The 113,401-nt window shown below is 39.2% G+C and overlaps 1 protein-coding gene and 1 pseudogene across 2 annotated transcripts; one reads left to right on the top strand and one right to left on the bottom strand.

The window, feature by feature from the left end:
• Nucleotides 1-1,074: 1,074 nt before the first annotated feature.
• Nucleotides 1,075-112,763, bottom strand: plrdgb (PITP-less RdgB-like protein; the record flags this gene model as incomplete). Its single annotated transcript, XM_079406022.1, has 19 exons — nucleotides 1,075-1,425; nucleotides 2,435-2,563; nucleotides 2,797-2,980; nucleotides 3,470-3,619; nucleotides 3,755-3,903; nucleotides 4,072-4,188; nucleotides 7,112-7,228; nucleotides 15,503-15,651; nucleotides 15,824-16,009; nucleotides 40,844-41,014; nucleotides 41,172-41,314; nucleotides 52,237-52,424; nucleotides 53,818-53,940; nucleotides 65,487-65,676; nucleotides 69,101-69,321; nucleotides 69,405-69,475; nucleotides 84,808-84,912; nucleotides 107,079-107,174; nucleotides 112,691-112,763. The coding sequence occupies 19 exons, from the start codon at nucleotides 112,761-112,763 to the stop codon at nucleotides 1,075-1,077; spliced, it is 2,913 nt and encodes a 970-aa protein (XP_079262148.1).
• On the top strand, nucleotides 54,655-55,672 carry LOC306862233 (putative nuclease HARBI1; annotated as a pseudogene). The gene has a single exon. The product of its transcript is annotated as a putative nuclease HARBI1 (transcript).
• Nucleotides 112,764-113,401: the final 638 nt, after the last annotated feature.

Here is a 113,401-nt window from a genome sequence, read left to right as displayed (position 1 = left end):
CGGATGTTGTGCTAATTGTGTTTAGAGTTTTGAAAATGTGACAGATTGGGCAAAAGGAAATAAGCAATTGACAAAAACTGTAATAGTTAGTAAGGTAGTTGTTAAATTCAGATGGGGTAGGATTAAGGGATCTAAATTGTGGTCATGCAGAATAAAGCATTAATATGTGTTCTATAAGTACTTAAAAACAACCAATACACTAGTAATATGCATGCTAATAAGCAACTACTTAGTTACAATTGGTCCAAAGTGTTACTGTAGTTAACTATTAATTTTGTCACTAGTGTGTTTGCATTGTATGCCTTTAAATTGTCATTTAGTTTGATATTCCTAACTAGTAAACTAGCAACCAAGACATCTGTTAACTGGTAATAGTCAAAGTTAACTATAACTATTCACAATTTAATGAAAATGTGCTTAATAAGAGAACTTAACTATTATTATACTTAGTAAGTACATTAATATGATGTGTTGTTTCCTAAATGTTTATGTAAATGATATATAATTCATATCATCCAGATTTTCTGTCTAATGTAGCGAAAATCTAACTACTTAAATGTATTAAAGAGCAATTAATACATATTTCATTATACATGAGTAAACTAGTTAAGCGGGTAAAGTTTAACTAGTTAACTAGTTACTGTTATTAATTTGGTCACATGCAAGAATAACCCTGTGCTAATTGGACAAAAAGTAGTTAACTAGTAACTTAACTTAAACAACTAGTGTGCATTTGGCTCTATGTCTTTAAATTGTCAGTTTGCTGTTCCTACCTAGTTAACTAGCAAATTAGTCACTAGTCAACTAATAACTACTATTTAACAACTATGTTGAAAATTTACTTTGTTGGTAAGAGAAGGTAATTAGTAGTAGTAGTAGAAGTAGTTGCAGTAGTTAACTAGTATTTTACTTGATTAGAACATTAATATGACTTAACTAGTTATGTAATCCATTACTGATGGTATAGCCCATTCACTGTCGGTGATAAAATTGTGTGTTTAATGAGCAATTACTGTAATAAACAAAGGACGTTGTTCCTTAACATACCTTTTCCCCACAACTCATGGAGTTCCTTTACAGTACAACATCCTGTATTCTCCCCTCCTCTTCCTCCTCTTCATCTTGATCATCGGTCTGGATGCGAATCTCTGGTCCATCTTTATGAGATTCAGGCTGACTCTGAGCACGCTCAGGTTTGGGGGTGGAGACAGATGATGAAGGCGGTGATGGCTGCTGAACAGACATGGCTCGACGCAGCAGCGGAGTGCGCTTGCAGGATAGGAAGTCCGGGGATGGAGATAGGAAGTCTGTTTTGGAGGAAAGGCCAAAAGATCCCTGACGAAGCACCATTCGGGTTTTTTTGGAGCGTGAGCCATGCTCAAACTCAAGAATGGAGAGGTGAGCTGCATAGCCTTCACTCAGAAACTAAGTCAGATGAAATGGGAACAAAGGAGGGAAAATTGTGCATGAAAAGATAGAGTACTGTTAAAGTAATTGAGTAGACTAAGATGAAAACACCTTAAAGGGTGAGTTAACCCCAAAATTAAAATTCTGTCATTAATTACTGACCCTCATATTGTTCCGAACCCGTAAGACCTTTGTTCATCTTCGGAACACAAATTAAGATGTTTTTGATTAAATCTGAGAGCTTTTAGACCCTCCATAGACAGCAACGCAACTGAAATGTTTCCAGGTCCAGAAACGTAGTAAATACTTCAGTAAAACAGTCCATGTGACATCAGTGGCTCAACTTCAGTTTTGCGACGCTACGAGAATATTTTGTCTTTGCGCAAAGAAAACAAAAATAACAATTTACTCAACCATTCTTCTCCCTCAAGTTACGTCTTCCGCCATTTTAGAGAGTATCACAACGCATACGCACGCTTTCCACAAATTAATGAATGATCGAATTCATTAAGCAATTACTGAGAGAGTATCCGTTTGGCCATCAGTAAATCCTTTGTCTCACCACAGTCTAGTTTGGTTTAGGTGTTTTGTTTTCTGTGTTCTTGGCATTCTCCATAATGAAAATATTTTACTACAACTGTGGTTGTAGCAAAGGTTAAGTTTGTGGTTGGTTATGTTCTGTTTATTGTGAGATGTAGTAACTATAGCAACGGTAGCGCCCATTGCAATATGTTGCCAGAAATTACAGTGAAACGCTTAGTACAAACAATTAGGTAAGGGTTACAGTTAAGACTGGGGGCAGTCGTGGCCTAATGGATAGAGAGTTGGACTTAACCTAAAGGTCATGGGTTCGAGTCTCAGTACCTGCAGGGAATGGCTGCCCACTGCTCCAGGTGTGTGTTCACTACTCACTGCTGTGTGTGTGCACTTGGATGGGTAGAATTCAGCACAAATTCCGAGTATGGGACACTTCAGGGATACCCCTAAGTCAAATTACTCAAGAGCTTTCATGCAAACAGAGCTTTACCTGGCACTGATGCTGATGTTTCTTGGATGGCCTGCCCACAATGTATATCTGATTAGGTGCCAGTCCCAATGTGCTGTATACAGACATGTCCTTCATAGAGCCATACGCTGCACTGATCTTAATGTGACACTATGTGGAAAAACAAATTTATTCAGCATGTTTTTCCATCCCAATGGACAATTGAGGTATGCAAAAATAGCAATCTGTTTTAAAGAAAGATTAATTTATTTGTTTTTAAATAAATCTAAATAAAATATTGAAGCTAATCATTACTAAAAACCTACAAAATTATCTTGTAATGTAACATATTATAATGTATAATGTAAATGTCCTGCTGTGTTGTGTACACGCCATCGGCAGACCTCTTTTACTAGACTCTTCAGAAAAATGGTTTTCTGACGCAAGGGGTCATGAACGAGTCCTTCTGAGAAGAAGACCATGCCCTGAGGGAAGTTGTGCTGAGAGAGCCAAGACACCACCCTCTGCTTCTGCATGTCAGGACGGCCAGTAATGTAGATGATCAGATACCCAAGATCCTGCCAGTGCCTACAGAATAATCAAATCACAGTTATACAGGGGCTAACAACATCTATGAATTGTGTACAAAATAGGGCCTTAAACTTGATCTGTGAAAGGAGTCTTACCCTTCAGAAATTGTATCTTTCATCAAATAAAATATAGCCCTGCCCCCAAACTTAGCGAGTGTATCTAATACAGTACAGAGGTGCTATCACATTAGCAAAATTTTGTGTGAAGGAATTGTCAACAGTCAATTGGACTATTGTCACTAAAGATGTATGAAGCACAGCTCACAGTCACTTTCAAGCTAAACAGCTTTCTGTTTGTAAACTTGACATAACCAACTTGAACCCATTTTGAAATCTGTGGGGAAATGTTTTGCTCCTACACAAGAAATTTTCCATCACGTGGATTCCCATAGAAATGACGTTCTACATATGTTTTGCACATGAAAAACCATGTAAACCACACATTAAGACTAACTGTCTAACTGTTTATCATCAGTCACACATTTACCTGACCACATCCACAGCTCCAGGGCGGACTTTGGGATCACTGCCCATAAGGGAGACACTGGCAGCAAAGGAGCCATCAATACTAAACACCACACACTCCATTCCCCGTGGCAACACTGTGAGGAATGCCTCTGCACTTGTCTGATCACCTCTGTAAGGACAAATAAGGAAATGCAACAAACTCAGGTTAGAAATTCCTCCATTCTTTAAATCATTAAAAAAAAAAAAAAGAGTCTATAGTTAGATATTACAGTTAGTGTTTTGTGATGAGAATGTGAATACTTACTTGATCACCATTTTGATGGGGTAGACACCTACCCCGAGTCTTTTATTATCAGGGATGGTGTAGGACACCCGTCCGCTGCTGCTGGTCACCACAGTGTCGAACAGCACCCAACGACCAGAGGCAGGCTGTGTCTTTAAAAACACATCCACCTGACAGACAGGATATTTGAACTCATAAAAATATATACCAGATCATAATTTTAGTTTCAGTAAACTGTTTTGTGCTGTCTATCCATCAGAGTGGTAATGCAATCAGTCGTCTTTAATTTTGTAGCATTGGTCATGACAACAATACAGTTATGACAATGACCATCTTACCTTCTCTCCCGTTAGGGTCACCATGTCAAGAGGGCCATACATAAACCGCCCCACCAGTGTCTGCGGGCCATCTTCTGTCACGATGACATCATGAACTCTGTGATTGGCCGTTACATTCTGATAATGAATAATAATAATAAGACAGACCTCCAAAGGGATGCTAATAAAAACGATTAAAATCTATTTTAACAGGATTATTATGGTTAACTAAAACTAAATTAAAACTGAAATAAAAATTCATATAAATGATATAGACATATAAAAAAAATTATAACAAAAACAAAACAAGGAATTTCCCCTTAGGAAAATCTCTTCTCTAATTAATTCATAGAAAAACCTTTCTGTGAATGAACACACACATCCTTCAGGTCATTGTGTATATTATTACTGTTCTCGTATATGTTCTTGTGTTGAGAGTGTATATTATATGTTGATAACTATGCAACATGTAAGTGTTCTAAGAATCTTTAATAGTTTGTACATCAACTTCCAAACCAGCTCATATGCAAATTAGCATGCATGGAGATAAAGAGTCGTAAACTTTCCCTCCAAGTTATTCTTTAGACCTCTATAGCAGATAAAGCTCTCATATCAGTGATTCCCCGCTAGTCTGTGGTTCTGTTAGATCCTAAGAAGATGAGGAGGATGTGAGCTAGAACTCTTCTGGACCCTTAAGTTTTTCTGCCAGGCCTTGTGGCCTTGACTTTCCATTCAACCAAGGATCCTCAGATCTCAGCAGATCGCTTTTTTAGCTCTTTTTCCCTTTCTACCTGGGAAGAAACTCCCATTTAATACACAGAGCCGTAGTTCGCTGACAAGCCACGCAAAATCACGTTCATAATCGCTTATAGATCGCATTTGATTATGAACGCAATTTTGCGTGGCTTGTCAGCGAACTAAGGCTCCGTGTATTAAATGCCGCTCCATCTGAAAGCAGGTGATGGAGATTTACCGCTAATCAAAGAACCGGCTTTACTGACGAGATGCGCATGACAATCGCATGCGATTAATCGTGCAGCCCTACTTGTGACTGTCCCATTGACTGCCAAGTAACTCTCACTGTCAAGGCACAAAGTAGAATGAAAAGCATTATCAGTATAGTCCATCTGCCATCAGTAGTTCAATCTGAATTTTACGATGCGACGAGAATACTTTTTGTATGCAAAGAAAATAAAAATAACGACTTTTTTTCAACAATTCGTCTCCTCTCTGTCTGTCCGCGTCAGCGTGGCGCCATTTTAGAGATTATCCACTGGACGAAAACTGCGTACACTCTTCTGTATCAGGCGCAACACAAGGATGCGCTATTTTCGTTAAGTATAAATAATGTAGAATAGCGCCTCCTTGTGTTGCGGCTGATACAGAAGAGCGCACGCAGTTTGCGTTCAGTGGATAATCTCTAAAATGGCGCTACGCTGATTTTTATTTTCTTTGCGTACTAAAAGTATTCTCGTCGCATCATAAAATTCAGATTGAACCACTGATGGCAGATGGACTATGCTTTTCATACTTTTCCGTGCCTTGACAGTGAGAGTTACTTGGCAGTCAATGGGACAGTCGGCCTTCTGGTTTTCAACCAAAATATCTTAAATTGTGTTCCGAAGACGAACAAAGATTTTACGGGTTTGAAACGACATGGGGGTAAGTGATAATGGCAAAATTGCTTTATTTTTTTAAACATGCAGACGGGACATAAAATATTTATAATAATAATAATATATTATATTGTTATTATTATTATTATTATTATTATTATTAAAACCCTCAAAGACAGCCGCCCGTGGCTAAAAACAACTATTGTTCTTAAACGTTTCATAACTTTTGAACCGCTAATCTTGAATGCTTTAAAAAGTGCTTTTCGGAGATATCGCATTTTTCTCGTTTAGATATTCAGAGGCTCCGTAGCGTACGTGATTACGTCATCACATTTTGACACCACCATTTACGGTGTTTCAAATTTGAATAAACGCAAAGTGAAAGTAAAGTCTGTCGTGTGTGCATGAAAACAAACACAAAATAACACATTTGCATGAGAGAACTCTCTGAAAAAGCCCAGAAAAACACAACTGAGTACTTTGACATAAAACAAACCAAAAACAAGGATGAAACAGCGATACATATTGGATAAAGCACTGGAAGTCATGTTTTAGCATCGCTAGGCGATGTCCCGGTAAAATCTATTCCAAGGCAGAGTACAGCCAGTGGATCGATCCCTTTATATTATTTATATTATGTAAACAATAATTATATAGTTCATAAAGATCATTTTGATTATTTGTTCTGTTGCACACTCTGTATATTTCTCACTCATTTTGTGTGTAGTTTGTGAATCATTTGCACTGTTTGTATTTTTGTTGCAGAAGAATTTGTGTTTGTGTTGCACTATTAGCTTTGTGTTTGTTGTTGTTCATACTCAGATTGAAAATATATTTCTCTGAAAAAAAGTCACTTTTTTTTTTTACTGTGTTTTGTTATTATATAACACTGATTCCATTTTCTTTACTCCCTAAACATTTTTTATATAGATATTGTTAGTAAACTATATAGACCTGTTTTTCACTGAAACAGCTTATAACATTCCCCAAGCAATGTTATACTGTTATATGTAGACTAAATTTTATTTGGAAGTGTAAAACACCCAGATACAACTTTCTAAAGAAAAAAAAAATCCAAACTTCAGGATTTTCTGTTTGAGTACACAGTAAAAAAAACACAGAATTGTTGCTTACGTTTTTCTTAAAATTCTGGAAATTCATTCATTCTTAGAGAAAACAAAAGGACAAATGGGACTTTATAGCTAGACTGATTATAATGATATACAGCACTTGATGCTGACTGCTAGAATAGGTCTTAAAAAACAAAGAAAAGTGCAGGCGTGTCAAGTGCCCCCCACAAATGTTCTAGGTCTTTAATTACTTTTAAAAGTTTTTTTTTTTTTTTACATATATTTCCCAGTAAATGAGATGTGTTATAAAAATATTCACACTGTACAACATTGTTTTATCTTAACTAATTACAGGTAAGTTCTTGTGATACTCACCCGTAGTTTGACATGTGTCCGTCTGCGAAGCCACTTCTCACGGGGGCTGGATGGAGAGATGGGAATAGCATCTGAACAATCGCCTTGCCCAGCCTTCAGACAGTCGCATCGCATTACCTGACAAAGTGGAAGAAAAAATGATGCTGTAAATTTCCAGTCTTATAAACTGAAGGTTTAGTTTTTTTTGTCAAATTAAAATGTTTATTTTCAGATTTAAATGAATGCATGTCCACAGACACCACTGTAAATTTTATTATAAAATGCGTTTTATGTCGTATGCTTATGAGAACTTATTTTTATATTTAATGCTATTTATTTAGTCTGTATTTCTGCTCCTTTCTACTACATATTTCTCAATAATATGTTGTTAAATCTGCTCCCATGAGTCTGTGTCCTCTCTGGCATGACATTAGCCAACATTTGCTGAACACAGAAGTGATAAAGAGCCACAGTTGTTCTTATCTTTTGACCAGACCAATGCACTTCTACATGTTTCTAAATGTAGTCACTGGATGAAGCATTTCAGCATTATTACATAGCCTGCACTGTTTGGCCTTCTCTTGTTAAGAAGGCAGCTCTTTGTTTGACAGAATAACTGTAGAGTTCTCAAACAGATTGAGGTGTGAGTCTAAGTTCACGCAAGTCTTAACCAAGGATGTCTGTAATAGCCGCAGAAAGCTATTTGTTAGCATTCCCATTTATTTCAATGACAGTTGCTAAGCTGGTACAGCACTCCCTGAAAGTATAGCTGTGTCCTTAATGACGCTTTATACACTATGCACTTATTCATAAACTGGCTGAAAACTACGTATCCACTGTCTGTTTTCAGTTTGTTTTTGTTTTTAACATACGGGTGAAATGGTTCAAATTAGCAAAAATAATGTCTTTTGATCTAATCAGTCAAATTGGTTTGCAAAAAATGTCTAAAACGTGTGTTGGCACAGCTTCAAACTGGGCAATGCTAACCAAGCTAAACAGATTTGCTCTCAGCCTTTCAAAGTGACCTAGAGATTTGATCAACTGTGCATTGGGCACCATTGTGTTGGAAACATTCAGAAAGCTGGCCTTCATATTTCAAGATGTTAGCTATAAAAATCCCATACTGTGTATTGTTTGTTTTAATTTAATGTGAATAATTAATGTCATTAACATGTACAAGATCGCTGTCATCATCCAAATTATTTAATTTAGAACAGCGAGCTGCAAGAACAGCTTACATTTCCAAAAATCTGCAGTACTCTGACAAGAAAAAGTGCGTACGTCTGCTCAGACCCTGACGTAAGCACTTTTCCACGTCAAATACCGTTTTTACAAATATGAGCATTGACGCAGATTTATGCGTACGCACACTCTAAGATCAAATCTGAGCATACGCACGATTTATAAATGAGGCCCCAGGAATGACAGCCCTATTTCATTCAGTTCTGATTCCCATCTGTGTTATTGTCTGATCTGAAGCAATTTAAAGGGGTTATATGATGCAATTTCAAGTTTTTTAGCTTTCCTGTAGCTCAAATAGTAGAGCATGGTCATGGGTTCGATTACCAGGAAAAGCAAGAGCTGATAAAATGTAAAGACTGTAACTTGAATGCAATGTAAGTCGCTTTGGATAAAAGTGTCTGCTAAATGCATAAATGTAAATGTTTTCCTTTTTCTTTGGAGTGTTACAAGCATATACAAGATCCGTAAAGTTGCAAAGATTAAAGTCTCAAACCCAAAGAGATATTCTTTATAAAAGTTAAGACTCGTCTACGCCTTCCTAAAATGCTTCATTTAAACACACCTCCACACATCTCCATCGCTGTTTGGAAAATATGCATAACACCTCCCAAATGTTTACACAAAGAAAGGCGGCGTAACTTTTATTCTCGCTGTAGTATTGTTGATGCCGCCACCATGTCATGGAGACGCTGTGTTTCCACATATGGGGCGAATTCCAAACTGCTTTTTTGTGCCTTTCAAGGGCACTTCAGGAAGGGGACGCCATTTGTAGGGATGTTCCAAACGAAAGTGAGCAACTGAATCCCTTCACGAAGGGCCCTTCCAGAAGTCTATTAGCGAAGGGAACATGCAATGTAGGGGTGTGCTCAAAATATCGATTCTTAGATACATACCGATATAATAAAAAAAGATACAGTATCGATATTCTAGCCCTTAGTATCATACTCCGCCCAGCCATTAGGGGGCGCAGCGGCGCCCGCGAGTTTAAAAAAACTCATGGAAAATGTTAAAGCAAGATGTAGCATTTAAGTGATTTCATAGTGAAATATGTTATGGCAGTATATGGTGTCACAAAAAAGAATTATAAGAAGATTTAATAAGAAGTTAAGAATAATAAGAAGAAGATTTTGTGCTTGTGTGAGCTCAGACTGTACCCTTGGAAAGTTAAATGTTGACTTGTGGTAATTTCCAGATTAATACAATTTGTGTACAATTAATCAGAGCACTTAAAGTTGCAAATATTTAAGCAAAATGCACTTTGTTATAATGCACTTCAGGGCTCGACAGTGCGAGCATTTCACTCGCATTTGCGACTAAAAATAGATGTGTGCGAACTGGAAAATGTATTTAGGAGCACAAGTGCGAATACAAAACAAAATACAAAACAGCCTAACTTATACAGTAGCCTATAACAAACGTATTAATTTATTCTGTTTATTTATGGAAAAATTGCGATGCAGCCTCATATGATTACTTTAGAACTTTAAAAAGGCAACGGTTTAATTTAAATGAGCACAGATGAGAAGAAAAGCGGAGCGAGTTAAAGTGAAGACGCGCTGAATGGCGCACATTCGCCACTAGAGGGCGCTGCCGTTACCCCGGTAACCCAGTAAACAAATCAGCTGCGCTACTTTCCTAAAACTGTGTAAATAATGTTTCACACTCACAGTCATTTAGATATTTATATTCGCTTTAATCTTCACAATAGCCTCAAATAATTCTTACTTAAAGACTTAATGAGCTATTTATTTTCAAACATTGTTTCTAACCTAAACCATGGCCCATCCACTGATCTATAATAGAGAACAGGCGGCCTATCTATATATCAACGACTGATTCGTTATTATTGTTCAGTAACACAAGTTCCATTAGTTAACATGAAAAAAACAATGACTGCATTTATTAATAATGCTATCTTAATTTCAACTTTTAATAATACATTATAAAATCAAAAGTTGTCTTAATATAATTCAATGGAGCTAACATTAACTAACATAGTTGTATTTTTTATTAAATCAACATTAACAAAGAATATTAACTACTGCAACAATTAGCTATTGCACATTTTTAGTTAATGTTAACCTGCTTTAACTAATGTTAACAAATGGGACTTACTTACCTATTGTTCTTTCGTTCATTTGAACAATCTTTTGCACTCTAATCTTGAAACACCTGTTTACTTTATATTTTTATGTATTTTTTATAAAAGTCTTTTAGTAAATTATCTTTAATAAAGTTATTTAACCTGTTAGGACGACAACACTTTTTTCACTTAGAAATTATATATTGTGATTTAAAAACAAAAACATATACCGTGACAAAAGCTTCAATGATTATTGTGAAAATTTTATACCGACACAGTTTAATAGGATTATAACTAATTACATAATTAGCCTATTAAAGTGTCTGAAGTAAAATTATTTTAAAACCTTGTGTACTTTCTGTATTCTGATAAATTAAATAATGGTGCTTGTAAATGTCTCTTTGTATCCCCTTATTAAGCTAAAACACCTAATTAGAAAAATTTGCATTGCGCCCCTAAATGTTTTTAATGCGCTCATAAATTTTTTGACTTAGGAGCACATGTGCTCCTTGGGGAATAGGTAAGCGTCAAGCCCTGCACTTTTGTCTTCAATAAATTGAAGAAAAATGCAGAGTTCTGTTTGTTGAGTAAATGTGTTCAGCATTAACTAATTGGCTCTGGCCCATGTATTTTTATTGAATCGTATCGAATCGTGTCACATTGTATCAAATCGTATCGAGACAGCTCTGTATCGAGGTACGTATCGAATCGTGACCTGTGTATCGAGGTATGTATCGTATCGCCAGGTTCTCCAAGGTATACAGCCCTAATGCAATGGTCACGGTTTGTGATCATGTGATCTTCAGTTAGGAGCTCTTGCGATGCATTTTAAAGCAAAGTTGGGGTTGATTTTGACTTCACATCAAACGTAAGGCTGATTAAATTTGTCTTGATTTTAATGTGATTTTATTTTTGTCAGTGATAGAGAGTAGTGTAAGTTTAAGCACATTTAGTTTAAAAAAGTTTAATAGTAAATAAGACACAGTGAGACAATATTTAAATAAAATAATAATAATGAGAAGAAATATTTATTTGCAACAACTGAAGGAGTGCTGAATGTTGCACGCACAGCGTTGTCAAGGTAACACACCATGACAAAAGAACACACTTCAAAGCAAGTAGGGCATAGGAATGCTCACTTCCGTTTGGAATTCGCCCATGGTGTAACATTTCCGTCACACGCTTGAGGTATTCAGCCAATCACAATACACTGGATAGCTGGCCAATCAGAGCACACCACGCTTTTCAGAACGGTTTCTTGAACCTTAAACTGCGTAAACACATTGCATTACACCAAATACACAAAGTAATGTTATTTTTAGCATTGTCATATGACCCTTTTAAGGGAAGAAATGGCTGAACTTTAGACTTTTTAGTACTATTGTCATGCTAAAGGGAAAGGCAGCAAGCATGAGTGAATAAAAAAGCAAATCAACCACTTTTCCCGAAGTTATGCAAATATTTGGGGAAATCTGGAGACAAAACAACGTTTATCGTGATATTCATGAGAACTCCAGCTTGTAGGTTCTGGCAGTAAGACCTTGTCAGGTCTGAAATATAAATTTATATCAAAGTCTTTCTTAAAATGGACTGCAAGTTTTCATTCAGATCCATCCATCAACAACCGATGGATTCAACCAAGACCATGCCCTATAATCACTTGGGTCACAATATGGATGACAATATGTGACCCTGGACCACAAAACCAGTCATAAGGGTAAATTGTTTTCGAAATTAAGATTTATACATCATTTAAAAGTAAATAAGCTTTACATAGATGTATGGTTTGTTAGGATAGGACAATATTTGGCTGAGATACAACATTTGAAAATCTGGAATCTGAGGGTGCAAAAACATTGAAATATTGAGAAAATCGCCTTTAAAATTGTCCAACTGAAGCTCTTAGCAATGCATTTTACTAATCAAAAATTAACTTTGAATATATTTACAGTAGTAAATTTACAAAAATATCTTCATGGAACATGATCTTTACTTAATGTCCTAATGTTTTTTGTCATAATAGAAAAATCTATCATTTTGACCCATCCAATGTATTTTTGGCTATTGCTACAAATATATCCCAGCGACTTAAGGCTGGTTTTGTGGTCCAGGGTCACATATGCTACTTCTGTTAAATTGCAACTTTGAACTTTGATGTTAAAGGGATAATAATCTAAAATATGGAAATTCTGTCATCATTTACTTAACCTCATGTTATTCAAAGCCTGTATTTTTATTTTATTTTTATTTTTCCCTGTGGAACATAAAATATGGTATTCTGAAGTATAAGCAACACTAGAGTCCTTTTACTTCCATTGTTTGAAAACACTGAAACATTTCTTAAAATATTTTCTTTCATCTTCCAAAAAAGTCATTTTAATCATTTACCAAAACGTTTTTGTAAAACATGAGTAAAATTATGATAGAATTTTTTACTTTTAAAGTTGAATACATTTGATAATTGACAGGTGAGTGGGCATTCCTTTATCCCTGTCCCAGATACATGAGGATTAATTACTGTTTACACTACATATGCGTTGTGGTCTGAATGTGGTTTACATCTAGTGCCGCTCACTTCAGATCACTCGAGATGGATGTTAATATATGGTGTAAACTAGTGATGGGAAGTTCGGATCATTTTACCGACTCGGACCTTTGAGTCTCGTTCAGCAAAATGAACGAATCTTTTTTCGAGTCATTTCGTTCATTTCGTTCATTTTAGCAAAATATAATTCAAATGTTATGTGTTACTTTCCAAACACATCTACTACTTATGCAAACATTTATCACACTACAAACAATACAAAACTATGCTATAAGAAACAGAAAATATTACTTAATTGTTTACCTGGGTCTTTAGTCTATGATTAGCGCACCACCTCTTATCTGACAAGTGTTCGGGTTTGAGTCGTTCATTCATCACGTGACAGCCCCATACGCTTAAGCAATGCAGCCTGAGCCGGAAAGAGAATTGATTAGTTCGTCTATCGAGTCTCGGGTTTGAGTCGTTCGTTCATCACGTGACAGCCCCATACGCTTAACCAATGCATCCTGAGCCGGAAAGAGAATTGATTAGTTCTTCGATCGAGTCTCGGGTTTGAGTCGTTCGTTCTTTTGTCACGTGACCACTTGCCGGATCAGTACATATCAAATAGGCTACCATAAAGTAAAACTGTATTTTTTGTATGTTGGATCATATTTAAGAATTATCATAAAATTATCAAAATGTGTAATAAGCATTTTCCTAGAAATAAAAATGATCTGTTCATTTTTTTGAATGCAAACATGCCTTAAAGCATGTTCTAAAATATAGCCACAGTGTTATTTTAAAGCTTATTTATTTTTTATTTATTTAAAAAAGGCCTAGCTTGTTGTGCTAATATATATATATATATATATATATATATATATATATATATATATAATTTTTTTCAGTTTTTTTTTTTCATTGTTTAAATTCATTTGGGATTAGTTATTCTCTTAGCTAGAAAGCTTTTTTTTGGCACAAAAGTTTTATTTATTTTAAAGCTTATTTATTTTATTTATTATTAAAAAAAGCCTAGCTTGTTGTGCAGTATTTTGTTTTAGTTTTTTAAGGCTCTGTGGCTTTAGTATATTTTAATTTTCTTGTATTTTTTATTTAAATAGTTTTAATTCATTTTGGAATAGTTATCTTCTTTGCTATAGCTTTTTCTGGCACAAAAATAAACAATAAAAAACAATTCAGGAGTGTGTACAGAGTGTTAATGTCTAAAGTGTCATATGTTACAAAAGTATAGTAAGTAACACTATAGTCCAATCTAAAGGGTTAACTCAAAAGGCATAAATACAACAAGGTATTGTATTTTATGAAGATTAGACAAAAAAAACAAAAAAAAAAACAAAGCATAACAAGTCAAGTCTGCTTTATTGTCAATTCTTCCACATGTACAGTACATACATACAGAGAACTGAAATTGCGTTACTCTCAGACCCTTGGTGCATACAGTTAACATTAAACACTGACAGTAGACGTTCAAATACAGATAAATACAGTTTAAACATATGTACATACAACTATACAGATGAGGACGTTTGTAGAAAAATAAAAAAAGAGATAAAGTGGCATAAGGCACATGGCAGAATAGATAGAGTGCAAACCAGTTAAATAAAACAAAACTGTGCAGATATATGTGTAGTGCAAGAAGAGGTTAACCAACTCGTTATTATCTTTTTTTAACCACATGGTGTTATGGAAAAGAACCATGTGACAGAAATTAAAAGCAATAATTTGAGACCAGAAAAGCATCACATAACTGTAAGAGTAAATAATAATACTAATAATAATAATAATGACTATTCACCCGTTTGTAAGGAAGGTTGTAAATTAACTAATTTCTCTGTCCAAAACTGTCACGTCACGTGACAAAAGAACGAACGACTCAAACCCGAGACTCGATATAGACGAACTAATCAATTCTCTTTCCGGCTCAGGCTGCATTGGTTAAGCGTATGGGGCTGTCACGTGATGAACGAACGACTCAAACCCGAGAATGCTGTGCAATGCGCATGCGCGACTGAACGAATCACTCCCCGAGACGACTCGTTCTTCCCGAGTCACATTAAAGATTCGTTCAAAATGAACGAATCGTTCAAGAACGACCCATCACTAGTGTAAACAGGGCTTTTTTCCTCAAGTTGTGGTATTATATGTTATGCAAAAAAAGTCATTATTATTACAGAGGGAATGTTTTTGGATTATTACCTTAAAAACTTTATCGCCATCAGGGTTGAATGAGGATTTTGATATTAAGCCTTTTTTATAGTGGTTGTACTAATATTTCATAAGTGGTTGATTATTAGTTAGGCTGTTTTTTTTTGTTGTTTTTTTGTTTTTTGGGTGTGTGGACCCAATTAAGGTGATTACCTGTTGCTATTTAAAGCTGATTTTATTCCATGTGGGTATTGAGCCTGATGAAGACCTGAGGGTCGAAACGTTGCTGTTATTAAATTCATTTGGAGCAGCTATTTTCAGTGTGCGGACTCCTCTCTTTTTTCTTTATTATATGTTATGCAACCTTTGTAGTAGAGCAGAGAACTGTACTTACCTGTCTAAGAATAAAAGCCACAGCATCTGTGGACTCCCAGTATGATGCGTGGAAAAGGTGAGGCAGTGCTATAGTGGGAAAGGTGGTGAGCACATCTGGACAGAACAGCACATAATCTAACCGCTTCAACCCCCACCACCTGCTGCAAACTGAGTGAGAAAGAAAAGAGAGAATTTATGGTATACATGCCTGAACTACACTTATAGATAGCCTATTTTTCCATATCCATCAAAGCGTCTGACTTCCATGTGGAAATGAATAAAATATATGAACAGCCTGAAAGCACCTGATTCAAGGACATGTTGTGGTCTTGAGACTCACTGTGTGAGATGCTAACAGGCTCGCTAGGGGCAGTTTCAGACCCCCCGGCATCAGTGCCAGAGTGGGCGGGGCCAAGTGGAACAACTCGATCGCTGCCCCTGCGGGACACACTTCCTCCACAGCACTGCTCTGGGGGTCCATCTACAGAAACACGGCTGTCTGAGAAGTGTCTGAGCACAGTGTCCACTTTGAGGAAAAATAAATAAAACACAACAGTTCCAATTTATTGACTCTAAGAATGTCTTGTGATTTAACCATCAAGTGAAACGTAATAATAACATTTTCCACACACCTTGAATACATATATATATATATATATATATATATATATATATATATAGTGAGATATGGTTAAGTTTCAAACAGGTTTGGTGGTAGGGTTAGGTTTTGGTTAGGTTTAAAGGTGGGTTAAGGGGTAGAGATTGGGTCCACAGTGTGATTATAGATGTAACTACAGAAATTAATTACATAAGCAATTACAGGAAAGTATTTTCTAAATATAAGTTACAACGTTAAAACATGCATGTACACAATAATTGCACTGTAACAAATTATTAATTTAAATTGAAGTACAGAGTAGTTGAAGACACTTAATATAAAGACAAGCGGGTCCAAAATTTATAACCTGAACTAAGCTTTGTCATTAAAAAGGCCAATTATCAAATATTAAAGAAACTTATTAACCTTTAGACACAGTCATGAGGGTCTATAGAGTCCTTTCCAACCTAGGCTAATTTGAAATGGGCAGAGCTTGGCCCCCCCAATGATTGAAATATTTTACTAAATATTTGTTAATTAATAATGTTTTCAACTCAAATGTAAATATGCACATAATGTAGTTATTTTGAATATATTTTAAATTGTTTTTTGTAAATAAATTAATAAATAAAATCAAACTTACTAATGGCCTCCCCAATCTCATTTACGTAAGTAGTTTTTGTGTGATGAATCTGCATTTTGACGGATAACAGCCTATATTATATGCTTGCCTGTTGCATGGCATAAATGGATATTTAGCATTTTTTACAACACATAACAACTGCAGAGGAATCTGGAAATAACCAAAATAAAGTCAGATGAAGATGCTGATGCTTGATGACTCCAGACCTGGGGGCCTCATTTATAAAATGTTGCGCAGAAACCATCCTAAATTTGATCTTACGATCATTTCTCAGATATGCGTATACGTGCGATTCATAGAATGTTACTCCAACAATAAAAAGTGCGTACGTCTGCTCAGATCCTGACGTGACGCTAAGCACTTTTCCACGTCAAAGACAGTTTTTATAAATATGAGCACTGGCGTGGATTTAAGCATACTCACACTTTATAAATGAGGCCCCTGGACAATCTCAAAAAGGTGATCCGCAGGACACTCCGATGTAGCAGCTCAGTGTTTTACATTTATATCAGGAAAAGGACCATTTACATCCGAATGTAATTTAAAGCTGCAGTCCGTAACTTTTTTTGGTTAAAAATTATCCGAAATCAATATTTGAGCAAGTACATAACCAGCCAGTGTTCAAACCTATCTCCTTACTTTAGCCTGATTCACAATGGTTAGCATAAGCTAATATTGTTTTCTCATTTGAGTGGTATGGGTAGGTTTTCACAGGCATTTCGAGCATGGCACTGCGTCATTACATCACGTCTGTAAACATAAAGAAGTTGTCCCGGCTAGTAGGCTATCGCATGTGAGGATCCTGCAGGTGGCAGGATCTCACAGCAGCTAGAATAATTAAATGTATCGCATTTATTTGAAATAGAAGCGTTTGTAACATTCTAAATAACTTTACTGAGCAAGTGTCCTTGCTGTAAAAAAGTATTAAATATTTTCAAAAAAAATTTAATGACTGACCCCAAATTTTCAACAGTATAAAATGACCTACTTTTTTGTGTGGCGGATTGTGATACAGATGTGTTTATGAAACACATGTGAATTAAATTAAATTATATTCCAGTTTTAAATGTGCTTCTGATTACAGATAGCCTGGGATTACACAAGACTTGTATTTTAAAGAAAACAAGTTTGAAAGGAGCATAGTTTACTTTTTGGGTTAAAATAATTTCTTAATATGAAATTCAAATGGCATGGCAATTAGAATCAGAATCAGAATGAGCTTTATTGGCCAGGTATGTTTACACATACGAGGAATTTGTTATAGTGACAGAAGCTCCACAGTGCAACAGAAAGACAAATTGTTCTGTCACTATAACAAATTAGATTAGACTGTACAGAAATTGAAATCTACACTAATACACACTACTCAAAGTCATGCGATGCTGATGTTGTTAACATTAATAATTTGAGAATAAAGTATAACAATAATAATAATTTGCAGGGTTTAGTGTGATATGAGCTAACCGATCTTTAGATTAAATCACCATTGGTAGCGTGATTTATGGTAATGTTTTCTTTTCCTCAGTTGGTCAGAACAAACGTGGCAGACTTGTTACTTACTTGTTCAGATGGCAATATACGGTGAAAATTCTTCTCGCTAGCTATGAAGTTTGTTAGCTTGTTTGTTTTTGTTTAACAATGACTGGAGAAAATCTGATTTTGAATGAATGATGCATTTATATAGCGCTTTTATTGTGTATTGCCATACACCCAAAGCACTTTACAATCATGTGGGGGTCTCTCCCTCAACCACCACCAGTGTGCAGCATCCACTTGGATGATGCGACGGCAGCCACAGTACAACGGCGCCAGTGCGCTCACCACACACCAGTTACAGGTGGAGAGGAGAGAGTGATAGAGCCAATCAAGTGGATGGGGATTACTAGGAGGCCATGATTGATAAGGGCCAGTGGAGGGAATTTGGCCAGGACACCGGGGTTACACCCCTACTCTTTACGAGAAGTGCCATGGGATTTTTAGTGACCACAGAGAGTCAGGACCTCGGTTTAACGTCTCATCTGAAAGACGGTGCTTTTTACAGTATAGTGTCCCGTCACTATACTGGGGTGTTAGGACCCACACAGACCAAAGGGTGAGCACACCCTGCTGGCCTCACTAACACCTCTTCCAACAGCAACCTAGTTTTCCCAGGAGGTCTCCGATCCAGGTACTGACCAGGCTCAACCCTGCTTAGCTTCAGTGGGCAACCAGTCTTGGGCTGCAGGGTGATATGACTGTGGTACGAAACCAGATCGGCCGACCCGTAGACGCTCACTCAAAGCTTGGACGATCTGAATATCAAAATCAACTGCGGGCGGCAGATCCTTTCCCTATTTAGCACCCAAACTCTGGAACAATCTACCTAATGCTGTTCGGGAGGCAGACACACTCTGTCAGTTTAAATCTAGATTAAAGACACATATCTTTAACCTGGCTTACACATAACACACTAATACGCTTCTATTATTCAAATCCATTAAAGTGAAGTGACATTCAGCCAAGTATGGTGACCCATACTCGGAATTCGTGCTCTGCATTTAACCCATCCAACGTGCACACACACAGCAGTGAACACACACACACCGTGAACATACACCCGGAGCAGTGGGCAGCCATTTTATGCTGCAGCGCCCGGGGAGCAGTTGGGGGTTCAGTGCCTTGCTCAAGGGCACCTCAGTCGTGGTATTGAGGGTGGAGAAAGCGCTGTACATTCACTCCCCCCACCTACAATTCCTGCCTGCCCGAGACTCGAACCCGCAACCTTTGGATTACGAGTCCAACTCTCTGACCATTAGGCCACGACTTCCCGGACTGGACTGTTAGGCTGCATTAATTAGATCAACCGGAACCGGGAACACTCCCCATAACACACAATGTACTCTTTACATTGTAAGAAGAATGCCATCTACACTAATATTTGTCTGTTTCTTTCTTATTCTGTTTCTCAGTCCGTGTCCGGATCAGATGGTGGATCGGCGCCGGGAGATGATGTCTCCCTGATCGTCGGCAGAGGCCGGGACACCTGAATGAGCCCCAGGGACATATCCCTAGTGAAGACCTCGACTTAAATACAATAAAACAAAAAATAGAAGAAAATAACTAAAAAATATAATAAAATACCTAATTACATAATACTATTATTGTTAGAAATTGCAACAAAATAAAACAGAAATATAATACATTTATACATTTGAAATTTTAATTAAAACAATAAGTAAAACAATAAATAAACAATAATCTCCTGGCCAGTGGAGAACTGGCCCCCCAACTGAGCCTGATTTCTCCCAAGGTTTTTGTTTTTCTCCATTCTGTCTCAGAGGGAGTTTTGGTTCCTTGCCACTGTCGCCTCTGGCTTGCTCAGTTGGGGACACTTAATTTCTAGTGATTATCGTCAATTTTATTTCGCAGATACTATTTAAATTAAACTGAGCTAGACAATGACATCTCTGGATTCAATAATGAAATGCCTTTAACTGAAAATTGAGTGCTTAATCTTATCATTATACATTACTGACACACTATCCTCCAATTTGATACGGTTTGATTTGATAAAGTGCTTTGACAATCTGTATTGTTAAAAGCGCTATATAAATAAAGGTGACTTGATTCATAGAATGAACGTACTAACAGAAAATGCGCTTACGCGTCTCTTTCAGATGTGAAATCTATGAATTGCAAATTATCTTGAGCTTGCACGCAATTGAATGATTTCAGCTCTCTGCTTGTAATCACTCCTAATTAATGTCATTAACATATAAAATATCACCAATCATCATAATTTAGAACAGCCAGCTTCAAAAACACCTGCTCCAAGTTGTACAGGTTTGGCAACACCTAGTGGCAGTTCTACGCGAAGTGAAAGTGAGTTCAGAGTAAAGCACATTTCTCATGCAGACAGCTTCTCGTCGATCTTTGGATGCCATCATTTGTTTTGTGTTTGTGAAAGCATCATCTGTAAGTTAATTCTTTGTTACGTAATGATTGATTACATATTTATATATCTGTGCACATATTTGTAATAAGTTCATTTGAATCTTCGATTTGATGTAATTCTAGTAATAGCCTCTAGCTGTTAGCCTAGCCTTTATTTAATATGTTGATTTCATTCTACTTTGATATGACAACTTGTCTGTATAAGCCAATATCTGTATTTGGCGCTATTTTGGTTATTTAGTAATCTCATTTAAGTAAATTGATTACATCGATAACATTTGAGCCCTTATGGAGATATAAGTATCAGAGGTTCTTATATGCATATTTTTTTAGTTGTTGTATAATTATTTTGATTATTGTTTGTTTGCTGTTTTTTACAGTTTTACTCCTAATTCATTATGTACATCTCAATGGCATCTTATTAAAACGACAAAGACTAAGATGAATCCTGACTCATTTGTACGTTATGGATGGAGTTTGGCTGACTGTTAAATTGCATTTGCACATGCGAGGAGAACAGTACAGTAAAAAGATGATATAAAGATGCATTATGAAGCACGATGAGAAGCTTACAGCCTCTGCGTTGGAAAATGCAGAGGGGAAACCATGAGTATCATAGACAGAGCTTCTGAGGCAGGTTCAAAACACTCCTGTTCATCACGAACATCACAGTCCTCACGATCATCATGGTCGTCAAGGATTTCAGTTAGCATTGCAGCAACCACTGTACGGGCTCAAAAGCAGAAGCAGCACAAACTCGTGTAAAGCTTGTAAAGAAAGAGAACACAATCAAACTGGACAAAATTTAATTAGAAATGACCCATAAACTGAACAAGGCAAAAATGGAGGCAGATTTGGAAGTGCTCCATCACGAAAAGGAACAAGCTGCTGTGCTGTCCCTCGGACACTAACCGTACTGCTCAGTCTTTCTAAAATGAATTGTGTACAAGATGTGTTCACCGAACTGCCATCTCAGCCACTTGATCAGTTAGTCACACATGAGGTTAAACAGGAAATATATGACCCTCATACTTCATGTTCTCTCAGAGGGAAGCATGGCCACAATCAACACAGATTCGCCAGACTGAAGCCTCGATCAGGTATGTTGGATTTTGCTAAATATTTACCACGTTGTGAGCTTGTAAACTTGTTAAGTTTGATGACCGACCTGAGAGTTTTAGAGCATGGAAATCGGCCTTTGTTGGAGTCACAGAGGGCTTAGGCCTGACTGCTGGTGAAGAGTTGGACCTTCCTATTAGGTGGCTCGGTAAAGAGTCTACCATGGATAACGTTTTACCTGTGCTCATGAGCTTGATAACTAAAGTTAACTATTTGGTTTGTTTTATCGTTGGCCACGAATAAGATAAACAAAATTGTTAAGAGATAACGTGCTGATTTTAATGCTTGCTGGACAAGTCGTTAATAAGGTATCGTTAACAAGGTATAAGTTGGACATTCTGATTAATCTCAATTAATCATATAAATATGGAATCTTAAGAGTGATTCCCTAAAAGCTAAAGTTAGAACAATGATTCTAATAATTACTACACTCATAATGCTCCTTTTGCAATCAAAACAGATTTAGGCTGGCTGATAGTTGGAGATGTATGCTTGGGTAATTCTCACAAACCAACTGTGTTGAGTTACAAGACACATGTGCTGGACAATGGTAGAACGTCACACTTTTCCCCATGTCAAAGTCGCATCAATGTGAAGGATAGATTCAATCTCTCAGCTGAGGTACAAGGAATCCCTCATATCTACAAGCAAGGAAAATCACCTTGGCTGTTTGGTGCTCCAGCGCACAAGGGATGACAACAAGCCCGCTCTATCTGTTGAGGATCATCTCTTTATGGAGATCATGGATAACAAGTTTTTCAAAGATAGCGACAATAGCTGGGTGGGTCCTCTTCCTTTCAGATACCCAAGACCACCACTCCCCAATAACAGAGAGCATGCTGTCACTCAGCTTTACTCTCTCCATCGTACTTTGCTGAAGAGACCAGAGATGAAACCACAATTCACAGACTTCATGCAAAGGTTGTTTGAAAATGATCATGCCGAGTATGCCCCTCTCCTAAGTAGTGACCAGGAACGTTGGTATTTACCATTCTTTGGGGTTTTTAAAAAAAGCCAACAAAATTAGAGTGGTGTTTGACTCCAGCGCACAATTTCAGGGTCTCTCACTAAACAGCGTCCTTTTGACAGGACCAGATTTAAACAATAGCTTGACAGGTGTCCTGATTCGATTCAGAAAGGAGTCTGTTACTGTGACTGTTGATATACAGCAGATGTTCCACTGTTTCACAGTGAAGGAAGACCACAGAGATAATTTGAGGTTCCTATGGTTCCGTGAGAATGATCTCGACAAGGATGTAATGGAATGCAGGATGAAAGTCAATGTATTCGGAAATAGCCCCTCCCCAGCTGTGGCGATTTACAGACTTAGTCGGGCTGCCAAAGAAGGAGAGATTGTGAATGGAACTGACACTTACAACTCCGTGAGAAGAGATTTTTATGTGGACGAAGGTCTAAGATCTGTTCCAACTGCATTTGAAACTATTGATCTACTTCAGAGGACACAAGCATATCTGGCAGAATCGAATCTAAGGCTTCACAAAATAATGTCAAACAGCCCGGTGGTGTTAGCAGCCTGTCCATCTGAAGACTGTGCAGAAGGTGTCAAAGAGCTTGATTTTGAAGACGTAACCATCCCTGCTCACAGCAGTCTTGGCTTGAGCTGGAAAATATCGACAGACACCTTTGCATTCCACTCACCGGATAATACCAAACCTCTGACGCATCGTGGCATTCTCTCCACTGTTAAGAGCTTGTATGACCCTTTAGGCTTTGCAGCGCATGTCACAATCCATGGGAGATTCCTCCTGAGAGAGTTGTCAAAAGGAATAGATGATTGGGATGAACCCCTCGCTGAAGAGAAATGCAGAGAGTGGGAAATGTGGAGAAATTCACTGCAAGACCTGGAAATAATTAATGTTCAGAGGACATACAGCCTGAAGTCACTCTCAAAAGCAAAATCTACAGAGCTGTGCATATTTTCAGATGCCTCTTTCAAGGCTATTGGAGCAGTAGCATATCTCAAGACTACCCGTTGATTTCATTAGCGATTAGCGTTGATTTCATTCTGGGTAAAGCTAAACTGACACCTCCAGACGAACCTACTTTCCCTAGTTTAGAGCTTTGAGCAGCTGTGTTGGCTGTCGAGATCTCAGATTTAATCTTGGATGAGATCAATTTCAGATCAGACTCTGGAAAGTTTTTCTGTGACAGCAAGGTCGTATTGGGTTACATACACAATGAAAGTAGGAGGTTTTATGTGTACGCCCATAATCGTGTCCAAAGAATCAGGCAGTCATCAGGCTGAGCCAATGGCACTATGTGCCTACCGAGCACAATCCAGCTGACTGTGCCTCTAGGTCTGTTCCAACTTCTCTGCGAACACCATGTGGTTGACAGGAAAAGACTTTCTTCAGCAAGCAATTCAACCTTGCAAGAGACCTTTGAGCTGGTGGATCCAGAGACAGATTTTGAGGCTCGTCAAGGTCCTCAAGTGAGCACTGCTGCCACAAGTGTAACCCAGAATCCACTCAACCCAGAACGGTTTGAATGTTTTTCTACATGGAAATCTCTGTTGACAGCAGTGACGTGCTTGATACATATTGCACGTTCCTTTCATTCTGCGACTAAAGGGCAGACATGTAAACATATAGGCTGGCATAAATGTGATCAACCCGACCGCCTGAATGAGTTGGCCCAAGCCAAAAAGGTCATCCTTCTCTCAGTCCAGAAGTCTGTCTTTCCTGAAGAGTATAGTGCTCTCACGAGACATGTTGAAATCTCTCAGAGCAGTTCATTAATTAAGTTGAATCCTGTTCTGGGCGAAGATGGAATAATCAGAGTTGGTGATTGAGAGGAACTGATGAGAGGAATCCCATTGTTTTACCTGGATGACATCATATCTCCACCTTACTAATTCGTCACTTCCATGAACAAGTGAAGCATCAGGGCCGTCTTTTCTGCAGAATTCTGGCTGATCAATGGGAAAAGATCGATTACTAGTGTCATACATAAGTTTGTTGTATGTAGAAAGCTGCGTGGAAATACAGAAACTCAAAAAATGTCTGACCTTCCAGAGGAGCATCTCAGTGCATCCCCACCTTTCACTTATGTTGGTCTGGATGTGTTTGGTCCTTTCTCAGTCTCAGCTTGACGCACAAGAGGTCACGCACAGAGAAAACGCTGGGGAATTCTCTTCACTTGTATGTCCACGCGAGTGGTTCACATAGAGATAATTGAATCCGTTGACACTTCCAGCTGTATAAATGCAATTTGGAGATTCTTTGCTATTAGAGGGCCTGTGAAACAATTCCGATCAGACTGTGGAACTAACTTTGTTGCTGCAAGCAAAGAACTGGGGTTCTCCAAAGTGGCGAAGGACCCAGAAATGCAAAAATACCTCACCAGCTGCTCTTGCTCATGGGAATTCAATCCACCCCATGCCTCGCACGTGGGGGGAGCTTGGGAGCGTTTGATAGATGTAGTGAGGAGGATTTTGGATTCAATGTTGAAGCAGTATGGTTCTCATCCCCTCTCACACGAGGTCCTGTGCACATTCATGGCAGATATTTCTGCAGTAATTAATGCAAGGCCCTTAGTTCCAATCTCCTCAGACCCTGACTCACCACTTATACTGACCCCTGCCATGCTTCTGACCGAGAAGGTTGGTGTTCCTCCGTCTCCTGGAAACTTCTCAGGTGATGGCATGTTCAGACAACAGTGGAAGCAGGTGCAGAGTCTTGCTGACAATTTTTGGTACCGCTGGAGACAGGAATATCTCCCAACACTTCAAAATCGTGGAATGGTACTCAACCTGACATCTAAGAAGGAGATATCGTACTTCTAAAGGACAATCAGAGCCCTCATAACAAGTGGCCTATGGCTCTTGTGTCCAAAGTCTTTCCGAGCGCTGATGGGAGAGTGTGCAAATTTCAGTTGAAAGTTTCTAAAAGTGGATCTGGAAAAGATGTAACGTACCTCAGACCAATTATAGAGGTCATTCTTCTATTGTCAAAAGCCCTATTCGCACGGGATTAGTATTACCTGGTGACCTCCAGTCATTTGTAATAATTGCGGAGGTTGTCTGTGATCTTAATCCCGTGCAAATCGGCCATGTCTGTAATTTGTAAAGTAAAAATTCCCCCGCAAATGACCTACCATATTTTGCCGAACACAGAGGTCCTGTGATAATTTTAGTCCCGTGCGAATCAGCATCTCTGTGATTTGGCCAGCATTTGGCGGGTCACATATTATTTTTCAAGGTTTTTGTTTCCTGTGCACCTTTTTATCCATCTTTCGCAAAGAATGGAGCTGCGATGGAGTGTTTGATAGTATTTTGGGTGCTGTCATATCGCTACACCATACAATTTGCAGAAAGAGAAAACTGAAAAGGTTTCATGTATTACAAATAAATCAAGCATAAAGCTTGAGATATTATTTTAACCTGGAGAAAGGTAAATGACACGGGGCACAAAACTATATTAGTTTCTTTTTTTTTTTTTAAATCCATCTAATTGGAACATGGACTCTCAAAGCCTTCACATCCAGGTATCCAGGAGATAAGTCAGTAATTTTGAGTAAAATCACAGGCTTTCGCTTATCCCATGCAAATGCACCACACAGATGTGGGGGGGTAATTTCAAAATCACACATGGTGCCCAGATAATACTAATCGCGTGCGAATAGATCTTAAGGAGAGTTAAATGAGACATCCTTAGGATGTCTGGCAGGGAGTGTTCTGCTCCTAGTGGCAGTTCTACGCGAAGTGAAAGTGAGTTCAGAGTAAAGCACATTTCTCGTGCAGACAGCTTCTCGTCGATCTTTAGATGCCATCCTTTGTTTTGCATTTGTGAGAGCATCATCTGTAAGTTAATTCTTTGATACGCAATGATTGATTACATATATATCTGTGCACATATTTGTAATAAGTTCATTTGAATCTTCGATTTGATGTAATTCTAGTAATAGCCTCTAGCTGTTAGCCTAGCCTTTATTTAATATGTTGATTTTATTCTACTTTGATATGACAACTTGTCTATATGAGCCAATATCTGTATTTGGCACTATTTTGGTTATTTAGTAATCTCATTTAAGTAAATTGATTACATCGATAACATTTGAGCCCTTATGGAGATATAAGTATCAGAGCTACTTATATGCATATTTTTTTAGTTGTTGTATAATTATTTTGATTATTGTTTGTTTGCTGTTTTTTACAGTTTTATTCTTAATTCATAATGTACATCTCAATGGCATCTTATTAAAACGACAAAGACTAAGATGAATCCTGACTCATCTGTACTTTATGGACGTATTTATGTATGTATTCGTTTTTCCTTTTTTATTTAATATATTCACAAACTTGCTTACCATGTCATGAACAATCTGATATTCTGATTCACAAGAGCAGTGCACGTCTCTCTCTGGCTCAGTGCCAGCCAACGCGCAAAACCACAGTTTGAATTTGGCAGTTATGTGACTTCACTTAACGTTCTAAATCCCATATGTGGGACCGTACTTCCAGGGACACAGAAATAAAAATCCCTTATGTGGCACCGTACTGCTTAAAAGGTTAAATGATTTAGCTGTTTACAATGAAAAATTATGTCATCTAGATGTTCCAGGAGAAACGTCTCTAGGTTACGTATGTAACCATGGTTCCTCAAGGGGAACAAGATACTGCGTCGAAACTCTTTGGGAACGCCCATGTGAGACCACGTTCTGAAGCATGTGTGGAATCAGTCCAATAGAGAAGCAAGACATATCGAGCGGGGTGACCTGAGCAACCAGGAACTCCGGCAGCTCATAGTCTGTGTAGTCGCCGGAATCCTTCTTAGGCGGACCGAAACAAAGAGACAGCTGATCTGCCTTGCGCTACGGGCAGCTCTGTGACACAAGCGTCCAGTGCTCGCACTGGAGAGAGAAGATTGCACTTTTGGCCTGCTTTCTGGAAGGGAGGAGGACAGAAGGCCTTAAGTACTATGGGGCACCTTGGTGCACTGTACTGACCTCAGTCTCTAGGTTCCACGTAGGAAACGAGTAATGGATGGGTGTCTCCCCAATGACTGACCAACCTGAAGGGCATGGTAAGCAGCTAAGTCCGCCACATATACTTTCAGAGTGAAGAAAAGCCCTTCGGAGAAACACTCCTGCGAGACTCCAGAACTGTACCTGCTGGGTAGTTGACTGGGTCTTGCAGTCGAATCCGCACCAAGAAGTGGAGCGGAGCTGGATGCGTGAGGGAGAGCCAGAGTGGACAGTGTGCGATGTGTTTCCTGCGATGTGAATAGATCCACTTCACCCTCCAAAGTAACACCCTCCAAAGTAGCTCCATCACCTCGGGGTGGTGTCTCCACTCCCCGGGCCTCAGCCCGTCTCGACAGGATGCTCCCTGATTCAGGTGCTCAGGCAAGTAATTGCTCTGAGTGAAAGGAGTTTTCCCTTGAGCCCGCATCAGGTCTGGAAGGGAGTGTTCCAGTCCTTGAAACACGGTCAGCATCTCCAGGCAGTTCCTGAGCCACGTGAGATGGTGGCCTTCCTGCAGACCCTGGGCAGAGTAGTCACTCATGACTGCTCCCAAGCCCGCAAGGGAAGCGTCCATCGTTAGCATTACACGATGACAAAGATCCCCCCACGTCAGGCCTTGAGAGAGGAACCAAGGTTTCCTCCACATGTCTAAGGCACAAAAGCATCACCGCATGACCCTGATCATGCAAAGCGGGTTTCCCCTTGGGGAAGACCCCTTGGTCCTGAACCACCACTGCAAAGGTCTCATGTACAGCGGGCCAAATGGTATCACGTTGGATGCAGCTGCTGTCAAACCTAACAGTCTCTGAAACTGTTTGACAGTGAGTGACTGGTCTTCTCTCACTCTCTTCACGGCTGTGAGATCGATACGATATGAGCAGAAGACAGATGTGCCTGCCTTGTTGTTGAATTCCATACCACGCCCAGATAAGTGGTTCTCTGTGGTGGAGAAAGCACACTTTTCCTGGCGTGTAGCCTTAACCTCAGCTCCAAGGAGCCAGAGCAGCATCCATACACTTGGTGAAAGGGAAGGAAGAGTGTGACAGACCGAAGGGAGAACTCGATACTTGTATGCTTCACCCCCAAAAGCAAGCCTAGGAACTCCCTGTGTTGCTTCAGAACGATGAAACTATGGTCTCTCTTTTTTCTAGCAGTTTAGATATGTTTACTCCTTTACGCTTAAGGAAATTAAGGAAGATTAAGGAAAAGAGTCCAACACCATGGCATAATGATCCAAGATGGCGCCGAGCATGGCAGCCGTGTTGCGAGCTCCAAGAAAACTCTGCAGTTTTTCTTATGTTTCTTATGTTTTATTTGTTATTTTGTTGTTTCACGTGTTAGATGTTGTCAGTATAACTGTCTACGATAGACACACGCTTTTAAACATTGGTTCCTTCGTCGCGCAACGCAAACCGGACTTTGAGTTCCTGAACGCCGGCGCCTTGTTTACAGACACCGCATCAGAGCCCTTTGTCTGGGCTGCACGATCGCGACCGAGGAAACGCCGCCGGAAAAGGGGGAAGAGAGCCGGCGTCCTTGTCAGACTCAGACGCCGTCCCCTCCGACCTCCTCTCCCAACTATTTTGCTGGCTAACGTTCAGTCACTGGACAACAAACTCTGTGAACTGCGGGCACGCATCTCATACCAACGGGAAACAAGGGACTGCTGCATTATTTGCCTCACAGAAACCTGGATGTCTGCAGTGGTTCCAGACTCAGCCATCGAGCTTACAGGGTTCTCCGTGCACAGCTCGGACAGAACGAAAGCGCTCACAGGGAAAAGCAGAGGTTTACAGCGATCATAATCACAGCTGTTTACATTCCCCCTCAAGCCAACACAGACCAGGCACTCAAGGAACTGCATGGGAATATAAGCGAGTAGGAAACCGCGTACCCAGACGCGGCGTTTATTGTTACGGGGGACTTCAACAAAGCCAACTTCAGAACAATAGCCCCAAAATACTTCCAACACATCACCATCAAAACGCGTGGTGATCGTGTACTTGACCACTGATACTCTCCATTCCGGGATGCCTACAAATCGCTCCCCCGCCCACCTTTCGGCAAATCGGATCACACTTCCGTTCTGCTCCTGCCTGCTTATAGTCAGAAACTGAAACGAGAAGCACCTGCCCTCAGGACAATTCAATGCTGGTCGGACCAATCAGATGCTATACTACAGGACTGTTTTGATCACGTGGACTGGGACATGTTCCGGGCAGCGTCTGATGACGACCACGTGTTTCATCAGGAAGTGTGTAGAGGATGTAGTACCGACAAAAACAATCCGCATCTACCCCAACCAAAAACCGTGGATTAACAGCGATGTTCGAGCAGCCTTGTCAGCGCGGACATCTGCCTTTAAATCCGGAAACTCTGACGATCGCAAACAAGCCAGTTACGATCTCAGGAAATCAATCAAAGCTGCCAAACGACAATATAAAAACAAAGTTGAAGAACAATTCAAAACCAACAACGCAAGAAGCATGTGGCAGGGTATCAATAACATCACAGATTTCAGAGGGAATAAACCAGCTTCTGTGAACATTGCCGCCTCTGTACCGGACGAACTTAATCACTTTTATGCTCGTTTCGAGGCTCACAACACCGCCCACACAGAGCGCGCTCCCGCGGCTGTAGCAGAAGAGGCGAGCGCACTTTCCTTTTCCGTCGCAGATGTAACCCGATCCTTCCGACGGGTGAACATCCGCAAGGCTGTGGGTCCCGATGGCATCCCAGGCCGTGTGCTCCGAGCATGCGCATTCCAACTAGCCGGGGTTTTCACAGACATTTTCAACCTTTCCCTCTCTCTGTCTGTGGTTCCCTCATGCTTCAAAAAATCCACCATTGTGCCCATACCAAAGAAAAATAAAATCACATGCTTGAATGACTGGACGCCCATTGCTCTGACACCCATCTTCAGCAAGTGCTTTGAGAAACTCATCAGAGACTACATCTGCTCTGTGCTGCCTGACTCACTGGATCCCCTACAATTTGCATATCGCAGAAACCGTTCCACAGACGATGCTATTGCCTTCACCCTGCACACTGCTCTCTCCCACCTGGAAAATAAGAACACCTATGTGAGAATGCTGTTTGTGGACTACAGCTCAGCATTTAACCTGTTAACCTTCAACCCCATTTGTGGCCTCGCAGGTGAAAATAACCTACCTGAATTAAAATGGTAACAGTTTGTGACAAAGTGTGCTTACACAAACAAATTAGGTATCTTTTGAAAGAAGAGACTCTGGGCTTTACTATCTATCATCCAGAGTTGATAATGCTCAAAAAGATAAAAAGTTATAGGCACTGACGTGCCTTGAAAAATATTTTTCCACACTGAATGTTTTTTTATTTCATGTACAAATACATGAAATAAGTCCTGGAGCAATCCAGAAAAGTAATGGATCGAAAGCCATGTGTCTCATGTGTTCATATTTCAAATTTGAAGAAGATACCATGAAAAATGAGATTCCTGCAATATTTTTTCTGAAACTATTTATGGTCCCCCCACCCCCCTGTTTGAGGAAAAATAACCACCAAATGGATTACAGAATTATACAAGCTATTTTAGTCATTGTACATGTTCCTGCATAGTTTTTCAATTATAAAATAATAGATTTATTTGAGCACTAAAAAATACAAAAATAATTATTTGAGTAATAAAAAAGGAAAAAAAATAGAAAAAAATGCTTTGTATATAGTATGTATACTGAAGTATTCTTCGTTATTCGTTATTACAATGATAAATATCACTGCCAGACGTGAAGTGATATTGCCAGACATGGTCATAGAGTCAGTAAACACACGCTGATGTGCTTCCATTCAGATTATAATCAAACAGATGGGCCATATAATCAATAATAGCTGATCAATGAATCACAATGATAGCCGTCATAGAGTCGCTAATAAACACGCTGATGTGCGTCCATACAGATTATAATCATGCAGACACGGCCACATTCCCCACACAATACACACACACACATATATAAAAAATGTAGAAGAAAAAAAAAACAGTTTTTTATGGATAAAGCAGATCGCTAAGTTATGCATCGCTCAGATGACAGCGTGCGTCACAGAAGCGTCACTGCCGGCAGGAGGGAGCGCCAAATTCAAATAATCTATATTCCGCTTTTCTGAGACTTTTTTTTCCGTAGACGGTCTCATTATATTTGTAAGACCGTATTCTACAACATCGTTTTGTTTTTTTACCACCAAGACGCTGTTTTTGAGCGTAATTTATTCCATAACGGACGCGAACAATAACTCTCTGAAGAAATGAAATGTAAACAAAGGAATATTCATCCTTATTACAACGTTATTGTTTCGCTGGACTAAAAGTGCTCGCTGGGATGTTTTTCTGTGGACCCTTACCTCTCTAACTAAACTGGGATTTCAGCAGTGGACGCGTTTGTGGCTCGTTATTACAATGATAAAGGTACGTACGGCTTTTTTACTCTGCGTGTTTGGATGTGTACTGCTTACACAAATTTAGCAAATTTGTGCCACTCATTCCTTATAAGCTTTCCATCGAAAAACAGCGATCTGTCGTCGATGCTTGAGGCTTAGACCCTCAGAATGATATAAAGTTTGTCAAGATTAACTTTGTCCCGTTTCATTTATTCTATTAGAAAACAATGACACATGCAAACAAAGATCGTTCAGTGCGAGGTCGCTCTGGTGCAGGCTAACAGGTTAATACCATAGTGCCTGCCACACTGGTTGAGAAGCTTCAGACTCTGGGACTAAACGGATCTCTGTGCAGCTGGATCCTGGACTTCCTGACAGGCAGATGTCAGGTGGTCAGAATGGGCAACAACACTTCATCCCCGCTGACCCTCAACACTGGTGCTCCTCAGGGCTGCGTCCTCAGCCCACTCCTGTACTCCCTGTACACACATGACTGTACAGCAACACACAGCTCCAACGTCATCGTCAAATTTGCTGACGACACAACGGTGATAGGCCTGATCACTGACAACGATGAGACGGCCTACAGAGAGGAGGTGAGAACCCTGACTAAATGGTGTCAAGAGAACCACCTCTCACTCAACATCGATAAGACCAAGGAGCTGGTGGTGGATTTCAGGAGACAGAGCAGAGAACACACACCCATCACCATCGACATGACACCTGTGGAGCGAGTAAACAGTTTCAAATTCCTCGGTGTTCACATCACTGAGGATCTCACATGGTCCGCTCACACAGATGCAGTGCTGAAGAAGACACACCAACGCCTCTTCTTCCTGAGACGGCTGAGGAAGTTTGGAATGAGCCCCAGCATCCTCAGAACATTCTACACCTGCACTGTGGAGAGCATCCTGACAGGCTGCATCACCGCCTGGTTTGGAAACAGCACTGCTGGCAACCGCAAAGCTCTGCAAAGGGTTGTGCGAACTGCCCGTCACATTGTTGGAGGTGAGCTTCCCTCCCTCCAGGACATCTACACCAGGCGGCATATAAAGAAAGCCCGGAGGATCATCAGTGACTCCAGCCACCCGTCCCACAGACTGCTCTCTCTGCTGCCCTCAGGAAGACGTCTCCGCAGCATCCGATCCCGCACTAGCCGACTGAGGGATAGCTTTTTTCCTCAGGCTATCAGGCTAATGAACAGTCAAAACTAATACACCCTACAGCATACTCCCACTTTACAGTATACCACGCACTGCACTTTAATTCCATACAGTTCAAACTGGACTACCAGTACACTACTGCACAAATACAACAATCTTTTTGCCAGCACTGGATACCATCCAATGCACATCCATGACACTTGCACATCCGGTTTATATATAATCTGCTGCATCTTCGCATATTACTGTGTGTATATAACGTAGAATGTGTACTACATACTGTGTATAATGTGTATCGTAACTGTATGTCTGTCTAATAGTACACTGTGTGTACTGAGTATACATATGTGTATATTACACATTGTCATCTGTATAAGTCTGTACGTATGTATGGTAATGTCTATATGTAAATTGTTTCTGCACTGTCTGGAGCACGCTCTCAAGAATTTCACTCACGAAGGCACATGTGCTGTGGTGATGTGACAATAAAAGTGATTTGATTTGATTTGATTTGATTAATGAGCACACTCGCGCCCTAAAGGGAGCAGCCCAGAAAATGGAGCGCAGCTGGAGGAAAACAAAACTAGAGGTATTTTGTATTGCTTGGCAGGAAAGTACCATATCCTACAGAAAAGCATTAAAAACTGCTAGATCTGATTACTTTCTGTCTCTTTTATAAGAAAACAAACATAACCCGAGGTATTTATTCAATACAGAGGCTAAATTACCAAAAAAAGCATCAGCAGGTGTTGACATTTCCCAACAGCACAGCAGTAATGACTTTATGAACTATTTTACTTCAAAGATCGATACTATTAGAGATAAAATTGTAACCATGCAGACGTCAGCTACAGTATTGCATCAAATAGTGCACTATAGATCCCCTGAGGAACAATTCCACTCATTCTCTACTACAGGAGAGAATTGTTTAAACGTGTTAAATCATCTAAACCAACATGTATGTTAGACCCTATTCCATCTAAACTACTAAAATAGGTGCTTCCAGATGTCATAGATCCTCTTTTGTCTATTAATAATTTGTCATTGTCATTAGGATATATCCCCAAAACCTTCAAATTGGCTGTTATTAAGTATCTCTCTATAAAAACCACAACTTGACCCAAAGATCTAGTTACTTACAGACCGATCTCGAATCTCCCTTTTCTGTCAAAGATACTAGAAAAGGTAGTATCCTCACAATTATGTTCCTTCTTAGAGAAAAATGGTATCTGTGAGGATTTCCAGTCAGGATTTAGACCATTTCATAGTACTGAGACTGCTCTCATTAGAGTTACAAATGACTTGCTCTTATAATCTGATCGTGGTTGTATCTCTCTATTAGTGCTACTGGATCTTAGCGCTGCATTCGACACTATCGACCACAACATTCTTTTGAATAGACTAGACAACTTTGTTGGCATTAGTGGAAGTGCATTAGCATGGTTCAAATCGTAATTATCTGACCACCGTCAGTTCATAGCAGTGAATGAAGAGGTATCATATCGATCACAAGTGCAGTATGGAGTACCTCAAGGCTCAGTACTAAGGCCATTACTTTTCAAGCTTTACATGTTACCCTTGGGAAATATCATCAGGAAACATGGTGTCAGCGTTCACTGTTATGCTGATGATACTCAGCTCTATATTTCTTTGCAGCCCGGTGAAACACACCAAATTGAGAAACTAACGGAATGCATAGTCGATATAAAAAACTGGATGACAAGTAATTTCTTACTGCTAAATTATGAAAAAAACAGAGGTGTTAATTATCGGACCTAAAACCCCCACATGTAATAACTTAGAACACTGTCTAACACTTGATGGCTGATCTGTAAATTCTTTGTCATCAGTTAGGAACCTAGGTGTGCTATTTGATAGCAATCTTTCCTTTGACAGCCACGTTTCTAGCATTTGTAAAACTGCATATTTTTCATCTTAAAAATATATATAAATTGAGACCTATGCTCTCAAAGTCAAATGCAGAAATGTTAATTCATGCGTTTATGACCTCAAGGTTGGATTATTGTAATGCTTTATTTGGTGGTTGTTCTGCACGATTAATAAACAAACTCCAGATGGTCCAAAATGCAGCAGCTAGAGTCCCCACTAGAACCAGGAAGTATGACCACATTAGCCCAGTTCTGTCAACACTGCACTGGCTCCCTATTAAACATCGTATAGATTTTAAAATCTTGTTAATTACTTATAAAGCCCTGAATGGTTTAGCTCCTCAGTACTTGAGCGAGCTCTTATCGCATTATAGTCCTCCACGTCCACTGCGTTCTCAAAAATCTGGACATTTGATAATTGAGGCAGCAGATCCTTTTCCTATTTAGCGTCCAAACTCTGGAACCATCTACCTAACACTGTTTGGGAGGCAGACACACTCTGTCAGTTTAAATCTAGATTAAAGACCCCTCTCTTTATCCTGGCGTACACATAACACACTAATATGCTTCTAATATTCAAATCCGTTAAAGGATTGATAGGCTGCATTAATTAGGTCAACCAGAACCGGGAACACTTCCCATAACACCCGAAGTACTTGTTACATTTTTACATGAATTGCTGTTTCATCTGGCCAGAGGAGAACTGCCCCCCGACTGAGCCTGGTTTCTCCCAAGGTTTTTTTCTCCATTCTGTCACTGATGGCTTGCTTAGTTGGTGACACTTAATTTCCAGCGATATAGTTGACATGATTGCACAGATACTATTTAAACTGAACTGAGCTGTATGATGACATCACTGAATTCAATAATGAAATGCCTTTAACTGAAAATTGAGTGTTTAATCTTGTCATTTTACACTATTGACACACTATTTTCCTATTTTGATATTGGAAAGGTGCTTTGAAACAATCTGTATTGTTAAAAGCGCTATATAAATAAAGGTGACTTGACTTGAAGTAATGACTGTAGAACCCGGACTCTCTGTCGAGAGGAGGAACACATTATATGGCCTGTTTCCTCAAGAGAGTGTCTACTTCTTGTTCCATTACCAGAGCCTGCTCGGGGCCCACTAGTTTGGGAATGACCCCGTTGAACGAGGCGGTCGAGAACCAAGCCAAATACTGTAGCCTCTTCTACAGTCTGCAGGACCCATTGTGCAACATTTGGCAGAAGTTCCTACACTGCCAGAAGTCTACTAAGCAAACCAACCTCTCAAGGCTGGCTTCTGGTGTGGCTAGAGGAGTCACTTCAGTGCCCTGAAGGGGATGACCGGTAGGGAACGACCAGTCTGACTGCTCTAGCGCCCTCATTTGAGGGGACGAGCATTCCCGTGTCCTACCGTTGCCAGACAGCAGCTGGGAATTTTGTTCATTGGAGTCCACTGAGCCCTGAAGCACCGGGGGTGGCAGGCAGGGGTATCAGAGTGGCTCCCTGAGGGCACTGAGGATGGTCGAGCACCGTATACTGAGATGTGTAACTCTCTTCCCCAGAGGGGGCTGCCCTCAGGGTCCTGATGATGGTAATGTCTGGACCGCATGGCCGAGACCTTCCTCAACAAGGTCCTGGTCCTGGGAACGGCGAGAGCGGAAGCCCTGGAATGCCGCCGCCCTGGTACGCCTGTAACACCAACATAGTGTGCAGACACGCACCGGCCTGACCTGCTGTTGTATAAGCTTTTCCCCACCAGTCTGGGGCTAGTAGCATAAACTGTTTAGACTAGTCTTAAAAAGTTAGTTATCTAATTTTTTTTCTTCAAGACTGGTCGTAACTTTTTTAATTCAGTATGAAAAGGTAGATTGGTCTTATTTGTATTGGAAAAGTAAGACTGATTTCTGCTTGGCAGCTGCTAGTTGGTCAAACTAGTTCTTAAGACACTGTCTTAACATGGTGGCTAAGTTTATGCAACTGACCCCTCGATGTCAGTCTAACTGGCATGGTGGAAAGCCTCGGGGCCTTCAGGGAGGATGCTGACAATAGGGAGAGATAGCTCGCAAGTGTCTGCTCCACCGCTGGCATCGCCCCATATAAATAAATTGAGTGAGAAGGGTTCTCACTCAACCCCACAATGTTTTTTATTTCTTTATCTATTTTTAGACAACAGGGCTGAAGAGTCAACATGATTGTAGTTTATCCCACAATCTCGACACCTCAGTGTGGAAATCAGGAAAAAATGGAAGGCCCCGGCGTGAAGGCTGTGATCTCATGCACAGGAAGCACTCATCTAATTTACTCTTGGGATGACCATCCTGCTTCTCGGCTGGCCAGTCGATGTTTAACTTGGCTACAGCACAAGTTACAACCTCCACTAACTTTTCATATGCAAGGGACTGTGGTGGTGAGTCCACAGTCTCCTTAATATTGGCACTCATCACATCAACCTCCTCAGAGGAAGATAGATGAAGTGCCTAGCTCTCTGTGGGGGAAAGAAACCACAGCATGTGCTTCCGAGCCCTGAGAGGGAGCTGCAGATCTCGCGGGTGAGGACCGAGATAAGGACAAGCCTGTCTCAGATCCCTCCGCTAAATCCACTTGCGATCCCCATGACAACAGTCCGCGCTGTGCCTTGGAAACATACGCAGGATCGCGAGCCTGACCACTGTCATCAAAACGGCCAGGCAGGAGTGGAGCACACGAAGCGAGAGCAGCTCACAGCTATGACAATCAGCTCCCTCGAGAGCTGATCGTGCATGCACCGCTCCCAAACAAACAACACACAGATCGTACGCATCCCCACCCACAAGATAACGTGGGCAGGGAGGAACACAACGTCTGAAATGTTGTTTGCTCATCACAGATTTGATTTAGATGTGCTCATTGTTTCTCGCTTTCTATACAAAGTGTAACTGACTGACTGAGTGCTTTTGCAAGAGACACACATACACACACCACAGAGCAGAAGCTAACATGTGCATTTGCCGGTTGCACCTTTATGTTTCATGCTTGCTCAGAACTATTGGACTGATTCTACACGTGCTTCAGAACGTGGTCTTGCAAGGGCATTTCAAAAGCGTTTTTTGATGCAGCTCGAGTTGCTGAAGGGGAACCCAGTGACATTACTTTTTTGGGTGAAAAAAAATAACTGGTTTAGTGTATAGTGTGCAATATTGTATAACATATATATTCATAATGCAGAAGTCATCAATTTCAAGATTTTTTAGTCTATTAGAATATACATGCTTAATTCACCAAGTCAAAATACACACACACAAATCTTAGCCATGATCTGATGCTATACTATAAAACAATATTCCTGTACTGTAAAAAACAGTTCATATGGTGTTCATAGTGTTCAACGTAGTGTTCAAAATGAATTATTTAACTAATTCAACCCCACAAAAATAATGTAAAATTTTGCCTTCATTTTGTAAGTAAAAGTAGGATTGCAGAGGTTGCTTTGTTTCTTCTCGATAGGAGAGTAACATTTGGTTTTGCTATGTTACACAGAACTATTCGTTGCCGTACATATGTGTGGGGTGGAGCTATCAAAATAAGGGCGAGTACAGACTTAACTGTACAGACTGGTGCACTGGTACTGAATGGGTGCTGTCAAAATTAAAGCTGATGAAAAAAATTACAATAATCCACAAATAATTTACTTGACTCCAGTTCATCAATTAATGTCTTGTGAAAACGTTCTGTGTTTGTCAGAAACAATTTATCATCAAGGCGTTTTAACTTTAAACACTTCTGGCTAAAATATGAGTCCATAATAACGCTTCTTCCAGTGAAACGTTCATCCCCTGTCGTCCGACATATTTGTTTAAAATGGTTTTGGTACTGTTTTCACTATTAAAGGATTCATGATTGTGCATATTTCTCTCCTGATAAGATGAGACAACTTTTTCACTGGATGAAGCAATATTATGGAGGAATGACAAGTTTTGTCATGAAACTCTAGATGGTGCAGGTTGATGGTTTGTTAATGCAAACTGATGATATTCATGATGTTAAACTAGTAGGCTCAAGTTGATCTGCCAAAACGACAGGTTGTGGCCAAACCCCACCAGCGATTTGCACATGTTGTGTAAATAACGAGAGAAGAAAACACAGGTCTATGCAGAAATCAAACAATAAATATGGGTCTGAAGATAAAGAAGATACGGTATAGTGTCTATACACATTTATACATTTAAAGTTTTAATTAAAACAATAAGTAAACAATAAATAAACAATAATATCCTGGCCAGAGGAGAACTGGCCCCCCGACTGAGCCTGGTTTCTCCCAAGGTTGTTTTTCTCCATTCTGTAACAGAGGGAGTTTTGGTTCCTTGCCACTGTCGCCTCTGGCTTGCTCAGTTGGGGACACTTAATTTCTAGCGATTATCGTCAATTTGATTTCACAGATACTATTTAAACTAAACTGAGCTAGACAATGACATCTCTGACTTCAATAATGAGTGTTTAATAATATTATACATTACTGACACTCTATCCTCCAATTTGATACTGTTAAGTGCTTTGACACAATCTGTATTGTTAAAATCGCTATATAAATAAAGGTGACTTGACTTGACTAGTGCCAAGTTGTGTCTTTACATTACCTTCCTTCTGATCTCAACATTAGAAAAGAGTGGATGAACTTTATTTTTAATGAAGTTCTAGACCACGTCAGTAAGAACTTGGTCCTTTGTTGACTTCATCTTACCATAGATTCATTTACAAACAGAGCACGATTTGACACTGGATTTTCAGAAAGATTGAAACTAAAACACGATGCTGTGCAAACTATATTGGATCTGACAGTAATGTTGTACTACACAAGTGTGAATCACTATTGCTTTGTCTGTTATTACAGATTGTATGATATGTACTGAGTATTAATACATTTTAGCCTAAAACACAGCAGCATCCATCTGTGAAGGATGTAGGCTGTCAAACATATACAACTGTTAGCCAATCATAGCAGTGGGTATTTACTTCCCAGTCTACAATCCACCATGCCTATTCAAACAGAGTGTTCCGATGAGGGGGGTCAAAACTGGACGGAAAATAGCCTATTACTTTAAAATTATGTTTTTTGATGTAAAAACCTTGATAACATTATGAGGGCAATTTAAAAAAGGTATTCATGATGCCTTTAATACTCAAAGCACTGTATCGGCGTATGTATTGGCAGTATCAAGTTCCTGTAGTTGCTTTGCAGCAGCAGCAATAATCTACAACAACAGCAATAACCAATAGCAGCAGCATTTCAGCAGCAGTAGCGTAGCAGATCTGTTCCGCCAAGACCAAATACATTAACATTGTCATTTCCATTACCATATTAAAATCTTCAGAGAGTTTTCATGATAGAACTTGTATTTTCTATCATGACAAACAACAGTTTGAAGTTAAAAACATCCTAAAAGTGAATATGTTCATTACAAACATGCTGCTTTTAGCTTCACAAGATGACTGAACTGTAGTTGTGTGGATTACTTGTGGATTATTATGATGTTTTATCAGCTGTTTGGACTCACCCATTCAAGTGTCCATTGGTGAGCAGATGATGTAATGCTAAATTTCTCTAAATCTGTTCCAATGAAAAAACAAACTCAATGAAACTTAAAGTTATTACTCATGAGATTGGAGCGCCCATCACCCAGGGGGTACCGCTGGTAACGGGGAATGGGAAAGGGGGGCAGTTGTGTGAGAATTGGATGCAGTAAAGGTTCCAGACGTGACGCAGAAGGGTCCGATGGGTAGAACAGATTAAAAATCTGAGAACAAGCTGGCTGGAGCTGAGCCACTAAAAGAGATGAAAGGGAGAACAGAGTAACCATTTATCAGAAAATTATTAAAACATGACAATAAAAAAAATCACTATAAATCACATTTTTTACTTTAGTAAAAATGTAAAATTTCTTTAACAATGAACCATTTGAGTGTGTGCGTGTGATTTGTACCATCAATGGCAGGTAAAACAGTTCTCCTCATCGCTAGCACCAGCCCCAGTGGGCATCCCAACAGAAAGCAGTCTGACACTTCAAACTCAAAGCAGCTTGCATTGAGAGCCTGCCTGGAGCCACACTGGTCATCCTGCGACAGACTGTGAGACAGCAGGCATGAAAAGTGAGTTATCTTCATTTTTTATTAACTCTTTATTAATGATTAATCACAAGTAATGCTTTAATTTTATGCTGATGTCATCAAAGAGGCCATCTGCACTCCCATGATAAGTCTGTTCTTTATCCTATATATATTCCATAGCAATCATCCAATTCAGAATAATTTCTTAAGCATAGAGTCTTTATACTTTATAGGCCTAAAAATCCAAACCAATACATTTGTGTCTTATCAGTTAACAATCACCTTATTTCATACTTTTTTTTTCTTCCAACTGTTGCACGTCCCCGTCCCACTTTAATAAAATGTAAATCCATCCCCTGCACTTTTTTCAGGCAAGTGTGTTCACGTAGAGATTTTCAAGGGCCAGTGTGAACAAATTTAGATTTAAATTCAACGAGACAAGATAGTTTATGTGTCATTTTACGCTGGAGCAAGATGAGGGGAAGAAGAGACACACCTGGAAATCAATAAACTAATAATGAAACTAAACAAGGACAGGAACAGGAAGACCAAATAAGGGCATGAGGAAACATGAGGGAGGAAAAACACAGCACACAGGGACACAAGTCTGACAATTACTCCCCCCTCCTGGAAGGCGCGTCCCACACCGTGCAACATTCCATGGGGAGGGGGTGGGCGCTCTGAAGGCCTCAAGGGACAGAGACACGTAGACAGGACAGACACCCGTTCCGGGACCCACGGTGGAGCAGGAAGCTCGGGAGGCCATGGTGGAGCAGGGAGCTTGGGTGGCCATGGCAGATCCAGGTATTCAGGAGGCCATGGCGAAACTGCCTCCAAGGCCCGGCCCCAGCCTCCACCCCGGCCTCTACGGCTGGAGCTATACTACCTACCCCCCCCCCCCAAAAAAATCTCGCTCTGGAGGAGTGGACACCGGAGGGTGCTCTGGAGTCAACGGCGGCCAGCGGGCTTGAGTGTGCCGCAGACGGCAGACTTGGCTGAGGATCGGGCGGCGGGCTGTTTCTGGCTAGGGGCAGGACACTCTCCAGACACCGGAGGATCCCTTCCCTCCAGCTTAGTCCTATGGTGTCTGGGAGGTCCATGGAACGATAGAAGTTGGCCCCGTGCCAGAACAGCGAGAGGATGGTGGCGTCATCGAGTGGCGTCACCGCGGCGAGCATGCAGAACTCCCAGGAATACTTGACAAAGGGGAGATCTCGGCGGGCAAGGGCGATGAAGTGAGCGGTGACTTCAGTAGCCGCGGGGGGAAAACAGAAATAAACAAAAAAAACTTTCAAAAACTGAAAATAAATACGGGAGAGAGGGCGTGCCGCTTACTTTCGATTTGGGTCCACTGTTCTGTCACGTTACACTGGAGCAAGGAGCGAGGAGACGCAGGAATCAGATTCTCAAAATAGTCTTTTAATGACTCACGAAGGCAAGGAAACACCAGGATGACATTTAACAGCAGACGAGGGACTGCAGAACAGAACAGTCTTTAAATACACAATACAAGACGAGGGAAAGGAGAGACACACCTGGAAATCAATAAACTAATAATAACACTAAACGAGGACAGGAACAGGAAGACCAAATAAGGGCATGAGGAAACATGAGGGAGGAAAAACACAGGACACAGAGACAAGTCTGACACTATGCATGATCTGATATTTTAGTCATATCCAAAATGAGGCAATGTGAACATTATGGAGCGCTAAACACTCTCATGCAGAGTATGTTTCATTTATACTCGAATGCACAGAAAATCAAAAACGGACTCATAGACCTAATATGAGTCTATATTATATATAATAATATCCAGCTATAGCTGTAGCTAAGCTGAAAAAAGCAGAAATGTTTTGACTGATGAAACGTGAAGACAATAAACACACAATTGTGACGATGTGTGTTTTTCAAGTCATCAGGTAATAAATAAATAAATTGTATGAATAATGCCGTGATAATTGACATATTTATTACAGTATAGAAACTATATAAAACAATATTTTCTGCCTTATTCTGTGATAAAAATGAAATAGTAAAAATTATAGAAAAATTATAGAATATAATTTATTGGTTATTGCCCAGCAGTGTATTTGACAGTGTATTTTTCTTAGACAATTAAAAATAAGAGATAGATAAATAGATCAAATCATTCTGGCTCATTCTTTTTGAATTTTGTAACTTAAAAATTAATATGCTTGTGTATTTCAAGGAAGTGTTTCTATAAAAATGTAACTAAGAGTTTTGGCACCAGTCTTGAAATACTGATATTATTACAATGATTTCTGTGGTTTTATCAGACCGGATGGAATGTTTTAAAGTGAGGCAAACCAACTAAATCCATTAACAAAATTACAGAATTCATCAAATCCATTTCTAATACTTGCTCATGTTTGTGCTGTTTTTACTTCACAATACAGCTCTGGAAAAAATTAAGGACCAGTGCTAGACTATGGAGATCCAAAAATAGCTACTGACTATGTCAAAAGTTGAAAAGAAACGTTTCGAGTGAGGAAAAGAAGGGTTCAGTTCTGGCTTTACTGGCAGAGGGTTGCTTCCATCCTTAAAATTTCAAAGACAGCAGTTTATAAGAACAAGGTCAAGTTGCAGATATTGGGGACAAATCTACAGACTGGCAGAGGGCAAAAACAGCTCTCCACTAACAGGGATGACTGCCAACTCATTTGAATGTCACTCAACAACCGTAGGATGACATCAAGTCGCCTACAAAAAGAATGGCAAACGGCAAATGGGGTGAAATGCACAGCAAGAACTGTTCAAAATGTCTTGAGGTTACATATGGAACCATGGTTCCCCGAGGGGAACGAGAAGCTGCATCGAACGCTTTGGGTATGCCCTGGCGTGACCACGTTCTGAAGCATGTGTGAAATCAGTCCAATAGAGAAGCAAGACTTCACGAGCAGGGTGACGTGAGTAACCAGGAAGCATAAAGGCGCATCCAGCAAGTGCACATGTTAGCTTCTACGGAAGCGAGCGCCTGCAGTGAGTATGGCAAGGAGATGCAGCATCTCGTTCCCTTCGGGGAACCATTGTTACATATGTAACCTCGAGACATTCCCCTCCAGGAACTCGAGCTGTGTTCAACGCTTTGGGAACGAGTATACCCACTGTGCCATACAAGCAATGCCTGGTGTGTATCTGGCAAGTACATCAGGACGAGAGAACTTGGGACCCTGGGGTAGATGTCAGGTTCAGACTGTAGAAACGGATGAATGTGTGCGGAGAGGACCAGCCTGCCACAGCACAGACATCTTAAAGGGCCGTGCCCACTGATAAGGCCTTGGAGGCCGCCATACCCCTAGTCGAGTGCGCTCTGACCCCTATAGGTGACTGAAGGCGAGAGGACTCATAGGCCAGTATGATGGTCTCAACCATCCACCAACTCTTGTTTGCTTGGTCACTGGAACCCCTTTCTTAGGTGGACCAAAGCAAACGAATAACTGATCTGCCTTATGCCACTGGGCAGCTCTGTGAATGCACTACTCTGCTCGCACTGAACAGAGTAAATTGAGTCTTTCCTGGCCTGTTTCCTGTAAGGGAGGAGGACAAAAGCCTTGCAGTACAATGGGACCCGGCGAGGAAGTGGGCACTTTAGGGACATACCCGGGTCCCGGGTAAAGAAATGTCCTAGCCATGCCCGGGGCGAACTGCACAATACAGCGAGTGCCTGAAGGTTCCCTATCCTCTTCAGCGAGGATATAGCGAGTAAGAATATTGTCTTAAGCATGAGGAGCTTGTCAGAGATATCTTCAATTGGTTCGAAGAGAGCTTTGCACAGAGCCTCCAGAGAGAGAGAGAGGAGGCACACATTCTATAGCCTCCTTCCTCAAGAGAGTTTCTACTTCTTGTTCCAATGCCAGAACCTGCTTGGGACCCACTAATGTAGGAATAACCCCATTGAAGTGAGGTGGATGAGAACCAAACTCAATTCTGTAACCTCCCTCTACAGTGTGCAGGACCCATTGTGAGACATTTAGCAGAAGTTTGCATGCTGTCAGAAAGTCTACTAAGGGAACCAGTCTCTCGAGAATGGCCTCTGGTGTCACTAGAGGAGCCACTTCGGTGACCTGAAGCGGTTGGCCGGCAGAGAACCCCAAGTATTTATTCAATACAGTGGCTAAATTAACAAAAAATGTAACATCAGCAGGTGCAGATATTACCCAGTAGTACAGTAGTAATGACTTTATGAACTACTTTACTTCCAAGATCGAAGTGAAGTGACATACTGCCAAGTATGGTGACCCATACTCAGAATTCGTGCTCTGCATTTAACCAATCCAACGTGCACACACACAGCAGTGAACACATACACCATGAACACACACCCGGAGCAGTGGGCAGCCATTTATGCTGCGGCGCCTGGGGAGCAGTTGGGGGTTCGGTGCCTTTCTCAAGGGCACCTCAGTCATGGTATTGAGGGTGGGGAGAGCGCTGGACATTCACTCCCCCCACCTACAATCCCTGCCGGCCCGAGACTCAGACCCGCAACCTTTGGATTACGAGTCTGACTCGCTAACCATTAGGCCACGACTTCCGACTATTAGAGATAAAATTGGAACCATGCAGCTGTCAGCCACAGTATTGCAACAGATAGTACACTATAGATCCCCTGAGGAACAATTCCACTCATTCTCTTCCATTGGAAATGAAGAATTATATAAACTTGTTAAATCATCGAAACCCACAACCTGTATGTTAGACCCTGTTCCATCTAAGCTCCTAAAAGAGGTGCTTCCAGAAGTAATAGATCCTTTTCTGAATATTATTATCTCATCATTATCATTAGGATATGTCCCAAACACCTTCAAACTGGCTGTTATTAAGCCTCTCATTAAAAAACCACAACTTGACCCCAGAGAACTAATTACAGACCGATCTTGAATCTCCCTTTTCTGTCAAAAAGGTAGTATCATCACAACTATGTTCCTTCTTAGAGAAAAATTATATATGTGAGGATTTCCAGTCAGGTTTTAGACCGTATCATAGTACTGAGACTGCTCTCATTAGAGTTACAAACGACTTGTTTTTATCATCTGACCGTGGTTTTATCTCTCTATTAGTGCTACTGGATCTTAGCGCCGCGTTTGACACTATCGACCACAGCATTCTTTTAAATAGACTAGAAAATTATGTTGGCATTAGAGGAAGTGCACTGGCATGGTTCAAATTGTACTTATCTGACTGCCATCAATTCGTGGCAGTAAATGAAGAGGTATCATACCAATCACAAGTGCAGTATGGAGTACCTCAAGGCTCAGTACTTGGCCCCTTACTTTTCACGCTTTACATGTTACCCTTGGGAGATATCATTAGGAAACACTGTGTTAGCTTTCACTGTTATGCTGATGATACTTAGCTCTATATCTCTTCGCAACCTGTTGAAACTTACCAATTTGCAAAGCTAACGGAATGTATAGTTGATATCAAAAACTGGATGACTAGCAATTTCTTACTGCTAAATTCTGAAAAAACAGAGGTGTTAATTATTGGACCAAAACCTTTTGCATGTAATAACCTAGATCACTATCTAATACTTGATGGCTGCTCTGTAAATTCTTCGTCATCAGCTAGGAACCTAGGCGTACTTTTTGATAGCAATCTTTCCTTCGAAAAACATGTAACTGCATTTTTCTGATCCCCAGTGAAGATCCTGTCTCCTAGTCGGCCATCGGGACAAGACCACAGGTGTTTACCTCTCCTCCCCAGGGCGGGCTGCCATCAGGGTCCTGACCATGGTATTGTCAGGACCACTTGGCCGAGGTCCTCTTAGACATAATATCTTGTATATTATAATATAATCCGTTTTCTGCTTCGAGGACCCCGACCTAGAGCCCCGCCCCCGGTCTTTCTGCGGGGGGTACGGGTCGCAACGCTCTGTTTATGAGTCTGGCAATATGAGGAACTGGACGGCTGGGACTGCGTCTGCTCAGCAGTCCAAGAGACCTGGGAACGGCAGAGGAGAAAGCACTGGAATGATGCCACCTGCTTCTTCGCCTCCTGAAACCTCAACGACAGTGTCTACTGTGCTCAGTACTGTGTACTGTGCAGCCGAAGAGGCCAGAAGGCGATATCGGGGCATCCAGCAGGAAGAATCTGTCCTTGTCTTGTAATTCAGACAGATTCAACCACAGATGCCGCTCCATGGCCACCCATGCTGCCATAGAACGGCCGATGGCTCTGGCCAGGGGGCGTAGATTACGCGGGGGACGCGGGGGACATGTCCCCCCCACTTTTTATAAAAAGTAAATTCGTCCCCCGCACTTTTTCATCGGACAGTTGTGTTCTCGACATGTTGAGGTTTTAATAGAGCAATGTATATAAATGCAGAATGATCTAAAATTCAAAGAGACAAGATATGCATGAAGTTTACGTTTCCATGGCAATCAGTCACTCAGTTTGTGACGTCACGACATGCCCAGTCTCGCGCCCGCGGTCCCGCGCTGTATCCATCATTCATTAGAGGTCGAGATGAGTTCAACTCTTCACTCCTTTTTTACGAAGAAGTCAAGCAGCGTAAGTTGGCATGTGGGATCCGAATAGTGTTGCACAATGTTGAGTGACTCTGCCTATTGCTCTGGTTGAATAATTAGCAAGTTTTGATGTTCATTATATGGAGAGAAAAAAAAGCTGCCTGGACAAACATGCACTTATTTTCAGTGTATTTTTCCGTAACTCTTTTGTAACATCTTTTATTTTAACACATATGTATGTTATCAGAACCCTTCAAATAAGAATAAAGATAATGTTGAACTGATATTTTACAGCGTTTGCAGCATTGTGACACTGCCAATTCTACATTATGTATTTCAATCAAGTATGCAAGCACTGATCTGATACAGGATCGATCTTCATTTAGGGCTGCTCTGTCATCATTGCACTAATTTTACGTTTTTATCTGTTGTCAAGAATGAACAAGAAACAGTCAGCCTAGGTTTGTTAGGACAGAATTAGGACGACACGCAGTGACAGGTGAGAAGAGTGGCTTTTAACACCTGGCTGTTTTTATATTGTATAAAATCTATTAATACACAAGCGTTTGTAGGATTATATATGGACCAATCATAAAAAAACACATAATTAGTCAAATATAGAAAAATTAAAAATAGCATTAGTATGATGAACAACTTCTCAGCTATCATTTTTAACTACAGTAGGTAATTATTAGCTTGCATATTGGTTGTTTATTAGCACTTAAGCACATATTAATTCTGTATTCTGCATGACCATATTCTGCATCCCATAATCCTAAATTTAACAACTACAACGACTACCTTACAAGATATTAATAAGCAGTAAATGAAGAGATTATTGAGGCAAAAGTCATAGTTAATAGTGAATATGTGTTTATCATTCTAGTATTAAAAAATAATTTAGGATACAAATGATTAGTTATTGTCCAGCAGTAATTAGTTATTTTCTTCTGTATGTCACTATTCCCTGTATGTATGTTTCAAACACGGCTTTACTTGCTATAGACAGAGGCAGAAGTACATTCACAGCTGAGAGTGAATGAGGCAGAAAGTTTCAGTGAGGCTTCAGAGGTAAAGGTTATTTACAGCATTGTCTATGATAAGATATGTCTTTTAACATAGACTAATCAGACTAATGTATAATAGAACAGAACAGAATAAAGAAGTATGTGAATGTGCAAGTATCCATTACTGTGTGCCATGTACTCTACATACAACACTCGCAAAATACAATCTGAAATATGTAAACAATAGTACACTTATGAGGACATCTTTGTAACTAATACTCAAAAAGGTGCACATTAGTACCTTAGAATACCAATATGTACCGTAATGTACAAATATGAAACTTTTTGGGGTAAATAAGGTACAAAGATGTCCTTTTAAGGGTACTGTCCCAGTGACAAGCTGTTGTATTTCTTTCTTTCTTTTTCTTTTTTCTCTCTTTCTTTCCTTCTATTTTATAATCATATATAATAATATAATCATAAAGCATATTAAGCAAAAAGGTATGATTAAAAATAAAACCTGTCAATTAGACATGGGTTAACTGAAAAAACAAAAAAAACAAAAAACAGGTATAACACTAGACATTCTGTCCCCCCCACTTTTGAAATGATAGCTACGCCCCTGGCTCTGGCCATTTCTTTAGTGGCCCGAAGCGACAAATCTGTGGCCTGACGCAGTTCCGCGACTACATTAGATTCCTCTTCCACCGTTTCATCCAGGTTTTTAAGTAGGTCGGCCTGGTACGCCTGCAAAACCGCCATAGTGTGCAGACACGCACTTGGCTACAGAGCAAGTCACAACCTCCCATTACAAACCAACTTTTAACCATTAAAAGCATTAAAAAATGGTTTTCTGTTGTGTGTTTTGGGACATATTCCATTAAGATTTATTGGTTTTAACAAGCCACCAATAGAAGGTGACCAATTACCAGTAGAGACCCACAGGGTCCATTACAGTTTCCATTAAAACCAATACAAGTCCCATTATAACCAGTAAAACCATTACAAATTTTGTGATGGTGTCTATTGTTTTTTTCCAGCAGGATATGCTAACAAAAAGTAAACCCAGAGAAACATGTTTTGCTTACAGCATTTTAATTTGAGACATGAAAAATATATATAATGTAAAACAAACAAACAAACACAAACACACACACACACACATAATATACACACACATGCACACACATATATGTATATTTCAGTCATGAAACTCTAGATGGTGCAGGCTGATGGGTATTAACGTAACTGATGATATTCACAGTGTTAAATGACTTCGCACAAGCTGATTGGTTCATGTTGCATATGCAGCCAATGAGCTTGCTACTTTACATTTAAATGGCTGGTTAGCATTCACTTGAGCATTTGCAGCGCGCTTTCAGAGTTCCGCTGAAACCCACCATCTTCCCCAGTTCCACCTGTACAGATCTGCTACGGGTTATTTTATATGCTATTTGTGCTGCAGTAGTTTTTCTTAAATACTCACAACACTGTGTCGCCATATGCACTGGCAGTAGCAAGTTCCCATACTTGCTTGCAGCAGCAGCAACAATCTATAATTACAACAATAACCAGCAGCAATCACCAGCTGCACCGTAGCAGATCTATTCCGCCAAGACCAAATACATTAACATTGTCATAAGCATTACCATGCTAAAATCTTGAGTTTTCATGATTGAAATATATATATATGCCTCCAAAAGTATTGCAACAGTAAAGACAAAATTGCTCTGTTGGCTGTGGAGTCAAGACATTTACAAATATGACTAAAAGATTAATATGAGACAAAACTACAGAATGTCACATTTTATTATTAGCCGTTTCAACACATAGATGTTTTACCAGCTAAGGTCAGCACTTTTAGAGTTTCATCCCCCTATCTGATGTGAGCGCAAGTATTGGAAAAGTTGCCTCACAGGTCTTTCTAAGTGATCAGCTGTGTCCTGTTGCATTAATTCTTCAGATATTAAAATCAGGGAATGTGTCGTATCAGTTATATCCATTACTTATGTATTCTGAATCTTGCATTCGATGATGACACACACAAACCAGGATGAAGATAAGGAAGCTGACTTTGAGAGAAAAGCAAACAATTTGGATGCTAAAAGAAAAGAGGAAGTCAAATAGAGCTATAGCAAAAACAAAGGGCATGGAGAAATCAAGAGTTTGGAAACCACCAGCAACCAACAACTACCTGATCGGCTGAGAAAACAGCAGTTTATGACAGACAAAATCACCAACAACTTCCAGAAAGCTGGGGTGATGCTCTGACAATCTACTGTCCTCAGGAGATTTTGACACAGAATTACAGATGCTACACAGCAAGATGCAAACCTCTGACCAGCACCAAAAATAGATAGGCAAGATTAGAGTTTGCAAAAAAGTACAAAGGTGAGCCAGAAGAGTTTTGGAACTGTGTTTATGGACCAATGAGACAAAGATGAACCTTTATCTAAGTGATGGGAAAGCAAAAATGTGGAGAAAAAAAGGGAACTGCAAATGAACCGAAGCATACAGCCTCATCTGTAAAGCATGGTGGAGGTGGTGTCATGGCATGGGTATGTATGGCTGTCTCATTGGGAAGTGCTTCATATTGCATCAGGACAATGACCCAAAACACCCTGCCAGTTCAGTCAAGGAATTTATAAGGGCAAAGAAATGGAAAGTCTTAGATTTCCCAAGTCAATCTCCAGATTTAAATCCGATTGAACATGAATTTCACCAGCTGAAGAGGAGAGTAAAGGCAGAAACTCCCCAAAACAAGCAACAATTGGGATTGGCATTAAAGGCTGGGAAAAGTATTTCAAAGGCTGAGACCAAGAGTCTGGTGATGTCTATGGGTCACAGACTCACTGCTGTGATTGTGCGCAAGGGATCTGCAACTAAAGAATAGCTTATGTTCAAGTGTCCCAGTACAAAAGCTCACATCAATGAGTGGGATGGACTCTAAAAGTGCTGATCTTTTGAAAACATGCATGTCACGTGTTGGTTTCTGTTTAGTTCTGTTTTGCCCATATTTGTTCCGCTTCTTGTCATTAGCTAATCTTCGTTCATTTAGATCACCTGTTTTATATTAATCATCTCGTTTGCTCCTTTGTTCCATCTCCTTTATAAGTCCTCAGTTCTGCCCTTGTCTTTGTCTGAGTTTAATGTTCATTAAAAATGTTCATTAACTATATATATATATATATATATATATATATATATATATATATATATATATATATATATATATAGTTTATATATGTAAATTCTAGTTTTTCATATTAGATCTTAGAAATGCACCTGCCATGTGCTCCAGGGAATGGCACAAATTAACATATTTGTTCCAACTAAATTAGTGAAAAGATTTAAAGTACATCTATGTTCATCATAGACATATGATGGGAATGGGTTGCACAATGACACATGTCAGTGAAGCAATGGACAAGCCCATATCTCACCTGCTGATAAAGACCTCACGCTGACCACTGGCCATGTCTGCATCACACGAGTCACTTTGCTTACGGATGAGTGTATGGCAGACTCCAGACAGTGCATCACATGGGATTGACACATCAATGTTGCTCTTACTCAGGCGCTTGCTGCCTCGGAGAATGGGGCTCAGAGCGCTCACCACACCTGGCTTTTCCTGGGGAAAAAAACACTGTATCCAAAATCAGTTGTACAGCCAGAAGTGTATGTTCCTCATTATCAAATTTTCATAACTATGGATGTCATATTGCTTCCTTATTATTATTATTTTTTTTCTTTAGGTTAAAGTTCCCACCATCGAATCTGTTTTCATATTCACAAACGGCCTCTAGAAACACTATACTGCCAAACACAAAGTTATGTTAAATTGTAAATGAAATACAGCACATTGCAACAGCAGTATACATCCCATTAATTTTCTCCAAATTGAAACCCCTAGACCTTTCAAGATGAACCTACAATGAACTCTGTGGTGCTTAAGTGAGGATATATGCTTCTATAGATGCCACAAATTGTGTGTGATTTCAATGTAAATTCTTAAAAAAGTGTGTTTAATATCCAAATTACCATAACTGTTTAATAACTACATTACCCATAATCAGATAACCCATATATATACATATTTTCTGTTGACTGACATTTCAGAGACTTTCAAGATTTCATTTTGTTCCATTGTTTCTGTCTTCATGTTTCCTTTGTTTATTTCCTGTTCTCTTGGTTTCCTTGGTTCTGGTATATGCTGTATATTGGTAATAAATTGCATCTGGGAGTTACTCTTTTGGTTTATCTTCTTGTTTCATTTAAAAAAAAAAAAAACCTACAATTAGATCATCAATTTCACTCCTTTCACCCCAGCACACCCCATTTTTTGTATTTTTTTTTTTTGCTCCCAATTGTTTTCTCCTAATTCATTTCTTCCTTCTGTCTCCAAGACTGCTGTAAAAGTAACTGGGTAATGTTTTGGGATTGTGGGATATTAACACTTCAACAATGCACCTCAAACAACATATACACATGTGTAACAGAGTGACTCATTGACCCCAAAACTGGGTTGTCTGCCTCTGTTCCACTGTTGCTGAGGCATCTTCTCATCAGCTGATGTGCCATATGGTGTTCCTTTATCACACGCTGGCACTGCACAGGTGACTGAGCTTTTATTAAACCATCAGCACCAGTAAGTACAGATAGACATGGTCACTGGAAATCTGGCAATAGTGTTGCAAATAGTAGACACACTGGGTAAAAATGAAACTCTGGACAGAAGGAAAGCAATATGGGTTGAAATAACATGAAGTATGACAAATTTTCTGAAATGAATCCTTAAAGACAGGGAGAGAGCTGAGGAGGAGACAAAATAGAATGGAAAAAAAAATTCCCTATGACATTTAGACATGAGAATGGATAAAAAGCTTTGAAGGATAGAGATGTGATGGATTCACTCAAGCAGACATGGATTTGTGTCAGATAAGGACAAAATGACAGTCAGCTCTAAACAGAATTGAAAGGCAGGAGTTCAGGGTGGTTTTGTGTGTGTGCATGTTCATCTGCACCTTTAGACTCTCTGTACTGTTGTTCGTGCTGCCACCCTCAGGGCTTCTGTGTTGCTTGTTGCCACTGAAACACAAGGCGTCAAAACAAAGAACCCCACCAACACAATCTGCCACCAGGCACACCTGAAACAAGAACACAGCACAATATAAGCAGCAGAGAGACAACCTATATTCCCATTTAATCATTATACTTTTAAAACATATAAAAAATATTTGTGATGTTCTCTACATTTCCTATTTTAAGAAAAACTGAAATATATTTTAAAGGAATAATCCACACAAAAATTCAAATTTGCTTAAAATTTTCTCATTATCAGGCTATCAAAAATATACCAAATTCCCTTGTAGTTAAGGTCTGTGCTGATGCACAAAAGCAAGATTTGGCCGCCATTTGGCTTACGAGGTTGAGTGGAGATGTTTTAGCTTACTGGCTCTCCCTGTCTCCTGACATACAACAGAACTATGAACTGTGTTGCTGCATTAAATTATGTTTTTGGGAGGAAACAATTTTTGCTGCATTTTTAAACTTTTGTCAATGCCTGACCACATATGCCCAAAGAATTTGCTGAAAATTTTGTCATCATCAAGATAACAAAGGGGTGGTTTCCCGGACCAAGATTAAGCCTAGTCCTAGACTAAAATGGCCATTTAAATCAGACTAACAGAAATGTGCTTTCTCTGTCATGGTTTTAAAAAGTTTAAGACTTAGTCTAGTCCAGAATTTAATAGGCTAATTTCCTGGAGGAAGACTAGAGCAACTTCAGGACTAAATTGAGGCTTAAATTAAACCTACCAGGAGGCAGGTTTAACTTCAGATTAATTTCATTTGGAGGACACATGGATTACTTGGACTATGTCAATGATGATCAGCGCTTTCCACCAGCCAGGCAAGTTCTTGTAGACAGAAGTGACCCATTGCAACGTTTTGATGAAATAAGTTTTCGAGATCGTTTCCGCATGCATAAAGTAAATGCAGTGGAGATAATTTCACTCTTAGCACCCAGGCCTTCATCTGTGACCCAAAGAGGACAGCCTATTCCAGTTTGCCTCCAGGTGCTCATAACTTTAAGGTTCTTGGCATGTGGCACCTTTCATCGAGAAACTGGGGATTTATGTGGTGTCAGTGAACCAACAGTATGTAAAGTCATTCACAGAGTGTGCAGGGCCATTTGTGAATTAAAAGCACATTACATAAACTTCCCTGATGCTAGAACCCAGGCTAACTACAAGGTACTATTCTATGAATATGGAAATTTCCCAGGAGTCATAGGTTACATAAATGAAACCCATATTCCTATTAAGCGTCCCTCTACTCCAGATGATGAGGAATACAGGAACCGAAAGAACTGGTTTTCCATAAATGTCCAAGGTGTATACACTCCCCAGTTAGAGTTTTCAAACATTGTTGCACAGTGGAAATGTGCAACTCATGATTCCCGAATTTTCCTCAACTCATCCCTGTACTCAATTTGAAAGAAGAGATCATAATGGAATTTTGCTTGGTGACAGTGGGTATGCTCAGATGGATTTCTTGTTTACGCCATACTTGCACCCAACAACAGCTGAACAACTGCGCTACAACCAGGCTCATATGCGCACAGGGGGTTTAGTCGAGCGCATGTTTGGTGTTTGGAAGAGTCGTTTTCAGTGCCTTAGGAAAACACTCAGATTCAAACCAAGTAGATGCTGCACTGTCATCATTGCAACAGCTGTTCTTCACAACTACCTAAAAAAGCAGGGATGCCCAGATCCCCCAATAGAAGAGGATGACAATCCAGATGTGCCACCATTTACAACAAACCACAGAGAAGGACTTGCATACAGGGATGCTTTTGCATTGTGCCACTTTAAATAGATCTTTTTACATTATTTAACTTTCAACCCTCTGTTCAGATCTGATACATGTAATAATAAAACCAAATATTTGTTAAAAGTGTACAACTTTTTGGTCTGGTATGTTACTGAAACCACCACAGCATCCATCTTTTCTTAATAAAACTATTTATTTCACAGATTCATGTACTGATGTGACATTTGAGCCTGTTGCATCTCTCTCTCCTTCATCTTTATCTCCAGTTCTACTTGTAGTATCTTCATCTTCATTTCATGCTCCTCCTTAAGATACTTCAATTTATTAATGTTCATGAAAATCATTAGCCAACTTTTCATGAACAGTGAGTCTTTTCTTCTGGTTACCAGTACTGGCAGACATTGCCACCCTTGCTTCTGAGGATGTGGAGGGTAAGCTGCTTTCCAATTCTTCAGTTCTGTTTTGACCTTCTCCTTGAAACATGAACAGTTCATATATGGTCAAATAAATACAGATTAAATGGGAAAATGTTTCACTTCATATGACAGAAGCAAATAGACGTTTGAGAGGAGAGAAACAAAAGCCAAAATCAAATTCAAATACTTAATATAGGTGCATGTGATCCATCATCTGAACTGTCCAGATGGTCATCATCTGGTATGTTCTCCAAAGGTTGCTGATTCTCCAGTATTCCTGTCAGTAACTCATTCAACACATCACAGTCTTTATTTGCAGGTCCTCCACCTCTCTCTTCGAGCTTCCGCAACAGTTTTTTTGAGGTTTATTTTGATATTTTTCCACAACGCCTGTATTAAATAACTATTATAAATACAACAGTGATTTTAAAAAGCCATAATAAAACTAATGATTCTTACCTGAAGTTGTTGTATTGTGGATGTAGTGTAGATGTGTGTTCATTTGCATTAAATTCATTACAAATAGATGTCCAGGCATTCGTTTTCTTTGATTCAACAGCTGATGTGTGCAGTTTATCTTCGATAACAGGATGTCTTGAAACTATTTGCTTTAAAAGACTTTTCTCATGTTCAGAAAAGTTCTTTGATCGTACTCTCTTTTCAACTTCCATTGCCATTTGCTTCTCAGTTGCATACAATTTTAACCTTTTCTTGGTTCATTCCATGTTTTATAGGTAACCTCAATCCAGCTAATCCTGATTTGCACAGGTGGTATTAAATTAATCGAGTGCATTTTGAGGACTCCATAGTCTTTAGTAATCTGTACTTAATCTGTGTTTCAGAAAGCCATTTTTTAAAACATGATTAACTATTCTTAATTTAATCTTGGTCCGGGAAACCACCCCAAAGAGTGTATTTTTTAGTCAGAACAGATTTACAAACATTTTGCTTTGCATCATTTGCTCACCAATGAATCCATCAATAGGGCGTTTTAACTATAAGCCACTGCTTCTGGCCAAAATATGAGTCTATATTCCATAATAGTGTAGTCGTATGTTGAATTCATTATTTCATTTCACTTTTTGTCAATTCATGGTTTAGAAAGATATTTTGTGCACCTGCCGCTTTAAGGCAGAGCGTGCGTGTGCCCCAGTATGAAAACGAAATGCCCCCCCTATTGAGAATTTTCTGGCGACGGTCCTGGAACGGGCACAAGTAGTTCCCAGACTAGCACCCCCCCCCCCCCCCCCCCCCCCCAGTAAAAAGACTGGTCTTTCGCCGAATTCATCTGCTACCTTACCCAGTGAATTGCCTTCAGCTATGGTGTCCACAAAGACGACAGCACATGGGGACAATTCTTTTGAAGTCATGACTTCAGTAAAGCAATTGACTGCTTGTGTGAAGGCTCTCAGGATGGAAATGAGTCAATTGAAGAGGCAACACGCTTCCTCCAGAGAGAGAGAGTACTCACATGAATGCGGTAGAGACAAGCATCGTTTCTCTTGTAGGAAGAATTCTTTCTTACACACACACGCCTCCTGGAAGGCCCTCCCTTAAATCTCCTGAGACCAGAAAAACATATATTTTGGGTTTTTGAGAGCCCTTGTCATTTGGAGAAACTCCACAGAAAAACCCTCCCTAACTGCTAACTCCATTAAGTCGCAGTAAATTCAAGGACGATAGCAGAGGATGACGTTTTTACGATCGACTCGAACTAAAGACAATTTCCAGACCTTTCGAACCAAAGACTTTTACAACCTTGCATAGCAGCACATTCCAGGGAAACGCGCCTTTTCTGTGGTGCTAACAAAGAGAACCACACCTTTGAAATAGAAACGAATGTTTAAAAGGGGAACAAAAGTTATACTGGTTTCTGCTATTTGAAGCAAAATATACTCGAGAAAAGAAACACTATATACAATATATCTATACATGTATTAAGAAGTTTGTGTTTGTGACATTTATAAGCTGTTGCATTATTTTAAATCTATGGTAAATCTGTTTCCAGAATGTATAAGTTTACCTGATCACTAGATGTTCAGTTCACCTGCTATTTGTGTCGTTTAGAATTCGGGATGGTTTAATCAATGTATTTAACCAAGTAATATCCTTCGTATTCACATGTATTTTTGGCTATGCAAAGTTACGCGGTGTTTGGTGTCAAACGAACACTAATTTCATGAATAGTATTATGGTGAATGGAAATGATTTGTTTACATATATTATGATTACAATAATGGATAGAAACTTGCTTTCAATAAGTTGTTTCATGTGACGAATGACTGAACAAGATGATGTATGCAAAACACGCAACTGTGCAGGGCGGGGCTCCGCCCACAGAAACACTTGCGATTGGATCAAACGCCCCACAGAAACACTTGCGATTGGATCAGACCCCCCGGAGGCGGATCCCAAATCGGCCCGTTAAAACTGTAGAAGAATGGGGCTTATTAAATATGACATTTCCTGATCAACCCTCTGCTGGAACCAACAAGAAGCACCTGGACAACATAAAAATTGATTTGAATGATCTTTTAGTACAGGGAGCTCGGCGACGCCAGGATAAGGAGGCCAAGAAACAGGAACGGAAGGAGCGTCGCAAGGGGGCCAAGAAGGGAGATACAAGGCCAGAAGATTCTCTTCAAGATGAAGGAAATTCTCAAGTTAATGAGGAAACAAGAAGTGTTGAATAAAAGAATAATGAAATTAATGAGGGGAATGATTAAACTATGTGATTTCTCAGATGAATTGCAAGTGTTAACAAATGAGTTAGAAGTGATGGAGCTTCAGTCTCCAGCTATAGGACTATAAAGGTCAGGTGTTATGTTAAAAGAATGTGCTGTATAGTGTGAGAGCACAGGTATCACTTGTTTGAGGTTTTTAGTGTTTCGTGCTAAGAAATGTTTGCTTTGCAAAAACAAGGTTGCAGATCAGGAGATGCATCTTGCATGTGCATGCAGGATGGACCTTCTATCTATAACCAAAGCGTAAGTGTTAGTTACACCTTAGGAGGTGTGAAATAGTGGTTTAGTCATATATGTGTAAGGTATGTAAGGTGTTATGATCTTATCCTATGTATTAAAATAGCAATAGGCACGCTTCGCAGTTAAAGGGATTAACCCTTTCTTTTGAACTCTTGCCCCCGTCTGCGGAGTGTTCTTTGATAGAAGTTGTACATCTGTTCTGAGCACGAGTGGAGAAAAGAAGGGGGGCTGAAGGGAAAATGACAGAAGGTTATTGTTATGAGACTGAAGGTGACGAATGAGAAGCTATAAAAGGTTGATGCATTCTTCATACGTTGCCGTCATTCCGTGGTGAAGACTTCTCGTTGTTATTTTGTATTTTGCTTATGAGTTACTGTTTTTAATAAAACGAAACCAAGGTGTTGGTGATTCGTTAAATTTTTATATACAGACTCTGAGTATTTTATTACATCATAACCAGTTATCAGAACTTGAATAAAAATCCTATCATCGAGCTACAACAGGCCCGGACCTGACTGAGCCGGTTCGGAAACCGGGTTGTAAAGGTTGTTGATCATCGTTGAACATCTCTCAGGATACCAGGTAAATATGGAGACGTCTATTATGATACCTTCGGGAACTGAGATAATGATGTGATATTAGATGTACAGCCTTTAAATCGGTATAGAAATACAACAAAACGGATGCACAACCATGAAAGTTCGGTTGGAGTTGAAACTGAAAAGGAGACTCACACACGTCTCGCTCGTCTCTCGTTCTGCTCACGCTGCAAAGCGCTTCTGGCCTCTAACATCACGGCGAAGGCATTGCACAGCGATCAAAGTTAAACTTCTAAGACCTGAATAGACTTCCTGAAAGCTTCATCACGTCAGAACGAGATCCTCCAATCACTGAAGAGTAACCGCGTCACACGACCTACCGAGCAGCGAATCCACACGCGGTCCGTCTCGACCAAAGCAAAGGACGGAATTCACCTGAGGAAAAAGCCTGAATTTGAACCGAAGGAAAGACTGAGTTCGATCGGAAACAACTGAAGGCACAGTAAGGCAAAATCTCTTTATTGACTGAAACCGGGATACCTCTCGGTTGAGAGTAAAGATAGAATGATTCTCTGTCTATGAGTTCCTCAGGTTGGAAAGCTAGCATTAGAAATGAAGACTCTCTTCAGAGCATAACAACCCATTGCAACGAATGTGTGTGTTTATGTCTGTTTTATGTTGTCTAGTTAATGTTGTGTTAGAATAGTGAATAAAACTTTGACTTTATTAAGAAATCTCTTGTCTGTGCTATGGATTTTACATGTCGTAATTATTTGCCAAAAAGATTGCGTTTTACCTACGCTCATGAGTCTGAGAACTAAGTTAACTATTTGGTTATTTTAATCGTTGGCCACGAATTAAATAAACAAAGTGTTAATAGATAACTTGCTGATATCAATGCTTGCTGGACAAGTCGTTGATAAGGTATAAGTTGGACGTTCTGATTAATATCAATTAATCATATGAAGATCAACTCTTAAGAGTGATTCCCTAAAAGCTAAATAATAATAATAAATATATGTAGGATTATTAACAATGTCTTACAGTGTTAAAGGCTATATGACATTATAGTCAGATATGACTGCGCTAATGCAACACGCATCACCGCGGACGAACAGCTGAGCATCTCTTCAGCAAGCCGAGGCGCAAACTAAGATGAAACTGAAAGTAAGACTCAGACGCTCAACACACAATCATCTTCATTAAAAGTAGTAAGACAAACTTATCTTTCCAGTGCTGATGCCGTGCGATCTCCTATTGCGGTCTTTGAACTTGAAATGAGCTGATAATTAATCAAATGCAGCACTTATTTTTTGATTTCGTTGACGTGAACTCCGTTAAATTTAAATATAGTGTGGGAATTGAAGATCAGATTTATATCCATTTTGCAACTACACATTTATGTGGGCAAGTGTAAATGGAAAAGTTTTAACAAATCACATAGATATCCTATCAGCGAAAATGCATGAAATGACCAGGTGTAAACAGGCCCAAAAAGAACACTTATTGATAATCCCAACTCAGGAAGGAGATTGTCAAATTTGGGGCAATTAACCAAGATTGATGGTCAAAGACACAGCACATCATGGCCATCACATGAGGAAAATCCTTAGTAGAGACTTTGTTGGGTGGGTTCCCCCCACCCAGGACAAGAACCAGACTGAAATTCCTTCTAAACCCTTTTTGACCTTTGTTCCTTACAACACATTCTCACGTCCACAGAATGGCACAGAAACTGCCTTTTCCATATGCACCTAAAATCATCTTAAAAGGACTTATGAGCAACTAATCATTTCTATGCATAACTCCATGTTCTAATCACTCATTATGTATTTTTATTTTTTAAACTATTGAATAGCTTAAGGGTTCATATTCATGTTTGGTATGTATGAATGTGAGAATTCTAGCTTGAAACGTTTTTTCCAATCAATACTTTGTCAAATGTATCATATTCTGGTGATATAAATCATGTCCAAAATTTTACTCTGCAAGAGCGGGAAAGTTCGGACCATATGACTGACCAGATAGCATGTTGATTTATTTATTGGGAGAAGAAATAGAGCAACACCCCGAGCTAAGACAGTATATAATTGGTCAAGACACCATTTGGGATGTGTCCAAAAGCCAAGTTTAAAAACTCAGGACACCATCAAACAATGCTTTTAGCTTCTAGCTTTTTGCCTTGTCGGCTTTTTAGCCATGCTTTTTGTCATCACTTTTTGCATTCTTTGAACATTGTTCCAGCGTGCTTCAGCCTGCACGCCAGCTACTACTTAACCACGATGAGAAGAAAACCCATCTAGTCTCGTTACATCCTTTCTCTTTTACTTTAGTTTATTTTCTTTCCCATTGTGAGTTTCGTGTTCTGAGTTAAGTTTGCCAACGCCGTGTCTCTGAGTCCGACCTTGAGCCCCCGTCTAAAACTTCAACCAGCCCACAACTCCGCAACTTCAGCCAAGAGCCAACGCCCAAGACTTCACTACAAACGACCACTGAACTTTCAGCCAATCAGCAACCTTGGGAAACCTTTAACACAAAGGCAACACAAGTAACCTCCAGATTCTAGCTGAACTGGTGCATTTAATATAAATGTTAGCCTCACTGAGAAACTCAAGGCAAGGGTTAATTAAGTGATTGATGATTGTTCGGGTCTATATGCAATTTCACATACTGCTATAAACTTGGGATTTCACATTTTCATCCTCTTAAACTCCTTTTTTAAACATCCTTTCCTCACTTTCTCTCTTTCTGCAACTTGTGTGAATGCGTGTGTTCATGTGTTAGATTAGTTTACATGTCTTAGATTTATCCAATAAAGTCTTTTATATTGAAAAGAGAAGTATCTTGTGTTTTGTGCTTACAAGTTAATGTCTTAAACTGCCGATCTTGTTACTGTGCTATTTAATAGTCTTTTCACTATATTTTGGATTTTAATATCCAGTGCAGAGTTGATGTTATACGGCTCGTTCAGTGAATCGCTGGCTGACTCAGTGATCAGCTGTAAAACAGTGATTCTGTCCAAATTCCCTATACAATCATAAATGATTCCCTTTGAGCTAAATTGAGCCATTTCCCTTACAGCCCCTTCTTCTACACCATCGTACGTACCTAACCTAACTAAAAAACATACTACTACTACTAATGCAAGGGCTGAATGTTCAAATCCAACTGCTTTGTTGTCTGAACCCGACATTGTGCCACATCTCAGTGGTCCCCCCTGGGCCATATTGCCTTCAGCGAATGCACCGCAACTAACCCGTAGTGGACGCATGGTTAAAAAACCTGAAAAGTTTAAAGATTTTTTTTGTTGATGAGTTATGTATATATTGGTTGTCTGTGCATGGTGCTTTTACTGTACAGTATAATGCACATGAGTTTTCAAACAGTCTTGTGTTATAGGAGTCTTACTGACACTCTATCCTCCCATTTGATACTGTTAAGTCACACACAATCTGTATTGTTATATAAATAAAGTGCTATATAAATAAAGGTGACTTGACTTGACTTAATGCAGGAGAAGACTGTAACCTTATGTTGAATTCATTGTTTTATTTAACTTTTTGTCAATTCATGGTTTATAAAAAGAAAAAAGAATACGAAATATTGATGAATCTTTTTAGTAAGATTTTCATGTATTTTCATACAAATACATATTTATGTCAATGCATAGTTTTATATACAGTGCCCTCCAAAAGTATTGGAACAGTAAAGACAAAATTACCATAATACAAAATCATATTATTTACAAATATGATTAAAAGATGAATATGAAACAAAACTACAGAATGTCACATTTTATTATTGGGCGATTCAACACACAGATGTTTTACCAGCTAAGAAGTTCAGCACTTTTAGAGTCTCATCCCCATATCTGATGTGAGCATCAGTATTGGAACAGTTGCCTCACAGGTCTTTCTAAGTGATCAGCTGTGTCCTGTTGCATTAATTCTTCAGATATTAAAAGCAGGGAATGTGTCGAATCAGTTATATCCATTACTTCTGTAATCTGAATCTTGCAATCGATGATGACACACACAAACCAGGATGAAGACGAGGGAGCTGACTTTAAGAGAAAAGCAAGCAATTTGGATGGTAAAAGAAAGGAGGAAGTCAGTTAGAGCTTTAGTAACAACAAAGGGCATGGAGAAATCAAGAGTTTGGAAACCACCAGCAACCAACAACTACCTGATCGGCTAAGAAAACAACATCCAAACAAAACCATCTTGCCTACCAATATTCAAGAAAATGCCACCAGATTCATTGGGAAGTGCTTCATATTGCATCAGGACAATGACCCAAAACACCCTGCCAGTTCAGTCAAGGAATTTATAAGGGAAAAGAAATGGAAAGTCTTAGATTTCCCAAGTCAATCTAAAGATTTAAATCCGATTGAACATGAATTTCACCAACTGAAGAGGAGAGTAAAGGCAGAAACTCCCAAAAACAAACAAAAATTGGAATTGGCTGCATTAAATTCTGGGAAAAGTATTTCAAAGGATGAGACCAAGGTCACAGACTCGCTGTTGTGATTGTGTGCAAGGGATCTGCAACTAAATAATAGCTTTTCATCTTTTATATCTGCCTTATGTTCAACTGTCCCAATATTTATGCTCACATCAATAAGTGGGATGAACTCTAAAAGTGCTGTTCTTTTATTTGGTAAAACATACATGTGTTGAAACGGCTAATAATAAAATGTGACATTCTGTAGTTTTGTCTCATGTTCATCTTTTAATCATATTTGCAAATGTCTTGACTCCACGGCCAACAGAGCAATTTTGTCTTTACTGTTCCAGTACTTATGGAGGGCACTGTATGTTAGTTAGAAAGATATTTCATGCACGTTGCCCCTTTAAGGCAGAGCGCGCTTGGGAAAAGAAAAAGAGAAGCTCAAGCGAGTGGTGGAGCATGTTCGGCTGTTCGTGCTGTTATGCCGATGCTTTTTAATAAAAGAAGAAATGTGAATTATCACCCTGGAAACTCATGTTGTATTTATGTTATCCACGAGGAAGAGACTGGAGCATTCGCAGCAGAAAATAAGGCTTACAATAGCACTTCCTCCAGTGAAAAAATCCATCCCCTGTTATCCTCTCACATCAAAATCCACCGACAGATTTTTTAAAAACAGTTTTGGACTGGTTTTTTTTGTAAAGTGCATTTTATTCTGATTCAGCTTTTTCACTAAACAATATTTAGATTCACTAGAGAATATTATGAATAGAGGATATTTTGCCAGAAGCGATGTTTGAAGTTAAAAACATCTTAATGATGGATTTATTACAAACAAACAGCTTTTCACTTCACAAGATGTTAATTGATGGACTGGTGTCATGTGGATTACTTTTGGATTATTGTGATGTTTTTTATCAGCTGTTTGGACTCTCATTCTGACATCACCCATTCAGTGCAGAGGATCCATTGGTGAGAAAGTAATGCAATGCTAAATTTCTTCAAATCTCTTGAGATTAAAAAAACAAACTCTATCTACATCTTGCATGGCCTGGTGAGTAAATTTTCAATGATCTTTTTTTGGGTGAACTATTCCTTTCATTGCATGCTGAAGCCTAATTTTTAAGACCAGTTTAGCTGAATTCTTGACTTTATTCTTGACTCCTGCAACACATCATCAGGCTGGTGATGTCATTCTGAAGGTAAAACTGATCAATATGTTTGTCTTCATTGATAAACCTATAATTATTTTTATGTTAAGGCAGATAACCTATAAATATCTAATATTAAAATTCTATACTATCTAGACTAAATAAATGTAAAACACTTTAATAGATTGTTTTAAATTATACAAGTGAATTTAGGTTTGTAACATTATAATGTGCAGTGTGAAAATTTGATATTAATTTTAAGATCATTTAACAGTGTTATTAAATTAGCAATGTTATCCACCAGTAAACAATATGTTTACCTGTCCTGTGAAGCCCACACCTTCTGCTGACTGAAGAAAGTTTTGGTAAACTCGATTGGCCTGAGCAGCGACCGCTGCTACAGCATTCTGGTAATGAGGGGCAGCAATGGCCAGGATGGGAAGGGAAGCAAGTGGCAAGTGATCCACACTGCTGGACACGCAGGTTTCATCATAGCTGTATGGATTCAGACTACAAGAAGACAAAATGAGATAATCCACAGAATGATGGTTGAATAGCTAACCTCCTAGTCCTCTGCTTTTTTAAAGTGTTTAAAGTTCCCATTTCCTGCATTGTGTCACTAGAATGTCCCCTAGCACCCTTTTTTATTTGTTTTAGGTTTTTATGTCTTATCTAGGTTCTATGCTCTTGTTGTTTTTGAGTTCCTGTTTTCTGTCATGTTAATTTTGCTCACTTGCCCCGTGTGATGATGCAGTAATGGATGGTGTTATGTAATTATTGCTGGGGAGCATCTGACTAATGTGTTTGTCTAGCAGATTTCTCAGACTCTATTATTCAATGCAATTTCATGGCTGTACAGTACAAGTTCAGTCTACCAAAAAGAAGCAGCTCATAAAAGTAATATACAAATCAGTTGGACAACACTGTCCATGCTGTATATGTTTGATTTACTAAACATAAAAGAACTAAAATGCACTAAAAGAGCCGACTCAGAGTAATTTGTTCAGGAATTGGTTGGACTACACTGGTCATGCAGATTCAATAAAAAGAGCGAGCTCATGAACATCGTATATTGTATGAGTTTGATTCACTAAAAAGAACCAGCTCATATCTCTAAAATGCAATTACACTGTTAGCACTAGATGAATGAATGAATGATGCATTTATATAGTGCTATATTGTGTATTGCTATACACCCAAAGCACTTTACAATCACATAGGGGGTCTCTCCTCAACCACCACCAGTGTGCAGCATCCACCTGGATGATAACAGATTATACTGTTTATACTTTATACTGTATCTTAGACCTGACTAAAGCCAATTTTGATAGAAGTATTACATTACATTACATTACATTACATTATTCATTTAGCTGACGCTTTTATCCAAAGCGACTTACAATTGCTATATATGTCAGAGGTCGCACGCCTCTGGAGCAACTAGGGATTAAGTGTCTTGCTCAGGGACACATTGGTGTCTCACAGTGGATTTGAACCCGGGTCTCTCACACCAAAGGCATGTGTCTTATCCACTGCGTGTCTTATCCACTACGCCATCAAGTATTGTTAAATGGAACTGCAAAATCATTTGTTGGTCATCATACCTCTGCAGATGCCACTTGGTTTGATATTTTGTTATCTAATGCAATATAATTCATATCTTTCAGAAGAGGTTTAGGTGTTTACTGTATTTGGGGCCATAGACCAGATGTTGTTCTCTGACGTTATACTGTACATACATCTGTCTGTATTTGTCTGATATTTTAATGTCATGAATGATGTGTTGATACTCTTATTACTCTTTGTTGTTTGATATGTAGATTGATTTAGATGTATTATTAGCTAAATGTGCTTTAAGACACAGTTCAGAGGTGGAGATCTGGTTGTCCCTTAGGAAATAGAAGTCTCTGTATCAGAAATAACTGAATGTCTAATTAGCATACTAAAGCTCCTCTATCTTTAATCAGGCCAGTTTCCTGTCACAGAATGTGGTGGTTTGATTAATAGTGCAGCACTCTGCCATGGAGTTGTTAAAACACTTTTAATGTTTTCTTAAGTCTATATCATCAACAGCAACAGTTATTTCTGAGACAGTGTTGGAAGTTTCAGTTGGACACAGAATGATTGCTAAACAGGTGACTCCTTCAAAACAAATGAACAAATTAATTAAATTAAGGTAAGAAAATAACCTGAAAAAAAGTTTGATGTCTTGAGCATGCTAATCAAGTCATTATATGGCTTGAGCAATGAAGACTTAGGCTCTGTATATTTGATAACCAAAATCATTATAATCTTTGTCTGGATGTTCCTCTCAACTCAGAAATGGAAAACCAGCAAGAGGCTACAAAGAAAATGTCCAAATGTCATCATGTAAAATTCATTGTGCTTTGACAGGGTATGTGGCCTTGTGTGCTCCTGCTCTAGAGTTCTGACAGAGGCACAGGAGGCACATTTCGACCTTTCTGTATGATGTTTTATGAGAAGCGCTAGACATAACCTTTTATGCCTCATTTAATGGAAGTAAATTGTGGTTCTCTGGGAACAACCGAATGCTTGAAATTTTCCATTATGGTTCCAAAGTGTTACCACGTTGTTTAAGTCTTGAAAAAGCATTTTCATTCTCAAGTTTCTCTGAGCTAAAATGTTCATGCTGGCAGCCTAGTATGACTCCAAAAAGCAGATCAGTAGGCTTAATTAACTGTCAGTTAGAGCTAAGAATATATATTGAGAATTGAAATGGTCAGGTGAAAGCTTTTGATTCTGGAATCATGGCATATCACACAGTCAGTAAAGGGTAATAGGCTTGTATTGGGATTGGCACCTTAAGGAATTTAACAATTACATTTCCATTAACAATTATATGTAGTAGTTTTGCATACAAAAGAAATGTGGGGGGGGGTGAATGTTACTTTATCTTCTTACAAGCTGTCATAACAACAACCATTTAATACTGTACTGATTTAAATTATTAGTCTTAAGTATAACATGTTGTAAGCTTTAGCCTATGTGTTTGATTCAATAAAGAGAACCATTGTTTGTTTGGGAATTGGCTCAAGAAAGTCATAGTAAGTGAGTTGGATTACACTGGTCAAGCCATTTTTATTCACTTTGATTCACTTTTGATAAATAAAGAAATGACGCATTAGAGACATTTGTTTGGGAATCGCTTGGACTCCAGTGGTCATGCTGTATGCTTTTGATTTGTTAAAAAAAAAAAATTGCTCATCACTTATGGATTACACTGGTCATGCTGTGTGAGACTGATTAAAAAATAAATAAAAACTAGCCTAGCTCATTAGAGAATTGGATGGACAACACTGGTTGCAATGTATGAATTAAAAACTATATGTACTAAAAAGAATGGACTAATATCGACTAATAATATAATAAGCTCATTAAAAAAGCACTGATATGAATGGAGTCTTCTCTGGAGTGTACTGTAGATGATTTTTAAACAATTTTCAAAAGTACTGTACATTTCTTAAAACTTTTTAATTGAATAAAAAAATTACTAAGCGTACCTTTAAATTGTACGGTGAAAGCTTGTAATTCTTAAGTCAGGACACTGAGAACCCATACAAGGCTAATCTTTAAATTAAGTTCCAAACATATAGTTCAAGAGGAGCCTAAACATTCAGTCCTGTCCATCATCCCTCCACCTCCCTTTCTCCTCCTCTAATACTTTCATTCCTCCTTCACATCGTACAATTATAGGGGGGTTCTAACTCAGATCTCAAGCCAAGCCTCAGGTTCAAGCCTTCTTCGAGGAAAGCCAAGCCAAGTGTGTTTACCATTATCTAGCAGGACTGAATGGGCAGGCAAACTCGTGAACCAAAACAAGAGTTACCCTGCTAGCAAGAATGATTTAGCATTAACTTAGTCATCAAAAAGGAATAGCATATTTGACCTTTGCATTGTTATTTCTACACCTTACTTTGAGACCAAAGAGAAGGCATCAGCACACACGGGCGGGCAGGGCACCAGTCTGACCAGCATGCTGTCTGCCGCTGCCTGGAAGTGCGCCCGCGCCACACGCTCCAACACAGACGCCAGAGTGGCAGCGTCACCTGCCTTTCCTCCAGGGTCACCACCTCCGGAATCCAAGATATGACCTCCATGAATCACCAGGATGAGCAATTGTGTCCTGCACTTCCTCTGCAGGAGGGAGAAAGAGATGGAATTAGTAAAAACTGATAGAATAATTCAATGTGATTAGAAGTGGGATAATGAGGACTAACCTCCATGTCTTCCAATCCATCCACACTGCTCTGTGGTGCACATCGGGGGTGCCGCAGCCTGTACAGGCTGTCTAGTGGTCAATGAGGGACAGATAGAAATAATGAGTGGTTGAACAGACTTTATGTTTCTCTGCAGTGAAGCTACAGTTTCTACCTCAAACCATCTGTCTTATTGATGACTGATGGAACAGTCGTATTCTCTAAGAAGAACCTTTGTTCTTTTTTCCTCAAACCAGTACGGAATTATTTTTTTTAAATTCAGTTACTACAATATTGTTGTATACTACTATACAAGTCTTCTTCATTACTGCATTCTCTCACTCTTTAAGGGCTTTTCACACTATAAATAACCCCATAATTATTATAAATTATAAATAATTATAAATAATTAAATCCAGGGTTATCTTGCTTCATGCTTCATACTGCTTATAATTTAGCCAGGTTTAACTATAAATCCTGGGTAATCAAAAGATGACATTTACACTGTACATTCCTAAACTGGGTAAACATTTTTATTTGCAGTGTCACCATCATTGATTGGATGCAACATGTTTACATAGGCGCTAGCATGGCGCATCCTCATATTATATATTGTATATTATATTGTACATACTCATATTATATTATATATCATATTATATATCCTCATATTATATATTATACACAAAATCACTTTCACAAACTTTTAAATTAAATGTTCCCTCCTGGTGGAATGACCTGCCCAACACAATCCGAGCAATCCGAGTCCTTAGCCATCTTCAAGAATCGGATAAAAACACATCTCTTCCATCTTTATTTGACCCTCTAACTCTAGCACTCTCTATTCTAATTCTATTCTTATAAAAATAAAAAATTAAAACGTGTCCCTTTTAGACTTGCACTCTATTAATTTACTAACTGCTTGTTTTCTTTAAAAAAAAAAAAACGAACATACTTGGTTACTAACGTAACCTCGGTTCCCTGAGATACGGGAACGAGTACTGCGTCTCTAGACGCTATGGGGAAAAACTCCTTTTTCTCCGAGGACTGAAGACTTTTTCAATCACGTAGTGTGACTGCACGGCCATTGGTTCGTGCAGTAAATAAAAATGAACCTATGGCTCGTCAGTGGCGCTGCACGAGCCTATGGCAGCAAAGCCCGCCAGAGCCTGCCAGAAAGGGCGGGGCCATCTAGCTATATAAGCGGGCGCTTCGCCATAGGAAATCAGGCCAATTCGACTGAAGCGACGACCTGAGTCGTGCAGCTGAATGGCATGGCACGGTACGCAGTACTCGTTCCCGTATCTCAGGGAACTGAGGGTAAGTTAGTAACCGAGTACGTTCCCTATCGATACTCTACCTGTACTGCGTCGCTAGACACTATGGGGAACAAATACAATCCCGCCATGCCATGAAGAGAAACGACCAACATAAACTGGCCTTGAGCAATAAGGCTCAGAGGGACCAATTATGAGCAGGAAGAATCCTGCAGGAGGCATGAGGACCGAGCTCCTAGAGTTCAGTCCAGCCTAGATATCGTTTCAATGGTCATAAGTACAGCCTCAGCACCAGGAATGGGGCCAAGAGCATTCTTGAAGAATCAGGCAATGCCTGAGGGACCGCTTAAGGTGTGTGCCCTTTAAGCAGAGAGAACACGAGCCTGTAAGGCCGGGATATCCAAGTTATAGAACCTGGCAAACGTGGACGGCGAGGCCCAGCCGGCCACTGCACAAATGTCTGCCATGGACATACCACTAGACCACGCCCAGGAAGAGGCCACGCCTCTAGTGGAATGGGCTCTCACTCCAATGGGGCTCTGGAGGCCAAGGGAGGAGTATGCTAGTGCAATAGCGTCAACTAACCGTCGAGATATCCTGTGCTTTGTGACCGGAGACCCTTTGGTGCAGCCGCCAAAGCAGACAAAGAGTTGTTCCGATTGCCTAAAGGGCGCGGAACGCACAACGTAAGTTATCAGTGCCCTGACCGGGCAGAGAAGGTTGAACTCCCGGTCCTCCTCAGAAGGGGGGAGCGCAGAGAGTGTAATAACCTGGGCCCTAAACAGAGTGTAGAGCGCCTTAGGGACATAGCCATGTCTTGGCTTTAGGACGTCCTTAGAGTCGTTAGGCCAAAACTCAAGACAGGCAGGGTTTACAGAGAGAGCCTGCAAGTCACCTACTCGCTTGGCCGATGCTAGCGCCAGCAGCAGAGCGGTCTTGAGCGAAAGTGTTTTTAAGCTTGCAGATTGTAGTGGCTCAAAGGGGGCGCCTTTGAGGGCTCTCAAGACCGTGGGCAAGTCCCATGCAGGGACTGTGAGGGGTCGGGCGGATGGAGCCTCCTAGAACCCCTCAGGAAACGGACAACCAGGTTGCTCTGGCCCACCGACTGTCCGGCTATAGAAGCGTGAGAAGCTGCTATAGCTGCCACATAGACTCTGAGCGTGGAAGGGGCACGACCCTTATCCAACATCTCTTGTAAATAGGACAATATCACTGATATGTCACATGTTGTCGGCTCCTCGCCGTGGGCTTGACACCAGGTGGAGAAAACCGACCACTTAAGAGCGTAGAGGCGTCTCATGGATGGGGCTCTAGCCTGTTCAATGGTATTTAGGACATTCTCGAGGAGATCTATTGATTCCCATCGAGTGCCCATAGATGCAGGTCCCACAGCCCGGGCTGGGGGTGCCAGATCGTTCTGTTCGTCTGAGAGAGGAGGTCTCGTCTCAGGGGAATGGGCCATGAAGCCGCTATTAGCAGCTGAGATAGCTCTGAGATCCAATGATGGTTCTTCCAGAGTGGGGCCAGCACTTTGTGCTTGTGTTCCCTGATTAGCCTGATTACTTGAGGAATGCATCCATGACGCCACGCATGAGGCGGAATTAAAGGTTTCAGCCAGTACTGAAGGGGTCTCATCCTGAGAAGGCCCAACCGAAGAACTGGCGATATGGAGGCCATGAGGCCTCTGAAACGATTTGAGTGGGTAGAAGGCTCCAATTCTGAAGGAAGCCGCGAGCTGCCGTATGGCCAGAACGCGATCTGGTGCGACTTTCGCCTTCATGTGGGCTGAGTCGAAAACTGTCCCCAGGAACGAAGTTCATTGGCAGGGGGACAGGGAGGTCTTGGCCAAATTGATCCTGAGTCCCAGGCCCTCCAAGTGACTGAGGAGGAGGGACCTGTGGGCTATCAGCTCTGCCTTCGACTGTGCTACAATGATCCAGTCGTTGAGGTAATTCAGGACAGGGATTCCCATCTGTCTCAGAGGGGAGAGAGCCGCGTCTATGCAGTTCGTAAAAGTGCGGGGAGCTAGAGCCAGCCCAAAGGGCAGGACCGTGTATTGATAAACCACTCCCTCAAAGGCGAATCTCAAGAATCGTTTTTTACGGGGGGCTATCTGGATGTGAAAGTAAGCGTCTTTCAGATCCAGCGAAAAGAACCAGTCCTCTGGGCGAATTTGTGAGAGGATCTGCTTCAGTGTAGTCATTCTGAACGGCCGTCTCATGAGGGCATGGTTCAGACGTCTGAGATCGAGGATGGGCCGGAGGCCGCCATCCTTTTTGGGGTCGAGGAAATAACGGCTGTAGAAGCCTGACTCGCTCTGAGCTGGGGGAATCTCTATAGCTCCTTTTGCCAGCAAATTCTTTACCTCGGCTCTCAGAACGTGGGAGTTGCTGCTCAGCACTGAGGTGGAGACCATGCCGCTGTACCGTGGGGGTTTTCGAGCAAATTGAAGTGTATAACCTCGTTCTATAATCCCCACAACCCAATGAGACACTCTGGGGATGGCCCGCCAGGCCTCGGCCCGTGTGGCAAGGGGTTGGATTAGTTCGGGTGGTGAGTCACCCTGCGGGGACTCGACACACTCGGTAATTGGAAGAGGAAATTTGCTCTCTTTTTGAAAATGTTTGTTTTTTTATTTTTCTCGCTATAACAGCGGCTGTATGTGGGGCCCGTGATTCACAACAGTTTCTGTGACAAACAAACCGGCCTTGGCAACCGGAATTGAACGGGGTGCTTGAAGGCACAACAGAGGGAATTTCGGGGTTGGTCTGGCATTTGCGAGACTTTGCCCCCTCCTCTTCCTTCCTAGCGGATCAGGACAACACCGGGGGCGCAGGGTCCAAGGTCAGCTTGGGCCGGGGTCCTTGACGCGTCGGATACGGGTAGCGCTTGGCCGAGCGGGAGCGCTGCCGAGACTCAGGCTTCCGTGTAGGCTGAGCGGGTGACGGCGCAGGTTTAGCTGGCTGTTGCGATGGAGCAGGCTTGGGGCGACTAGCGGCCGTTGCAGAGCTGGACCGTTTCGGCAGGAAGTGTCGCATGGCCTGGGACAACTTCTGAGCCGCTGTGAATCGCTCCGCAAAGCGCTCGACGGCAGGTCCAAAGAGCCCTGTAGGGGAGACCGGGGAGTCGAGGAAAGGGACCTTGTCAGCCTCCTTGATCTCAGTGAGGTTTAACCATAAGTGGCGCTCCAACACCACTAAGTTGGCCATTGACCTCCGTATGGACTGTGCTGTAGCCTTGGTAGCCCTCAGAGCCAGGTCGGTAGCGCTGCGCAGTTCTCTGAAAACTGCGGGATCAGGTCCGGACTCATCCATGGTCTGGAGGAGTTTGGCCTGAAAGACCTGGAGCACAGCCATGGAATGAAGCGCTGAGGCAGCCTGCCTGGTGGAGGAATACGCTCATCCAGCGAGGGCAGAAGTCGTCCTGCAGGGCTTGGAGGGGTGAGCGGCCTTTGCTTTCCATCCGATAGCGGAGGGTGGGCAAAGGTGCGCAGCCACAGCCTCGTCGAGAGGGGGCAGCCTTTCGTAGCCATCCTCTTCGGCACTGTCCACTAAGGAGAGAGCAGAGGAAGAGTTAGAGCGAAGGCGGGCCGAATACGGAGCACGCCACGACTTTGTGAGTTTGTCATGGACCTCCAGGAAAAACGGAGAGGCTCGCTGACGAGGGGCCGTACGGCACCCCGGCAGGAACCATTCGTCCAGATGACTACGAGTGGGCTCCTCCGGCGTAGACCACTCCAAACCCAGCTCGTCGACCGCCTTAGAGAGGATGCGGAGAAGTTCGGCATGCATCCCTGGCTTCGCGTCGCTGGGTTCGGCAGACGATGAAGGGGCGAGGTCAATAGTAGAGCCCAGCATCTCCTCCGCGTCTGATGCTATTAGAGACATGCTGTCATCTAATAGCTCGTCCTCAACAGCTCCGAACAAGATCATGTCACTCACACCAATCAAGGGACGTTGATCCGCGTGCTTGAAGAGGATGGGAGAATCCTCTCTGCTTAGCGGGGCGAGGCACGCGGGGTCTGAGCCGGCGTGAGCTCGCTCGCCGCTGAGTGATTAATCCCTTTATCCCACCGTTTTTTCCCCGCAGGTCCCTGGGAGGAAGAAAATGGGAGGGCGCCAGGAGCGGCATCGCTCTCTGAAAAGAAAGCGATCCGAGCGCGCAGAGTCACGAGACTCATGTTCACGCAATGTGAACATTCCATCTCGGTCAGAGCGGCTTCCGAGTGGGGTTTACCCAAGCAGGAAACACACTCCGAGTGGCCGTCACCATCGTGCAGAGACATCCTGCACAACGCGCAATGACGGCACGGCATTTGTAACAACAGAAATTTGCGTCTTTTTTTTATTTTTATGTTTTTTTTATACTCGCCGGATGGCAGCAGGGAACGAGCTGGCATCTGCGCCGATCGCTGAAGCGGCTCGGTGAAGCTGGATCAGCGGAGAGGCGTGGAAGAAAAGGCAGCTTTCGAATCCGCAGCGAGGCGTGTCAACGGCGAGCGTCTGGAGTCCTGAGATCAGCAAAGAAGTCGTCGCTGAAGGAGAATTGATCTGATTTCCTATGGCGAAGCGCCCGCTTATATAGCCAGATGGTCCCGCCCTTTCTGGCGGGCCGCTGACGAGCCATTGGTTCGTTTTTATTTACTGCACAAACCAATGGCCGTGCAGTCACACTGCATGATTGAAAAAGTCTTCAGTCCTCGGAGAAAAAGGAGTTTTTCCCCATAGCGTCTAGCGACGCAGTACGAGTGAAGTATCGATAGGGAACACTAGCTTTTCTAATCTTTTTGTATTTTGTTTTCTTTTTATTTATTATACAATTAACAAAAGCACAAAAGGCCTCTAACACTAGCTTGTTCTATTATTTTTCTATTCTGTTTTCTTTTTATTTATTGTATAATTTAAAAAGAGAAGAAAAAAAAGCTACGTGTACTGCATTAAGCTAACTGAGACTTGTTATAGCTCTTGCATATCATTGCTCTTTTGTTGATTTTGATTGCTTCCATTGTCCTCATTTGTAAGTCGCTTTGGATAAAAGCATCTTATAAATGACTAAATGTGAATGTAAATATATTGCCGACTGAAATATAAACTTTTAAAGAATAAACTTTTCGGTCTATAAAGTTAAAAGAATGAAATGGACTCTTCTTGATTCCAATTCGCTTGTTTTCTCTCACCGTTTAATTTTAACTAAAGACTAAAGGCAGAAAGACCCACAAACAAACAACAACTGAAGAAATGTGTTGCACACAATGCATGACAGTGAGTTAATAAGATGCTACACATTAGATTGTGCAGGGATCATGTTTGTGACCGATCTTATTAAAGACATGCTAACATCTCCGAAACCGTGCTGAAATGCCATTGCGCCAGAAATGGACGCAATCACTACACTAACTAAATTAACATATTTGGCAACTGGAAAAATGCCAACTGGAAAAATCCCAGAAAAGTACACAAAGGCGGAAACCCAGCCTCCGGTGATGTCCATGAGTTCCAGACTTAAGGCAGTCATTGCCTACAAAGGATTCTCAACAAATTATTAAAAATAAACATTTTATTTATGATTATATTTATTTGTCCAATTATATTTGAGCCCCTAAAAAATGGGAGGACTGTGTATAAGCTTTTTATTTTATATTTTTATTCAACCCCTTGACTGCACTTCAATTTCATCTTGATTGTTTTATTTTAATACTATTTTGGTGGTATACAGAACCAAAAATATGAAAATTGTGTCACTGTCCAAATATATATGTACCTAACTGTTTTTGTATTTCTAGTCATGAAAGCAAAGCTCTTCTATTAGAATTGAGAAATACCAAAACTTCAATAACTATTTATTAAAACTGGACAACAATTATATAACATATTATGCTTTTTAATCTTATCTCACACTATTTGTTTTGTTTTATTCAAAGGACTCACTCATAAACTTGTCACCACATATTTTTGAAGGTTACATATATACTATCAGTATGTATGTAACCTTCAGAAATTCTCAATGCAAACACTCCACCAATACAGGCTTCCTATTGTTGTACGGTTCAATATCCCCATAGAGTTCCTTTCAATACTCCAAAAAACATTTTTTTAGATAATTATGGGCCATTATTTAAAGCATAAACCATAAGATATGTCCACCCTGTCATGGAAACACATCTTACTGTTAAATACGTTTTCATTGCAAAATTAAGATGCAAATGATATTTTCTGAAAGGTAGGATGTCCCTCTCCTAAACAGGGTCATTAAAAAAATAATAATATATAACATATATAATTACATCCTCAATCGCCCCCCCCATGCATTTTCAAAATATAAACAACAAATGAATGCTATGTCCACTCTGTCATGTATCATCTATGTGTCATGAGCCTATGTGGCCGACAGGGTGGACATTTTGGAACAATGACAGGATGAACATTATGACATTCAAATAGCATATTAGCTTACAACAAACTGGGACTAGCTAAATATTTAGCCTGGTTGTTGAGGAGAATTTGGTATATTTAAACTTACATATTTAGAAAATACTGTATTTGAATCATTTCTGGCATATTTTATGCCCACAGGGTGGACATGTTAAGCTATGGCAAAGCAAGTAAGTAAACTCATACGAAGAAAATCTGTCAATTGAAAAGTCACCAACTTGCTCACCTCAGCCATTGAAATTCCCGCCACTGAAGAGACAAAAAATCTGTTGTCCTGGGCCCATATTCCTAAACATTCTAAGAATCCGTTTAGAGAGCTCTTAATTTAGCTTAAACATTTCTAACTAGGAGTCTTAGCCTAAAAGTGATTCAGGACCAATCTGAGAGCAACTCTGAGCGAGGAAAAGATAAAAACTTTTATCTTAGTGAGGAGGCAGGGCTGCCTAGCTATGACACATTCTTTTGAAGACTGTGATTGGTTGGTTGTCCAAGAAGGAAATAAAAGAGCGCTTTTAAGAGTAGGGTTTATTATAAGCCTTCACTTTGAAATTACAGGAGTAATTTTTCCTGTTTTACCGTACTTGCTCTCTCTCTCTTTCACACTCACACACACACACACACACACACACACACACACATTATATATGTTTATGTATTCTTTATTTTTTATTTACCATACTGTCATACTTACTGTATTTTATAGAAAATGAACAGACATAGCCTAATAAGTGCTGTAACAAACTCAAATCATCACTGCTGCATAGTTGCATTTTTCCAGTTGCCAAATATGTTAATTTAGTTAATGTAGTGATTACGTCCATTTCTGGTGCGATGGCATTTCTGCACGGTGTCGGAGATGTTAGCATGTCTTTAATAAGATCGGTCACAAACATGATCCCTGCACGATCTAATGTGTAGCGTCTTATTAACTCACTGTCATGCATTGTGTGCAACACATTTCTTCTCCCTCTTCATGTTTTGTTCATTTTCTCCGCTGCTAAAGAAACTCTTAAGCCCCTTAAAAGTCCTCGTCCGTACTCCTAACAATTTTGGACCTTAAGACCTCTTTTAAAGGTTAAGATGCTTTCTGAATAACTTTTTTCCTTACTAGGATATTTCTTAAGAGGAAACACCCAAATTTCTAAGAATTTTCTTAGAATTTTGTTACTAGGAGCAACTCTTAGCACTAAAATTGTTCATGAATACGGGCCCTGATGTCACTAAAGGTCTTTGCATTGCAAAGATGGTCTCTTTTTTTTATTTGCCTTTTCTTAAAGGGGCGGATTCCCCAATATGACAGGGTCGACAACCATTCAAAAAACATGGACAAACTCTTCTTTTTTATTAAATAAAATAAAAAGTTTTTCATTACCAAATGATCAATACACTCAAATTGAATAATCTCTTATTTAACAAAATATTAATAGGAGATTTTTTTTTTCTTAACTTTATGATTTGACAATATTCTACTATCATTCAAATTTAATGAGCAGTGCATGGGACATAGCAAAATAACACGCATCCTATTGCACAAAACTAAAAAAAAAATCTAGAAATTGTATCTAAAGAGCCAAGTAATGCTTTTTTTATGAATATAAATACTTAGCCTAATATAACACACCCTTTCATAGTAATTTTTATGTTAAGTTATCATGACAAATGAGTTATTTACGTTCAGGACACCTACAGTGATATTGACCCGTATAACACGACATATATCTCAGCAAAACTTAAATGCATACAATCTATATAGACAAAGTAACTCTCAAATGAAAATTCTAGTTTGTAAAGTTTTATCTGCCTACTTGTGTGGTACATATACATAATAAATTAATCAATGTTAATTTGTAAAATTAATTATAATTACATTTATTATAGCTCTGGAGGACACTGTTTAACTCTGTAGGAGATTATTTCACATTTCTGATTTTGCCTTTTACCAAAAGTGATAGCCAGATGAAGTCTATTAATGAAAATTACCTTACTTAATAAGAACAGCATTGGAGAAACACTGTGATCACAGTCAATAGCATTCCCTACAACAGCCAAACAAACACACACACGCATATTCAGTAAGCATAATGATGTCAGATATTTTCCATCGGAAATTTGAAGCTGAAAAGCACACAGAATGTTATTTCTGGGTATTGTCAGTGCTGCTTGATCTATTTATAGTGGTAAGTACAGAAAAAGAAGGTGTGCAACACGTCTGTATGTATGTGTCATGGGCACAACTCAAAGGGGGATGCCAAATTCAATGGTTTTTGTTTGTTTTGTTTTTTTTAAATGTTCTACAAAGCCCAAGTGTACATTAATGGACCTTAGTCAATGTAGTGTTATATGTTAATTTTTGACAGGAATGATCATGAGGATAGAAGTACAGTGTATGAAATGGATTGTACTGTTGTTTAACAACATACAGATTGTTCCACTGATGAAATGTTCAATATGCAAAAACGTTAAAAGTTATGAGTTGTGAAAATTACATGATATAGGACCCTTTATTCAGTGCAAGCCATTTTAAAGACTGTAAATCTTTCCCTCACAGCTGCATTTTCACTTGTGATAAATTAATATAACACCTAACCTGGCTAAGGACCATAATAATAACAGGAGTTAAAAACATTTCAACTATCTGCCTTTGTCAGTGTGACAATTCTTCGTTTCTCAGTTATTATATGACAGATGACATACATCAGGTGATTATAATTAATCAATCCACAGACTCCACTATAACATCAATAACTAATTAATGCAAGCAATAGCACATCAGGAAAAATGGCATAGATAAACATGAAAGTTAAAAATCCTCATTTAACCCCAAAGGTGACATTATCTTTAAATAAATCATTCAGAATGTTGGTGAGATAGTGAGAAACTTTCACTTCTTCAATGCCTATACATTTAAATTGGTTGCAATCATTAAAATGCCTGTTATACAGGATTTAATCTGATACAATTTTTTGTGTTGTGGAAATACATGTAAAGTTTTTACATTGTAACACAGAAGAACATGAATGTACAATTCTGACATGGAAAACAACTCTGTATGTAGAAGTGAAGTGAAGTGACATACTGCCAAGTATGGTGACCCATACTCGGAATTCGTGCTCTGCCCCCACCTACAATCTCTGCCGGCCCGAGACTCGAACCCGCAACCTTTAGATTACGAGTCCAACTCTCTAACCATTAGGCCACGACTTCCCCAAGTCTGATTGTATATTTAATCATCTGAATGTATGATTAAATACTGTATAACATGTTCTACTAAAAATATTATTTATTTACTTCAATGCTCTTGTCCATTGGTGTATGTTGGAAAGACAGAGTAATGGAGTAATCAGAGTAATGGAACATACACTCACCTAAAGGATTATTAGGAACACCTGTTCAATTTCTCATTAATGCAATTATCTAATCAACCAATCACATGGCAGTTGCTTCAATGCATTTAGGGGTGTGGCCCTGGTCAAGACAATCTCCTGAACTCCAAACTGAATGTCAGAATGGGAAAGAAAGGTGATTTAAGCAATTTTGAGCGTGGCATGGTTGTTGGTGCCAGACGGGCCGGTCTGAGTATTTCACAATCTGCTCAGTTACTGGGATTTTCATGCACAACCATTTCTAGGGTTTACAAAGAATGGTGTGAAAAGGGAAAAACATCCAGTATGCAGCAGTCCTGTGGGCGAAAATGCCTTGTTGATGCTAGAGGTCAGAGGAGAATGGGCCGACTGATTCAAGCTGATAGAAGAGCAACTTTGACTGAAATAACCACTTGTTACAACCGAGGTATGCAGCAAAGCATTTGTGAAGCCACAACACGCACAACCTTGAGGCGGATGGGCTACAACAGCAGAAGACCCCACCGGGTACCACTCATCTCCACTACAAATAGGAAAAAGAGGCTACAATTTGCACGAGCTCACCAAAATTGGACGGTTGAAGACTGGAAAAATGTTGCCTGGTCTGATGAGTCTCGATTTCTGTTAAGACATTCAGATGGTAGAGTCAGAATTTGGCGTAAACAGAATGAGAACATGGATCCATCATGCCTTGTTACCACTGTGCAGGCTGGTGGTGGTGGTGTAATGGTGTGGGGGATGTTTTCTTGGCACACTTTAGGCCCCTTAGTGCCAATTGGGCATCGTTTAAATGCCACAGCCTACCTGAGCATTGTTTCTGACCATGTCCATCCCTTTATGACCACCATGTACCCATCCTCTGATGGCTACTTCCAGCAGGATAATGCACCATGTCACAAAGCTCGAATCATTTAAAATTGGTTTCTTGAACATGACAATGAGTTCACTGTACTAAAATGGCCCCCACAGTCACCAGATCCCTGTATTTAAGTGATTTCTTGAGTCAACAGGTCTGGCGGTAATCAGGCCTGGGTGTGGCTAGTGAAATTTAACTCAGCTTTCTAAAATAATGTGGTTAATCACAGTTCTGTCATGAATTAACAGGAGGGAGCAATTCATTTTTCACGTAGGGCCAGGTAGGTTTGGACAGCTTTTTTCCCTTAATAAATGAAATCATCAATTTAAAACTGCATTTTGTATTTACTTGCATTATCTTTGTGTAATATTAAAATTTTTCTGATGATCTGAATCTTTTAAGTGTGATATGCAAAAAAATTTTTTTTATATATATGTGTGTATATATATATATATATATATATATATATGTGCGTGTGTGTGTGTGTATAGACTATATATCAGAGGTTGCGTTACACTTTAACATTGTCCGTCATTTTGACGGACAGGGTCATAAAAATTCCGTCATAATCTATTTTTACCCGTCATTTTAATTTTCATACTTTAATTATAATAACACATTTAATTGCTTGTATTTTTGTTTACATTTTCTTTTTTAATAATAAACCCACAGAACGAGCATATAATATTTATGCATTTATTTATTTATGATGAGAACAGATGAACAGAGACTGTGCGCCACTTTTCATGTTCAACACCACACCACGCAGTGACAGCGGAGGCAACTACAAACAACAAAATATGCTAGGCCTGGGTAAAAAAAATAATAATTTCTCGATTTTAATAGATTCTCATTTTTATAAACCAATATCGATTCTTAAATCCCAATAGATGCTGTTTTCAGTTGATGAATGAACCGTACATTTAGTGCACCTCCCATCCAATAAATCGCAATAGACTAAGCTTTGTGCATTGTTACTTCTGATATGAAACAAAGTCTCAGATTTCAAATTCTGTCCATTTTATTAGGAAATTCAAGCAATAAATTCTTTAATGTGGCGTGATAGATCGCTGTAGATCAAGTGCAGCAGCAGCGTACATGAACTGATCATCTCTTTCACTTTACTAGTGGGTACTCGCCTGTGCGTAATCAAAGGCCTAGCAAAAAGTTTTATTTTTGTTCTGGAGCTGATGATCCCATACTCTGCTGCCACACTGGAGCATACTTGTCACCATGACATGAATTTATATTGTATTTATTTACAGAGGTATATTATGTCACACTTCTCTAGTAAGCTTTGTCTGTGTGTGAAGATGCTGAAGGCAGTGGCGACGCACAAATTCGTGAATGAATGTTCCAAAGTGAAGTAAACTTTTTCAGATTTCCCCTGCTCAGGGAGTAAAGAGCAAAGAACACTGTTTAGGGACCATGTCAGTCGGTAGACAGTTCATGCATGGAGTTTTCTTCTAACGAGCTGGTTATCTGAATCAGGGGCTGTATGTATAAAGCCACTCAGAGTAAAATTTTAGTCCTAAATGTGTCAAAATTCTAAGAATGACGTAATTTTACTCTTATTCCTAGACTTAAGAATAAGAGTGATTCTTAAAGGTTCCTAAGTGTTAAGACTAGGTCTCAGCTCCTAAATTATTTAAGAGCACTGAAGAGGTCTCCTAACCTAGTTAGGAGTAACACGATGGCAGCAAAGAGGAGGAGACGAACACTTTCCAGTGAAAATATGACATATTGGACTTATAATGTCCACAAACCGTAACACAAGGACACACTATTTTCATTCAAATCAAAACATAAATACACGTAGAAAACATATCCTTGTGTTACGGCTGATACAGAAGAGCGTACGCAGTTTGCGCCCCATAGAAAATCTCCAAAATGGTGCTACGGTGACGCGGAGAGACAGAGGAGATGAATTGTTGAAAATTCGTTATTTTTATCGTTATTTTTATTTTCTTTGCATACAAAAAGTATTCTCGTTGCATCATAAAATTCAGATTGAACCACTGATGGCAGATGAACTATCCTGACGATGATTTTCATACTTTTCTGGGCCTTGACAGTGGTAATTACTTGGCAGTCAATGGGGCAGACACAAGCCTCCCGGTTTTCATCTAAAATATCTTAAATTGTGTTCCGAAGACGAACGAAGCTTTTACGGGTTTGGAATGACATGGGGGTAAGTGATTAATGACAAAATTTTAATTTTGGGGTGGAGTAACCCTTTAAGTCCTTAGCAATGCATATTACTAATCAAACATGAAGTTTTAATATATTTATGGTAGGAAATTTACAAAATATCTTCATGGAACATGTTCTTTACTTAATATCCTAATGATTTTTGGCATAAAAGAAAACTCGATAATTTTGACTCATTCAATGTACTTTTGGTCATTGCTACAAATATACCTGTGCTACTTATGACTGGCTTTGTGGTCCAGGGTCACATACTTTTCTTAATTACAAATTCACAAACTGGGCCATGCTTAAATCTTAGAGAGTAAATTAATTAATTAATTAATTAAATGTTTAGTTTAGTGGTGGGACTTATCCCTGCTCTCTTTAAATATTAAATATGTTCCAGATGTATTCATAATAATAACCAAATCCACATGATATTAATTTTCTATGCTCCTCTAAGCCATCTATAAATTCTGCCAAAAATAACAGACCTGTGGTGGGGAAAAAAATGTACCGAGATCTTCCTCCACAAGTGTGAATTCAGATTAATCTCTCCCGGATTATGAAACAAGTTTTCTCAAAACATACTTCTCAGCTAAACTAAAGCAAACAGCTGATGATGGACCCATCTTTTGTGGCCGAGAAACCCTGATAGGTCGCTTGATCATGCTGCCACATTTATGCGGTTTTATTGCTCTTTCAGTAGAACTGTTTCACAGTCTGATGAAACACATTTTTCTTAAATGAGCGTCAAAAAGTGAGCTGCCTATTTCTCCTCATTTAAAAGTAGCTGTCGTGCAGCATTACAGAAATTCTAAATCTCTCGTGCAGTATTAGAGAGTCTCTCTAAAGGGAGTTAAATGTGTGAGAGAGTTATATGGTGTCACTGCGTGCCCTGTGGTATTAATACGGCTTAGAGAAGCAAAATAGTGATTACTCTGCATCTGTAGCATTAGTCACCGTTGATTCTCCCTTCACTGAACTTCCCCACTTTAAGTTAGACAGTAAACAAACTGTATGCCATGGAAACTGCTGTTTAGGGTAAAGTAAACTAATTAGGGAGGAGAAGCATCGAGATTATGTTAAGCTTTCACAATATACAGATGAAGTTTATTGAAATGAATATGACGTAAAATCACATCATCAAGCTACTCCTAGAGTGATACTGACTTGAATTTAGTACTCTGGTAAATTCAGGTTTACTTTGTCGATTAAAGTGTTTATAATACCTAACATGATCCATAATTCATTCATGATACAAAAAAATGTAGAAGAGATCTTCTCAAGGGTCCCTGGTGCTTTTACCTCTGGAGTGCTCCAGGTGTCCCAGTGTTTCAATCTGCTCCACCAGGTCATTAGAGTTCCACTGGCTCATTTCCAGAAGTAACGCTGTCTTCCCTTCCATAACATCTGTGGATCAACAGGACATGAGAAGCCTTTTATTACACAAATTCAAAGTATAATACATCATAATATATCACAATCTAATATCTAAAAGATAACAGTGCATTAAAGTTGTTGTAATCTGTTGAAATTATATATCTTTTACATTGTATGTAACTGATATAATATAATATAATAATAATAATTATTGTATAATAAAAAAATGTCCCATATTCTGCACACAGCCCTGTTATTGCATAATTTTTATTTGAAAACTTTTAACATCATGTTGGGACTACAAGTGGATAATCTCATTCCATTTGTCTCCATTTTTACACAAATTATAGTGTTAATTATGTTTGTTGTTGTTATTGTTTGTTGTATGTTATTCAAACACACAGACTTCACTATAGGTATAAAAATTTTGTTAAAATCATCCACTATAAAAATAGTGGCTTCTTTTATTAAATAAGGACTATTTCTAGGCCATGATTTTATAAAGTGGCCTCAAAACCAATGTAAGAGAAAAATGCTCTTAAGGAATGATTTAAAAGAGGTATGGTACGGTACAACACACAGAGACAAAAGAAAAAAAAAACCTCAGCCAAAAATAGACCACTGAGATAGCGGAAAGCAGGCAGGGGAGAAGGAGAGACTGTGGAATAAGATGATAAGAAACTAATGAAGATGTATCACTCTCTCCATGTTTTACTCCGGTTGTAAATTAGTCTGTTTTTGAGGATGAACTCTCTCTCCTTCTCCAATAATCTAAAGTCTATAAACTTTATTTTGCTCATATCAGTCAGCCATTAGTCTGACGCTAAAGGCCATGGGGTCATTCTCTTACCATCTGTCTGTGACTACAGCATTAGCCAATTTCATAACCAATTAGAGGATTATTCATGTTAGAATGAATATTACATTTTGCTCTCAAGGCAGCAGATATGACGTAAAAGAGGAATATTGGATGTCTGTGGAATAAGGATGTAACAATTCACTCAACCCGTGATGCCATACGATTCACGATACTGATTTCACAATTCTGATTTCAGGATACAATTTTCTCAGTATTTTTTAACAAAATTAGATTTATGACTAATTAAAACTGAAAAGTGTCCTTATATTATTTCTCAGACAAAATGCTGCACATTTCTTTGTGACATTGAATCCAAACACAAACCTCAAAACCAGCACAAAAATGGGTCACTGGGCACAAAACCAAGCTTCTGCTATGGTCATTCCAGTCCTCTGACCTGAACCCTGTAGAAAATGAGTGAGGTGAACTGAAGAGAAGAAGCACCATCATGGAGCTGTGAATCTGATGGATCTGGAGAGATTCTAGATGAAGGAATGGTCTCTGCTCTGTTATTGTCAGGTGTTCATTTACAAATGAAACATGAATGATTAATTCGAAACACTATATAATTTATAATTATAGTCTATTAATTAGCTGAAATAAAATTAAATATATGTTAAATTCAACCTTTTAACTACACTGTAAAAAATTTACATTTACAAAAATTGGGGAAATTGACAAATAAACATTGGCTCAACAAATTGCTTCCCAAAAATTACCCCAAAACAAAAAAAATACATTGTGCTAATTTTAGCTGAAGGTCTGAAGTTAAAGTTAAAAATATATATTTACCGAACATATTAAATTGTTTTCAGCCAATTTATCAAGCATAAGTGAAAAATCTGTTTTGGCCGAACAAGCCTTGCAGCAAAAACGAGTGTGCGCATGCGCATTAGAGAATCGTACTGGATTAAAATTCCTGTCTGCAGGAGAGCGAGAGATGTTTAGCAGCGACGAAACGAAACATCATTTCCAGACGGATTTTCATCTATAAAGTTACGGTGAGTACTGAACTGTATTTATGAAGTCCTCTTTAGGTTAAATGGAGTGCAACTGTCAGTAATTTCGACAAAAAACGTAAAACATGGGCATTACATTACCGCCTCAGACAAGTAAGTTACGTTAACGTTAAATTATTCGCTAAATGAATTGCCAGGTTTTCCGAATTATCCAGGTTTATACTTGAGGACATGGTACATTTTATGTGTATTACATTGTATTTTTTGCAGATTAAGTGTGAATTCACGCCTTTACTGGTGTTTATTTCGCAGAATAATGTAACAGTGAATTCACATCTTTAAGTTAACTTACTGGTGTCGTGTTGGCGTTTATAACTCCATTTAGCCCATGCTGATCCCTCGGTTACTTAAAGTTACTATTTATTTAACTAAATTATTTTATTTCACTTTATAATAACGATATTAAATGTATGAGACACAATGAATACGTTTCTGCTATAAATATAAATGTTTTTCCCCTCAGTGAACCCACCATTGCTAGGCCTGCATGAACACGTGAGGCACCATTTAGTGAAGAACACTAACGTACGACTTGAACAGTGAGTATTAACGAATTCTTATTGAATATATGTTTATTCTACATTAGTGTCAAATACTATTAGCTTGTAAATGTGATTAGCCTAGACGCATTGCTGGTCTGCTGAGCCTTTGAAATTGGCGCTCAAAGTTTATAAATGTATATGTCCCTTGCAGAATATGCAAAATGTTAATAACTTTATCAAAATAAGAGGGATGAAGAAAATTTGCATGTTATTGTTTAATTAATACTGTCACGAATAAGCTATTTCACATAACAGATGTTTATATATTTTCCACAAGAAAAAGTAATAACTGAATTAATGAAAAAAGTCCCAGTTCAAAAGTTTACATACCATTGAATTTTAATAATCTGTTGTTTCCTGGATTATTTGCGACTGTTTTATATTTTGTGATAGTTGTTCATTAGTCCCTCATTGATCCCAAGCAGTTCAACTGCCTGCTGTTCTTCAGAAAAATCCTCCAGCTCCTTTTTTATATTTGAACCTTTTTCAACAGTGACTGTATGATTTTGAGATCCGTCTTTTTACACTGATGACAACTGGGGGACTCATACATAACTATTATATAAGGTGATAACATTCACTGATGCTCAAGAAGGCAACACAATGCATTAAGAGCTGGGGGGTGTAAATTTTTTTAATTGGATGATCAGGGTAAATTGTACTTATTTCATTTTCTGAGTAACGTTTAATTATTTATGTAACTTCTTCAGTGCAGTACCAAATGAAAAAAAGAAAAGAAAAAGAAAAATGAACACATCATCCTGTTCAAAATTTTACACTACCCAGCTCTTAATGCATTGTGTTGCCTTCTGGAGCATCAGTAAATGTTTACACCTTTTGTAATTGCTGTCTATGAGTCCCTCAATTATCTTCAATGTGAAAAGATGGATCTCAAAATTGTACAATCCCTGTTGGAAAGGGTTCAAATATGCAGAAGACACCGGAAAAACCAAATAATGTGCAGGAGCTGGAGGATTTTTGTGAAGAACAGCAGGCCGTTGAACTGCTCAGGACCAATGAGGAACTCGTGAACAACCATCACAAAACAGAACAACAGTCGTGGATCATACAGCAAACAACACAGATTATTAAGATTCAAGGGTATGTAAACTTTTTAATAGGGTAATTATGAATTAATTTATTATTTTGTATTGTGGAGTATATAGAAACATCTGTCATGTGAAATAGCTTATTCGGGACAGCATTAAATAAACAATAACATGCAATTTCTATGATCCCTTTTATTTTGTCAAAATTATTAACATTTAGCATATTCTGCAAGGGGCGTGTAAATTTGAGCACAACTGTATATAGGATAACAACGCAATTTGGTTTCGGTTTCATTGCTTTCTGAATATGACCGTTACATCGTAGCACATACACAGATATATTTATATATATGGCATCCAATCAAGGAAAACAAGGAATAACATACATATTTCATCTTGGAAAAACTTAATAACAGACTACATCTCCATGGAAAACCTGTCAACTTCCACTCAAAATAATACAACAGAATTGAACCCCTCTTTGTTATCTCTCATAAACTTCCATCAATCATGAATCCGTTGACCCTCTCTGTCTGAAGCCACCCTCAACAACACACCATTCATCAATATCTACATAAGATTTTGGGGGAGGGGGGTTAGGAAGAGGTAGCAACAAAGGCTAATATCAAACTAAATCAAAAACTTAAAATATTTTTCTATTATTAATATTATTATTATTAATATTTTTTTTTATCTTTCTCTATCCTTTCTTACGGTTGCATTCTGCTATCTGCACTTTTTTTTTTTTTTTTCTTCTCTCTCTTTTCTTTTCTCTTTCACTTTTCACGCCTCTGGGCCTCAGTTGGCTGTGGCCCTGTGTGGTTGGGTTTAGTGGTTGGTGGGTGTGCTGTGGGGCCGGGGGCCTTGTATCTCCAACCTGTACCAGCTTTGGCCTGGTTTTCTTGCCTCTGGCAGGTTCAGCACTACATGCCTTGTTTTTTTTAATGCATCACTAGACGGTATACATACATCTATTTTAAAACAAGCAAGGGAAGAGGAGAGAGGAGGAAGGAGAGGAGGGGAGGGAAAAGGAAAAAAAAAAAAAGGGGAAAAAGAGAGCGAAAAAAAAAATGCATACATGTATATCAGACACACACAGGGTAAGTGGGACGTGAGCATGGGGGCCTGGGCTTTGCACTGGGCTGGCCCCATACTGCACGTCACACTTTTTTAATGCATTATACACTTAACAATACATATACAGTACATATGTGAGGTAAACATGGCATGTGAGTGGCGGCCGGGGCTGAGACTTTGGTCCTTGTGCCCTGCAGCTCCTCTCCTAGATGGCTCGTCCTGGGCCTAAACTATGCCTTGCCCACGGAGGGCCCAGAGGCAGCCTTACAATATCTTACTCTTTTTAGCTTTATTATTATTATTATTATTTTCTCTCTATTATTAATATTATTATTATTGTGTTATTAATACTATGATTACTACTATTATTATTATTATTACTATTTTGTCCTCTTTCTAATCCTCCAACTTTCCCCACATTTATTTATTTATTTATTTATTTTTTAATTAATTACTATCCTCTAATTTTTGTTATTAATGTTACTATTATTATTATTATTATTATTATTACTGTTATCATTACTGTTGTACTTTTTTTTTTTCTTTTTTTTTTGGATTAATTTATTTAATTTTTTTATTATTTTGTTTAGTATACTTCCAAACCCAACACCCAGTCACACACACACACACACACACACACACACACACACTCATACTCACACAAACCATGTTGGCTGTCATGTATGTTTTGTTGACCCTGGTTACTCTGTATCTGATTTGTCACCTGTAAATAGCATGTTTGTTTGCATAATAAAAAAAAATAAAAAAAAAATAAACAAATATATATATATATATATATGGCATCCATCTACGTGCTTGGAGCGGTCCAATGGGGCGTCTATATATATATGTATGGTTTTAACAGTTTCAAAATACTGTTTAGACCTGAAAATCTATGTGGCTTAATTTTGAAGTACCCACATTCCCACATAGATTTAAGAAATGCTATTTTAAAAGGTATTTTTGAAATGAAGAGTTCATTTGCAAATCCGATAACTCGAATACAGGTAATTTACAAAATTGAAGTTAATTGAAAGTGTATATATATATATACAGGTCCTTTTTAAAAAATTAGCATATTGTGATAAAGTTCATTATTTTCTGTAATGTACTGATAAACATTAGACTTTCATATATTTTAGATTCATTACAACACAACTGAAGTAGTTCAAGCCTTTTATTGTTTTAATATTGATGATTTTGGCATACAGCTCATGAAAACCCAAAATTCCCATCTCAAAAAATTAGCATATCATGAAAAGGTTCTCTAAACGAGCTATTAACCTAATCATCTGAATCAACTAATTAACTCTAAACACCTGCAAAAGATTCCTGAGGCTTTTAAAAACTCCCAGCCTGGTTCATTACTCAAAACCGCAATCATGGGTAAGACTGCCGACCTGACTGCTGTCCAGAAGGCCATCATTGACACCCTCAAGCAAGAGGGTAAGACACAGAAAGAAATTTCTGAACGAATAGGCTGTTCCCAGAGTGCTGTATCAAGGCACCTCAGTGGGAAGTCTGTGGGAAGGAAAAAGTGTGGCAGAAAACGCAGCACAACGAGAAGAGGTGACCGGACCCTGAGGAAGATTGTGGAGAAGGACCGATTCCAGACCTTGGGGGACCTGCGGAAGCAGTGGACTGAGTCTGGAGTAGAAACATCCAGAGCCACCGTGTACAGGCGTGTGCAGGAAATGGGCTACAGGTGCCGCATTCCCCAGGTCAAGCCACTTTTGAACCAGAAAGAGCGGCAGAAGCGCCTGACCTGGGCTACAGAGAAGCAGCACTGGACTGTTGCTCAGTGGTCCAAAGTACTTTTTTCGGATGAAAGCTAATTTTGCATGTCATTCGGAAATCAAGGTGCCAGAGTCTGGAGGAAGACTGGGGAGAGGGAAATGCCAAAATGCCTGAAGTCCAGTGTCAAGTACCCACAGTCAGTGATGCTGGTGTTGGTCCACTGTGTTTTATCAAGGGCAGGGTCAATGCAGCTAGCTATCAGGAGATTTGAGCACTTCATGCTTCCATCTGCTGAAAAGCTTTATGGAGATGAAGATTTAATTTTTCAGCACGACCTGGCACCTGCTCACAGTGCCAAAACCACTGGTAAATGCTTTACTGACCATGGTATTACTGTGCTCAATTGGCCTGCCAACTCTCCTGACCTGAACCCCATAGAGAATCTGTGGGATATTGTGAAGAGAAAGTTGAGAGACGCAAGACCCAACACTCTGGATGAGCTTAAAGCCGCTATCGAAGCATCCTGGGCCTCCATAACACCTCAGCAGTGCCACAGGCTGATTGCCTCCATGCCATGCCGCATTGAAGCAGTCATTTCTGCAAAAGGATTCCCGACCAAGTATTGAGTGCATAACTGAACATAATTATTTGAAGGTTGACTTTTTTTTTTTGTATTAAAAACACTTTTCTTTTATTGGTCGGATGAAATATGCTAATTTTTTGAGATAGGAATTTTGGGTTTTCATGAGCTGTATGCCAAAATCATCAATATTAAAACAATAAAAGGCTTGAACTACTTCAGTTGTGTTGTAATGAATCTAAAATATATGAAAGTCTAATGTTTATCAGTACATTACAGAAAATAATGAACTTTATCACAATATGCTAATTTTTTTGAAAAGGACCTGTATATACATATATATATATACATACATACATACATACATACACATATATATACATACATACATACATACATACATACAAAAAATGCTTTTCTTGCTTTTCTTCAGTCTCTGTAACAGGATATGAAACAAACTAAACAACCAAAGTAGCCAACAAAGTAAAATGATCCTAAAGTAACTTATTCATATTTTATCAAACATTGAGAATATGGGTTGTGATTATGTTGTATATTGTTCTGGATTTATTTGTTATATGTAGACTTAATATTGACATTGCTATGTTGTTGTTGTTTTTATACAGAGTACAGAGCCATTGGAGAACCACACAACTGAAATGAAGATGGAAGAGCCCACCTCAAGAGCCCAGTCAAGTACTCAGGATGTCTCCGTTGTGCTGGAAGAGGAGGTGGTATTTGACAACTTGGGAGACTTTGTAAATGCATTCATTGTACTCTTTGGATTGGTGTATGCATTCAATATGGAGTACAACAAGGACTTAAAATACACTTTTGAGTTCATTCAGAAGGTGTTTTTAAACCTTGGCACTGAGTGCAGCAAAAAAGTTCAAGCTCTTAGGTCCAAATTATTGGGAATCTAGGTGATGAAACCCTTAGGGGAGAAGTAAGCTCAAAGTACCTCTTACAAGATTTTTTGGTAGTGTAAGATGCAGTTTTACAAGCTAAAAGTACTGCTTCTGAGAATGGTTCAATTCAAGTGAAACTACACTGAAGAATAGATGACGTTACCTCCCCAGTTAACTTAAATTTATGCTGTTTTGACACTTAAAAATGCATAAGTGTATTTAATGTTTACTATTTAAACTGTTAAGATGCCGTTTCATGAGCTCAAATATGAGCCCCGTGTGTTTTTGTACCTTATATTTATAAATGTTTACATGTTTAATATTTTAATTAGTTAAAACTTTGTGAGTTAAGATTACCTTTTTTCACTTTTGTAAAGTGTTGGATGCAGTTTCAAGAGCTAATTTTTCTTTATTTTTGTTTTTTGCATCTCTGTAAACATTTGTAAAAACATGTTTAATATGTGAAGTAAGATGTGGTTTCATGAGCTTAAAGTGAGAATGTTAGTAAATATGTGTAAATTGTGAGAGTGGTAGAATTTGTAAAATTACTCTAAACTGGGTGAAATAACCACGCCATTATGTAAATTTGGTGTGTGTGTGTGTTTTTATGTGAATGTACATGTGTTTAAACAGTTAAGATGCGGTTTCATGAGCTCAGGTGACGTTGCACTAACTGCTGGTTGAAGTAACCCCAGACAAATTACATTTTATGGTGTTTTTGCACATGTTTGTAAGCGTTTTAATTTATAAGATGCAATTCTTAATCTTTGTTTATCTTGTAAGAATTAATGCATGATTTTATGTATGGCTATATTGTGTTAAATGTTAATATGTTTGTCATTTTAAGGTATTTTGCACAATATTGTGTTGTAGATTTAATTAAAAGTGTTAAAATGTGGCAGTGTTTAGTATCGTTTAATGCATTTTTTTTTTTTTTTCATTTGGGACAATGGGGAATAAGCAATTCAGTAAAGTTGCTTTAGCTATATAAATTGGCCAATGGACATTTTTAAATTAGGCAAAACCAAAAAAGTATACTGGTACTATTTAAAATATTCAATTGGGCCAATAACATGCTTTGGTAGATTTAATGTTTTTCCATTTGGCTCAACACATTATTTCTCATTGAGCCAATGTCAACTGACTGTTGCCATAAGTGAAAAAAATCAATTTGCCGAATTTCAATGTTTAAAAATTGGGCCAATGGAAAATTTTAAATGTTACCAGTCACTAGAAAATTTTGAGTTGGGCAAATTTTGAATTTTTTTACAGTGTACAATTCCAGTAAAGTTTCTAGTCATATAGCATAATCAAAGCTTTATTTGCCAGTTAGGCATTCACAGTAGGCTATCCAGAGCGTTAAGTAAAGATATCGAAATGAATGGGGAAAAAATCGAATACATAACAAATATAACCAATAATAATAATAATAATACTATACAAAATATTACGGAAAAAGATGATCAGTAAATGGACTTACAAGACTGTGGTTTGGATAAAAAATATTTTCTTATTGGCCTATTTTATTTTATGTAGCCTAATTTATGCAACATTTGTTCATGATAAACTTCATTCGAAAAACCGTAACCATCCTCTCAATTCATGTTTTATCCTTCTCCCATCAGGTAGTAGATACAGACCACAGTTACCACACGAATAAGCATACTATGGGAAAAGTTTTGTACTCGGCCATTAGAGTGTTAAACTCACAGAAATTGTGGAGTGTGTAATTTAAAAACTAAATTGTTTTGTTGCCGCTTCTACCTCCGGGTAAAGGGTGCTGATATATATTTGGTGCAGGATGTGTATCACTGGACAGTATCATGTGCACTGATTTTGTTTCTGGTGTAAATGTGTGTATATGTGTATTTGGTGGAAATATGGGTAACGCTTTATGTAATTAAATGTAATTAAACGCTTTAATGTAATTAAACAGAATTTACAGTGTACCTATTTGTAACTATACACTGTAAAAAAAAATCCGTAAAATTTACGGAAAAAAACTGGCAGCTGTGGTTACCAGAATTCTACCGTAAAAATTACCGTATTACGGTTTTAACTTAAATTTACAGTTAAATACCGTAATTTCTTTAACTGATATAATCGTAATATACCAACCTATTAAAGTACTGAAATCTGTTTTTTTCCTTTGAAATACACTGATAACCACCAAATGCAGGTGATGATGAGACAGTCACATGATGAGACAAAGCCCATCACAAGCAACTTTTAAACAATAGAATATACAGAAGGTGCACAGTGTCATTCACACAAGCACTAAACACCATCATGGTTAGACTCATTAAACTGAAATATGCTATAAACATTCATTTAACAACATTAGATGTAACATACAACCCTAATAAACATAACCGATAAGAAAAAACTAAGAAGAAACAGTTATTTCAAAGAAAAAAAGTCAAATTCAAACAGAATTTGAAATGGAATGCAGGGAATTCTGGGAACGTCAGTTTACGGGTTTTCCCTGTACATTTTACAGGAACTTTCCGTTAACCATGTAACAGGTTTTTACCGTAGCATTTTCACAGTTTTTTACCGTTAAAATCACGATCATTTTTCACAGTGTAGAGTCCCTCCACAGTACCTACTCATAGGTATAAGGGAACAATATGCAACGTTTGGGGAATAAGGGGGTAATAACCTGCGGAATTATAAAGCATTTATACTGTAAGTATTTTATTACTAAAGGGTACCTATTCTGAAATTACGTGTATGTAGAGTCCGCGATTTTTCGCGTCAGCATAACGTAAAGCTGAAAGTGCATGTAGGTAAATGGAAACAATTGGGGAATAAGGGGGTAATGACTTGGAAAATTAAAGTATTTACACTGTTAGTATTTCATAAGCAAGGTGTAACTATTCTAGGATTACGTGGTATTTATATCCTACTGTGTTAGGCAACAATATTAGGATTTAGAACAATTTGCCTTATTGTAATAACATAAAATATATGATGCAACATATTTTTACACTACGTACTGGGTAGCCTACTTATTGTATTATTACATGATACAGTATATATGTTACATGACATTGATACAAATAGTAAACTGTATACTACAGACTAGTATAATTTAGTAATTATAGTGAATTAAAAAAAAAAAAAAGTCTTTATAAATTTTACCACAGTTTACTAAAGAATATAAGCTGTATTATTTACTAGTGTTATTTATGTGGGGTCATGGAGATTACTGAACTCAGCTGTAAGTATGGGGTAATTATGTGATGAGCTTCTGATATGATTTGGTTTAGAAATTTCCATATGAAAATTTACCTGATGAAAGAGTATTGCTTATGGTCATCTCAGCAGCGAGTCAGGTCACCAGAATTGAACTTTCGAGGTGCAATACAGTGGAAAAGTAGATTACCTGTTTCCAGCTCCTCCCAGGATAAATAACAGCATAATACACAACACATATAATTACTGTATAATTTATGTTTTTTGATAGCGGTAGTCCTGTTGGTGCACTTTGGGCTTCCGTATGTGGGTTGAGGCAAGTAGGATAAAATGTACTACAATCTTTTTCTTAAGTACTGTGCAAACATACACCCTTGTTACATGTAGTTATTGTGTAAGTGTAACATCCGCAGGCTGTAATCTAAAGTGATCCCTTGTTACCCTCTTGTTACGTGTAGTTATTGTGTAAGTGTAACATCCGCGGGCTGTAATCTAAAGTGATCCCTTGTTACCCTCTTGTAACGCGTAGTTACTGTGTAAGTGTGACATCTGCGGGCTGTAATCTAAAGTGATCCCTTGTTACCCTCTTGTTACGTGTAGTTACTGTGTAAGTGTAACATCCGCGGGCTGTAATCTAAAGTGATCCCTTGTTACCCTCTTGTTACGTGTAGTTACTGTGTAAGTGTAACATCCGCGGGCTGTAATCTAAAGTGATCCCTTGTTACCCTCTTGTTACGTGTAGTTACTGTGTAAGTGTAACATCCGCAGGCTGTAATCTAAAGGTATCCCTTGTTACCCTCTTGTTACGTGTAGTTACGGTGTAAGTGTAACATCTGCGGGCTGTAATAAATAAATCTTTTTTATTATTTAACAATTTTAACAGATCTTTTCCAAGAACAGAATGCAGAAAAAAACTAATTTGCAACCACTTATACAAAATACAAAGAACTGTAAAACACACACACAAAATCATGTTCTACATTTATTTTTAATAGGCATATTGGCAATTTTTCCTTTCAGCTGGCAGGAGTTGAAAAATTTCTGGAGATCTTTTGCATATGCTTGCAAAGTTGTCCCTGCAATATATGAGGGAGCAGAAAAGTCCTCCCCCTCTGATGCAGTTTTCACCTGTGATCACTATTAGAGAAAAATACATTGCAAAAAAATAAATAAAACTGTTAATACATATCAAGTTTGCATAATGTAAAGAAGTGTTGCACAAAGCTTATATTTAACCAAATAAAATAAGGACTTCTGCTCTGTGTCACAGCAATGTTTCAAGGAAAATCTGTAAGAGTTGCCAACACTGATACTGTAAAGCAATAAATAATAAAATAGCAAAGGACTACAAAAGTGCACAGTTAACTGGAAAATAAAAACAAGAACTTAATAGTATAACAAAATAGAGAATATGCAACAGTCAGTAGGTGACCCTCCACTCTGATGGGCTACAACTCACTTTAAAGGAGTAGTTCACTTCTGGAACAAAAATTTACAGATAATGTACTCACCCCCTTGTCATCCAAGATATCCATGTATTTCTTTCTTCAGTTGTAAAGAAATTATGTTTTTTGAGGAAAACATTTCAGAATTTTTCTCCATAAAATTGACTTCTATGGTGCCCCCGAGTTTGAACTTCCAAAATGCAATTTAATTGAAGCTTCAAAGGGCTCTAAACGATCCCAGCCGAGGAAGAAGGGCTGGGATCCTTGGTTAAACGCTCCTCTTGTCTAGCTCTGCATGAACTGTGCTTGTTTCAGGTTCATGACAGTTAGGGTAGGTTTAGGGTAGGTCTAAAAACTCCCATCTCATTTTCTCCTACAACTTCAAAATTGTCCTAAAGGACGATTTAGGACGGTTTTGAAGTTGGAGGAGAAAATGAGATGGGAGTTTTTAACATACCCTAACTGTCATGAACCGGGAAAAACAGAGTTAACTCAGAGCTAGACAAGAGAAGCGTTTGAGATTAAAAAGCATATTGTAACTTTTTTATAAAATAACCAATCGTTTCGCTAGATAAGACCCTTCTTCCTAGGCTGGGATCGTGTAGAGCCTTTTGAAGCTTCATTGAAACTGCGTTTTTAATCTTCAATCCACTGGGCTGGCCACCATAAAATTTCACTGTATGAAGAAAAATCCTGGAATGTTTTCCTCAAAAAAACTTTGCGACTGAAGAAAGAAAGACATGAACATCTTGGATGACATATGGGTGAGTAACTTGTCAGGAATTTTTTTCATTTGTGTTTGTCATAAAATTCTGAACAAATACATTAAAACAAAACCATGGTTTAAAATTTAGAGGGTTTTCAGTCCCTCTTTATATTGAGTGGCCTTCAAATTTAAATTAATCATTTGGTACTATTGTCACGAATCTGGTCCATGCTCTCCCGGTTAACCACCACCAGAGGTCACCCGTTCACCACATTGACTTTCACTCACAACACACTGGACTCCATTTCCCACAATGCATTGCACAGATCACAGCTGTCACCATTCACACATCACACACACCTGATGCTCATTTCACAATCACTCACTCTCTATTTAAGCCTGGGACTTGCTCTTGCTCAGGGCCGAGTAATGATCTGCATTTAGTGCTCACCTAGCGCTAGCTGCTTTACCGTGCCATTCCGTGTTTCTGTTTTGTTCCTGTAATTGTTTAGCGTATATCACTCGCATAGCGATAGCTACTCTACGGAGCCCTAGTCCTAGTCTTGCCTAGCCTGTTTACCTGTGTTTTTGATACCTGCCTTTGTTTCCTGGATCTACCCCTTTGCCTTGCCGTTTGGACTCTGTTCGCTCCCCGTTTGGATTATTGCTCTCGTCTCTGGATTATCTCTCTGCCTTGCCCCTTTGGATACTGTTCGTTGATCGTCGACACACGCTTGCTCCACGGACTGCTTTGTCTTGCCCTTGCCATACCTGTTTGCCACTATCTGACCCTGCCTGTTTACTGACCATGTTTTAGAATAAAGCTTTGCATATGGATCCGCACGTCTCACGTCTCGTCAGCCCCGTAAAAACTATGCACATATTGTGTACATCATTTTTTTACATTGTACTTATATTTTAAAAATACCTGCATATAATTACATCTGTAATTAATTTCTGTAATTGCATTTATAATTACACTGTTGAACCACCCCTTACTCCTTAACCCAACCTTAAACCTACCCACACCACCAAACCTGTCCCTACCCGTATCCCACCTCAATACCAGAAAAAGTGATTTGCAATACAATATAAACACATGTACAAGTACATTGTTCTTATTTTTTGATGCAGGTACATATAGCTAAGGCCAGTTAATATAAAGTGGGACCGGGTTTTCTGTACATAGAGACTATTTTTTTTGTAAATGTTCTCTAATGTTTGTCAGTAGGGCACTTTTTTTAAAATTCAAAAATGCTAAAATATGCAACAGGGCTGAAGAGGATTTAACCACAGTTTTTGTAGCACAATCACGGCTGTTTTGTGGTACCCATGGTTTAACTATAGTAACAATGTTTCTTTTTTTAACTATGGTATAAACATAGTTTAAAAAATTCGTAATTTATTGCTGTGACACAGAGTCCTCACAGAAGTCCTTATTTTATATATTTGGTTAAATATAAGCTTTGTGTAACACTTCTTTACATTATGCAAACTTCACATGTATTAACAATTCTTTTTTTTTTTGCATTTTTCTCCAATTATGATCACAGGTGAAAACTGCATCAGAGGGGGAGAACTTCTCTGCTCCCTCATACACTGCAGGGACAACTTTGCAAGCATATGCAAAAGATCTCCAGAAATTTGTCGACTCCTGCCCACAACTGAAAGGAAAAATGTATAATATGCCTATTAAAAATAAATGTAGAACATGATTTTGTGTGTGTGTGTGTGTGTGTGTGTGTGTGTGTTTACTGCTTTTTGTATTTTGTATAAGTGGTTGCAAGTTTGTTTTTTCTGCATTCTGTTCTTGGAAAAGATCTGTTAAAATCTAGTTTTCCACTACTGCACCTCAACGGACATGATTCGCTGCTGAGATGACCATATGCTCTTCTATCAGGTAAATTTTCATATCAATTTTTAAACCAAATCATAGCAGAAACTCAAATTTCCCCATACTTTAGTAATCTCGACTATGGTGGTTTTTAACTTTGCTATAATTACTAAATTATACTATAGTATAGGCCTACTATTTGTATTTAATTTTCCAAGTCATTACCCCCGTATTCCCCAATTGTTTCCGTTTACCTACATGTACATTCAGCTTTAATTTATGCTGACGCGGAAAATCGTAAGGATTTAAATTATGCTGACTCTACATACACGTAATTTCAGAATCGGTACCCTTTAGTTATAAAATATTTACAGTATAAATGCTTTATAATTCCGCAGGTTATTACCCCCTTATTCCCCAAATGTTGCATATTGTTCCCTTATACCTATGAGTAGGTACTGTGGAGGTACTCTATAGTTACAAATAAGTACGCTGTATATTCTGTTTAATTACGCTGTACATTGCAGGCTGTAATCTAAAGCGTTACCGAAATATGTATGTAACATTTGTATTTGGTGGAAAAGATGTGTGTATTATGTGTACTACAGTTTGGGTACAGTCTGTGAAAACAAATTTCCTCTTTCTGAGGACAATAAAGAATGAATCTGAATCTGAATCTGAATGCTGTCTACATCGCGCATAATACAGTCTGGTAGCTTAGGCCTATGGTTAATATAATAATTTAATAATGTAATAATGAATATAATTCAAAATTTATTCAAAATAAAATGTTAATAAATCCATGTCTAATAATTCCAGGTTGCTATGGTCACACAGGTTTGTTTACCTATTAAACTCATGGCCACAAGAAAAATATGTTGTTCCCTCAACATAAGAAGTCATGGCCATGAGAAATGGATGTTGTTCCCTCAACATAGGACAGGGGTGTCCAAACTCGGTCCTGGAAGGCCGGTGTCCTGCAGAGATTAGCTCCAATCCTAATTAAACACACCTGAAGCAGCTAATCAAGGTCTTACTAGGCATACTAGAAGCTTCCATGCAGGTGTGTTGAGGCAAGTTGGAGCTAAACTCTGCAGGGCCCTCCAGGACTGAGTTTGGACAGCCCTGACATAGGACTTAGGATGTGTCAGACCTATAGACATGTTTTGTTGTGTTTTCTCCCTCGTGTGCTCTGTGACCTAGTTTCCCCATCTGCGTCTGATTATGTTCAGTCAGTACATCTGCATCTTCATTAGTTGATCTTCCTCACTTGTCTGTCCCTCATTAGCATGCCTACTTTAGTTCCAGTCTGTCCTGTGTTCCCCTGTCTGGTCTACTACATCCATACATGTGCATCCTGCCTGTCCGTCTGTCCTGTGTTTGCCCTATTGTGGATAATTAAAGACTATTTGCATTGTTCATCGTCTTCTTCGAGCGTTACATTTCACCGTAGCTGTGACAGGATGTTGTTAGTTGACAAAATGATCTCATGGCCACAACATATTGTCACGTTCCAACAAGTTAATAAAATGTTCCCACAAATGAATATTTTGTTGCCACGACATATCACATTCTCAAGAGTTAATATGTCGTGGCCACAACAAAACCAGGGGTGTAAATTTCATCTAACAGTAGGGGGGGGACAATAAACATAAAATGTCTCAAGAGCAATTTTTGAAGGGGACACAAATAATACAGCCAAAATTGTACTTGTACGGATAGATATGTGTACACAGCATGTGTATAGCATGGAGACCGTGTTTAAATATGAGTTTGGTTCATATTGTTCACCACGCGGTCATATTATAATTATAATTGTGTGTCCTCCACATAGTATTTAAGTTTCGTCTAGGACTGAGGACTTCTCTTTAGATATTCACTGATCTGCCACTTAACATCATATTGAGCAAAACCCAACACATCGGTAGGTCTACAATATTTGCCTAATATCAGTTCAGGCTTATCGCTGTGTTAGTTATAGTGGGTGACAAGCTATGGAATTAAGCTTGGTAACCAATCGCTCACAGAAAAATACATCGGATATCATAATTTGTTGTCATGACTAATTTGGTAATGGTCCAGCATCATCTGTATTAAATAAAAAGAATAATTTCACACTATGTATAAATATATATATATATATATATATATATATATATATATATATATATATATATATAGAATAAAATAGCCTTGACAGCCTAAGTTACTTACAAATAACTACTGAAGAACTTTACTCTCCCCCACCGGGCTCGTGTGTGTATAGGTAAAGGTGGAAAGGAGGCAGTGGACCAAACCACTGTGAGGCAAGGGAGGAGGACTGAAAACATTTCTGAACTTAAAACGTTTTTTTGCGTTTATTTTGTTTTACTACTTACACAATTATTTTAAGTATATGTCCATTATATTATTTACAATACACATAGTCACTTGTAATTATATTTTTAGGGGGGTCAACCCTTTGATGGGGGGTCCTGTCCGCACCGTCCCCCTAGGGATTTACGCCTATGAACAAAACTAAGTGAACTGAACATGTCCCCTCCCAGTCACAGTACATTATAGACAAACAGTCATTAAAAAATAAAAAATCTTCAAACATCCCAGTTACCTAGAGTTGTTGAATTAAAAAATAATTGTGTTGCCTTGAATTTAGTTAATTAATTTAGTGTAAACTGAACTTCAAAAATCGTTTCTACAGATTTATATTTACCAACCTGAAGAGAACATTTTGCCAAGAACTTGCACAAAGAATAAATATTTTGAGAAAAATGACAAGTCAAGAAAACAAGCAAGAATGGCAAATGACGGGGCGAGACAGAAAAATACAAAACAAGAAAGGAAATGAGACAAGCTCCGGCAAGAGACTGAGAAAGCAAAACAAACCTATGCACAGACAGACACTGAAGAAGCATTAAAGTGAAAATATAATGCTATCAGGATGACTTTTGACATGTTTTGTCATATCCCTAGATGACTTCTCATAAAGGAACAGTTCATCACAATATTCTGTCGTTATTTACTTACTCTTGTGTCATTTAAAACTTAAATGACTTTATTTCTTAACAGAAGTGAAGCTTTTCTTCACTGACAATTTTCCCCTCCAGTGAGCAGTTAACCACGGAAACTGAATCTGCAACAGAGTCTGAACGGAATCATTAAACCAAATCATTGGAAACCAATTTGCGAACAGATCATTCAGACTCTTTCATTTTAATTTTTTTCCTTTCTTTTCTTTTTTTTTATGAAGCAGATCAACCACTTCATTGTAAAGACCTGATTTAAAACAATAATTTGGTTAAGCACTGTAACCAAATAATTTAGAATCTGAACCAGATTAATGCATCAAATCATCCCAATTTGTAAAAAAAACCTTCAAACTGGTTTTGTGAAGCAGACCTCATTGTAAATATCTGACTCAAAATAATCATTTAATTAAGCACTGCAACTAAATCATTATTATCATAACTGAGTTAGTGAGATTAAACCAAATCATTGAACTAAATCTTTCCAGTTTGTAAACAAATTATTCAAACTGGTTCTGCAAAATAGGTCAACCAATATGTCGTAACGATGTGACAAATAAAAATAACTTGGTTAACCACCACAACCTAATCAAGAAGTTAGTGAGTTTGAACCAAATCATTAAACTGAATCATTCCAATTATTCACAGTGATTTTGTGAAGTGGATCAACCAATTTATTTTAAAGATCTGACCCAAAATAATAATTTGGTTAACCACTGCACAGAATCAATGAATTAGTGAGTTTGAACTGGATTACTGAATTGAATATTTCCAATTTGTAAAAAAAAAAAAAGAAAAACATTGTTCAAACTGGTTTTGCAAAGTGGATCAACCGATTTATTGTAAAAAATAATAATTTGGATAACCACTGCAACCAAATCACTGAGTTAGTGAGTTTGAACAGGATCATTGAAGCAAACTATTTTAATTGGGGGTGGTGATGGCGCAGTGGATAAGACACATGCCTTTGGTGTGAGAGACCCGGGTTCGAATCCACTGTGAGACACCAATGTGTCCCTGAGCAAGACACTTAACCCCCTAGTTGCTCCAGAGGCGTGCGACCTCTGACATATACAGCAATTGTAAGTCGCTTTGGATAAAAGTGTCAGCTAAATGAATAAATGTAAATTGGTAAAAAACTGTTTTTGTGAATGGATCAATGATTCATTATAAATATCTGGCATAAAGGAATCCTTTTGGTCATGAAGTCAGTAATTAAGTAAATAACAACTTAGATTTTGTTCTGTTTCTAACACAATTGTGTACAATTCACATGGACCACTTTTATGATTATTTTGCATATGTTTTCAAGCTGATAGCTTTACAAACATTACAGTCTTCAAACCATTTACATTTATTCATTTAGCAGATGCTTTTATCCAAAGTGACTTACAACAGACAAACATCGTTTATGTTGACTCACTGTAAAGATCAAAAACATCATCTTTAATGTTCCTCAGAAGAAATAAGGTCATACAGGTATGGAACAACAAGACAGAGAGTAAATGATGACAGAATATTCCTTTGTGAGTAAATTAATCCTTTAACATTGCTATCAAGCACTATAATCACTTTTAGTCAGCAAATTGGGCCCAAATCATGATCATACAAAGATGCAACTTGATTACTGACCAGGGAGCGGAGGCTAATTAGCATGCAATATCATCCTTATTTAACTTAATACCAGCTGGCAGCATACAGCACAGTCTGACAGGTGTTGCTGTAATAAATGGGCAGAGTTTCAAGGGCAGTGTGCCCGTAGGAGCCTATCTAGATAACAGTATGATGCAGACAAATGGGTGGCCCTGCTTTTCAGTCTTGTACTGATGGGTTCATTAAATATTTGGGCCAACATCCACAATAGCACCAGGATGCTGTAGAATGTAAATTCAAAAGCAGAAACAGTACCGTACACGTCTAAACTTTTACTCTATACAGATGTTAAAAAATGTAATGTATTATTCTGCTGCTCTCTCAAGACAATATTACATGCATTAGATATTAAAGCGGCTACCCTGTACTTGACCTTGTCATGTATTGTTTCATTCACTATTTTCAACTTACTAAGACCCAAACTAATGTGGAGTGCAATGTTTCCGAGACTCCAAAGGCTTCATATACACGCACATTTTTGCATAAGCTACCATTTTGAACTCTCACAATGATTCTGCAGAGATTACAGCCATGATCACTTGTAGGTACTTTACCACCAACAGCAATCTAGTTTAATGTGTGCGAGATAAGATGCCGGTGCGAATGAAACACTGGAGCACCTTTAGTGCACTTCCAGACAAATTACTCTTGGAAATAACAAAAGAACCATTTGTCCATAAAAACTCACAAACACTACTTGAGAGCGGTGGAAGCTTAAAAAATACCACTGGGCAATTTGTACCTCATGAATAACTGAACTGAACCAATTATATCAATTAATAACCAATTAATCCTGCTGGTTGCTACCCAAGAGACACACCAAATGACATCAGCATATGCAAGCCAGTCATTAATAAGCTACATTACTATTTTGGTTCACTCTGTGTGAATAATTTTTAAAGGAGGCAATAGCTCAGTTTTTTACAAATGTAAATCTGAGCCTGAATTACATGCTCACATTTCGGCATAAGTACAACTGATTTTAATGTTTTTGAAATGTTTATCCTTGAGGACCGTAACACCCATGTGTGCACGTTGTTTGTGATATATTTCTAAAACCTCACGTACCTTCATATGCTTATGTCATATCCACCTTACAATTAAGGACATGGAATCTAAAGAATTAGAAATGCTCTCAAATGCAATGATGCATTCTCGCTTGATTTGGTATTTACTTATAGCCATACCTGTCAAGTATCCCGTTTTGGCCGGGAAATTCCCGTAATTTACCCTTCTTTCCCGCCGTCCTCCCGTATTAGTATTTTCCCGTAAATCTCCCGTATTTTAACCTGCGTTATTAAAAAAAAAAAAAAAACGTCCCCCCAAAAAAATCTGAGCTCTGTCACTAGCCTCGCGATAACTGCCACCCGCAGTAGCCTACTACAGGTTAGTGTGTGAGGTCAGATGATGAGTTGATGAGTGACGACGCGGGAAAAAAAGAAGAAAAAACAAGACAGATGATGGATGCAGGACAGAGAAGGAAGGCACTCCTGCCAAAACAGTCTTAAAGAAGGCAAAGTCTGCAACAAATGAGTACAATAAGTCACTAAAAGAGTAAAGAAAAGTTATGTGAAATGAAAATAAAAACTGCACAAAAAAGCAATATGAAATGAATGAGTGTGTGAATGTGAAAAGAATGTGGAATGAAAATGAAATGTAAATGTAAAGACAAGCAATGTTAAATGAACAGAAAATATGCAAATAAGCCTTTAAATAAATGCTCTTCATATATACCCTTTTGTGTTTTCATTTAGGCTATGAATGTTCACAACATGTCAATGTCAACAAAGGTAGGCCTATCATTGGCTTTATGCACAGCTGCACTACTTCCTGAACTTCAGGCAGCTCCTTTGTTTCCTGTCTGCCATTATTGGACAAACTGATCACCTGGATTAATCAGTTTGTCCAATAATGGCAGACAGGGAACAAAGGAGCTGCCTGAGGTTCAGGAAGTAGTGCAGCTGTGCATAAAGCCAATTGTAGTTTATAAGTGGTTGACAAGTGGTGATTTTAGCTTTCTTGTCTTAAAATGTAAGGGATACTGGAGCTTGGTTGGGGTGGTGGGACAGCTCGCGGTGGGCGCCGGAAAATTTCCCTTATTTTCAAATCCAAAACTTGACAGGTATGCTTATAGCATCTGTACGTCTCTTTCATTTGGATTCTGTAGATAAGTGGCGCCTTTAGAATATCCCCTTCTGTTCATTGTTTATAAGTCATGCAGCCTTCAGAAATAGCTTGGTAGTCTTGTTTGAGCTGTGCGGTGTCCTAATTCCATAAGGGATTTCAGCTGCTTTTTAAGGGTATTTTGAGTATAATGTACACTTCAAACAAACCTGCTGAATGCTCCAAATGCTATTTGCACCTCACACACAATTCATGATTTGCAAAGCATAAAGCTTTGAGTTTGAATGAAAATCCTTGTAAATTAACTGACTGACAGGTGTTTTCAGTCATGTGTTCTCTAGCAACTTAAAGTGTCTTTCAAGTGAGTTTTTAAAGTTAAATTCCTAGAAACACCAGAGCTTTCCACTATTAAACAATAATCAGGAACAAGATCATCTCTTACCCCGGGCATCAAAAAACTCTTCATCAGAGCTTTCAACAGATTCCTGGGCGATGTTCTGGAGTCTCCAGTGGGAGGCGCTATGTTTTTGTGAGGGCACTAAAAAAACAAAAAGAGCAAAATTGGGCACAAATCACAAAAACTGACAGTTTAACCATATAATACAAGATAGTACAGGAGCCTGGAGCCTGTTTATCTTAGTTCAGCATTAAATAGTTTTTTTTTTCTGTTTAATTAAAATTGAATGTAAAAAAGGGTGTGGTAGTGCTGTTTTTTTGTCTATCTATCTATCTATCTATCTATCTATCTATATATATATATATAGAGAGAGAGAGAGAGAGAGAGAGAGAGAGAGAGAGAGAGAGAGAGAGTAAGGGCTAAGGACTAAAGGCACCCCGTGGTAAAAGGCGCCTTTGATATTATTTTCCTGTAAACCACTAGATGGCAGAAAAACTTGGCGTAGCACTTTCCAAACCAACCACTTTTCAAGACACATTTGCAAATGTGGCTAATCCTTGATGTGATCACGGGCAGCAGCGCAAAGATGATTCTGTGCTTACTTGATCTAATATTTAATGTTTTTTTAAATGTTGTATATTTAAGTCGCAAATAAGAATCGCTAAAACAAAAGAATTTGTAATAGTATTGTATTTGTTGTAAAAAGCACCCCTGGTGTTGGGGCTAAAGGCACAGTAATTAACAATAATTAATAGAAGACTGACTTTTCGATTTGTTGATGTGACATGGTTAGATTCAGATGGTAAATATCCTATATTATGTTGAGTGTCCATCTTAGAGATACTTGCCATGTTTAGAATGAAACTATCATATTTAAAAACATGATATTAATCATATAATTTAAAAAAAAGCATTTGTTGTTACTACTCCAAATCTATGTTAAATTATTATGGGATCTTCTTCATGATTTCAGAATCTTTACTTTTTAAAATTATTTTGTTTCTGTATTTTTTAAATATTCATTTAAAATTATTTTATGTATCATAAGCTAAAGTGATTGTTTTCAACAAGTATTAACTTTATTATCATTATTTAAAAAAACATAAAAAACATTATTGTAGTTAATGTATTTGTATCAATACAGTGTGCCTTTTACCCCATACTGGTGAGAATTTTACCCTGTGTGTAGAGTAAAAGGCCCCTATTGCCACATTCATGCATTTACAAAATTTTTAAACAAAATAAACAATTTGTATGATTTTGTCTCAAAATCTGTTGCTTCAGAAATGTTCAATACAAACATATATATTTTTTCTGCAATCATACACTTTGAGTGCAGTGAAAAGCACATTTTTTCTTAGGGTGTGCCTTTAGCCCTGTTATACCCTATATATATATATATATATATATATATATATATATACACACACACTGTATATATACACAGAATTCTCCTATATTATATGTGTGTCTGCTGCTGGACATTATTAATGGACAAATTAAATATACCAGTAACAGTGTGAAAAGTGTGTTTTAAGGGTTTATGTTCTAAATGTCCACTGGGCCAAAAGTTTCCACAGTTAAGAGAACATCCATTTATAGCCGTATATTATTTCAGTATATTATTAAGATATTTCTAAAGATCCCACCCTGTTAAAACAGTTTCTAAAACCTTTGCACAATGGCAATAAACATTGACTTTTAATTGTGTTTTCTGTCACTTAAGAGGGGGCTATAAAGACCTCAGAAAACATTGGTGCATAGCCTGAAAAATAATATTCTCTTTGCTAAAGTATAAATAAATATTCTCTTTGCTCATTGTAGCAGATACAGTACATCTCCCTCAGGGAGCACCACTTTAAAGCTGAGTGTGGCTAATTAAAAAGGAATAGCACGCCTACGCTGCTGCTAGAGTTGCAAATAGTGAGGATTTTGCTGAGTTCTGATAAGACTGCAAAGAACTTGCATTCTGCCTTAATGCTTAGTAGATTTGTCACATTTTTCTCTCTACACAACTCAATCTGGTTGTCTCTGTTAGACATTAGCAGTGCTGTGAGAGAGAGAGTAGTATACGTTATGTCAAAATGATTGATTTTATTACCCTCATAAAAATTCCACCCCCCCTCCCATAACTGGACATCTGTTTGGACACCTGTTTTGTACACCCCCCAGCCCCCGTCTAAGCGGCCATCTGGTTATTCACCTTATAGTGAACTTAAGGAATTTATGACAATGTGTGTGTGTGCGTGTGTGGGGGCCGATGTTATGTGCTTTAAACTTTAAATGATGAAACTGTGTTAAATGGGGTAAAGGGAAGTTTTTATTAAAGTGTTTTCACATACATATCAAGAAAAAACATCAAACGTACAAAGACTGTTTATTTCCCTACCAGTGCAGACTAGTGTTGTTAAAACAGGAAAAACATAGAAAATAAAACAAAAAACCATTAGATACTCTAGTTTTTCCTTTCTATCATTAGAATTTAAAAACTAGTTCGTTTGACAAATTTAAATAGAAGAAGTGAGCGCATTCGTTTATCTATAACAAAAGAGCATCGGACTGATTAAGATATATTTATCAAAATCTATGTTGTGGTTTTTAAAAAGTTTTGAGTTTATAACAGATACGAAGTTAAAGAAAATAGAATTGTTTTTATCTTGCCATGGTACGCCTGTTTTTCCCTACAAGTCAAGACGTGCTAGTGTTGTTAAAACAGGAAAAACGTATAAACTAAAACAAAAAAAGCATTGACATGTTAGTTAAACAATACGCTAGTTTTTCTATCATTAGAATTTAAAACTAGTTATTTTGACAAAGTTAAATAAAAAGAAGAGTTGAGCGCGTTTGTTCATCTAAAACAAAAAAGAATCGGACGCGTTAGTTAAAACAATAAGATATATTTGTAAAAATCTATGTCGTACTTTTGTTTTTTAAAGTTTGAGTTTATAACAGATACAAAGTAAAAAAAAATAGAGTCAACTTCTCTTACCGTGATGTGAAATAAAAATATCAGACCGTTAAAACAATAGTATAAGATACAATTTAAAACGCTCTCGGTTACTCACGTAACCTCGGTTCCCCGAAATGAGGGAACGAGACATTGCTTTGGGAAATACATTTTCCTCAAATATTACTGAAGCCTTATTGAATCACGCCAGTTAAACTGGCCAATGGCGTTCAAGCGCGCAAAATATGAGGGGGCTCGTCACTATATAAAGCAGCGCTTGTACGTCATCCATTCAGAATCTTTGACTGAAGCAACTAGGCATTGTAAGATCCTGAGCTCGGTGACACGGCAATAAGAGCAATGTCTCGTTCCCTCATTTCAGGGAACCGAGGTTACGTGAGTAACCGAGAGCGTTCCCCTTCAATTCGGTCACTCTACATTGCTTTGGGAACGTATAAAATCCTGCCGTGTCACAGCGATGGAGCCAAGCTCGACTAAGTATGTCAAGTTTCACATTCGGAGCCGTAATGAGAACGGCAATGATATTGGCGCTCTTAGTAAACACAGCTCAGGTCTACAGGACCTAGTCGAAACCATGTAAAGTCAGGGGCGCGGCAGCTAGACGATGCCGCGTCACATCAGGGGCGGAGTTAACTCCGGTGAAACAAAGAATGTGAAATGGCGGCGGCTTCGGCGCTTTCACAAATAGATTAGTTGAAATTGTTTAATTTCAATGAAATCATGTTATAATGCACAGCCGTACCGGTATGATGGTGACCAAGTCCTAAAAGACGTGGTGGACTATATCATAATACTGTTATAAACTGATAGGGACAGCATTGAATTGGTGGTGCGTCTATACAGGGTGTATACGACCTAGTCGAAACCATTGATACACATCTCAGATCATGGCTGAGTAAGTGCGTGCACTGCTCGCACTGACAGCACATGCGAGGCAAGCGACGACACATCTAGGTTATAAAACCTCGCGAAAGTGCTGGGTGACGACCAGCCTGCCGCCGTACAAATGTCCTGAATAGATATGCCATTTGCCCAAGCCCAGGATGATGCGAGGCCACGGGTTGAGTGGGCACGAACCCCTATCGGACATTCCACACCTTTAGAGCTGTAAGCCAAAGCAATTGCGTCGACGATCCAGTGTGACAGCCTTTGCTTGGACACAGGCAGTCCTTTTGTACGTCCACCGAAACATACGAATAGCTGCTCCGAGAGTCTGAACTGTCTAGAGCGCTCGATATAAGTACGCACCGCTCGTACAGGGCACAGCAGTGTATTAAGCGGCTCTGTCCCGGTTGGTGTTTCGGGGCGGAAAGCAGATAGTGATATGACCTGCGCTTTAAATGGAGTCGAAAGCACTTTAGGCACATAACCTTTTCTAGGCTTCAAGGTGAGTCTGCAATCACCTGGCCCGAATTCAATACACGAGTCGTCAATTGAAAGCGCTTGTAGGTCTCCAACTCGCTTAACAGAGGCCAGCGCGAGCAGGAGCGCTGTCTTGAGAGAGAGCGCTCGCAAGCTCGCTGATTGTATGGGCTCAAACGGGGGTCCCGTGAGAGCGTCAAGCACTAGCGCCAAGTCCCAAGTGGGTAGAGTAGAAAGGCGAGGAGGGTTCAGCCTTCTTGCTCCTTTTAAAAACCGTATGATCAGGTCATTTCTGCCGATCGGGCGATTTTCGACGTGCGCGTGAAAGGCTGTTATAGCGGCCACATACACTTTCAATGTGGATGGCATACGACCGCTATCAAATCGCTCTTGAAGGAAGACAAGGATTATTGATATTGGGCAGCTGATTGGGTCTTCGCCCCGCGATACACACCAACTTGAAAAAACTCTCCATTTGTGTGCGTAGAGACGCCTTGTGGAGGGAGCCCTAGCCTCAGATATAGTGTTCAGCACGCGCTGAGGAAGCGCATCTGTTACTGGCAAGCTCCGTCGAGCGGCCAGACATGAAGGCTCCATGACTCCGGATTTGGGTGCCAAATTGTCCCTTGTGCTTGAGAGAGAAGGTCCCTCTTCAGTGGGATAGTCCACGGGGGGGCTACCAGCATCTCCACCAGTTCTGGGAACCACGGCTGATTGGGCCATTTCGGTGCCACTAGCAGAACAGATTCCTTTTCCTCTCTGATTTTGCAAAGCACGCGAGGCAGAAGTTTCACCGGAGGAAAGGCATACTTGCGTACTTTCGGCCCGCTGTGAGCTAGTGCATCCACTCCCAGGGGAGAGTGTGTCAGTGAATAAAACAGTGGGCAGTGAGTGTTCTCCGCTGATGCGAAGAGATCCACCTCCGCCCTGCCGAATACACTCCAAATCATTTTGACTGTCAAAGGGTGTAATCTCCACTCCCCGTGGATTATCCCGCCCCTCGACAGTAAATCCGCGCCGTAGTTCAGGCGTCCGGGGACATGTACTGCCCGGATGGAGAGGAGGTGTCGATCTGCCCACAGAAGGAGGTCTCTCGCCAGTTGCAGCAGTGGTCGTGAGTTCACACCGCCTTGGTGATTTATAAACGCTACCACTGTCATGCTGTCCGTCCTGATGAGAATGTGACGGTGAAGAATGTCTGGGAGAAAGCACTCGAGCGCTAGGTGCACAGCACGGAGCTCCAGACAGTTTATGTGCCATGACTTCTCCGTTTCTGACCACGTCCCGAAGGCTGGTCTGCCATCGCATACGGCTCCCCAACCCGTACTCGATGCATCTGTCGTGACATTCTTTCTCCTGATCACTTGGCCAATACGAACACCCCGGCGATATAGAGTCATATCGCGCCAAGGGTTCAGCGTATGCAAACAGTCGCGCGTCACTTTGATGCGCAAGGTGCCCGTGCGCCATGCGTTCTGTGGCACCCGGCTCTTTAGCCAGAGCTGAAGCGGACGCATATGTAGGAGCCCTAGATTGCACACAGTTTTTTTTTTTTGACTTTATTGCATTGCACTGTGGAACAGTCAAAACACAAACATGACAATCGCTCTCGCCGCCCGCCACAGGCAAGGGGGCGTGGTGAACACACACAGCGGAGCGAGCAGACTTTCTCAGTGGCTCGTCTTCGGCGCTGAGTGTAGCTTTCCTCCTCCGAGAGAGAACATCAGGAACGCGGCTTTAATCCCGTAGCCGGTGGCCTGCTGTCTCTGTCAGGGCGGGGTCTCTGGCCCTTCGAGCCCTGGCGGCGCTTCGGCCAAGGCTGTCTCAGCCTCACCGCCGGCTCATGCCCGCGCCGAACCGCAGTAGGAGGGGCAAACGGTCTTCCTGCGCTGAGGATGAGAGGGAACGCGCAGGAGGGATCGCGCCAGCACGCTTTGGTAAGAAGTGGCTAATGGCCTGCGATTGCTTCTGCGCTTCAACGAAGCGCTCCGTGAACGTCTCTACCGCCGCTCCAAAGAGACCTGAGGGATTCACGGGA

The sequence above is a fragment of the Barbus barbus genome (genome assembly GCF_936440315.1).
Source record: "Barbus barbus genome assembly, chromosome: 43".
Classification (NCBI taxonomy): Eukaryota; Metazoa; Chordata; class Actinopteri; order Cypriniformes; family Cyprinidae; genus Barbus; species Barbus barbus.
The sequence above is the reverse complement of the archived record's forward strand: the minus strand, read 5'-3'. Positions and strand labels throughout refer to the sequence as shown.